The sequence below is a fragment of the Rutilus rutilus genome, assembly GCF_951802725.1.
Source record: "Rutilus rutilus genome assembly, chromosome: 19".
In the NCBI taxonomy this organism is placed as follows: domain Eukaryota; kingdom Metazoa; phylum Chordata; class Actinopteri; order Cypriniformes; family Leuciscidae; genus Rutilus; species Rutilus rutilus.
The window spans coordinates 6,977,826-7,122,004 of NC_140232.1; the positions used below are offsets into that span (position 1 = coordinate 6,977,826).

General features: G+C 37.8%; 8 protein-coding genes across 15 annotated transcripts; 5 read left to right on the top strand and 3 right to left on the bottom strand.

Annotated features, from left to right (window-relative positions):
• The first annotated feature begins 2,163 nt into the window (after positions 1 to 2,163).
• plp2b (proteolipid protein 2b) lies at positions 2,164 to 20,544 on the top strand. 2 transcript variants are annotated; one of them, XM_084388401.1, is made up of 5 exons: positions 2,164 to 2,513; positions 13,628 to 13,783; positions 13,892 to 13,990; positions 14,106 to 14,202; positions 18,414 to 20,544. In XM_084388401.1, the coding sequence occupies exons 1-5, from the start codon at positions 2,418 to 2,420 to the stop codon at positions 18,425 to 18,427; spliced, it is 462 nt and encodes a 153-aa protein (XP_084244527.1). In that variant the 5' UTR covers positions 2,164 to 2,417; the 3' UTR covers positions 18,428 to 20,544. The 2 variants fall into 2 exon arrangements, with proteins under 2 accessions (XP_084244527.1, XP_084244528.1); XM_084388402.1 differs by having other exon boundaries at positions 2,177 to 2,513; positions 18,188 to 20,544.
• A 956-nt stretch (positions 20,545 to 21,500) lies between these two features.
• Positions 21,501 to 68,124, top strand: prickle3 (prickle homolog 3). Of its 3 annotated transcripts, XM_084389277.1 has the most exons (11): positions 21,501 to 21,729; positions 28,856 to 28,938; positions 49,522 to 49,705; positions 51,691 to 51,804; positions 51,961 to 52,098; positions 53,673 to 53,876; positions 55,428 to 55,614; positions 59,356 to 59,724; positions 60,923 to 61,234; positions 61,316 to 61,693; positions 65,990 to 68,124. In XM_084389277.1, exons 1-11 carry the CDS (start codon positions 21,688 to 21,690, stop codon positions 66,385 to 66,387), a joined length of 2,409 nt encoding a protein of 802 aa, XP_084245403.1. In that variant the 5' UTR covers positions 21,501 to 21,687; the 3' UTR covers positions 66,388 to 68,124. The 3 variants fall into 3 exon arrangements, with proteins under 3 accessions (XP_084245403.1, XP_084245405.1, XP_084245404.1); XM_084389279.1 differs by lacking the exons at positions 21,501 to 21,729; positions 28,856 to 28,938 and adding an exon at positions 38,990 to 39,173; XM_084389278.1 differs by lacking the exons at positions 21,501 to 21,729; positions 28,856 to 28,938 and adding an exon at positions 44,086 to 44,394.
• A 286-nt stretch (positions 68,125 to 68,410) lies between these two features.
• Positions 68,411 to 74,548, top strand: fam110a (family with sequence similarity 110 member A). 2 transcript variants are annotated; one of them, XR_014625461.1, is made up of 4 exons: positions 68,411 to 68,817; positions 68,969 to 69,018; positions 71,455 to 73,946; positions 74,011 to 74,548. XR_014625461.1 is itself a non-coding variant. In XM_084389620.1 (3 exons), the coding sequence occupies exon 3, from the start codon at positions 71,573 to 71,575 to the stop codon at positions 72,878 to 72,880; it is 1,308 nt and encodes a 435-aa protein (XP_084245746.1). In that variant the 5' UTR covers positions 68,411 to 68,817; positions 68,969 to 69,018; positions 71,455 to 71,572; the 3' UTR covers positions 72,881 to 74,541. The 2 variants fall into 2 exon arrangements, 1 of the variants encoding a protein (XP_084245746.1); XM_084389620.1 differs by having other exon boundaries at positions 71,455 to 74,541.
• Positions 74,549 to 75,299: 751 nt separating this feature from the next.
• Positions 75,300 to 86,725, top strand: mfsd2al2 (major facilitator superfamily domain containing 2a-like 2; the record flags this gene model as incomplete). The annotated part of the gene is made up of 7 exons (XM_084389721.1): positions 75,300 to 78,685; positions 79,498 to 79,528; positions 79,673 to 79,842; positions 80,994 to 81,060; positions 82,827 to 83,006; positions 86,236 to 86,351; positions 86,696 to 86,725. Exons 1-7 carry the CDS (start codon positions 78,368 to 78,370, stop codon positions 86,723 to 86,725), a joined length of 912 nt encoding a protein of 303 aa, XP_084245847.1. The 5' UTR covers positions 75,300 to 78,367.
• Positions 86,726 to 93,324: 6,599 nt separating this feature from the next.
• Positions 93,325 to 95,587, top strand: fkbp1aa (FKBP prolyl isomerase 1Aa). Of its 2 annotated transcripts, none has more exons than XM_084389868.1 (5): positions 93,325 to 93,534; positions 93,724 to 93,771; positions 94,416 to 94,528; positions 94,764 to 94,913; positions 95,230 to 95,587. In XM_084389868.1, exons 1-4 carry the CDS (start codon positions 93,498 to 93,500, stop codon positions 94,890 to 94,892), a joined length of 327 nt encoding a protein of 108 aa, XP_084245994.1. In that variant the 5' UTR covers positions 93,325 to 93,497; the 3' UTR covers positions 94,893 to 94,913; positions 95,230 to 95,587. The 2 variants fall into 2 exon arrangements, with proteins under 2 accessions (XP_084245994.1, XP_084245993.1); XM_084389867.1 differs by having other exon boundaries at positions 93,330 to 93,534; positions 94,764 to 94,938.
• A 289-nt stretch (positions 95,588 to 95,876) lies between these two features.
• Positions 95,877 to 112,079, bottom strand: snpha (syntaphilin a). 2 transcript variants are annotated; one of them, XM_084389865.1, is made up of 5 exons: positions 111,951 to 112,079; positions 103,724 to 103,826; positions 103,255 to 103,383; positions 99,924 to 100,073; positions 95,877 to 98,848 (listed from the first exon to the last, which is right to left on the bottom strand). In XM_084389865.1, exons 2-5 carry the CDS (start codon positions 103,765 to 103,767, stop codon positions 97,564 to 97,566), a joined length of 1,608 nt encoding a protein of 535 aa, XP_084245991.1. In that variant the 5' UTR covers positions 103,768 to 103,826; positions 111,951 to 112,079; the 3' UTR covers positions 95,877 to 97,563. The 2 variants fall into 2 exon arrangements, with proteins under 2 accessions (XP_084245991.1, XP_084245992.1); XM_084389866.1 differs by having other exon boundaries at positions 103,255 to 103,380; positions 111,951 to 112,060.
• Positions 112,080 to 113,324: 1,245 nt separating this feature from the next.
• Positions 113,325 to 124,859, bottom strand: rad21l1 (RAD21 cohesin complex component like 1). Of its 2 annotated transcripts, XM_084389452.1 has the most exons (14): positions 124,812 to 124,859; positions 124,098 to 124,258; positions 123,831 to 123,960; positions 123,644 to 123,743; positions 123,438 to 123,541; positions 123,253 to 123,351; positions 121,989 to 122,087; positions 119,778 to 119,900; positions 118,754 to 118,983; positions 118,532 to 118,628; positions 117,799 to 117,947; positions 117,504 to 117,611; positions 115,730 to 115,804; positions 113,325 to 114,037 (listed from the first exon to the last, which is right to left on the bottom strand). In XM_084389452.1, the coding sequence occupies exons 2-14, from the start codon at positions 124,239 to 124,241 to the stop codon at positions 113,849 to 113,851; spliced, it is 1,647 nt and encodes a 548-aa protein (XP_084245578.1). In that variant the 5' UTR covers positions 124,242 to 124,258; positions 124,812 to 124,859; the 3' UTR covers positions 113,325 to 113,848. The 2 variants fall into 2 exon arrangements, with proteins under 2 accessions (XP_084245578.1, XP_084245577.1); XM_084389451.1 differs by lacking the exon at positions 124,812 to 124,859 and having other exon boundaries at positions 124,098 to 124,605.
• Positions 124,860 to 127,850: 2,991 nt separating this feature from the next.
• Positions 127,851 to 140,249, bottom strand: LOC311278713 (neurotensin receptor type 1-like; the record flags this gene model as incomplete). Its single annotated transcript, XM_084389722.1, has 4 exons — positions 127,851 to 128,133; positions 128,236 to 128,320; positions 138,085 to 138,259; positions 139,602 to 140,249. 4 exons carry the CDS (start codon positions 140,247 to 140,249, stop codon positions 127,851 to 127,853), a joined length of 1,191 nt encoding a protein of 396 aa, XP_084245848.1.
• Positions 140,250 to 144,179: the final 3,930 nt, after the last annotated feature.

Below are 144,179 nucleotides of genomic sequence, written 5' to 3' on the forward strand. Positions count from 1 at the left end.
CAGTAAAGACATTTATATTGTTACAAAAGATTTTGATTTCAAATAAATGATGTTCTTTTGAACTTTCTATTCATCAAAGAAAATGTATTATGGCTTCCACAAAAATATAAAGCAGCACAACTTTTTCCACATTGATAATAATAAATGTTTCTTGAGCAGTAAATCATCATATTAGAATGATTTTTGATGGATCATGTGACACTGAAGACTGGAGTATGATCATCATACTCCAGTCTTCAGTGTCACATGATCCATCAAAAATCATTCTAATATAAATACAAGGCTGTGTATTTGATTTTTACTGTGATTTTTTGTAAAAAAATACAAAGCTGTGATCAAAGCTGAATTTGCATCATCATACTATTATGATGCAAATTCAGCTTTGATCACAGCTTTGTATTTTTTATCAAATAAATGCGGTAGTGTGTGTACCATCAGTTTTACTATTATTTGACTGTTTATATTCACTGTAAACCGGAATGAATGTTTCGTTTAGATTAGTGTATTTAATTAGCATCTTTAAGGAAAAGTGTATCTAAAAATAGCTTGCATGAATGTTACAACTGCTACAGTATAGTATTTTTTTATCCATTCAGTGAGGGAACAATGATTGATGTCTTGGTGGTTTCTTCTTATATTTGCAATGAAGGTGTGTTTTATTTTATTATTTTAGAAATAGACCTTAAACCAGAAAAGTGTGGTTTCCTGCAGCCTCCCCTCCCTGCATACGCAACACATTTGTTGTGATCACTCACTTGTGTTGCCAAAACAAGGCCCTCTGTGTGTGTGTGTGTGTGTGTGTGTATGCGTGCTTGCGTGCGTGCGTGTGTGTGTGTGTGTGTGTGTGTGCCCACATGGTGATCTGCTAGGGAGAGACCCAAAGTTCTTATGGAGCAGAATATTTCCACAGTGTCACTTAAAATCAAATTGTTACCTAGGCTATAAAGTATAGTTTCCATAAGATCTCTCTCTCTCTCTCTCTCTCTCTCTCTCTCTCTCTCTCTCTCTCTCTCTACACTCCCTGTAAATCATGAGACAGAAACACATTCCAGATGTGAAGCATTTACAGTTTATTTCCCCATTCAAAGCCATTTGTCACAACTCTTCACTGCTCCTTCTCCTTCTGCTCTTAAACTGTAAACAAATGAGCAAAAAATGAAGTGTCAGTACACAGTACCATGGTAAAATTATTTGTATAATCTCATGAAATCTGTCAAGAACATGTCTGGGTCATATTTAAACAAAAATATATATTTTTTAAAATTAACAAAAAAGGTCCTATGGGTTTTATCATATTTAAATCTATCTATCTATCTATCTATCTATCTATCTATCTATCTATCTATCTATCTATCTATCTATCTATCTATCTATCTATCTATCTATCTATCTATCTATCTATCTATCTATCTATCTATCTATTTATGTGACCTGGAAATAAATCAAATATATATATATGAAGAGTTCAGATGCAAAAGCCTCTAAGTGCCATCTGAAATTTTCTTCTAGAATGATTATTTTTTTATCAAGCTCGTATATTTAAGTTCAGTAATTTCACTTAAATGACAATTAATAGGTCATTTTCATTGCCACTTAAGTGAAATTATTGAACTTAAATATATGAGCTTGATAAAAAAATTAATTCTAGAAGAAAATTTCAGATGGCACTTAGAGGCTTTTGCATCTGAACTCTTCATATCATGTTACATATATTATATTATCGTATAGTATAGTATAGTATATATGTTATTAACATGATACCATGACCAAATAACCATAGAATTACCATTGTACCATATCCAAATAGTCATGGTAATCAAACCATATAGAAAAAAAATAAACCAAACTTAACATAGTATATAATATAATATAATATAATATAATATTTACAAAGTGGCGAATGTGGTTTCCTTTTTGAAAACGTATTAGTTATGAATGTAAAACTGTCTTTCAAAGAAAGCTCAGCAGAAAGCTCTCTGCCTACGCTATGAATATTCCGGCTGTGTGTCAAAACCTAGCGCGCTTTCTACTTAGGCAGCATTTGTAGGCAGTTCTAAGCCGAAATACTGTCAAACTGCTGTTTAGGTAGGAAGCTCGCTACGTTTTAAAACAAGGTTATAAAAAAAAAACTCTCCCTCTAGTGGTTTTATTTTCCTTCTCTGTGATTTACCCTCCTAGTATACTAAAGCCTTAGCCAACGCCCCGCACACTCACTCTTTCCTCTCGCAGTGAGTCGCACACTCGCTGTCGAAGTTCATGAAGAAGCTGAAAGCTGCGTCAGAGTTCACGGACTGATCAATAACTACGCTTTCATTTTCACGCTTTCAACGTTTCAACGTTCACTGAATCTTCTTTGTGAACGTTTTTGACACTAGGCTTCCTAAGAAGGCGTTATTTCATAGGAATACATCTGCAGAATGGCAGAAACTGAGGGGAGTGCGTTCGGAGGCTGTTTGGAGAAACTGAAGAATTATGTGCGAACTCGGAAAGGAACGATACTGGCTGCTGAAATAGTAAGTTATTAACATGGCTGTGGCTTTAATTGCACTTCAGTTTCATTTTGTAAGACGCTAGCATAACATTGAGAGATATGACGTCCGTTATTCATTTGCTTCATCGAAAGTGTGATAAGCAAAATGCTGGGTATGAAATAAATGAACTGTTGCCATTGCCATGGAGACGCTACCGCTGGTTAAATAAAAATAATCCACCTGTTGATTCACACACTTGAGTCAGAGAAAGTAAAAGACAACACTTATTGCATGTGTTTACACATTTAGCCTACTGCATTTGTTTTTATTTCGTACCTCCAGTCTCTGAGTCTGAGACCCCCAAACAGGAGTAGAATTCAATTGTTACGGAGCACTTTTGAAACATGCTATAGAAATAAACTCATGTTTATAATCAGTTCTCATAAAGTCATAAGTTACCAACCCGTTAGTCATATGTTAAGTATGTTTTTGAGCTATTAAAATGAGACCCCAAACAGAACATATATGGGGTAAACATTGTTTAATATTGTTTAAAATATCTAAAATGTTCACTTCAAAATGAAAATTGTCATCATTTACTCACCCTCATGTTGTTCCAAACCTGTTTAGTTTCTTTCTTCTGTTGAACACAAAATAAGATCATTTAAAGAATGTTTGTAACCAGACAGCTGACGGCACCCATGGACTTTCATAGTATTTTTTTTCCTACTATGGAAGTGCCATCTGCTGTTTAGTCACCAATATTCTTTAAAATATCTTATTTTGTGTTCAACAGAAGAAAGAAACTCATGGTTTGGAACAAGATGAGAGTGAGTCAATTATGACAATTTTCACTTTTAAGTGAACTGTCCCTTTAACTCTTAACTCTTAACTTTTGACCATAAACCACATACTTTCCATGTTGAAAGCTAAAAGCGTATGTGAAGAAAGTGTCATATTTGTCATCCAAACACTCAAGCAGCTGTGTCCAAAAACTGCAGCAATTCGGTACATCGACCTCAAAACATATTTAAGTATTTCTTATTATGAGAATATATGGCTACTGTGAGGTAAGTGGGTGAAAAGAGTATTAATAGTGCTGTTGAATGAAATACCTCCCACCACAGAGCCATTTGAAACTTCACACTGACACACAAGTGTGTGCTTTTGGGAGGAGGTGGCATGGAATGCAGACCATGTGCTTGATGGTGTGAGGTCAGAGGGCATGAAGTTTCACCCATCTGCTGGAAACATGACAGGCTGGTGTGTCATTTATCTTGCGTCAGTCCTCAGAAAGGAGAAGTTGAGGATGAAATGGCCAAAGATACAAAGATTTTGGAACTTGGCTGACAAAATTCTTAAGGGCTGTAACATGACAGGCCTTTGATACCAAATAACTAAATTGAAAACAAGCTCTATCTATCTATCTATCTATCTATCTATCTATCTATCTATCTATCTATCTATCTATCTATCTATCTATCTATCTATCTATCTATCTATCTATCTGTCTGTCTGTCTGTCTGTCTGTCCTTCTTGGAGCTTGACAGAACTTGGTCACTATTTGCTTCCACTGTAATCTGCAAAACTTCCGTAGAATTATGAATGATAGAATGCAAATCAAACAGGTTTGGAACGACATAAAGATGAATAAATGTTGACACAATATTTTAATTTTGGTGTGAACTAAACCTATAGCAGGACACTTGATGTGCTTTTTCATTGCCTTATTGCCCTCACATATCACATATTTTAGTAATAATCATAAATTAGCCTAGGTATGATTCGAAAGCTTAAACACTCAAAAATGAATTCTGTGAAAACCATTTTGTTAAACCAAAATTGGCCAAGAAGTTACCATGCATGTGAACAGTACTTTAAATTCTTTTAGCTGGCTAGACATATGGCTTTGATTTTCTAGCCATTTTACAGTCAAGATTATTTTGTAAAATAGATATTTTGTATGAAATATAAATATCTTAACAGTAAACTTAAACTTCTATAGCTACCTTTTTTACGCTTTTACATATTTCAAGTGCTTTCACTTCTGCAATAATCTGCTGACGGGGCATCTTCTTTAAAAAGCCAAACCAACCTTATGTCTGTATTTCAAAGCATTCATGAATTACAACCGCTGAAGTTCCAGATCTGCTCAAATAGGGGGTGACAGTTAACAGGTTAATCTAAAACATGCACTTCTGTAATAGGTCTCAGTAAAAACCCATATTACAGCAAATTAATAACATGGCTATAAAAAGTTCTTAATAGCTAATTTGTTCTGGGTGAATGTAGGGATGTCCCGATACCAATTTTCCAGACCGAGTCCGATACCGATACTTTCATTTTTGGTACTCGCCGATACCGTAACCGATACCTGTAATTTTTAATTCATGCATTTGTAATTTTTAAATGTATTGGCAGAGAAACCAAAAGAATATCAATCATATTAGTTGTTTATTAAATTTAAACTTAATTTGTTCATCAAATATATATTTAATGCACTGCATATTCATTACTGTATAAATTATATATAGATAGATATTTTTGTAAAGTTGAAAAGGGTTGAAACCTATTTAGTCAAGAGCAATTGTGAGTAATTTATTTATGTGAGTAAAAGTGAGTAATTTATTTGTTTGATTAACATTAAAACACAGCAGCAGATTAAACTGCAACTTTAAGACCGAACGCACGGACCCCATTTGAAATATACTGTCTACGTTCACTTGAGATATAACAGACTTTGTTTACGAGGATACTCGCCAAGAGTGAAAAGTGAATTCATCCGTACAAGCGCAAGACGTGAAAGACTTCCATTCAGTATCGCGCGCTGTCTGAGGCGATGGTTTTCGGGGCGCGCGCTTTGGATGTTTGAAGTTCATGTAACTTCTTGACCTGCAAATGTCCTGTAATAATGTAGGCAACCACTCGTTAAACATAAATAAGGTAACAGTTCATGTTTTACTTACATATACGATTTAGTTTTAATCCAAATAACACGTGCTGAGTGAACGATCAGCAATCAAGAGCATTCAACAGAAGTGCGCTCTCTCTCTCTCTCTCTCTCTCTCTCTCTCTCTCTCTCTCTTTCTGGTCAGTTAACGTAACGTTAATAAAAAGCTACATGCCTCATTTTACTTTCTTTGCCATTGACATCCGACTAAACTACAAACTTTCCACTGACGTCTGATGCGCTCGACCAGCTCGCGCGTCTTTGCCGCTTGTGCGATTAATCCACTGCGCGTTTTTCTCTTATCAGCTCGCACCACAGGCGTTACTATATTCTGTTTAATATTTCACTAATAAGATATATTTACCTCATAGACAGCCTTCCTTTTTATCCCCATTATAATTTCTGTTGTCAGTGTTTCTTTGTCTGGACACAAACACTGTACACACGCTGCCTGGTATCGGTTGTTGGTATCGGGGCATTTTTAGGAGTACGAGTACATGAGCTCAGTATCGGCCGGTATCGGTGCATCCCTAGGTGAATGATTTAAACAGGAGCTTTTAGAGACATAAACTCACCATGTCTTTGCATACAATACATAAACTATTAGAGAAAACAGTAATAAAGGCCTGAATGATAAACCTATCATTTATTATTATACATAATCTTATTTCACCACATATCACATGCCCAACTTCCTGTCTTCCATCCTGTCGCCTTCCTTGAGAAGCTATTGACTATTAACCAACACAGAATACTGTGGTACCAGGAGCTATAATAGCATGTTATATAACTAATTGCTGGTTAAGGTCGTGGACGTTGGACACTCATGATACACTCATTTTGGAGAGTTCAGTTTTATCATGCAGACACACCCACAGCTAAACATGTAGAGTCACGGTCAAGTGAAATGACACACCTAGCGTCTCACAGTAAGAAAGCATGCATGCTGGGACTTTTACTGAGGCTTAGATGGAGTGATAGATGTACTGTATAGCTCTATTATATTTTGCTGTTTTGGACCGAAACAAACACATTGCTCTAGTGTGAACAAGCTGTAGGCGCCTTGCCATCACTAAGTGTGTCTTTGTGCGCCTTTGCCAAATGATCAGTGTTTGGGTGTTGAACATTCTTCATTGGAGAGTGGTTTGTATATTTCACTGGTGTTTACATGCTGTATTGTTAAAGTGCTAGTTAATGTTTTTTTGTGTACGTGCTCTTAGGTGTTTTGCATTTCTGGTGTTTCCTCGTTAACTGTTCCCCCTCGTGACCCTGTTCAGCTCGGAGCCCTCAGTAGTGGGTGTCCTTAAAGGGGCAGCGCTGCATCCTTGAATAGAGCTTCATTGTGCGCTGGCTGGAGTTCAGTCTGCTTGTGTGAGGCTCATAGAGGCAGTTTGTGCCAGTCCCCACAACTCATAAAGCTCTGATACATATGTGCATGAAGGAGTGCCTGATGACATCATGCTGCCCGCTCCACTCCTCCTCTCAGACTAAAGACTCGCCTCTAGTTCAGTCAAGGAGATTTAATGATTAGTACATTAGTGCTCTAGGAAAACGTTTCAGCATAAGATAAACAAATCAGCTATTCAAATTACACAATATAATGAAGTTTGTAAAGCTACAGTGAGCTTTTCTCTAGGCATGTTTATGCATACTTTATAGGGCTGGGTAAAAAATATTGATTTCTCGATTTTAATCGATTCTCATTTTTACGAACCGATATCGATTCTTAAAGGGATACTCCACTTTTTTTGGAAATAGGCTCATTTTACAATTCCCCCAGAGTTAAACAGTTGAGTTTTACCATTTTCGAATCCATTCAGCCGATCTCCGGGTCTGGTGGTACCACTTTTAGCATAGCTTAGCATAGATCATTGAATCAGACAGGACCATTAGCATCTCTCTCAAAAAAATGACCAAAGAGTTTCGATATTTTTCCTATTTAAAACTAGTTACATCGTGTACTAAGACCGACGGAAAATGTAAAGTTGCGATTTTCTAGGCTGATATGGCTAAGACCTGTACTCTAATTCCTGCGTAATAATCAAGAAACTTTGCTGCCGTACTATGAGTCCAGCAGGCGTAATGATATGACGCAGCGCCTGAAAATAAGTCTAATAGACAAACTTAGTCCCGGTCACGTTGGAAGTTACGGAGCTGGGGACTATTTTCAGGCGCTGCGTCATATCATTACGCCTGCTGGACTCATGGTACGGCAGCAAAGTTTCTTGATTATTGCGCAGGAATGAGAGCCTATTTCCAAAAAAAGTGGAGTATCCCTTTAAATCCCAAGAATCGATTAGTCATCCTTTTTTCTGTTGATGAATGAATAGCGCGCATCCCATTCAATAAATCGCAATAATCTTTGTTTTGTTACTATTGATATGAAACAAAGTCTCAGATTTCAAATTACGTCCATTTTCTTACAAAATTCAAAAACATAAATACCGTTTTGGCGCTGTGGCGTGAGATCGCACATGATCTTCTCTTCCGCCTTAATACCAGTTACAGCGCGAAATAAACATGAATGAGCATCTGAAAGTGTGTTAAAAGGTAGAGTACAACTTAGCGAAATCCGTATCATGTGACATGGAATCGCTCAATCAGTGTTTCAACCGTGGAAAGACGTCAGTAAATCAGCTTGTAAACAGTGTCATGTAACATCACATTTACCTCAGAAAAACCATATCCAGTGACCATAAACTCGTCAGTCAGCTTGAAAAATTAAGTGTAGAGAGGCATAAATATATGCACCATATTACATATTCATTATAATTGTTGATATTCTTCAATTTTGGCTGTATAAATTAACACAGAAAGTTATTTTTCCATTGTCCTAGATTGACGTGTTTGATCGTTGCGCTCATGTCACGCATCGTTTACAGCGTCTCGTTCAGGAAACGGCGTTCTAAAAACACAGCTCTCAAGTAGTAGTTTCTACTTCTAAAGCCCATTTCTACGCCTTGTGTTTTCCACTGCCCACGTCTCACATTTTTAGACACAAAGAAGCGTTGTGTGAGTGAATGTCCTTGAATTGGAGAAAGAAACTCAAGGTCCGTATTGCACGTTTTCATACATAATGGATAATCAGTGCAGTGGAATGCAAGAACACGTTCTGTGGAAACGCCCCATACTGTTTTGTTATTGCTAGATTATCTGAGGAACTAAAGGCTCCGCCTTCTTCTGGAAAGGGGCGGGGAGCAGCAACTTATTTGCATTTAAAGATATACACACAAAAACAACGTGTGTATTTGCTTCCACCCAAAAAGGGGCATTTTGGGCATAGGCCTATATAATAAATGATCTGTGGGGTATTTTGAGCTGAAACTTCACAGACACATTCTGGGGACACCTAAGGCTTATATTACATCTTGTAAAAATGTTGAACATCTTGAACAAAGTTCATCTATAACTCATCTATAATGCTATATAAATGTATAGCATTTCATACATAATGCAAGAAATCGTAATTTAAATTTTTTTTTTTTTTGTAAATGAACTATAATTATCTGATATGAATTGCAATCTTGGATCTATTAATTAGCAGAAGTTATTACTCCAACTGCATGTGATGTTATTAACAATATATTGTTGTAACACTGTGGTTTAAATGAAGGAGGTTCGCCATGTTACTATGGTTTTGGGAAACAGTCGCAACTAGCTAGCCAATTTCTCCAACAATTCATTGCACTATGGTAGTAAAGCAGTGATTTACGTTGTTGTACAGGAAACACACCCCAGATTAGTGATCAACTAATATGGATTTTCCATTGGCTGATTCTGAAACTATCACTGGGAAATGTAAATATGTGGTTACTAATCCAACAATGAACCCTAAAAAGCTGCATTATTTCAAGGTCACCAAAGGAAGGTATCATTTTAAATGGATAACAGAGTAAATTCTGGTCACTTAGTTTGTGTGTGTCTTCTTGTAATAAATAATTCATTTTAATTGGAAAAAATAAATAACCTATGTTTCAAACCTATGTTGTGTGCCATACCTCTTCAACCCTGTTACATTCAAAATGTTTTGAGGTCATTCAAATGGGATAGTAACATGCAAATTTGCTGCTATTCTGAGGAAACCCAAACATGTACAAAATAAAATGATTGTACATTGTGGTGGATTTTTAATAAATAAGATAGTAAACACATTTTTTTTAGAGCTAACCTGTGTTAAACTTCTAACCTTAATTCAACCTGCTAAACTTTTAACCTGACTTCTCCTTTAGGTCTAACATTATGACAAACTTTTACCTGACTTCCTTTTCTAGGTCTAACAATAAAACAAACTAAATTGTACTTCTTCTTTTAGGTCAGGTCTTACTTACCTTTTGATAAAGGTTGACCACAATGTCACCAAAACGTTGTTCTTTTCCTGCATTATGTCATGATATATATTGAGTAATCAACTGACTATTAACCCTTTACAATGTTTTTTTTGATGATTTTGCTTATGCCAGTAACACAGGGATAGGCAACTCCGGTCCTGGAGGGCCACTGTCCTGCAGAGTTTAGCTTCAGCCCTGATAAAAACTCACCTGCCTGTATCTATCTAGTAATCCTGAAAACACTGATTGCCTTGTTCAGGTGTGTTTAATTAGGGTTGGAGCTAAACTCTGCAGGACAGTGGCCCTCCAGGACCGGAGTTGCCTATCCCTGCAGTAACAGAAGGTAAAGAAGGGAGGGGCTTGCTTTACCAATTGAACCAATCATATTGATAGAAGGTGACACGTTAGTCACGCTGATTTTATTTTGATGTGTCTGTCTTTGTCCTATAAAACCTGATGTATTCTTTTGCTTGGTTGAGATTCTCGGAGAATTGCTCGAGTACTCACCCGGCCGTAAATAAAGAACTAGTGAGTTAGATTAAAGAGGTAGACTACGTTAGGGAATGTCGATTGGAGACAACCCAGATAGTTAGGTTTAGGAAAAATCTACGACAACATAAATCTTTAAAACTTAAAGTTTGGGACGGTTAATAGTGCAGAGCAGGTTGCAGTCATGTAGCATGGGCACATCTGTGTGAAGAATTGTCAAACTAAGTCCAGTATGTTGAAGCCAAACAGCAGTCATTCTGCTGGGAGTAATATATTTATGTGCCCCATGCTGGCTTCTTTTCAAAGGCATGGAGAGATAAGATTGTGCATGTTTTCAACTGGCTTCCCTAATGGAAAAAATGCCTTTCTCGGCTCTTTCTCTGGTATTTTGAGCTTAGCTGAAAACGAAAACTGTTAAAAATGGTTTAAATTGATGGTGTTCTGGGTGACATTAGGCCAGAACTAAACTTTTGCTCTTTTGACTGGATCTGATATGCAATATGTAAACGCACTGGTAGTTGTTTTCTCTTTTGTATATAAAATAAGGCCAGTAAGGCACGGGTCACCTAGGCAACATCACCTCAGGGTTAATTTCATGCCCCAGAAAGTGGTTTCAAGGTGAAGGAGAGGTTAGGGCTTTTCTTCCATATTGTTACGCACATCTGAGTGAAACAAATTATCGTAAAAGAAATCAAATGTTTATCAAATCAAACTTAGATTTATGCATCGGCTGGTGATTGGATGGATGCAAATCAGCTGAATACAAGTTTGCAAGGGGCGGGGCTTAAGCAGACCTAACGGTTGGAGAAGCCCTGCAATACACCACTAGATAGAAGTCTGTCGTTTCACCAGGATGTTTGAGTTATGAGTAATTACATAAGGTGAATTTTTAATGTTTATGCCTGATATTGCCATGGTAGCATAACTTTGTTTGCCCAAGTGATGATAAACAGGAAACTTGCCTCCTATCACATTGAGAATCTTCCTGTTTGAGAAAATAGTCTTCACACTTGCGTGTGTTTGAGCCGTTGTTACTGTGGAAGCAGCCGCACATTACAAACACAAGGCACAGGTGTTTTACGCCGGCATGTGTACAAATCATTAGTACCACGACAAACCATGGCAACATAAATAACACTTGAAGAGGAACTGCACCCTGTAAGAACATTAAATAACACCTGTTCTGTCCTTGATGCAAATATTACGGAAATATAAGTATTAGTATAATCAGACATTTAAATAAAAAACAGAAACATCTATTTAGAAGAAATTACCAGATCCATATCAAGCACACAGAAGTGCTGCAGTGGTTTTGAATGCAGTTTTGGATTATTGTAAAAAAATATTTTTGTTAGCACCTCGCCTCTTTCAAGACAAGTAAAAGCTTTTTAAAAAATCACAAAGGGGGGGTATTACTGATGTATTTTATGTCATTAAAATAAAATGTGCAAATATCTTGAGCTTGTGTTAACCACAGACCTTATTCCAGACATTTAAAACCCATTCAAAAATACCCATTGACTTCAGGACGATGTTTTGCGGGTCTTTACCTGGAAATGAGTTAGCATTTGAGCACTTCCGAACTGGAAGTGCTAACACGCTAACTCATTTCCAGGTTAAGGCCTGCAAAAGTATGTCATCCCTTCAGTGCTCTATGTCATGGACTTGAAGGTGTGCTCATATGACAGCAAGTAACTACCTAGCAACCACTCAGAACACCTTAACAACTGCATACAAATGTCCTGTCAGCAGCCCAGACGTTCCTAGCATTGTGTCAGTGAGTATTGCACCACTCACATTTTCTAAATTTCTTGCCATCAAAATGAAGTCTGGTTACTTTTTCTTTTCCTTCTTAAGTTCTTTGAATGTTTTGTTAGGCTTGTCAGTAGATTTCACATTTTGAGCATGTTGAAATCTTTTTTGTCAAACTGCATACTTTTCTTTTTATCGTTCTTTTTTTAAAACAAAGCGTAGTCATAGATTATCTACCACAGTCTTGAGGTCTGACTTGTGTTCAACAGCAGGAACAAACCTCTCCTAGTAGTAGTTGCCGGCCGTGTTTATTTGGATATTTTTGTTTCGTGGCAGGTAGCAGGATTAGCGTGCTTGACTTTAAAGGGCTGATTTGATATTTCTGTACTCCCAAAGGTATTCTTATAATAGTTCTGTTTATAACCATATAAGGACCTCGTCTCCCGCGCTCTGCCTGAATTGTGCTGTGTTTACAGCCATGCCCTATTCCTCTCTTTTAGTCCTCACCACATGTTTTAGTAATCAAAGTTCAAAAAGCTTCACGAACACTAGAGGGATGTGAGAAATTTAGAGCTCCACTGTTAACTGACACCTAGAGCAGATGGTACGTTCAGATGAATTGTGGGTAGTGAACAGTAGTAGAAAGCTTTGGTGATTTGGCAGCGAACATGGGTGACGTACTTGAGAGGGGAAATTGCCACACTAAAAAGCCAAGACATTTGGGAAAATAGGAAAGAAAACAACCATACACACGGACTCTTTAAGAAGTTTTAAGTTATGGATAGGTTTCAGTCTATCATTGTTATTTTTTTTCATAGTCTCACTTCATAAAGTTTTTATTGTAGTTTTACCAAAGTTAACTGGTTTAATTAAAATTTCTTAGCACAGTTTTTATTGTCTAGTGGTATTTTCATGTTTAATGTAGGCCATTTGTAATGGTTTCAAGTTTTATAATGTATCAAATTACCATGTATCAAAAAGTTTATTTAATTTGTGGCCATTTTTAATTAATTTATTATTAGTTTCAGTTTAAAATACATTTGGAAGATGCACTTTCATTTCAGTTTTTCACAGTTGTTGTTTTTTTCAGTTAATAATATGAATAATAATAACAAGTTAAAAACATGTAGTTTTATTTTAAATTCATCTTCTATCTGTTTTGTATATACACATGTTATAAATCTTATTGTGAACAAATCATCCATGTATGTTTTTCATGCTTGTGACAGGTTTTTTTTTTTTCTTTACACCATAATGTTTATCTGATCTTCCGGTGAAAATGTCACTTCTCTCTGGTGAATGCTGAAGTCACAATTGACTGCAAAACTCTCAAAATTCAATCAATAACCGATTGATAGACCCAAATCTTGCCCTAAATTGTTTTTCTTTTCGATAATCTGATTCACTCGGATGCATGTCACAATATGGAAGAATAGATTTGCCACTAGTTCAGCTTCATCGCGACTTTAACAATAGCAACACTGCAATAGAAAAACAGGCTTTTTGTCTGCAGAAGGGTGTAAGGGCCTAACTGCTAATGCTAACCCGCTAACTCTTGACTTCTGCTCAACACCATGTTCACGTCCTTACACTACACATTCTACACTTTTTGAAACTTTCTGTCTGTTTTCTTGTAGCTCATCAGTTTCATCATCCTTATCTGTTACGCCGCATCAATGTATGGAGGGTATTCAGCTGTCGCCATCTGCGAGATGGTCTTTGCCATCATCTTCTTCATTATCTTCATGATGGAGCTGGACAAACAGTTCCTGGTGGTGAACTGGCTCTGGAGCGTAAGTATGAATTCACACACACTTGCATCACGGTCCACCCTATAGCACTGTGGTGGTGAGTTTTTCACGATCATGTGCCACTCATATTTTCTCTGTTTGCCCCGTCAGGATCTGTTCCGCGCGGCAATCGGTGCAGCGCTTTATCTCATCACCTCTCTGATCTGTGTGATCGGTGGAGCTGGGGATGGGGCTCGCATCGCTGGTGGGGTGAGACATCCAACGCTCAGCATCAAAACATACCATTCTTTCATCTTTCTGAACAGATCGGATTTATTAGGGCTATATATCCATCACATAACAAAGCTCACCTTCTCTCTCATAGGTGTTCGGTCTGCTGGCAGGGATCTTGTTTGCTTATGATTCCTACACAATCTTCTTGGAAATCAAGGGCACCAGACAGCATACAGCTGCTCCCACAGGTGCATGAACACACTCATTCATTTATTTATCATGTTAGAAAGTACATTGGCCTCGAAAGGCATTTAGACACTTAAACCACATTTAAAGGGGTCATGACATGGATTTTTTATTTATTTTAGTATGTTCCTTGAGGTTCACTTATACTTTTGCACACACCAAAAAAAAAAAAAAATTATATTCAGTATATATGCAAAAAATATATATATATATTTTCAGCCTCTGTCTGAAATGATCCGTTTTTAAGGGGCGGCTTGTCAGTAAATGGCCACTGTTATGATTGGCTAACGGCATTGCATAGGAAACAGTATCAACGCCCACTCGCTGTTGCATGTAAGTACTTTGAAAACAACCACTTAATACCGTCATTTACAGACAAAGCATTAAAGGGATAGTTCACTTTGAAATAAAATGTTGGTATGTTTTAGCTTACCTCAAGGGCATCCAAGATGTAGGTGTCTTTTTTTCCGCAGTAGTTTCAATTTTGATATTTTTAGGTCAAACCGTTCTTGTCTGTCAGTCATATAATGCAGGTCTATGGTCACCACCTCAAAGAGCATGCACAGAGTCCAAATTAAACAATTCTCCATCGTAAGTACACATTGATGGCCTAAGACACGAAACGAGCGGTTTGTGCGAGAAAACGAACAGTATTTATATCGTTTTTAACTCTTGTAACACAGCCACATCCAAGTGATCTGAGGGCGCGGGCGCTTCCTGCTGTGTGACGTGTGCGCAGACTTGTGCATATATATATATACACTAGATGCCGCCTTAAAGACATTCGTTCCAATGAACTGCCGTAGCCAAGGCAACATCTAGTGTATATTTCTATGCACCAGTCTACGCACATGTCACACACCAGGATGCGCTCGCGCCCTCAGATCACTTGGACGTGGCTGTGTTACAAGAGGTAAAAACGATATAAATACTGTTCATTTTCTCACACAAACCACTCGTTTCGTGTCTTAGGCCATCAATGTGTACTTACGATGGGGAATTGTTTAATTTGGACGATGGGGAATTGTTTTAATTTGGACTCTGTGCATGCTCTTTGAGGTGGTGACCATAGACCTGCATGATATGACTGTCAGACAAGAACGGTGAAACTACTGCGGAAAAAAAGACACCTACATCTTGGATGCCCTTGAGGTAAGCTAAAACATACCAAAATTTAATTTCAAAGTGAACTATCCCTTTAAATCATTTACGTATGGTTTGTGATGCAGCTGCTGTCAGATCAGTCGGCTGCTTCGTCTGTCAACAAAAGTTTCTTTGCGACTCTCCATTACACTGTTCCTCACATTACCTTTCGCTGGGATCCTTCTGAAGGAGACACAAACCAGCTGTTTAAACTGGACGTGTCAAGGGAACGTTCTTTCACTCTTCCATTTGTCCTGTTGTCGATAGACTCAAGTGCGTTGAACATGTCAGAAACTGAACACGCATCTGTATACTGTATCCAGTGTAGACAGCGTCAGTGATTATAATGGGTTCTTTTGCTTTTGACGCGACGCTCACATCCAGTGTAGGGAAATGTTAAGCAACTGAATGCCAGTGGGCGGGGCCCATGCTGCAATGATGTGTAACTATTCGTCGAAGTCTTGCTCTGGAGGCAGTCATATGCAAATGTATTTGATCCCGCAATTTCAAAACGAGCTGTTTTTGACGCTTGATTAATAAATGCTTTGTTTAATTATAACGAGTAGAACGTTTTAAGCTATGAATCTTGCTGGATGTTTTAATGGTACAAAGACCTCTTATATGTCAAAAGATCAAGGCAAATTTGATTTGTCATGTCATGACCCCTTCAAAAGTCATTGAATTAAACAAAATATCAGACTAAGTGTCACCAAATGTTGCAGTAGTTGCTCAGTGACTTTAGTGGATGCTCTATGTCAGTTTAAGGCTGCACAATATTACTGACATTACAATATTTACTTCTTCTGTTATACAGTACCTGTCAAAAGTTTGGAAACATCATTTTTTTGTAATGTTTTTGAAAGAAGTCTCTTATGCTCACTAAGGCTGGATTTATTTAATCAAAAATACAGTAAAAACTGTATTGTTGTGAAATGTTATTACAATTTAAAATAATTGTTTTCTATTGTAACACATTTAAAGTCCCCCTGTAGTCAATAATTGTATCCCTTAAAACTCATCTTTGATCACCAAAATGACATATTTAAATGTTTTTTCCTTGAAAAAAATGTCTTCATGCCTTAAAATAGTTTGAATGTAATTCTACTCCCTTGCCTTATTTAGTATACGTGGTTCTATTGAAAGGATGGTTCAGAGTAAAATCAACCTAAGGTCCTTTGCACCATGACCTCGAGCCAAACACCCCCCCAGAAGCCTTGTTTCCCTTGGTCGAACATTATTAAAGTTAGAGCTTATTCAGAGATATCAGCCGGATGGCTTAGTGCAGGCGCTAATGGATCCTATGATGTATCTCGTAAATTACCCCACTGATAATGCCCTGAATGGAACCAAACTTCTACAGTCATACAAATAGGTTCTGTACTAGACGAGGCATTGGAAAGTTTGTAAGTACATCAGGAGTTTATTTAAATAACACTTGCCTGATGGCTCATGCTACCGCTAACCCGGACGTCGACGTCACTTCCGTGATTTGGGAAAAGCACGTAAAAGTCCTGGCAGAAAGTGATGCATAAGGATGTAGTGTAACGATGCCCAGTTCCAGGAATGCACTAATATTTTGTTGGCAGTACCAGTTTGCAACAATTATTAGTTAACACTAAGTTGTTAACACTTCTGAAAAAATTATAATTCGTCGTTACACTACAGCCTTATGCATCGCTTTCTGCCAGGACTTTTACGTGCTAAATAATATAAATATATTCACTAATATTGTGAAATGTTATTACAATTTAAAAATAATTGTTTTCTATTGTAATGAATTTAAAGCCCCCCTGTAGTCAATACTTTTACCCCTTAAAACTCATCTTTGACTCATTCCTTGAAAAAAAAATCTTCAATAGTTTCCACACCCTTGCCTCATTTAGTATGCAGTTCTATTAATGTGCAAATTAGCCCCGCCTCCACTCACTCACTCAGACCAATGCTGCGTTCCAGTCCACTTTTAGACACGCACTTGCGAACTTCCCTAAGCACTTCCCCTAGGGGGAATCCCTGCCGCCATTTTGAAGTGCGTTCCACTTCGTGAAGTGGACGAGGGAAGTTTATATGGACAGACCCTCGTTCCCTCGATTTTGACCGAGGGAGCGAGTCTACTTCATATGTACACTTCAGGCACCTATATGTCCCACAATGCAGTACGATTGTGAAGTCACCACATGTCTCGTCTAATCACCACCACAACAGACAACTAATTCTATTTTTTTATTTATTTAAAACAACCCAAACACACCTATAAACATTTGGATGCTTCATTAAACAAATTCTTAAAGGAAAATTTTTTTAAATAATAAATCAATTTGAATACCTGATCCAAGTGATCAAGGGCTTAGGACGTTCCAATTCAGCCCATTGCAGTTTCCGCCAGTAGTGGGCACTCGTGCATCGTAAGCGATGACGTACATCCGAGTGAACGAGACGGAGGGAAGTTAGCGAGTGAAGGGCATGACAATTTTGGACTGGAACGCAGCACAGCTCAGAGATCCACTCATTGACAATCACACGTTGATCTGATTGGACCTAATTGGATTAAACTGCCCAAGTCAAATGATACTGATACTGGCCCGATACTTTTACAGTGTCTTTATGAACTTTTTGAAACATCAAAGTTTCAGCGGAGGGACAGAAATCTCATTAGATTAGATCATGATCTGTGTTTTTGTTAAGGGTTTGGAATGACATGAGGGGGATTTTTTGTGATTGAACTGTCCCTTAAAATCTGTTCACCCTGCAACATTTACTCCAGTTGTTTGACGATGACGGCCGAGGTTTAAGCCTCTCCCTAGATTTGAACTGAAGGTGACACATGTTGTAACTCTCTTTGAACAGGTCGCTGAAGGCTCCTGTGGGATCTTTACAACTGACATTTGGCATTCGAGCCGAACAGTTATTCCGGTAGAGACGCCAGTGGCAACACTGGTTTCTAACCGAAAGCTATGCCCCTTTACATGTCCGCTGTTCGTTTCGTGTAACTATAACAGCTTAACCTAACTAACTATTCCCCAGTTATTTATTTTGCGTCTCCCTTTTTGTTTTCTCTTTGTTTTCTTAACAGATGCCACAGTTTGAAAGCTACTTTCCTCACTACAACATTAACAGCAACCAAAACATGGAGACCGATTCTAAAAATGGCAAAAGGAGGGAATTCCTGAGAGTTATCGCAAAGTTACCATGACAGATGAAGACCAGAGGAATGCAGAAGGGTTGAAACCATTGCACAGAATAGAAGTGCAAGCACAAAAGGGATTGAAAAGTGAACTGTAAGATTAATGAACAGCTGTTAAAAAAGCCACAATACATGAAGCAACAGAAAGCTGTTGGCATCCAAAGATTCATTACCGTCGTTTTGGTCAGGTGGCTTTTGTTACCGCAAATGTTTTGTCAGATTGGTTGGTTACTATTACGAAAGCACTATCACAACATTTATTAGGAGATGGGGATAATAAACATCAGATAAAACTGACAGCTGCAAAACTATTACCAAAAGAGTTGTCTCCCCATTCTTTACTAGAGAAAGACCCAGTGATTTTAAATGAAGTCATTTTATTATTACGTTGAGTTGGAAAACTGAATCTAATTCAGTCCTGGTGCTGTTTTTTTGTTTTTTATCTGAAGAAACATAAAAGCTTAAGCTTTTTATGGTGTAAAACTTCACCATATCTTGTAACTGTAACTAAATTCTAATTATTATTGATTGTTCTTGTGTTTTGTGTCTAAAATAAGTTAATTGTACAAGTTTTTAGTGATTTCAAACAGGATTTGTGTCAGTCTAACCATATTCAACTCAGGTGTGTGCGGTCTAGAGAAAATAGTCAGTTTTCAGTCAATTTAAAGGGCAACAATATTTATCGTGGATAGTGACAATATGTATTGTGTGTAGTTCACCCAAAATAAAAATAAGTTTACAGAGTTTTAGTGTCAGTACTACATTAGACTACTATACATCATTTTGAATATAATGTACAATAATGCAACGGGGGAGTATTTGTGGGTCCTGATAATGCCAAATGTCTTATGTTACCACATCTAGCTTCAGAATCATGAATATTTTTATTCTGGTGTCTCTATTGTCCTGTGCATTGAGTTATCAGCACCAAGTCCAAGCCTATTCATTTCCACCCACAATGTAATATCAAATTTAGCATTTTAATCAACAGTTCATTTTTTTGGTAACCTTTTACCATGTGTCTTGGAGTATCGCTAGTTCAGTATCGTGACACGAGGGTATCGTTACACCCCTAGTTGGTACAATATGTTCATTTTTATTCATCTTTCTTACATTTTGCCATTTAACTGGTTGCCTCAAAGGTTGCTCGCTATCTCAATGCCATAATTGTGCTCTTTTTTTATTCTAATAATAAATCGCTTCATATATTAGACGTGCCTTCATTTGCAGTGCCTATTCCATTCAACCCTGCTGAGTAATGAGTAAGAAATACTAAAACAGCGCTCACAGTTTGTCATCATTTTCAGGAAATATCATGAATAAAAACTGTTCACTCAACTGTGTAATAAGAAATGATTGTTTTGACGTGCCTTGAAAGAGATCATTGAGGAGTATTTGGACTGCCAGCTACTCCAGTTGTTCTAATATGCAGTTGGTCGTCTTCACGCTTAAATAAGCAGAACTTCTCAACAGCTTCTGGAACAGGAAACTATCATTCTCACCTAACACTTGATTGTTGTAATGCCACATGCAACAGTTGTAATTTTTACTGTAAAACATGGGGAGCTCGTCCAAGTCAGAGATTCATAAGTCTTCCATTTTTGTAAAACCGTAATCTAGTGTAAACAAGTGTTTTTTCTTTACCATTTATAGCATGTATCAATTGTTGTAACAATTTATAAATTAGAATTTGTGAAGACTGTTTGCCTGTTTCTGTCTATTTGTTTTTGCAGCCTCAGCTCTGACTACCTGACAGCATTTATTTGTGAGATGGTCAGAAATGCCATCAGTTCTGTAAAAAAAGGATTAACTCAGGATGTTCTGCTATTTTAAAACGGACGTATTTTCAGACACTTTTTTGTTTTGCATGTTTTGTTTTTTTTTTGTTCCCGGAAGTACAGCATATGGAAATAATTCTGCAGGATTTAAGTCTCTGTCTAAATTGGTGTTGCTGTTATTTTTGGAGTTCTTTCGATAACATTCAATAAAAGGCTGTTATAACGTATTCAACTTTTAAAAATGTGTGTGTGGACTCTTTCATCTGCGTGAAGTGAGTGAAGAATACTGTGTGCGCAGCGCCACCTGCTGGAGTATTGATTTCGACTGCCAATAATATGACGTTTTAGAGCTACACAAATTTACTTTATATGTAAAAATGAGAAAGAATGATTTAAGAGAAAGGAATAATTCACTATATTCAGTGATAGACAGCTATTGGAGAAAATGTGACAAATATTTGTCACTAGATGGCAGCATTTGCATTCATTGAAATACTGAGCAGTTTACTGTAGGCTTTTCTGCAAGGGTAAAGACTTGTGAAAATGGGGGGGGGGGGGGGGGTGTTAATTAAATGGCCTACCTTTACAACTTAAAAAATATATATATATAAGCTACAATACCATTCAGAAGTTAAGAATCACGATGATTTTATTTATTTATTTGTTAGTTTGTGAAGCAATACATTTAGAAGGATTCCAGGATCATGTAACAGTAGATTTGAGTAGCCTAATTGCTGATAAAAAAAAAAAAGAGTATATTTTTTACATATTATACAAAATACAATACAGATAGATTTAATACAAATATAGAGCATTCTTTTAAAGAATAATAAAAATATTAACTAAACTATTTTTGATAAATGCTACATTTAACTGAAGCATCAATTAAAAAACAGTCTTAGTAATTCCTCGATAGATAGATAGATAGATAGATAGATAGATAGATAGATAGATAGATAGATAGATAGATAGATAGATCTGAATAACAAACCGTAATCACAATACACTTAACTTATACACTATAACCTACACAAAATATACGTATTTTTCATACCTAAAACTAATCAAAAACCAATGTGCAGCAGGCCTGCGCTAGGGGGGTTTCATAGAGAAACAGAATGTTTTTGAGATGGGAGTATGAGGTACAGTAGGGGGTGGTCCTGACTCCTGATACACTACAGTTAAACACTTGTCCTGTAGGTGTAGCCCGTCTGGTTACACGCTCTTACGGGCAACTTCTGGTGGAGTTGTCGGCAGCACAGAGATCCACAGGCCAAAAACCAGACCCTCAGACCCTCGAGACGAGCGGGAAGAAGTCACGTTGGGTTCAAGGAAACTTCAGCGGACACATGAGAGTCTTCGCGTGAATCGTTGCGGCCGCCGACATGTTCACGCGCGGATCAAAGAAGCGACGCTCCAATCGCTCGGTAAGAGTTTCTCATGTCGTGGCATCCCGCTTTTAACATTATCTAAAGGCATTTGATCATTTTTCTACAGTCTGTGCTCAGGTATTTGAACGAACGCAGTGTGGTTTGCTGTTTTAAAGGTCATTTTAAACCTATCGTGCTGCTTTGATGGTCGAAAGTTACTTTTGTGTCACGCACTTATTTTACCTGAGGAGACTGTTTTCATCGCAAGGCACGGAGTATAGGCTTCATATTATAACTTGCACTGCTCCTATGTTTACTTTTAATTGTATCAGCTGTAAGTTGTGCATGTAGCCTATAGTTATCAGTCATCAATTTGCCCCTAACCATTAATGTGGCTTTTTTTTTTTTTTTACTAATGCATTGTGGAGGCGTGGCTTGTTTGTGCCTACGTCACCGTTACCTGTGCAGGTGACGACATCGTTTGAGGATACCGTTTCATAGTCTAATAATGAATGTTTTAGTAGCCTATGTCAATTTATTACACTGAATTTACCCAAATAATGTGTTTAGTTTATATCTAAAATAACAAATAAGGTCTAATGCAAAATGATTCTTGAAATGTTATATTTAAAAAAGTCTACAAGAACAGAACAAATTATAGCACGGATTAATTTAGCAATTTTGGATTTTTATGTGTCATATTGTACAGTTTTAAGAATATTACAAAAACGCTGGCCTTGATATAGTAGATCTGCATCAGTTAGCATCCTAACAGAATGCGTCATCCTGTCTGAAGGAAGTGCTTTCCATTGAGGAAACATTATTTAAATGTCTGGAAAGGGAAGACAGGGACAAAAAGTAAACACAACCTAAAAACATCAGGACATGCTTAGGCCAATGTTCATTGAAGATGCTAATTGGATTAGAATATTGAATAGATTAGAACAGGAAACTCTTTGTTTCCTGAAGCTGCTCTCTGTAATGTTTTGAATCAGACCTGTACCAGATGGTCTTAATGGTGAAATAAATCTTATAGTTTTGTATCTTAAAATGAAATGAATGGAGATCATCTGATATTGTCCTTTTAAAATTGACCAGGATTCACCAGCAAGTTTCTTTGACATTCAGCCAGTGTTTTCTTTTCTCAAACACCCTCTTGTAAGTGTCATGCTAGTTATTATTAAGAATGTCCTACTCAGGACAGAACACTGATCTGAGGAAACAATGATGGTGGGCCTTTAAAAAAGTGTCTTTTTAATAGCTTTTGACCTCTTGTAACTGTTGTCATGGTCACAATCGAGAGGAAATTTCCCTGAGGGTGTGGACAGGAAGACACCCGGAGAGCTTCCTGTCTCACCGTAAGAGACGGGACATAAAACCGTCCGGTCGTCGTATGTTTCTCCGCATACTCTGCAACACGTCATAGTTTGTTTTGATTTATGCTTTTTCATGTTATCTTTTCTCTGCAAATGTCTACCCAGTAATCTGCACAATAACCTTCGAGAGATAACTCTGCTAAACTGGCTGTTGAGTCATTGTTTTGTCTTTATGAAAGTTATTTTTTGCTCTCCTTGCATGTTTTACTGTTTTTACATTTGTAACATTCTGTACTTTCTTTACTTGCATTTTTATTTACATTTCGCTCTGCACTTTTGTTGCTTTTTGTTATTTACTTCACTTACGTCACCCGTCATTACCCATTTCACTTCTATTCTTTCTCAGGTTACTTATGTTCATTTTTTGTACTTTTGCTACTTTCGTTACTTTACATACTTGTGTTATTTTTTAGCACTTTTATTACTTTTTACATACTTGCTTTAGTATTCGATTATATAATACATACTTGCTTTAGTATTCTGTTCACACAGAACACATTTTTCCGCTGCTCTACTTTCCTATTGTTTTTCAATGTAAACATTCACTATTTGCAGCATCTTGCGCATGACACGGCATTCTAAAAATGCTAATTTTAAAGTTAAAATAAGTTTATTTTTATTAGCCCTTGTGTTACTAGCACTTACAATACTTGCATTACTTTCATTTCATTACATTCATCACTTTCCTTACTTAATTGCGTTACTTTTAGCACTTTTATTACTTGCATTACTTTCCTTTCATTACTTTACATACTTGCTTTAGTGGTTGTTCACACAGAACGCATTTTTCCGCTGCTGTTTTTCAATGTAAACATTTACTAGATTCATCTTTTGCAGCATCTTGGCATGACACGGCATTCTAAAAAGGCAAATTTTAAAGTTAAAATAAGTTTTATTTTTATTAGCCCTTGTGTTACTAGCACTTACAATACTTGCATTACTTTCATTTCATTACATTCATCACTTTCCTTACTTAATTGCGTTACTTTTAGCACTTTTATTACTTGCATTACTTTTACTTTCATTCATTACTTTCCTTACTTTACATACTTGAGCTACTTTTAGCACTTTGTTAATTACATTACTTTGGTTACATTACTACTGTTACTTTCCTTACTTTTCAAATTCTGCATTTCTTTTGTTACTTTTTGTACTTGCATTACTTTTGTAACTTACCTTACCCGTGTTACTTTTTGTACTTGAGATCTTCCAAATTTGTGTTTGTCTGAGTACTATTCTTGCTAGGGTTGGGAACTGAAAATCGAATACTTGAGGTCAGGAATCGGATACTTGTTATAAAATTCCTTATATCGATTCCTTTGTGAGCATTTCAGTGTGATTTTAAACCATTCAAGCACAAGACTATCTTTTTAATTACTGAGTGTTTACTTGTCTTTCATAATGCTTGAAATTTATATTAGTTAGGCTAGTTGTTTTTCTATGGTATTTTTAAACCACAGGCAAACGTTCCTTGCGTAAGTGTTCTTTAGCCTGTTGATTTTTGTTCATGATTTCAGCTACAATTAAATGTTTTGCAATAAGACTTAAATGTGAATGATATCTGTTTTTGTTTTTACCTTATTGGAATCACAATCGTTAAAATCCAAATGTTACCCAACCCTAGTTCTTTCTTTAGGCATAATATAACAAATTACCTACTTTAATAACCATAGTTCAGTTTTTTTCCTTCTGTTACTTTTAGTACGTTTGTTACTTTCCTTATTTGCATTACTTTGGGAATTTTGGTTATTTTCAGTTCTTGAGTTACTTTAGGGCTTTTCACCCTGGGTCATTCTAAACCGCAGGTAAACTGAATCCTGGGTTATCTTGCTTTACATTTCACACTGCTCATAAAATACCCGGGGTTAACAATTAATCCTGGGTATTCATAAACTGACATTTCACATTCTACATTCCTAAACTCCAGGTTAACGTTCTTATTTGCATATTTGCGGGGTCAGATTGGATGAACGCAGCACGCGACCTGTTTACATAACTCTAGCATTGCGCATCCTCTTATTGCCGACTGTACTATCGAGTTTATACTGAGTGGATACTTACTTTGGACTATAAAGGTAAGATTAAATGAAACGGTCTCTTCTTTTATCAAATCGACAAGTTTGGCACCGCATTGCGGGGTTAACACTGCAAAAGTGGTACTAACCCTGCTCCGGAAGAGGGGGTTTCAATGGTTTCCCAAGTAAAAAGCAGTGCTAACCCCTCTTCAAAATTACAAGTGTTTAACGTTCCTTTACCCAGGGTTAAAAGCGGTGTTTAGAACGACGATAAACAAGGGTTAAACACAGTGTAAAAAGCCCTTTTGGGTATTTCCCAGAAGTCTGTGTAACACTGACTGACTTTTGCTTTAGATTAAGTATATTGGTCTGGGATAAATGTCACTGATAAATCTATTTAATAATATACATTTTATAAATACAATAAATAAATAAAAAAGTAATGTAATTCAAACCCACATTTATGCATTGATTGTTGTCTTATATACTGTTAACTGCAATACAATGCAGCCTTCAATTCTTTCAGTTCATAATAGTAACATTACTACCCTGGAAATCCAGAGTTCTCGCGAGAGCACAAGTTGAATTTGCTCAGTGAGTTTACTCTGGCGTCGAGTAATGATGCTCATTAAATATGCCCTTGTGTCCGAGCTGCACCAATCACATCTGGTTATCTGATATAGGCGGACCAGAGGCGAGCTAAACACTCTAAAAAATGCTGGGTTGTTTCAACCCAACTTTGGGTCAAATATGGACAAACCCAGCCGTTGGGTTAAAATTTTAAATTACATTTTTAACCCAGCGTTTGGGTTTGTCCATATTTGACCCAAAGTTGGGTTGAAACAACCCAGCATTTTTTAGAGTGAACAGATGACGACAGCGCTGTGACGTCGAAGTCATTAGTATACATTGCAAGATGGCTCTGGATGAACACCAGTTGTTTGAAACGGCTTTGGCCGCTACAATGAACGAGTTAGACTTGGCTTTTTATCTAAAAGAAGAACAGAAGACGGCGCTCTAATCGTTCCTTTGCAAGAAGGGTGTTTTTGCTGTTTTGCCGACCGGAAACGGCAAGAGTCTAATCTACCAGTTAGCTCCACTGGTAGCTAAGCCTATGGGGCTTGTTGTGATTGGTCGTAGTGTTATCCAATTGCGTGCAGTGAGATTTTCAAACGCATGCTTGGTTCCGCCCCTCGAGCTGGCCGATTTTCATTAGTCGATGCCAGACCATTAATCTTTCAGATTTAGGTCTGGATTTCCAGGCTAGAACATTACCAGCTTTGGACCTGAATGGCAGGTTTTTCTTTTTATAACCCTACTAGTTTGATGCCAGATCCTAATTTGTGAACGTGGCAATTTAGTTTTTCTCAGAACTCTTGGACTATCTACAGTTTTGTCTGTACAAGGCGACAGAAAAAACGCTTGTTTTTTTTTTCTCATACCTCCCCCTTCCTACTCTCTTATTCATTCTTTTAAACAGGCTAATGCAATTAACTATTCAGAGAAGAAAAAACCCTCAAAGATCATGTCCTCTCTCTCTCTCTCTCTCTCTCTCTCTCTCTCTCTCTCTCTCTCTCTCTCTCTCTCTCTCTCTCTCTCTCTCCCTCTCTCTCAGCAGTGAATAGCAATGCTCTGGTCTCGGTTCAGTGAAGTGTGAGAGTTCACTGATCTTACAGGCAGTGTTTGTTTTAGCACGCGTGTTTCCATAGATCTCTCGTTCCTGGCGACAAGAGGCCGCCGTCCGGCTGCAGTCCGGCTCTCCCTCACACTCGCTCGTCCTGACTGGGCTTTCAGCTCACAAAGCTTATTAGCGTTCCTCGTCTGCATTAATCTTGACTAAGAACTTATTCAAATTATGTTTAACAAAAGTGTATTCTTGCCTTTTATTGTCATGACTAAAACTAGTTTTGTCAAATTAAGTGCATAGTCTATTTTTGTACTAACCCACATGTGTAACAGGTTTTCATTTCTTGCTTATACTTTGTCCTCAACAAATTTTACCATGGTACAGTAAGGGTATACTATATACTATGGTATAACTTAACATTGTAATACATAACATCTTTAAAAGTCCAATTTCTGTCTATCTGAAGAACAGAAAGCATCTAGCATGTTAAGACTCTGGGTTCGCCCTCAGTGTGTGTGAGAGAGCAAACCAGGTGTTTACATTTTTATGGCTGTTGTCTTGTCGTATATTGGCACGTCAAAGATTTCAAACACCCTGATCACGTCACTTGGAGGTTTTGAAGAACAAGTTCTCAGTTTTATTGCTTTATTTGTTCCCACAAACAAGCAGAAGACCTTGAGGCTAAACACCGCCTGAAGTGGAGTTGTACAGTAGATAAATCTGCTTCTGCTGCATTTCACCTTTGGTACTGTGTGTTTTGTTGGAGAAATTAGTGTTGGATTTCAGGCCTGGAGTAAGAACACACAGCGGTCTATAGCAAACACAAGGGACCCTTCATAGTAGCCTATCTTGGTGCCACAAATCAAATCTCCAACATACAGAGATACAAAGAGTATGCACACCAATTATTCTACTGTAGATTTAGTCGACTAAAATCGTATGATATTTCAGATTGCTTTCAAAATTAACACTGCAGTTTACATGGCCGTAGCTATTCAATCTGGTTTCTGCTAAGTTTACCACAGAGCCTTTAAGGTTCACATGAATTCAAATGGGTCGAGTGACTGGCGCTGGTTATCACTTCAACAGAGAGGCAAAAGCACCGACCAGTCCAGCTGTTCTCGCGCTGCATCTGCTGGATGCGTGTGCGGTTTGATCAGGGAGCGCCGATTCATCACTTGGCTTTTGGTGTTTGTTTCTCATGCGCTCCAGTAAATAAAAGCACTTAATATCCAGTTCTGGTGCTCCTGATGGCGAGTTAGGCTTCAACCCCGCCTAGCCCTCATGCTAATCCGACTCGCAGACCTAGAAAAACAAATAATCTTATTTGGAATATTATATGAGTCACCAGCACTTGAAATTTAAAAAAAATTGTACAAGCAACTTGTCTGCAACACCAATAAAAATAACCAAGTACTAAAAAATACTACTATAATACTAAAAAGTCGTTGTTAGATTCAAAAAAATGTAAGCCGCTAAACCTTGATCCATGCAACACTTTTCAAATAAAATCACCATAATTACCAAGAAAGTTCAATTGTGGTTACAATGTATTTGTTTAAAGGGATAGGTCACCCAAAAATGAAAATGTATTTTGAATTATTTTATTTTAAGATATTTTTTTGTCTTAAAATAAAGGGGGTGTTATGATAGAATGGGTGTCAATGGTCACCAAAAAAAAAAATTCTTCAAAAGATCTTCTTTTGTGTTTCACAGAATGTTTGAAACAACATACATGAGTAAATGATGACAAAGTTTTGACTTTTTGAGTGAACTCTTCCTTTGACGACATCCGAGTGAATTATGTACCTGGTTGTTTTTAGTGTGTTTTAGGGCAGAAAATACACTTCAAAGGACAATGTCAGCTGGATGTATAAAGTATGCCAGAGAATGTATTTATACAACACACCTGCATACACTACCCAAAGAACATATTTAATCAATTTTATTTGCCGCACATTCTAAGTACACATTTTCACATGTTTTTGTTATGATTTTATCAGCAGAGAGATTCACTAAAAGCATCCTGCACTGTGAAATTGTACATGGTTGGACATCATTGTTTGTTTTAGTGTCCTTTCCTTTTCCTTTTGGGGTTTAGCACATCTGGCCCTATAAATCACGAAGTAAATAATATTGAAAATGCCTGTGATTCTCTCTCGCAGAGCGAGGATGAGGATCCGGACAGGGGGCAGCCGTGTATGCGCTGTGGAGAACAGTGTCCTGGCTTCCGCATGCACGGATGGAGGTAAGACTGGAGCGCTAAAACTGTTCCATATTCACATGAAAATGATGAGAGTCAGATTCAGATGAACACGTTTGGTATGAGCACCACAGCTCAATGCGTACTAGCCGCTAAGGCCACGGATCCCACCCTTGACATACTTTTGAAGGACATTCGTCCCAGGCCTGACAATCTGCAGACGGAAACACAACATCCTCAGACATAACATCTCGAATTATTGTTTTAGTTATGCGTTTGTTTTGAAATTAAGTTCCTAGAGGAACAGGAAAGCATGGGAGACAGTGCTGATTAACTGCAGTCTGTCAGGAAAAGATTCGTGTGCGCGTTGTGTGAGACCTGGGATTCTTGTGTGTAACGCAAGACGTCTAATCATATTTCCAGAGCAGGTAATGAGAGCCGCACAGTGTTTACGCTAACCTCTCTTCACTGTACGCCATCAGCTGAAGAATGAGGAGCTGTAGTGTGTGTTTGCGTTCTCCGCTCTCATGTGCTATTGTCATCTGCAGGATCCTTGATTTTTTTACTTCTGCCAATAAGTTTATGAGGCAGCCAACATTATCCACTCTTAAAAATATCCAGATAAGTCCAATAATGTGGAGTCCCATTGACCAGTAAATACAATATTTCTGAAGTCATGGCCACTAGCACACTAAAATGTAGACTTGGAAATATTGATATATTTCAGAGCCAGTTCAGAGCTGTAGATTATGTTTCCATCAGATTAATTTTAGATGTCAGAAATAAGAATCCAAAGGGCGGTTTGTGACGTTAATACATGCCAGCTGTTGATCTTTTTTTCTGTGTTTTCTGAACAAAAAACCATCACAAATAGACCATGTGACTGCTGTAGTTTAGCTGAGTTTGATGTCTCTTTTTTTCAGAAAGCAGATGAATTGACTGATTGATAGTTTGATTAGTCACATCAATTACTTCTTGTTGTGCACCGATTTACCACTGTAAAAATCCCTAAAGAATTACCCAAATAGCACTTTATCTTGTCATGGAGTCTAGAAAAGCTGTTTTGTTCTCTTCTTATTGATCACATGACCAACCGAATACCAGATGCTTCGTCTCAGTGACCCCCCCTGTTATAAAACAGTTTTGAATGAGGCATGAATAAATGGAAAATTCACACATGAATAGGGCCTCAGAAAATGCTTTTGTGCGATGCTACGTCCACACATCAGTATGCAGTCCAAGACTGTATCGGCCAGCACAACATAAAATATAACCAAACAGACTTGCACACCTTAAATATGTATTTGACTGAAAGTACAGTAGTCAACGTTTGAAGTGGATCAAAAAAAGTTGATCAAAGTTGTCCTAAGACAAGAACGGGTCAAAAAATTAATGTATAACTTTGATGAAAGGTTTTGATCCACTTCAAATGTTGACTACTGTACAAGCAATTGTCCTCACAGTCAGGTCAGATTTGGACCATGTTTTAAAACACACACACACACACACACACACACACACATACTCGTATGCCTCAGAAACACTTACCTTCAGCTGCCAGCGGGTGTGTGAAGAAGCCAGACAATGACCTGGAACGAATGCAAAAGGACATGAGGCATTCCAGTGAGTTCAAAGGTGTGTGTGTGTGTGTGTGTGTGTGTGTGTGTGTGTGTGTGTGTGTGTGTGTGTGTGTGTGTGTGTGTGTGTGTGTGTGTGTGTGTGTGTGTGTGTGTGTGTGTGTGTGTGTGAGAGAGAGTGAGTGAGTCACATAGCTGTATGTTGGGGGGAAATTGTCTTTAGAAGTTGGATAAAATCTTCAAAGTTAAATGATTAATGAATTATGTAAATAATAACTAAAACTATTTAAAATAGTTTTTGGCAATTGAAATAAATCTGATGTATTAAAATAAACTTAAAAATGTTGCCTTGGCAACTTACTGAAATGAATATCTTTAAGTTGAAGTATAATAAAAACTAAAACTGAAATAAAAGTTAAATTAAAGTGAAATACATATTTAAACAAAAAGTGACAAAGGTAAATTAAAAAATAATTAAACTAAAATGAAACCTAAAATATATAACAATAAAAGATAATTAAAAACCCATGAAAGCTTGATATAATGTGCAAAAATACAGACAGATCTAGTAACAGCCTTGGAGATTGTAGCTTTCAGATGCACAAAATAGATTTTTGCAGGATTGCCTAATGAATAAATAATTTCTGATGTAATTTGGTTGTGCATCACTGAACTACTAAAGTAATTTGGGGTTTGAAAATCAGATTTATTTTTTAATCAAACTGCGAGGCATTGTCTTTAATATGGTAATGAGCATTCTTTTTACTGAAGTCATACTGCAGTTTCATGTATCACACACACAATTTTTTTTGCTGTATTTATAATTGTATTATTTTTTCATATAGGCATATATCTATATATAAAATCAAATGAATACATCAGATAAAATGGTATTTATAGAGAGCAGCGTACCACATGCAAAAGCCTCTTTTTATGGATGTATCAGGGACCTTCTACTGTAAATGAATGTGTGCGCATGACTTCTGTTCTCGTCTTAAATTAGTGGGACAGCACTAGCTTTTGGCATTGTTGGTCTATTTAACTCCCCAGTGTGTGTGTAAATGAACAGAGCAGAAAGTACCCATAAATCTTCTTACTGCGCTCTTCACTCTCATGCCTGCGCTTCTGTCCAGAGTCATACATCAACATCAGTCCAGATCTAATCTGTTGCCCATTCTTCAAGTGAATCACTATTCATATGCTGCAATCTAATCCAGAGCACAGAGACAATCACATCTAGATCTTCACTACATCATTTTAATCTGACAATGTGTTGCTTTAATCCAGTGTTTCCCAACTTTTTTTTTTCTTTTCTTTTTTGCCACAGCACAGTTTTGATATGTAAAAAATCCCACTGCACACCACTAACCGCTAAAGTAAGAATATTGCACAAACATGCATTGCTACAAATGTCATATTAAAAGTATATTACTCACATTTAATGTGAAACTTGAGCTTAAATCAGATATGAACACAATAAGGTCATAAAGGTAAATTTACAAATCGTTGCTGTCGGGCGAAAACCTCATGTTTTTTAAATAATTAAACAGTGTCATCAAAGTTGGTATTGTGGCTTTATAATTGGTCAGACATGCATGTGTCATTATAATAATGACATTTAATGAGAATCAAACTCAAATGGAGTTAGGAGGTTTTAGTGAATTACAGAAGTATGCGTTTTGTCCGTCACTGGAACGGCCGCATCTGAGACAGTCAGTGCACATTACGTTTTCATCAACTTACAGGTTATATATAAAGTTTATTGTAGCTATGTGTGCGCTTTTAAATCTCATGGTATAAAAGATAAAGTGCTATATGCACAGGATATTTAAAACAGTATACTGGCTACAACTAGACTCTTCTCCTCAAAAAAATGCAAAAAAAAACCCATTAGCTTTTATAGACACAGGGCCCTATTTTAACGATCTAAGCACATGGTCTAAAGCGCAGGGCACAGGCGCACTTAGGGCGTGTCTGAATCCACTTTTGTTAGTTTAACGACGGGAAAAATGGTCGGCGCACCCGGCACATGGTCTAAAAGGGTTGTCTCTATTCTCTTAATGAGTAATGGGTGTGTTTTGGGCATAACTTGCAGTAAACCAATCAGAGTCTCATCTCCCATTCCCTTTAAAAGCCAGTTGTGCTCGCGCCATGGCGGATTCGCTATTTACATGACGGAATTTGCAAGCGGAAAAACTGAACGCTTCTCTAGCGAGGAAACGGATCTGCTCGTGTGCAAAGTTAAAGTGCGCAAGCAGACCATTTACGGGACAAAGTGTACACGTGTTGTGGACCCACCTATAGGTGCATATTACTAACACGCTCTAGCCTGACAAGCCAGACACACATCAAGATGTTGGGTGTGGGAACACACCATTGGCAGGGCTCAATCTGAGGGGCGGGATAAACGCTTGTCTTTCAAATTCCCTCGGCACGCAATAGGATAGCTTTACAACCAACCAGAGCGTTTTCCCACCTGCGGAGCTAGTTGATAGATTAAACTTTTGCCGTATCCGGTCGGCAAAACTCCGAACACATCTTCCTTTTTTAAGAATGACTTCAGTGCCGTTTGTTCTTTTCTCAAAGAAAAACTTAACTCTAAGTTCTCCAGAGTCGCGGCCAAAGCCGATTTGAAAGACCACTGTTCGCCAGCAGCAGAAGCCATTCTTTGTTTTCAAGTAGCAGGGAATTCACGCGGAACCGTCACAACTCTGCCGTCATTATGTTAAGCCTGCCCACCGACTCTATACACGATGTGATTGGCCTGACTAGAGTTTGGTTTTTCCAGCTCGCAAGCCAACGGAGAGTTGCTAGATGACACTGGCTGCGAAATAAAATTTGCTGCCGCTAGGGTGCGTCTAGATTTCTAGGCTAAACGCGCTCTTTAAATAACCAAAAAAATATTGCGCCATTGACTTCAGACCAGGTTTCAGTTGGTCAATTGCTCAGTCTATTTCAGTACCCTCAAAATAGCAACGCGCCAATAATGCGCCTGAACACACCTCGTTTTCAGACCAGCAGCCCATGGGTGCACAAATGGGCGCAAATGCATTTACTATTTTAAACAACGTGGCGCAGGACGTGAAAATGATAACTGCGTCAGGCTGAAACAAGCAATAAACACTCGGGTGTATACACTGGGTGTATGATAGGGCCCATAGTGTTTCTTGAGTAAATAAAAATCAGTACTTATTCAAACATCAGTTCTTTATTTACATTTGCATTGCAAACAAGCAGAGATCTCTCTCCAAACTGCGTGCAGCACGAGGTTACGAATAATTTTCATTGGTTAAATATTTGTAAAACCCACATACAGGCGTAAAGGATGACCAATAGCATTGATTTTTTTAAAAAATGACAAAATATAGAGATAAAAGGTTTCAGTTTGACAGTAACGGTAAAATGTTAGTTGTAGCATTTATTTTATTTACAAAATTTTTGGCATTTGATCCTTTTCCACGGCACACCTGACAACACAGTGGTTGGGAAACACTGCTTTAATCTATGTAAAGTAGCCTATTCAGATTCTGCTCAACAAGCGTTGTGTACGTTCGTTGCACTGACGTTAATGTCCATTGCGGTAACATTTCTTTTCCTCCGATTCGACCCATTCTGCTTCGGCTCTTTTCTTCACAGACTCTTTCCCCCATGTCCACCCGTCTGGCCCCCTATTTTGTGTCCTAATTCCTCCTGTCCGACTAATAAGATTAGTCCTTTCAGGTCCTTCTGCTGCCAAGACTGCAGGAATAGAGCCATCAGACTCCCACACTTACCCTCCTCTCTGCATTTCCCTCTTCTGTCTCAGTGTTTCTTAATTTAATCATTGTCTTGCTCTCTTTTACTCATTCTCATTCCCTTTCATTATGTCACACTCTTTTCATCTTTCTTTAGGTTCAGAATCAGATCAGTGTTGAGGAGTAACTAAAAGTGTGTTTCCAGTAACTACTTTATGAGCTTTATTCAAAAAATTGTTTTATTTATATACACTACCGTTTAAAAGTTTGGGGGCGGTAAATGTTAATGTTTTTGAAGAAGTCTCTTATGCTCACTGAATTTATGTGATGAAAAATACAGTTAAAACAGTAATATTGTGAAATGTTATTGCAATTTAAAATAACTGTTTTCTTTTAAAATATATTTTAAAATTTAATTTATTTCTGTGATGGCGAAGCTGAACTTTCATCATCATTACTCCAGTGTCACATGATCCTTCAGAAATCATTCTAATATGCTGATCTGCTGCTCAAAATGCATTTCTTATTATTATGAATGATAGCTTTAAAAAAGTAGATATATATGCTTTAAAAAAGTAAAATACCGGCAGGAAATGACTGAGCAAGGCACCGGACCTCCAGTCGCTCCCGGGCGCCATAGCAAAAATGGCTGCCCACTGCTCCGGGTGTGTGTTCACTGCTCCGGGTGTGTGTTCACTGCTCACTACTCCTAATGTGTGCACTAACTTGGATGAGTTAAATGCAGAGGACAAATTCTGAGTATGATTACCATACTTGGCCTTCACATTTTACTCTCACACACTCACTCATTCTAATTTCACAATTGGTTCAAGTTGGTCACTGGTACTCTGTTATCTGTTAAGTCTCAGCGCTGTCAAAATAAAAGTCCCATTCCCACACACATCAGCCAAATATAAACATTTAACAGCTGATACTAATAATCAAAAAATACCAAATATCGGCCAAAGTTGATAATCTGTCTTATACTAATACAAATAATATATTTCTGTATATTATGTATATAGTATATTTCAAATGTATTATAGTCAGTATGGCAGAGGGCAGCAACCTATGTCACGCGTGCCAACAGGTGTATGTATTTCATTCAGTATTTTGCTAAAGTAGAAATTGTTTTATTAAGTTAAGGGTTATAAATGGCCTACTATTAAAGTTTGAGAATTAAACCGCGCAAGTCAACGAAAGCTTGTTTGAACATTAATGTTATACATTAATGTGATATTCAACCAAGAATATAGAATCATATTAAACTTTCCACACACATAAAAATGACTGTAATGAATGTGGAAACTCCGTTCATGTGCAGCTGATCACTTTGTGTTTTCTCTGAGCGGATAGCTGTCCAATTGTGGAAAGAAAACAAGGGGTAAATGCCCTTTTTTCGCATTCCAGATGAAACTGGTTGTTGAAGCCACATATGTAAATTTAACTCTTCCTAAAATGGTAAAATATAAAGATGCGAGAGCGTGTAATAACGGCTCCCGCTAGCCAGATATGACAGCGCTACTGCAACACGCATCGCTACAGAGGAGTAGCTGAGCAAGCCCACGTGCAAATTACTGTAAATGAAACTGAAAGTTCAGCATTAGACTTAGGTTTAGCAGATTAGATTCATATTGCTTTTGTGGAGACATAGTTATGTTGCCAAGTGTAAATGGAACAGTTTTAACAAAAAGGATAGATCCGATCAGTAAAAACGCATGAATGACCAGGTGTAAACAGGCCCATTGGAAAACAAGATAAACAAACAGTTACATAAGACATTTTCCAAAATGTACATACATGATTACAAAGGTACACATTTCAGATATTGTTACAATAGTTTAAATATTACATACACAAATGATTCAAATTGAGTTATATAATTATCACGTTGTTTTATCACAATTCTGCCAGGTCCATTAAGTCAAGAACACACATGACGATAAAAATGATTTAGGAAATTTTTTATTGAATAAATTACAATTCAAGTTGATAAATCTGAATTAAATTTTTGGCGGTATGGCTCTGTTCAGGGAGTCCTCTGACCTTTCATGAGCACCATGAAATAGAGGACAGCAGCAGCATAGGGAACGCTCACACAGTTTAGGACTGGGAGAGATGAACTATTCCCCCTATGAACAGAGCAGCAACGATGACAGAAAAGCAAATGCCACGTTATACACGACAAGGAGGAGCTGGGGAGGTGGCAGGCTGTAAAGAAGCTAGCATCAGCAGTTAGGAGCGAACTGAATCCGTTTAAAGAGGGCGCCCTGTTTTTATCGTAGCCATTAGCAGCGAGGGGAGTTGAACAGCTGATGAGACCGTGTTGTTGGCCAATAGTGTTAGCAGCGTCTTGACTACCTGGCCTGCCAGAACTGACGCTTACGCTTAATTTATTACATAGGTTTACCCCTTATGACAGATATACATCTATTTTTTGTATTAGTTCTTGCCCTTATTTTTTAAAACATAAAAATCTGTTCTTCAAAGTGTAATTTAAACCTGAAAACAAACAAACTAAAGGAAAAATGTCACAAATGACCCCTGCAGTTTGGGACCATCAAAAAATGAAATGCAGGTGCCACAATCTGTGATTCATCAGCAACTGTGGATGGAGGAAGAAACGTTAATTTCCCACCCTGAATTTATTAGCATGAACTGAAATGACCTTAAAGTCTTAAATGCATTATTTACTGGGCCAAATTTAATTTTAAAACACTCCAAAACTCCATATTGTGACTTAATTAGGTCTTTTTTAGCTTGAAGGTGATTTTGCATGCCAGGATGATGAAAAGCCTGTGAATGATAGATTGGTCCCAGAATCTGTGCCAGCTGAGCACAAGCACCGGAGAGAACGTCCATCTTGTCATGCGTGTCTGATGTTGTCCAAGGCAGTTGTCCTGGAGGTTGTCAAGCTCTTGTGAGAATTTGATTGAGTTACCAGTGAGCTCCTGGCCATGATAAGAGAGTCTGGCAGGATGGTAGTGGTTGAATTACCAGTGAAGAGCCAGGCAGTTATTACTCAACCGCTCATTGCTGCCACCATGAAACCCGTACCCGAAAGTGTCCATCTGTTCTTTAAACCGGATCCCTTGATTACTCACTTTTACGTTTGCAACTCTTCAGCACAGCACTATGGAAGCTTGTTTCCACCACGGAGTAAAACTATTTAAAAGATAACTGCGACTTTTTATCTCACAATTCTGACTTTTTTTCTCGCAATTTCGAGTTTATATCTCACAATTGACCCTTCACAGGGAGTCTGATTGACAGGCGATCAGACCAATCATAATCCGCCGAATCTGCCATTTTTGTTGGACAAAGCAGTCAGGAGAGTTAGTTGATTAACGTTGGAGGATTTAAACTAACCATACGTTGAAAAACGGAGTGTACTGACATCTTTCCGCGGTTAAAACAACATTCCTTCTGATGTTCATTCATGTTTATTTGATGCTATAAATGAACTAGAAGGATTGATGATCGGTTCACGAGCAGCTTTAACTGAGGCGCCACAGCGATCTGTCACCACACATTAAAGAGCCACAAAACGGTATTTATTGTTTAAATTTCTTTTAAAAAAGACTAAATTTGAAAGTTGAGACTGTTTCATATCAGTAGTAACATTCTCTGTTCTGTCTATCGGCACGTCGTCAGTGTCCTCTCTGCTCTGAGATGTATTTTTCAGTGTGTGAGAACATGGTGTGGCGTGAGAGCGGCGTGGCTTGTCGGACATAGCAACAGTAACTAAAGGGGGCGGGTCTTTGCGAACGGTCAATTCTGAGGAAAAAAGTCTGAATTGTGAGATAAAAAGTTGCAGTTATCTTTTTTTATTTTTTATTCTGTGGCGGAAACAAACTTCCAGAAATATTCGAGCTCAAAGCTGTTCAAATAATCATTAGGGATGCACGATATATCGGCCACCATATCGGTATCGGCCAATATATGTACATTTTTAATGTCATGGTTATCGATAAGAAAATTTGGTTGATATATTAATGCCGATAAATAATGGATTATTTCCTTCAGCTGAGACACTTCAGATACGCACTGTTCGCCATCATGGTGTTGAATTGCTTGAAATATGATTGAAATCCTTTAAAAAAAAAGGTGCAACATGTGCAGTGCAAGTCTGTCATATAGACTACATAAAATGATAATGTGAACATTGTGTGCTTGGGATATGGATTTTAATGGTGAGACTTTGTTTTTGTAATCAGGCTCTCAAAATGATATAAAAATTTGGATTTAGATTTATCAGCCAATATATCGGTTATCGGCTTTCAAAAATAAAGAATTATCGGTAATCGGTATCAGCCTAAATTTTTTATTTTTACCGTAATTTTAGGGTTTATAGCATTGTGTTGTCATGGCAATAGAGGTGTAAAATTGGATGTAACTTTACACAGAAAAGGTTAAGTGAATTATTCACATGAAAATGATATAGTTTGAAGTTTATGCATACAGTTTACATCTAGTGGCTCTACTGTTTACGAACAAGCCTTGCTATAAACCAGATTTAGCTTCTTCTTTTTTTTTCAAGTGGAAATTAGTTTGTGTGGTAATCCCCGTTACACCATAGATGATGTCCAGTGAGTTTAACTTGTATTAAACCCAGAATATTATTTTAAGATGAAGCGCCTCATACTGTACATCCTTCCTATCACATGAGCTGTTATAGAGAGCATGTTTGAAAAGGGAAATCTGAAACATGTTGTTGGTGAGGGAGGAGACCGAGGGGAGGGCTTGTGAAGGGAGAATCTATTGTTTGGGATCAGTGTTGGCTTCAGCGGCCTGAGGGGGAAGAATCGAGCAATAGAGACCACTGTCATCTGACTCGGCTCAAGCGGGATGACGTTTTGTTCACTACCAGGTCATTGAAGAATGGCTAACTTGCTTAAATCACCTTAGGTCTGAACAATTCAACATATTACAGCTCTTAAAAAGGGATTTTGCAGTGTCAGGACTACAGGTAATGTACTCAGTACTGATCACTTAGTGTTCAGTTACCTATGATCTTGTGAAGTGTTTCAATTTAGTTTTGTGTTTGAACTAGTCTGACAGGAAGTTTGTTCAGAATGACAATCATAACGGCAATAGCAGTGATGATGATGATGATGTGTATCGGTGTTAGTTTGGCAAAAGTGTGTTTATGTGCTTGTAGGAACTTTCTTTGGAGTGTTTATTCAGTTTTAAAGAATGTCTCAAATTTTGGAAATATGCGCCCTCAGATTTTGCAGACAAGCTTTTTAATACAGCTTATACGAACAGAAATATGTAGCTTTTTTTAATAAGTTACGTGACTATTGTACTGTGGTGAAGTAAGTGTCTGAAGTCATTCACATTTAAATGTTGTCTTTCCAATATCTTTCTTTGACAGTTAAGTTGCATGATTATTGTACTATGGGGGAAAGTGTCTAAAAGTGTCAGATCATCATGATTCTGTCAAACTGAATGAGGTAAAAGATACAAATGTCAGTGTTTAATTATAGTTAGAAAGATGCCAGCGTTTCTGTACATGATTTGTAATCTTAATAAACAGCATTATTAGGTTCTGGTACAATACAATTGTTTTATTCCTTGACCTTGATTCCTTAATAGTCTTGTATAATAGTCTTAAATCTAATTCTAAAAAGTTGTATGGTTAGGGTTTTAGGATTTTTTATTTATAACATGTACCCTATATTCAAATTGTTTAATGCACACAATAAAATAATAATGTTTTTGAAAAATTAAGGTATGTTTTCACAGTTTGTCGCTAAATTAACACAGAGAAGAATTGTTTGTAATAATTTTTATTTAAATGCCACAATATAAGAAAACATTTTAAAGTATGTAAAATGCAACAAAAAGAATAATAATTTGCAATTACTAACAATAGTGTGAATAATTTCATTTAAAAAGTTTGAAATAACTAATATGCCTAGATAAATAGCAATTTTGCTACAGACAGACATTAATGCAACTTATTTGATGCTGAGACTCATATGGGACATGAAAGCATACTTCCTACTGGAAAGATTAACTTGCCAAATAAAAATATGATTAAAATCATCACAATATGTTGGATAATCCAGTATTGAATGTATTGCAAGTATTCAAATATTGATCTGTGCCAATGCGCTGATGAAGACATCATTCAGCCATTAGAGCATTGGAAAAGTTGGACTTCATTGAGACATTGCATACCCATCGTCTTTGATTTATCATAGACTGTATGGCACAATATTACAAATGTTTTCTGTGTAAATATGTGCATAGGATAAATGAATGGCTTGGCAGATGTGTCTGACATCATCATGTGCAGTCATACCATCTGCACATGCAGCGCGTCTTCAGGACACATCTGGAAACAGATTGCATGTTGATCTTGGGTTAGGATGGCTTTTACCAGCATGGGTGAACTTGTTGACCAGTGCTTACGCCTGAGCTGTAACGTTTCCACACTGTTTTTGTAGTGTGCTAATCTTTGTTTGTCCCTTCTGGGAACAATAGGACAAAATATGCCATTTATGTAAGCTTTCCTGTTAGCTCTCATTCAGAGATTGTGTGGAGTTGTATAAATATTAATTATTATTTATATAGTATTATTATTATTATTCAAGATTTGTGTGATGTACTTAGAGGTTTTCAACATGAATGCACATTTTTTTACCAACTTTTGACCAAAAATTAGAATTAGATTCAACATTCTTCAATTCAAAATAGCTTGATATTACAGTTTGACAAGGGTCTTGAGATTTTTTTTTTTTTAACTACTTTTACTTTTAGATTTTTTGACACTTGATTGCATGTTAAAGCATGACACTCATGGGCATAAAAACAGTCTATTATGTCTATTGACAAACTTTATTGCTTAAAATGTGTTTGCAAAGTATCAATTTGTTATAAAAACAGAACAGAAGTGTATTTACTATTACAAATTGATATTTATTCATCAAGGACACATTAAATTGATCAAAAAAAAAACTATTATAAATCATTCTATTCATCAAATAATACAGAAAAAAAATGTATACTGCACTGTAAAAAAGGGTCATTTAACTGTTAAATATTGCTAAAATGCTAGTAAAAAAAACTGTAAGTTCCTGTATATACAGGGGAAATATTTTCTGTACAAGGATTGTACATGTATTGTTTCGAAGTAAAAAAGGCAAAACAAATTATAATTTACAGTGAAAAACTGTAAACTGACATTCCCAGAATTCCCTGTGTGAGACTTCACATTTTGAAAGTATTTCATTAAATGTTTCTTAATAGTTTTTGTTGTCAGTTATGCACATTTGATTGTTTAATGAATGTTTATTGCATTATTTTAGTGTCGTGTGTGTGTTACCATGATGGTGTTTTGTGTTTGCGTGAATGTGCACCTTCTGTATACTAGTATAATTCAGCTTGTGGAAAGACTACTTTTGAAGAACTTCATGATTCTTCATGTGACTCTTTCTCTTTTACCACCTGCATTATTATGGTGATAATCATCAGGGCTTGACATTCACTGTTTTGCTCACCAGCCACTGTGGCTAGTGGTTTTCCATGGGGGAAAAACTGACATATAGATATGTTTAATATTATCTCATAATTTGGCAGCAGGTACGGGATATGACGCTGCTGTCACTTTAAGACCTGATGCACGGATTATTAAACTATTATACTGTTTTCTTTCTCAGTTCTCGCGCATTTGTCGTGGCGCTCTCGTGAACTCACTCAGTGGTCCACACTGTAAATGAATAGTTGAATAAAGTCATTATTTTTGTTTGTTTTTGCGCACAAAAAGTACTCTCGTCGCTTGATAAACTTAAGGTTGTGCCACTGTAGTCACTTGGACTATTTTAACAATGTCTTCATTAACTTTTGGGCCGGCAGAATGAAATTACATAAGCATATGAGGGAGTGAGACAGCTCTCAGATTTCATCAAAAATATCTTAATATGTGTTTCAAAGATGAACGAAAGTCTTACAGGGTTGGAACAACATGAGGGTGAGTAATTGCTGACAGAATTTTTATTTTTGGGTGAACTAACCCTTTAAGATACATCAATAAAGTTGTTTTATGCGAAACCATAAACCTTTATCTACAGATCAAGTATAATAATAGTAACATTGAATCATCTTGGAGAGAGTTTCATCGTGCCGAACGCAACGCGCTGTTTAAATGCTGAACGGAGCTGACAGGAGGGAAGAGTTTACGTGAACTTGAATATAACGACTTAAAGCTACACTGTGTAACTTTTTAAGTTGATTCTTAGCAAAAAACACTTTGTTCTATCAAAAGTATATGTGCTCATTCATGTGTAATCACTTCCATCAACTAATAAAGTATTCTCATTAGCGTAAAATCTGCCATTTATAATACATACGAGCGAGTCGCTCAAATGGCGGCAGCCATGTTGCGCCTCCATCTTGAAAATACATTCGCCAAAGAGGGACATACCTGGAAATTCAAGCTTTGCCTTTCGCGTTTTACACTCAGTGACACCGTGACGAACGCGAGGGGGAGATTACTCGCGACTGCCGGCAGATTTGAAAGATTGCTGAAGATGGAGGATCACGCCTATTTTCGAGGACATGTAGCAGAGTCGCCAAGGAAGCGAAAGAGAGAATTAAAACGTCAACGCGACAGGCAAATCAGCAAGACCAAAGTCAATATTGGAGTAACTTTTCCCAGATGGAAAGAGCTCATGAGGAGCAAAGATTTTAAAAAAGACGCCGAAGTTGCCTGCTTTCTTCTCGACAGGTAATTCAGCCTGTTTGTGTAAATTCGAAGTTTTATACTGTAGTTGCTTGTCCAACCATTAGCCTGACTATGTCAGACTTCGTACTTCCGCTCAATTTCAGTTCGCTTCTGTACTCAGTCTGAGATATCGACCTGTCTTTCAGTTTTCCTCCGGCCTCAAAACGGCCGGCCAATCAACGAACAGAGGGCGGGCTGAGAGCCGTGACGTAGACGCTGATTGTACCGTGGATGCGTAGATTTACTTCACATAATCTGCAAAAGTCGTTCACAGCCATGTTCAGTCCGGTATTTCGCTCGATGGTTTTGTTTTCGCATCATACATGTGTTTACAGTTGAAGTTCAATGCGGCTGAGTCGGCGCATAACACACTTCTTAACCAAACGTTATGTGATTGGCTTACGGGTAACCAATTATTTTAAACTTAAGACAAGCGGAATCGGATCGGCGCATCCATACTGGCAACCACAGGCAACCTACTGTAGGATTTATTATCCATACTGGCAACCACAGCAGGATTTATTTATTGTAAAAACAACAGGGTTTTTTTTACAGTGTGGTTTCCACAAAAATATTACAAAGCACAACATATTAGAATGATTTCTGAAGGATTTCTGAGTGACGATGCTGGAAATTCAGCTTTGATCACAGGAATAAATTACATTTTTAAATATTTTTAAATATAAAACCGATATTTTAAATTGTAATAAGATTTCACCATATTATTGTTTTTACTGAATTTTTGATCAAATAAATGCAGCCTTGGTGAGCAGAAGAGACTTTATATACAAGCAAGTTGGGCTGGGGACATGGAGTGGCAGCTTATCCAGAGAAGAAGGGATTGGTAGAGTGGAGTGGTGGATAGGTGGAGTGGAGGAAGAGAGTAAAATCAGTGAAAAGCAGCTTTTGTCTTCCATCTGTGCTTGTCCGCGTCCATTCCGCCCCGCCACCAAAACCCATCTGAGATGTTATACAATAGACACACTGATATAGTGACGTTGTTTTGTTTAGTATGCACTCATCTGCTTTCTTTTTCTCTGTTTGACATTGTGGCTGTAGCTGTCCATTAAAATGAACTGATGTCTGACTTTAAGAGAACAGTAGCGCTTATCCCATAACTGTACTGAGAAGGATTAAACCCCCACCCCTTACACACACACACACATACGAACCGCCACAATATTCCCGTTTCACCTCCGTGTGGACTTGAAGACCGGGCTTTGACCTCATTTTCAGCATGAGATAGAGAGAAAACTGATCACACAAGTGGTGTGATATCATCAGTGCCGCCCAATGAGCGGGCCTTCAGACTGTGACACGCGCGTCCGCCGCTCATCAGTCTCTGGCAGCGCTCAGTCCGAGGACGGGGTTTGTTGTGTTGTGTTGTGGGACAGGATTAGGATTAGAGAAAAGTGTGTCGCACCTGGACGTTTTCTGACTGATTCTTGAACTGTATTCAGTACGTATTTGTTCATTCTCTTTTAATCTGATGTTTTTAGAGATTATTGTTAATTTATTCAAGCAGTAAGGTAGGAGAGATGTGCTATATCTTATACTGCTATGGCTTTATAAAGCTCTTACTGCATAGTAAAAATAATACAATATTACAGAAAATAATTAGAACTTTATTGAACAAATTCGTATTATTTCATCAAGCAAATTCAAGTTATATTTAAACATCTGTATAGGCAAGTCAACGTGATAATAACTTGTATCATTATAATAATTCAATATTACATTATATATTTTGTATTATGTTCATTCTATTTCAAGATAAACATTTACTGGACTGAAGCAACTTTGGTTTACTTGATTATCCGTACATCATTAAAATTTGAGTATCAAATATGATGATCTCTCAATCATTATTGTATTGCATTGCATTATATGTTTTGCCCCTCAGAATGAAAACTACAGAGCTTTGATCATAAAACTAAGCATTTACACATCATCTCACATATTATTGGGAATTTAATTACTTACTTTTTGACCATATAAATAGCAGCAACTTCACCAAAGTGCATATTTCTGCTTAGTTTGAGTTTTTATTTATTTTTTTATGAGCTCCATATTCTCACTATATATCATACTACATGAGCCATAAAATCCTGATATATCAAATATGGTGCAAACTTTGTGTGGATTTAGTGTTCCATTTCAAAATATTATTTCATATGTCATGCATTACAGGGATAAGGATTCGTTCACCCAAAAATAAAAAATCATTGATCATTATTTACTCTTGCTTTTGTTCCAAACCTGTATGAATTTTTTTATAAAAGATATTTTGAAGAATGTGTTTCATGTTTGTCCTTACAATGAAAGTCAATGGGGTCCAAAAAACAATGGCCCCTACTGACTTTCATTTTTCAAGGTTTCACAGGTTTGGAACAATGTTAGAGTAGATCATGACAGAATATAATGCCTTTTCTTCATATCTTGGTTCTGGGCAATTCCACGCAAAACTGTCACATCCACAACGCCAACACAATGACATGGTATTTAGTTGGCGTTATGGATGTGACAGTTTTGCGCGGAATTGCCCTTCTATACAAAATAAAGTGAAGGTTGGTTTTGATTTAAGTCATTTGGTGTATGTTTGTGGATTAAAGGGCTTTTGTTGGCATGTGTTTGGCTGTGTAGTGAAGTGTAAGATCCGTGACTCTAGCCATTGTTCCAGTAGTTGCCATGGATGAACCTGCTGTGCTGGTCTTCATCAGAAACATTAGATCATTTGTCATTAATAGATGGCATTAATTAAATTGCTGTGACAACAGCAGGTTAAGTAATTCAGGGTGAGGTGTGAAACCAATGCAGTGGGACAGGCCTGTCTGCATGCACAACTTTTTTTTTTTTTTTTTTCAAATAGTATTAAACTTGTGTGCATATATTTGTTTGCATTCAATGCAGTGTTATTCATTGTCAGAATTTTTTTTTTTTTTTGCGAAATGTGTGAATAGCTATAATCGTGATGTAATGTGCGATTAGATGTATTGTTATATGTGTGATTTAGGTCTTATTCTTGTTTATTTTGTGGATGTTTAGGACACCAAAATGTTGAAACCAACATGAAACGCCATTTGCAACCCAGATTTCTTCTGTAATGATGTACTTCCGAGTTAAACAAGGACATCGCTTGATTTTATCAATCAGGAATTTAATAGAATATTCTCTATAACATCAGCCGGAAAAAAAGTCTTCGAAAACCATAGTGAAAAATAAATATACTAAAATGTATTTGAAATACATTTATTTCATATCTTGCATTTAAAGATTAACATTATTCAAAGTTCATACAATCCTTATTGATATTGACATTAAAACACATTTTAGGCTTAATATTAAGAAATGTGCATTGTGCACAAGTAGTACTCCAAATAAAAAGTTTCATTATAACTTTTATATCAGTAAGTCTCAAGCGATATGTCAGGAAATATGTTAATATATTTGAACTATACTTAGTATGAAATAATGAAGGCGGCCCAAGTTATAACATTTTGATTTGATTTTGATAAAGACTAACGTTTTCTTTGAATGATAGTTCACAATAAGACCAGTAACATGTAAAATGTAAAGATGGTAATTTTGATTGCAGGGTTGGTTTCTACATTTGATTTTAGCGTGAAGTCAACATGAGTTGATGTAACATCTTTTAGGCATGAATCACCTGCCTGAAATTATTGTCTGTTTTGAGAAGTAATAATAGGTATCATGAACATCGGCTGTGTCAGCTAGTGCTCTGAAATGTTGGTGACAGGGTTTGACCAAAGTCAGAAATTAAGATTTGGATTATTTTTTAATTCATGAGTAGTGTTCGACCGATATTAAAAAAAATTTAATTCTAGTGCCGACATCTTAGAAAGCAGGGTGGCCGATATAAAGCAGATAAATCAATGTCAATTATTTATATATACAGTATATAGATATATATAGCACCATTAAACACAACCAGGGTTGACACACAATATAAACAAAAAAATTTGACAATACAAAAAATTACTACAATACAGTGCAATAAAACTTCCTCATAGATTATAAGCCAAATTAAAAAGACAACTCAGATTTAAAAACAGACAGTGATGATGCAGATCTAATACAGAAGAGCATTCCAGTCTGAGGGCAGATACACCAGCAGAGATATGTTTTTCACACAAAGCTATAGAAGACTTGGAATATAGTCGTATCGTAGTGTTATGCTCCTTTTATGGCTTTTTTGGAGCTTAGTCTGCATTCACTATGGAAATGAGGAGTCTGGACATCTCCTTAGAAAAAAGAATAGTTATTTTGCAGCATGGCAGAAGTTTTATTTTTGAATGAACTGTCCTTTTAAGCAAATGCTGAAGGATTCAGCATTTCCCAAAAAAGTACACGTGGGCTTCGGATACACGGCTAAACGGTCAAATAGCCAATGCGCAAAAAGTCAAAGTACCGGTTTGGCAAGTATTCTCATCTTAAGTGAACATACCCGGCAAGAAAGAAAGCACTTGTGTAACAAACACGTGCATCTGTGCATTCAGTCTTAAAGTGACAGCAGCCTGATTTTGTTTGCCTCAACAATTTAAATAACCATTTTATGAAACTTTGTTGTATCCATTCTTGGGCTGCATGATAAGTAAATATATGTGCTAGCGGTTTCAGAGTGAAGTGCGTCATTTACATGTGTGGTTCACATAGGCGTAATTTGCGAGTGGGACGGGTGGGACATGTCCCCACCACTTTTTGCCAGGGACGATATAGTCCCCACCACTTGTTAAATACATACAAATAACCAATACAAATAAATAAAACATCCCCAGTTACCTAGCAGAGCATTAATTTAGTTTGTTTGTTAAATAAGAGGCGATCTAGCGCTGAAATGAGTTGTTTTTGAAAGGAAGTGATCAAAGTGCTCGTTGCCGCTGCGATCAGTGGTACGTACAGTGTTCCTTCTTCACTCGGACGCACCCTTCAATCCGTTGCGGAGACTCTTCATTCGTTCCGGTGAAACCACAAAACAAAATGCACACAAACGTGTCCCTGCTTGATATACAACCACTGATAAACATAATCAGTTTTGATGAGAAAAACTATACAAGTGCGAATTAGAACCCAGAACCTATGACATGCTTGGCAAAAGTTCTGCCACTGGACCATTAAAGTACATGCGTAAAATAGTCGGATCTTTGTATTTATTTAAATGAAAATTCTCGGCACTAACAACATATATTAGATCTCATTAAACGACAAATTAACCCAATGTACTATTACGATTGCTGGACATCGTAATGTTATTGTCATCTGATTTATGATTTAGCATTGTATTAGCAATCACACACCCCCCCCCCCCCCCCCCCCCCCCCCCCCCCACACACACACCTGTCCCACCCACTTTTTAAAACTAAGTTACACCACTGGTGGTTCATGATAGTGTTTCAGAGACTCAGAACAGCTTGAATCATTTACTGTGAATCAAGCCGTTCTGAGACGCTGTGAGCTGCACACGTGTGAATGAACATACAGTGAACATACATTTATTTGCCTGCAACTCCTCACCATAAAAGCTTGATGGTAAACCATTTGAAAATGACGAAATATAGGGCCAGATTTACTAAACAGAGCAAATTAGTGTAAGAGCGCAATCCCTTTAAAGGGCCAATGGGAGTGGCAAGTTCTGCGCGTGATCTACTGACGACGAGCAAATTAAAGAACATTGACGCAGCCGGATCATTTCCATAATGATCAACTCAATCTACTTAGAGCAGCGCAAATTAGCATCTGGTTTGAGACGTGCTTTTTTTGTGCAGTAAATAATGGCAGAAATACCAGTAAATTGTGTAGCGCAAACCTTAGTGAATCACCTTGCATGGTTCATTTAAATACTCTCCTCCCATAAATTTTACATCTGAAAGGGAAACTCCTACAAATGCATATGCAATAAGGTCATCTGCTAAAATAACTGTTTCCATTCTTTTCAGCGCTAATTTCTCACTGTGTGTCTTTAGTAAATCCTGACAGTAGTTTTTTTTTACGCCAAAAAACTGTTAGTAAATCTGTCTCTAAGATGTAAATATTAGTATTGTAATTTTATTAAAATAAAATAAAATGTGTTGTTATAATATAGTTTTGTTAATATATTTAATAATAATCACAATTAAATCATAAATGTTATTATTATTATTTTATAATCATATTGAATTGATCAAAAATGGTGTGAATGTGGCCTATAAAAACTCAAATGGAAAGATTTTTTTTTAAGTAATCCAAAAAAAGTATGAACACCCAGATTTAAAAAATAATAATAATTAAAAATAATTCAGCCCTAATAGGATTTTCTGCTTAAAACCATTCTTCAGAGTAAAAAGTAATTTTCCAGCTCTAGAATGACTCTTTCTTTCCAAATAGAGATATTCAAGTCACAATATATATCGCAGAAAAGTGAAATATTGCCATGTCAGTTTTTTTATTCAATATGGTGCAGTGCAAATTCATTCCCTTATTTTCCCCCCAAATCCTAAACCGTTGTGTTGAAAGTGTCATTTTAAGTTGTGTTAGATTGGCAGTGTCCAGTCTGTCCACTCAACACCCCTCTGCTGACCTGTTTCCACAGGAAGATCTGTGTGCACTGTAAGTGTGTGCGGGAAGAGCATGTGGTGCGCTCGGTGCCCGGCCAGCTGGAGAGAATGATGATGAAGCTGGTGTCAGACTTCCAGAGGCACTCCATATCCGACGACGACTCGGGCTGCGCCTCGGAAGAATACGCCTGGGTGCCGCCCGGAATCAAGCCTGAACAGGTGAGGAGACCGCTTTCAGGAGAATCTATAGATACAATGACGTCAAAGTAAAGTGTTAAGTGAGCGGTTGGTCTGAATCAGCCAATCACAGCCTCTCTCAAATCCACTAAAGCTGTTCTTTTTTATACAATGAAACAAGGCTGTCAAGCTTCAAGAAGGACAAAAAACATCACCTCAGCTGTCCTGTGTATCGCCAGTGTTGATGTTCAGTTCTGCATTTCATTTGATCCTGGCCAATAACTGGCCATTTTGACTATTAGAGACTGTACCTACATGTAAAAGCAACTAATCAGTTATTTTTTTTGGCAAATGATTCTTGTGATGAGGAAAACGCTGATGGAATTGCGAAATCCAGTCATAAAAATTGACAGTATAACATCGAACGTCATGAAATTTGGCCAATTATGGATCGATAAGTCAAAACTAGGGCTGTATACTTAGTGCCTGTAAGTATTAAACCTCAAAAGACTGTTAATCAAATATAAAGTGTGTATGTTCTGCACATAGGCGGAGCGTGTGTAAGGCTGGGCCCTGGCCATTTGAGACTAGCCTGGAATATTCTCACTCAAACCACTGACTGCTGCTGAATCTGATTGCTTTTAAGGCCAATTCACACCATACAGACAACACGGTGTGTTTGTCGGGTTTGTTTTCACCCTACTGAACATGTTCAGTTAGCGTTTGTCAGTGTTGAACAGGACAGTTATTTTTTATAAAATTCAAAATCCAACTGCCAACTTGTTATTTGACGTTTGTCTGTATGTTGTGAATACGCTGATTTCACGCAGCCGCCATTTTGAAATCGAAAGTGAGGCTCCGGTGGGAAAAACCCCGGAAGTAAAGATAAACAACAATGCCTTTGGACTACCAACCTGAAGCTGCTGCCGCGATTTACACTTTTGGATGTTAATATCCAATATAGGATATGTATATAGTTCATTCCTGCTTCTTTTTTTACTTTCTGAATTATATAAAAAAAAATATTTTATTTATAAATGAATTTCACTGTATATAGTCTAAAGTATGAAAGAAATCTATGTACAGTTTTAGAATTGACACAACATCATTAAACACAACAATACGCCATCGCATTCACGACTCTCCTATGATTAAAGGCGACACTTCCGGTTTTCCTCCCACCGGAGCCTCGCTTTCGATTTCAAAATAACAGCTGCGTGAAATCAGCGTATTGGCCTTTAGAGGTAAAAGCTGACCTTAACTGCTGGTTTAGGTTCAGTTTTCTCCTAATAATAGCATATTGGAGAAACGAATTGGGTGTTTGCGCTCTTGAGAGCGCCAAAAGTTCCTATTTACAATTTGTTTTTGAAGCGTTGAGCAGTGTAGCCAATCACAAACATATCTGTTGATTTCTTGAACGCAATAGCCAATCAGAGCTGTTTAAGTTAGAATCCACTCACCACTCAAAACATCAGAGTTTTTGTCCACTTTCCAGTGCTGACTTCTGAACTCGCGCAAATCTTCTCCTTACAAGTTAACTTATAACAAACAAAGAGTAGACATTGTGTAGGCTAAATAAGAGATTAATTGCGCAGTCGGCTTCATTGATTATTACTTTGGAACTTTGTGAGATCGCGATAAATTGAGACGAGCGACAGCTTTTTAGTGATTTAGCTGATTTAGAATTTGAATAAAACATTTGTTTTGCTGCATTAGGTAAGGCAATGGTTATTTATTATGCAAATTAGCTGCCATGCCAAATCACGCATGCTTGCTTTTCTGTTCAACTTAAACTGGTTTGCGAACTGGTTTAACTTTAGAAAAAAATATTACTATTGTACAGTTGAATGTATTTCTCAAAGTAATAATAATAAAACTATTAAAACCTAAAAAAAGATTTTGATACATTTTCATTTGATGAAAATTTTTTTTTATGAGTTTGGGGAAAAATGAAAAGGATTTCATAAGGCCCCAGACATAATCTGTCACACTATTAAATGTGTGTATTTGTGTTCTTGTATGTACAGGTTTATCAATACTTCAGCTGTATTCCAGAGGACAAGGTTCCATACGTGAACAGTCCAGGAGAACGATATCGTATTAAACAGCTCTTGCACCAGCTGCCCGCCCATGACAGCGAGGTAAAACCACTCACATACTTAGCATGTTTTCATGAATTCATCATTCATATTGGCCTGAATACATTTAATGCCGTTGAGAATGTCATGTTGTAAGTCTGTGTTGGTCTTGCGTGAGCTGTAACAGTATTGTAAATGTATGTGTGTGTGTGTGCATAGCCTCAGTACTGTAACTCTCTGGATGAAGAAGAGAAGAAAGAACTGAAGTTATTCAGCCAGCAAAGGAAGAGAGAGAATCTGGGCCGGGGCATCGTACGACTTTTTCCAGTCACCATGACCGGAGCCATCTGTCAACAGGTAGAGAAAGAGAGAGACAAACATGGCACAGTCTGCTGATGACATCAGTCCGGATGCAACTTTTCAACTGTAAAATCACCTTGAAATGTGAACTTGCTGCTTCCTTCTCCCAGAAATAGTGCATACTTAGCTGAGTACCACTTCGGCTCAAGTATAGAGTGTGCATAGAACTACTTGAGCTGAAGAGGCATTCGTCTGGCATGTGGCTTCTGGAAACTTTTTGATATGCTGTGATAAATTCAGACTCCGGTCTGACCAGTGCCAAGACAGATACCATATGTACTAGATAAAACCGCATACTTTCCATACACCCCCTGCAATATTTCATGTGTTTTGCCACATTTCAACACCTATAATGCACTCCAGATGATGAGTAGCTGCCAAGAGGGTGTGACTGTGTTGAGAAGAGGCAGATTATTACAAGTCTTGTTCTGTTGATTTGTGTGAAATCTATTTTTTTGTGTCATCAAACACAGAACATAGTTAGTATGAAATCTTTCTTTCATATTTCTACTTGTGAGGTTTATAATTTTGACTTTATTATAGCTTTTTATTATAGAGTTGTCACCCTGCTAAAGAACAGGGATGTGCTGTTAAAGCAAAGGTAAAGGGTTCTAGACATGTATTGAAGCAGAATTAACCCTTTTTACTCATGGTAAAATCACTGTAACAACCATGATTTTTTTTTTTATGTTCAAATGAATAATTTTAATTATAATTAATAAAAATCAGGATAAATTATTATTTAGTCTAGGAATGTCCACCTAGTTTTTTTATATAAACATTTGAAATGTACAGTCATTTTCATAAAAAGAAATTGACAAAAATATTGATGACTCATCCTGCACTTTACAGGTTTTTTTGTCCAATCAGATGCTCTGTGGAATGAAAATGTCTCCTGGGGACAATAATAATAATAATTATTATTTGAATGTTTATTATTTTAGTAAATTATAAAAGTATTATTTAATCATTAAAGAAAACACTATAGTAATTACACTATTGAACTATAAAATATATATTTAATATGTCATAATAATCAATTTGTTACAGTACAATTAATAATATTATTTAAATTAATTTACTATATTAATAATTGTATTGTATTGTAAAATAAGATATGTTATTATATAAAAATATTTTATAGTACAACCGTAAAATGGCAATACTAATATGTATGATATTTATCTCAATTTCTTTGCTTTCAAACATTAAATCATAGAGCTTTATTTCGTTATATTATTGTTTTCACTGAAAGGTGATCATTTTTTATCTCTGAAGCAGAAAACCTTGAATCATCGTTATGCTATAAACTAAAGGCTAATGGCTAATAAAAAAGAGGAAGTTTTTTCGATGTGTCCTGCACAAACTGCACTGATCAAGACATTTCATGGGATCTTTAACTGTTACTGCTATCTTGGTTGTTATATGACATCACATCGGTCATGTGGGAGCGGTCAGGACTTCCATAAAATGCTGAGTTTCCAACTTGTAATTATGACTTTCTAAAACTCTCTTCCCATCCCACTATTTTCTCTTTTTCCCCTTCGCTCTCCTCTATGGCTGTTGATCAGTGTGGAAGGCAGATTTGTGGCGGTGACATAGCGGTGTTTGCGTCACGTGCGGGTCACGGCTCCTGCTGGCATCCTCAGTGTTTCCAGTGCGCTTCCTGTAACGAGCTGCTGGTGGATCTCATCTACTTCTACCAGGAAGGACACATCTACTGTGGGCGGCACCACGCTGAACACATCAAACCCCGATGCCAGGCCTGCGACGAGGTGAACACTTCAGCTCTTAGCCCTCTATTGTTCACACAGTTTCTATTTTCATTCATTTGGTGACGGAATTTGTTGTGTAGTGCTTATCACACATGTGCCTTGGTCAGAGTCCTGCAACGGGGTCGGGTACCCGCATAAAAGTGGCTAAAACGGGTGGATTGTGACATTCCTAAAATTCACGGGCGGGGATGCGGGCGGATAATGAGCTCCTTGCGGGCGGGTAGCGGATGAAAAATATGTGCAATATTTGTATGTCTAAATTACCATTACACATACGCAAATATGTGTTTTAGTCAGGCCATCCTTAAAAATATTCTTGTTTGCCGGTAACCCGACCGACCCTGTCAATTTAGGACCGACTCAATACATTTTTTTTTTTTTCCTTTTAGTCCGACCGACTTGCCGGTTGCAAACTTGGCGTTAAGACCGACCGATTTTTTTTTTTTTTACTCTTCAAACAACTAATACAAATGCAATAAAATGATATTCATTATATTTTAGTAAGTATTGTGTATATAAATTGCCCATATATAGGCCTACATACAAACGTAGACTACGCTCTTTCTTTTAAATAAAAACCCGTGGCGTCATCTATGATTATAAGGGCTGTAGGCTATATGCAAAATGAAACTCAGGGCCACGAACCTACAATTAAAACTTTCACAGAGATCTCAAACAGGCATTTAAAACACCAAATATTAAGAATTGGCATATCAAGCAAAATAATATTCGATGATTGATCGAAAATCGTATCTCTCCCCCCACATGCTCACCGGCAAGACGCTCCGACATTAAATTTCTCTGTACTGTAGGCTAATAGGCCTGCGTGTTGTAGCCCAGTCATTAAAAAACTACTTAGTTTCATATTCATGTTTAAATAAAATAATATATTTTTTTAATTTCATGTTGATTATATGAAAAGTGAAAAGCATGAATAAGATAAGATGATCCCAAATATCGGGAGACATGATTTTGACCACTTCATTAAGTTTGTTTTTGTAGAAAACCTTTCTTTAAAGTGAATTTCGTTTCGTATTAATTGTATCTTAATTTTAATCAATGTTTCATCAACCAATGTCCTGGATTTAATAAATAAGAGGTAGGCTAAATATAGCAGGCAATATAATCAGGACACGGAGGCGCTGGCTCGTGAGGCTATTGTGATGTTGAGAGAGGTGCGAGATAAAAAATAAAGCACTTTAATTGGATTTATTTTAGCTTGTGTGTGATTTATCGTGGGCACGGGTCGGGTAACTGGCCAAATATTAACGGGTCTGGGCGGGTGCGGATTTAATTTTGATATTATCACGGGTGACGGGTCGGATCTGGTGCTGAACTTTGCGGGTACGGGCGGGGGCGGGTCTCCAAAAATGGACCCGTGCAGGACTCTGGCCTTGGTGCTCAGCAGGAGACACAGGTTTAATCCTGGCCTACAACGATCCCATGTTATTATATTAGCTAAAATTGAATTTGATCCCAGCCCTGCATCACTTACTGAATGGAACAGAAACAGAGGTGGTGCCACATGACCATAGACTATATCTCCCTCAGATCATCTTTGCGGACGAGTGCACGGAGGCCGAGGGGCGGCACTGGCACATGAAGCACTTCTGCTGTTTCGAGTGTGAGGCGGCGCTGGGGGGTCAGAGGTACATCATGAGAGAGAGTCGGCCCTACTGCTGCCGCTGCTACGAGTCACTGTACGCCGAATACTGCGACACCTGCGGAGAACATATCGGTGAGGACAGACAAACAACTCTCTATATCTATACACTCTTAAATAGAACTAAAGTCTAAACCGTTTTGGCAGCATCAGTCATGCATCAGCGATCCAGGGGGTTTAAGAGCTGAATCTTTTTAAATGTATTTATCTCAACAACAACAAAATCACCTAAAAATAAAAAAAATTGTATTTTGCATTAAAATGAAGCTTTTTTATGACATTAAGGTTTTGTTGCATTGTGACATTATAGTCATTACAATTAGGCATATTTTATCTTCTACTTCTCATTACCATTAGCCTGGGTGCCAGCCCGAACCCCGCCCACAACATTTTTTGGTCGGGAAGTTCGGTCTGGACTCGCTCCGTTGAGGAGCTATTATGCCCGAACAAAAATTGTTCGGACCAATCAAATTGTCAGGGCGGGCTTTATACGATGATGGACAGATGAGCAACGGTAACGTAATCATCCACATCACCAAAGAGCGCTTGATTTGAATTAGTTTACAACAAAGACGACTGCAGCTGGAGAATTGAGATTTCACGAGTTCACATTTACAAATAAGTCAGATAGAATAAATGCGTATATAAGATTTCACACAAATAAGTCGATAGAATAAATGCGTATATGACGTGCTGTCCGAGGAGAGGGCTGTGGGCTCGGTAGCCATACTCCCCCGTATTCCTGGTTGTGAGAGAACAAGACAAGAGTGAGGATTCGGGGTGGTGGAGGGATGCTGAAAAACTGTCAAGGAGTGTTAGGTAAGTTGACAGAGTGAATATGCTTCCTCATGCTGATAGATAGGGTAACGTTAGACATGGTATTGTTTGATAACAATTTGATATTGGATTGATTATTTGTACGTGCTCCTCCCGAACTTTGTTTATGAAACATCATGTGTAGATTCCGCCATCGCGTCTGTTATAGAAGATATCCACAGCGCATTCATTTTAAAAGAGGAACAGAGAGCCGCGACATTTTGTTGGTTGAAAATATGAATGAAGAACATGCGTCATATACTCCGTTGCTCTGATTGGTTGTAGGTCTATCCAATTGAGTGCAGAGTTTTTTTTTTTCCTGGTTCGGTTGAGACACACCCCATAATCAAATCTCTATGGAGCAGTATCAGACTCACATTCTGACTAGAATCTGAGTATGACGACGTCAGGCTACATTATCATAATATCACATCACTATAAAGAATAAAAAATGTAAAGTAAAAACAATGTAAATTAAAGGCAATGCAACAATACTACTATGATATATAGAAGTGATTTAATTAATATACTGGTTTGCATTACATTGAGAATGGGGGAAATGTACCTCACTGTCATTATATTAATGTCTCAATTAGGCTTCAATTTCTTTATGCAGAATAATTTTGTGGAGTCTGTGGTGTATTTATGTGTATGCATATGTGTGTGTGTGTGTGTGTATATATATGTATGTATATATATATATATATATACATACACACACACACACACACACACTGCCCAGTTTATTAGGTACACCTGTACACCTGCTCGTTGAAGGGTTAGTTCACCCAAAAATGTTAATTCTGTAATTAATTACTCGCCCTCATGTCGTTCCAAACCCGTAAGACCTTCGTTCATCTTTGGAACACGTGAACAACAAATGAAGACATTTTCAATAAAATCCGAGAGCTTTCTGACCCCACATAGGCAGTGACGTAATCACCACTTTCAAGACCCAGAAAGGTAGTAAAGACAGTTAAAATAGTCCTGTGACTATAGTGGTTCAACCTTAATGTTATGAAGCGACGAGAATACTTTTTGTGTGCAAAAAAACAAAACACAAAAATTACGACTTAATTCAATTATTTGTTCTCTTCTGTGTCATTCTCTGACACTGGTCACGTGAGCAACACGACGCGTGTGTGTGATGCTGATGCAGGAGCCGGTGTTCTGCCGTAGAACCAGGAATAGCAGGAATAATTTTGTCTAAATCTTACGAAAATAGGCTCTTGGACTGAGCTGCACAGAAATGGCTGAACAGATTTTTTTTTTTTATTCCTCTTTGTTCAAAAGTTATGATGTCGCGAACTTAACGAGGTCGACCCGAAATTGGTTCAGATGCTGTATCTCGGCCAAACTGGGTTTCGTGGGTTCGAATCCTGTTTGGCACATTACCCAGACCGCAAGAGGTACTGTGGCCAATAGTGATGCAAAAGTTGCTTCTGCTCCAGACGTTGTGTTTTTCTGAAATTATTAAATATACCATGCGGTCCATTTATATATGAAATCTTCATTTTGAGTTGATTCTCAGTTGAACTATGGGACTTCGGCATCTGTGTGAAAACACGTCTTCCCAGTGGCGCAACGAGATGAGCGATAGGCCACTGTCCCGCAGATTGTGGGTTCGAGTCCCATGTGGGGCAACTTTATAAAATTGTGTAATGTTGTGTCTTTTAGAGCCGATAGCTGTGGTTCTGCCTTCAAAAACATGTCTCTATAAAATTAAAAAAACTGTTGTATGTGTGACATACTGTTTTAAAGCAACAGGCCATAGCTTTGAAGATTGTTTGATCAAATTCAATATGTAGTAGGTGTTTAACCATGTGAAATGTTGCCGTGTTCAAAGGTTTCCTAATAAAATCCAATGTCCAAATGTACATTTGGTTGCACCTGTGCCCGTTTTCCTGTGTTTAATTAGTCTCCATGGTTATTAACCCCTTAAACCCGAAGTGTACCGCTAAGCTTTTTAATGCATCTAACCATTTTGATCAAGTCTTAACAAGTGCTGAGTAGTCCCTCTAAAACAGTGTAAATGAGAAATGTTTCTTGAGCAGCAGATCATCATATCAGAATGATTTCTGAAGGATCATGTGACACTGAAGACTGGAGTAATGATGCTGAAAATTCAGCTTTGATCACATAGGAATAAATTACATTTTAAAATATAAATCATTTATTTTAAATTATAATCATATTTCCTATAATTACTGCTTTTACTGTATTTTGGATCAAATAAATGCAGCCTTGGTGAACATAAAGAGACTTCTTCAAAAACATTGAAAAAGTCTTTGACAAAACAAAGCTAGTTTATGCCTTAAGTGTTATATACTTAATAAAAAAGTAACACAAGTATATAACAGGAGAACTGCCCCCCCCTGAATGAGCCTGGTTTCTCCATTCTGTCACTGATGGAGTTTTGGTTCCTTGCCATTGTCGCCTTTGGCTTTTGGCTTGCTTAGTTGGGGACATTTAATTTAATATTCAACAATCATATTGATCTGCCTGCATTGACACTATTATACAAGAACTGAACTGAGCTGGATGATGACATCACGGTTTACTCCAGAGCGGCTATATATATATATAAATGAACTACATTAATAACCTTTTTACAACAAAATTGAACCATCACTGAACTTACTTAAGCTGGACTGTGATGCTATTTTCTTCTAGAAACAAATTTTGTTGCATTATTTTCCTGTTATCTCTGTAAAGCTGCTTTGAAGCAATCTGTATTGTAAAAAGCTATATAAATAAATGTGACTTGACAAAAGAATGACCTAGTTGCATTTATAAAACATTTATTCACTTACCTGCTAAACCTTTGTAGGTGTGTTAACATGAACACATTTCTGAAGTCATTTTATTTCATTGCTAGAGATACAGTACATTCCTTGTTAATTATGGCAGTAAGAAGCTGAGCAATTACAGAAAAATGCTGTGGTTCCTGATTGAGACGTTACATGATTGAAGGACTTTCCTCTCTCTCTCTGTCTGCAGGTATAGATCAGGGCCAGATGACGTACGAGGGCCAGCACTGGCACGCCTCTGAGGCGTGTTTCAGCTGTGCCTGCTGTCGGCTCCCCCTGCTGGGCAGACCCTTCCTGCCCCGCGGCGGACTCATCTTCTGCTCGCGTTCCTGCTCGCTGGGGGAAGACCCAGACAACTCTGACTCCTGCGATTCTGCCCTACAGAGCAAATCAGTGTCGCATAAACTAATTCATAATCCGCAGCATAGTTCCACACCACGGCCACAGGGGGGAACCAGTGTCCCTGCCGCCACCTCTAAAGTTAGCACAAAGAAGAATGCAGTCAAAGTAACTACTATGACAACAGATAATGGGGGTCATTTTCCACTGGAGAGCAAAGGTACAGATGTTATTTTTTATGATGTGTTTTTTTTTTTTACTCTGCTTTTTTTATGATGCTTCACACATATACGTTATTTTTTCATTTAAGCACAACATGGAAATACAAAATGTAGCTAAATCTTTTTTTTTAAATAGCAAGAAATGTCATATTTTACTACAAAATCAATAGAAAAATCAATAAATTATATTTTATGAGAATGGAGGCTATTTTTTGTAATAATTTTTTTTGTTGCATTGTGGCTGTTTGAGAAAAAAGCACATTTTATAATTTTTTATTTATTCTCAGTGGTGATCGAGACTTTTTCTCCCTGAATTCTCATTCTTAATGTACTTTTTTTTTTTTGTAATTCTCTTTCATCTCAATGGTGATTTAAACACAATTAAGCACGTTTGCTCCCAAATTCGTAATATTGTAATCCATTTTTTAAAAATCATTTTCTAAATTGTAAAGTACATTTGTAAGTATGCGTTATTTATTATCTTTAATATATTCTAATTTAAAAAAAGTTTCATGACAAGATGATTAGTGTTTAGGTACAACAACAATCTTCAGTGTGTGACACTTGAAGACTGGAGTAACGGCTGCTGAAAAATCAGGTGTAAATTACATTTTAAAATATACAACAGTTATTTTAAATTGTAATCATATTTCATAAGTTTTTACTGTATAATAAATTCAGCCTTGGTGAGCATAAGAGACTTCTTTCCAAATTTACCAGCCAAAAAGTAATGAACAGCAGTGCATTTTTTTCAATTCAATTCAATTCACATTTATTTGTATAGCGCTTTTCCCAATACACATTGTTTCAAAGCCGCTTTACAGAAAATGCAGAGTCCACATTATAATTTATAGTGATCTGTTATCAAAGGTAACTGTCTTAGTTATGTATTTCAGAAATGTACATCAGAGTTAGCTAAAAATGTACTAATTTAAACAATGTAATAATTTAAGGCAGAAACAATGAGCTCATTGAAGTAATGAATACTTGTGAACAAATGATTGTAGCATTGGTGCATGTTGATTCAGAGTTTGCGTCATCAGCAGCCCTCGCAGATGACGTAAATTGACGCAAATTTTTTTATTTTGGTTTTGTGGTGAACTATAACTTGTAAATTGGAAAAGCGTCCTCAGAACATATTATTGACAGTGTTTGTAGTCAGAAGCATCTCTAATTATGGCGTTGGTCATTTTGCAGGTGTTCACACATCATTCCCTCCTATACCGAATGGTGAACCTCCACCGTATGGACAAACTCACACAAAACAATCACATGTTTCCTCTCAGCTCTGTCTGGTAGCCAATGACAGGGCAGCATTACATTGCAAGGACCAATTGAGCATCAGCACACACCAAATGAATCGCCGGTCAGACAGTCCTTACAGCGCTCTGGAGTTTACAGTGGAGCTGAACGGATATGCAGAATTTGGTCCTTTCCCACCAAACTGCACATCTAGGGGGACTTCCACTGCAAAGGATTGTGGGAACATCGCCGAGAGCGGTCGTACAGGTTTGCTTGATGTCACAGAGTCAAATTAATTAAAGCAATAAATCATTTATCATGTCTGAAGCTGTATTTCTTACCTCATAGGAATTTCCTCTCAGCTTGAGTCTTCAGATGCGTTTGATGATCTAAACGACTCCGACTCCTTTCCGCCTCCTCCGCCCCCTGTTTTCTTCGATCCGTCTGATTCGCAGACGCCTTCGGATTCCCTTCCCGTTGTCACTGAAGATGAAGACCTCCCCACAACACCTGTCCGCAGCAGCACCGCCAGGGTCAGCTTCAGAGAGCCAATCAGCTGCAGTTATTCAGTGGAAGAGGAAGAGTGGGAGGAAGAGGAAGGGGTGGAGATGGAGAGAAGAGAGGGAGAGGATGAGGAGCAGGAGGAAGATGGAGAAGAAGCTGAGGGAAGTTTGGGACACAGGTTGCGCTTTTGCACTGAAGAACCATCTCAAATGGACCTGCTGGGTGAGATCATAATGCTTTCATATGGAGTGAATTATGTGCCATAATTAAACAAACAAATCCAGTATTTTGCAAACAAACTCGATCTACTTCGCAAAGGAAAACTCGACTCGCAAACAACAAGAAACATATGATGGCAGAGCTTTCAGTTTATAGATTCCCCTATCCTAGAGAGAGTGAATTGCTAAGTGCTAATCTGTCTAGATATGTAATAAACATTTTGCAAAAGAAAACCTCAAAATGGTTAATTCTAGATCAAATAAGACAGAAACACACCCGTTCACCGGTCATTTTCCTCAGCTGTAGGCAAAGGCAAGTTTCAAATCAGTGCTTCTCCCGGGAGACTAGTGCTAAATTAATCCCCTAGTTTAGCGCCATCTACTGTTTTAGAAGAGGAAGTTGCTCAACTGCATTTGTGAGAAAATCTTCTGGACACATCTGTGAGAAAATCGAGCCGAGAGATCTCATAAAAAGCCAAGTGTCTCACGATCATAACAGACAGATATGCATTTGTATGCACTAGATTTGGTTCGTTGCACGTTGCTTTCTGTTTGTTTGCGAGTCGAGTTTTCCTTTGCAAAGCAGATCGAGTTTGTTTGCGAGTCGACTTTTCCTTCGCGAAGTAGATCGAGTTTGTTTGCAAAATGCTGGATTTGTTTGTTTAATTATGGCACATAATTCGTTCCATACTTTCAGCTTTTGTCCTAAGATCCTAATAGCAATAAAACAAAATACAGTCTTGTGCACGTTAGATGCTACACAAAAGAACATTTGTTGTAAAGTTACATGCAAAACCACTGCTAGAGAAAACAATCATTTGTTTAGTTGAACTTTTGAAACCAAACCAAACTTTATATTTGTATTTAGTTTAACAAAGTTGCTCAAGTTATTGTAAGAAAAAAATATCTAAGAAATAGAGAAAATATAGAAATGCTGGTAACCTCAAACCAACATTTGGTTCCAAACCAGGCCGAGTGACAAATGAAGGATGTATAAGAAATTCAAATGAATCACTAACTACAAACTGACATTTTGTCCCAGTCTGACGTTTCTCAAGTTTAAGCATCTTTTCTAATTTGTTAGAAAATAACAAAAATGGTTTTTAAAGGTTATGTGGGAAATGCTTAAAAACAGAGTTTCCCAGACCAGTGGTTCATGAGGGAACTGCAAGGCATATATAAAGCTACTAATTCATTAAATCCAATGTTATATTAAAATAAACCTATGGGGATGCACTGGTAATCAAAATAAAACTGAAGTAGCGATTTACAGTGCCTTGCGAAAGTATTCACACCCCTTCGTTTTGTTGCTGCCTGATGCTAAGCGGCTTTCGCTTTTACTTTAAGTGCTTTTTTCCCCCCATCAATCTACACTCCACATCCCATAATAGCAAAGCAAAAAACAGATTTGTGACAACTTTGCAAATTTATTCAAAAGGAAAAACTGAAATGATTACGTTGCATAAGTATTCATACCCTTAACACAGCACCTTTAGAGCCTCAAGTTGTTTTGGGTATGATGCCACAAGCTTTGCACATTAGGGGATTTTCTGCCATTCTTCTTAGATCCTCTCAAGCTCTGTCAGGTTGGATGGGGCCTATCGGTGGACAGACATTTTCAGGTTTCTCCAGAGATGTTTGATTGGGTTCAAGCACAGGTTACTAGGTTGACTAGGTGACTAGGTTTTCATTAAGGCTAACTCTATATTTTGCTGCGTTGAGCTTTCCTTCTACCCTGACGAGTCCCCCAGTCCCTGCCGCTGAATAACACCCCCATCATGATGCTGCTCCACCACACTTTCCTGTTGGGATGTATTGTGCCGGTGATGAGCAGTGCCTGGTTTCCTCCAGACATGAGGCTTGGATCTGAGGTTCATGAAACCAGAGTATATTGTTTCTCAAAGTCTGAGAGTCCGTTAGGTGCTTTTTTGCAAATTCCAAGTGGGTTTTCATTAGGGCTGGGTAAAAAATATTGATTCCTCGATTTTAATCGATTCTCATTTTTATGAACCGATATCGATTCTTAAATCCCAAGAATCGATTAGTCATCCTGTTTTCAGTTGATGAATGAATGGAACATTGTAGCGCGCAACCCATCCAATAAATCGCAATAATCTTTGTGCTTTGTTACTATTGATATGAAACAAAGTGTCAGATTTCAAATTACATAATTTTCTTACGAAATTTAAAAACATGAATACCGTTTTGGCGCTGTGGCGTGAGATCGCTCTGGCGCAGCTCAGCTCAAGAGAAGCAGCAGCACATGATCTTCTCTTCCGCCTTAATACCAGTTACAACGCGAAATAAACATGAATGAGCATCTGAAAGTGTGTTAAAAGGTAGAGTACAACTTAGCGAAATCCGTATCATGTGACATGTAATCGCTTAGTGGAAAGACGTCAGTAAAACAGCTTGTAAACAATGTCATGTAACATCACATTTACCTCAGAAAAACCATATCCAGCGGAGAGGAGCATTTTGCTAAATATATGCACCATATTACAGATTCATTATAATTTTTAATGTTCTTCAATATTTAATGCTTTGTTATTATAAAAATAAATAAAAGTGTAAGAGTGTTTGTATACAAATCAGTTATTTTTTTTACCTTCGATATTATAGTAGGCTAATGAAGCCTATAGGCTACAACTGACTCCCATAGTTTACAGCATTAGTTAAGAGATTTGTTTTCCTTGTTCCAAAATAATCAATATTGAATCGAATCGCAATCGCAAAAAATCGAATTGCAAGCTTGTGAATCGAAATCGAATCCAATTGTGAAATTTGTGTCAATACTCAGCCCTAGTTTTCATGTGTCTTCACTGAGGAGAGGCTTGAGTCTGGCCACTCTGCCATAAAACCCAGATCGGTGGAGTGTTGCAGTGATGTTTGTCCTTCTGTAACTTTCTCCCATCTCCATATATGATCATGGAGCTCAACCAGAGTGACCATCAGCTTCTTGGTCACCACTCATCTCTAACCAAGACTCTTCTCCATCGATTGCTCAGTTTGGCTCTAGGAAGAGTCCTGGTTGTTCCAGTCTTCTTCCATTAAGGATTATGAAGGCTATGCTTCTGTGAACCTTCAGTACAGCAGAATTTTTGTTGTAGTCTTCCCCAGATCTGTCTCGACTCAATGCCGTCTCTGAGCTTTAGCTGCAGTTCTTTTGACCTCATGCTTGGTTTTTGCTCTGATATGCATTTTCAGCTGTTAGACCTTTTATTGAGAGGAGTGTGCCTTCCCAAATCATACCCATTCAATTGAATTTGCACAGGTTAGCGCCACTCGAGGTGTAGTAACATCTACAAGCACAAGTGGAAAGCTCCTGGGCTACATTTCAAGTGTCCCAGAAAAGGGTACAAATACTTATGCATTGTTATTATTCCAGTTTTTTATTTTTTATAAAATAGTTATCTCAAATCTGTTTTTGCTTTGTAATTATGGTGTATGGAGTGAAGATTGATGTGAATTGTTTTTAATTTAAAACAGTTTAGCATGTTTTACAACACAGCAAAATGTGAAAAAAATGAAGGGGTACCAATACTTTCGCAAGGCATTGTATCTTATCAAACTGTGATTATCAAATCAAAGAATGCAATTTAACACGTTTAGTCAGTTAATTTAATAAGTATAGTCAGTTGCGCTGCGTGTTTCAGAGTGAAACATTGTCAGTAGGTAGTGATTCAGTAAAGACACTTTTGTCAAATATTAAAACAAAAGAAACTGTTGGCATTTCAAGTCTTTAGCCATTTTCAAGAAACTGCTGAAATCACATATTTTTCATCATCATCATCACTTGACCGATTAATTCTATAATCTAAAATAAATCAATAAAACCTTACTACATGTACTATGGTGGACTAACTGGGACTGGTCGCAGCACTTGCATATTGTTGCCGTATTGTTGGTTTGATTTGCTTCTATTGTTCTCCTCAAGTCGCTTTGGATAAAAGCATCTGCTAAAAGATTAAATGTAAATGTAAGTCATTTTTAGTGTTTCCTGTTGTTTCATCCAATTTCTTTTAAGTCGTCATTCACTGATAATCTGATGAACCAGCAAACTAGAGAACTGGATCAGCCAGTTTCATGATCACTCCTACTGGTTTTTCTGAACTGGATTAGCATATTCACTAAAAAGATTTGACTCAAAAGAATGATTTGTTCACGAATCAAACCTCTCTCATGAAAGAAAAATGTAAGGAATGATGACAAACGTTCATTTTTGGGTGAACTATTCACATTAAGTTGCAGTGAAGTGTTGTCACGGCTGTACGATCTCACTCGAGCGTCTTCCCTTCAGATGGGTCGTACCACCACAGTTTCCGTCGGGGAAGCGGCGGCCAGCCTCCCATGGAGAAGCACCTCAGACGATCCAGAGGATTACGAAGCGACAGACCCCGCCTGGAAACTCTGGAATGGCGGGAAGGAGACCGCAGGCGAAGTCGAAACGGCAGCCTGACCCTGCACTCCACTCGCTCCAGACACGAAGACTCCTGCTCCACCTGCTCCTCTTCCTCAGACTCAGAGGAGGAAGGCTTCTTTCTGGGCCAGCGCATTCCTCTGCCGCCACAGCTGACGGGCGGAGCGAGAGCAGAAGGACAGAAAGAGGACGAGGACAAGAGCCGGAGAGGAAGTTTCAGGAGAAGGACACAGAGTCTCAGTAGAAAAGACAAGGACAAGAACTGCATACTGTCCTGAGACAGCCATGAAAAATCATATCACGTTACAACTCTGTCAACCAACAAAGCTGCTCAGTCAAGAACAAAGTTTATGAGTCACATTTTGTATGATGTGTGATAAAAATAGAATATATCTTACACTCTATCTTCCAGTCTGTGCATCTGTGTACCAGTATTTTTAAATCTACATTTTGTTCATTATAGGTAAGGTAGGACTACAGTTTATAAATGTATGCAAAAGAAATAGATTCATCTAGAAATATCTAGATAGATCTACAAACTAATTATAATTTCATTTTACATTTCTTTACAGCTAAATGTCTGCTCACACCATCACTATTTTTTGGCATGCAAATTGGGTCTGATTGAGGCATGCGATTTAAGATGAAATCGTTCAAAAATATTGGATATCGATAGCAATACCGATACCTTGACTTCGATAACGGTTCCTAAACCCAAACTTTTGCGCAAACAATTTTATTAAATCCATTGTAACAAGATTGCATTACATATTACCTAAAAAAAATAATAACTTTGGTTTGTTGACTTTTTTTACAGACTCTTCTGAGGTGGAATATATGCCACCAAGTCACAGTTTTACGTAACGGCAGCGGCTCTGGGCATTTGACTAAAAGTGCAAAAGTGAATCGTATTGGTTGGCCAGCTTAATTCGCAGTGCAATGGAAAAGAGATCCAAATATCTCTTTGTTAAACAATTCAATTGAACTGACGGAACGTTTGTGTCCGGCCGAACAGACGCATTAACAGCCAACCATTTAAAATTCAACTGTTAATTGCACCAAATTTTCACACATTGAATCAGAGCCAAAGTAACTATGTTCGGAATGGAATATAAGCGTACTGCGTGTCCTGCCTACTATATTTAAATAATAGTATGCAAAACAGTATTTGTTATGTTACAATAAACATTTGCAACAGTAATATGCCTCGCATTACCTCATAAAAAGTTATCTTACATTTTTAAATCAAATTTTGTGGTCAAATATCATTTGCCGATGCAGTTCATTTCTCACGCTGAACATTTGAGGTCAAGCACACTGCATACCGCACATTTTGACAAATGTAGTACATCATTCAGGTATGCCATGCATTTGGAAAATATGAATTTCTATGCACAGTATACAGTGGTGGTGCGCTATTCCAAACACTGCCTGTGCGTGGGTGAAATATCTTTTTTAAGTCATTCAGCAAAAACATTGTAAAATCAAAGAAATAAATTATGTTTTAGTCCTTAAAGCCCCACATCTGCTAAAGCCAAAGTACAAGTTAACATCTGAAGTGCTAAATCTAAAACAAACTGCTTAACAGGTCAATGGTTGTTGCTTGTTTGACAGGTTTGAAAGGGCTGTGTAATTTGCACTTGCTTAAGGTTTAACCAAGTGAAACTTATTGAAATGCAAACACAAAGTTGTTGAGTTATTGTATTTGAGCATATACTGTATAACAAAGAGAAGTAAAACAGAATGTGGGAAAATACATCAACTGTATTATATGTAAATATTGACATTTCAAACCTCTCTGTGTGTAAATGAGAGTTTAAATAAAGACACATGACTTTCACTTTGTGTACTGCAAAATAGAGATCAAAGGATTGTATGCTAACATTTTATTTTTTTATAAACAACATGGTGATGGTTTTATATTCTTTTCAAGATGCTTTCTGGCTGAATACAAGTTTTTGAAGCTTTTCAAAAGTTATGTTTTTGAATGAGAAAAAATAAAAGACTTGAACCTGAACAATATGTTCTTTTTTATAGTATGTTTTTAGGGCTACTGTTACGCAAAAATGACTATTATGGTCAAATCCTATTTTTTATCATGTAAATTTTGCTACAATGTCCATAAATAGCACTATAGTACCAGCATTGTTTTTCTCCTTATCCTAGTTCTGCTTTTTATAATAAATAAATAGGAAAATATATATGTATGGTAAAATATACTTTGTTTTAAATAAGAATTCCTAAATAGACCAAAAAATAATGTTGTCTCATCAAAGAGGATTGACTAGCAGGTAATTTGCTGTCACACAGCCTCGAACTTTCTCTTCTCTATTAATAGACAACGCTTGGAGATCACAGACAAAAGGTGGCATGAGATTTTTTTCCAAGGAAAAGGTTGGTCCTTCCTTTAGTGATCAGGTGACCCTAAGGGCATATCATATGGCACATACTTCCTGGTGTGGGAATGAGTTTCTGATTGGATAGGACAAGAAAAAGGGCAGGAGGAACGTTTGGGGAGAGAATCGAACCGGTCTGGCAAGTTTTACTTTCTCCTTAACTCAAACACATGCGTGCACTATCTGCCCTGCTTGCTTTCTGCTCTCTGACACACACTGAAGACATTGCTGACTGCAATTCTCACTGTCCTGACTCAAACTTTACAATTAAAGAGGAATCCATTGCTGTTGAGTTTAGTGAGGCAACCACAGGTAGGTTATGTGTTTGATTGTGTGCGTGTGTATTGTCTATGTATGCGTCAATGCTATACCTTTAAACAATGAGGCTAACACTTTACCGCCTCACTCTGTCATCTACTTGTGTCTTTCTAATTTCCTGTAACTGTTGATTTGACTTGTTTAGACATAATCCTGGATGATGTAGAGACATGCCGTATCCTGTCCCTGGAATCCGTAAGTGAAATCTTTGTTCCATTTATTCTTGTTGACCTTGTTTTTTCTTGCCTTAAGGGATTGTTTTCATATTTACTTTATCTTGAATTATAACCAGTTGTTGTGTGTAAAACTGGTAGAAATACAGGGAGAGTGGGGTCATAAAGATTGATTGACTGATTGATGGAGACTGTGGGAGAGTAGAGAGGATGGGAATAATGTATTGTAAAAGACGGGAAGGATATAGCAATCCAGTGCACTTTAACCTTAGGTGGAGCACTGGCTGTTATGTTGAAGGAATGATAAACGTTTAGTCAATGAGCTAGCGAAAGTATCTTCAGTTCATTGATAAAAGCTGCTGTCTGTCACAAACTGCTGTCATTTATTAACATAATTGAGGGGAAAAACAAAACAAAAAGTCCCTTGAGTTATCCAGTGACTTCAGTGTCACATTTCTCCCCGAGGTCACATTCCTAATTCAGTCATGATGGTTTGCTAAATGGAGTCACACTGAAATAGGTCTTTAGCGTGATTTACAGTTATTTAAGGAAGTATTCAATTAAAAAATCAATTAAGTGAATGTTAGTTTCATCAATATTCTATAGTGGAAGCCTTTTAGCCACTGCTAATGGAGTCTGAGAATGGCTTCATAATGGTTTAATTTCATACTGGAATATACATCAGCAACCTAAAGAGCTCATTAGTTTTGTTTGCTAAAGCTAGCATCACCATTACTATTGCTTCATATACTTTGGGATAGGGATTTGATCAAACCCCAAGTATTTGATTTAGAAGCACAACTCACCTTGCACTGTTTGTTCATCGACCATGAATGACAACTGTAATAGTGCTAGGTATTTTACTAAGCAATTAAACTCATTTTGCATGTGATAAAACTGGTGGGGGAAAAATCCCATAGACTTGTTTAAGGAAGGACTGGAGCCATATGTAGAGACCAGAATTTCATATGTCACTTTTCAACACATCGGGTAAACGGTTACTGCCACTGAGTCATGACTTCTATTCTGATCTGGGCTTGTTGACACTGTTAGGTTTTTTCGATTGTTGTGCTGCAAAATCAGGATTTGATCACAAGTTACTAATGCCTGGTACACATTGTATGATTTTGGGCAGTCCCAGACGAAAGATGACCAATCGTGGCGATTTCAGTGGTCGCGGCTCCTAAACGGTCCTACGTCGTACATTGAGAGAGGTTTAAAGACGGCCATTGTCACGGTCTTGCCAAAGTTAGCCTGTGATCATTTTCTGACAGTGTCAGAAATTTAGCGTGATCATCTCACAGTGTGTTGCTACGACCTACGTCTACTGACTAGCCGATAAATATGCAACATGAAATGGCGTATTGATCAACGCGACATGCCGCTAAAACTTAAAACTACTTACCTCAAGCTCCATTTGCAAAATTGACATGCCAAGTTGGCCTCTTTTCCCTAGCCATGACCACGTCCATATTCTTCTCTTTCGCTTCATCCTCTTTTTTTCAGCGCACATAAAAACCACAATTGCCAAAGTACGATTCATCTTGCTCTATTTGTTAACCACAAGTGCATGCTGATGTCGTTTTATTCTTCTGTACTAATTTGTGTCGTAGCCTACGATTCAATAGGTGTCATCATCGAACAGTCTACATACATGTTGTACAGTGTGATTTGTAATGATCTTATAGGACTGCCGAAATCGCACAGTCTGTATAGCAGGTATAAAACGGTTCAACTTGTTCTCTTATCCTAAGGTTAGCAATCCATGCTTTGAAATCTGTGAGAGAGTTTATCATACCATACTGAATCATGTTCTAATGGAAATGCTACTGGTACCGTAACTCATCAGACCCGTTCGGCCTGATGGTGGAAAAGCACTTGCGTATCTGGTTGTTGTGAGGTATCGAATTAGGGCTGCGTGCTTTGGAGAAAATATACAATTTCTATTTTGTTTAGAAAATGTTCGCTGTGCTTTGTTTGTCGGGGCTGCACAATTTGGCCAAAATGTTATGATCTGTATATGATACTGTATACACTACCTTCTCTGGGCTTACAGCGAGTGAGTGTATATTACTGTGTGTGTATATTAGCAGTGTTAATTGTTTGCTATTGGTCTCTGAGGAAACAGTGCTGCATGATGTCAGACTTAACTGAACAGAGACTTGGGGGTGGGTTTGGGCCAGTAAGAAACCACCCAAAACGCTTAGCAACTATCTTGCCACTCTTTAGCAACTGCATAGCAATGCCCTGGTAACCAACCCACAATGCCCTAGAATTGTGGTTGTTGACTTATGCAGTCAAGCACCACTCCCATTATCCTCGGCAAATGTACTTCTACTTTATGAAACCATTACAATGTTGTTAAAAGTGTGTGTGCATAGAACTGTAGGCTGTCTAGTATGATGTCTAGCCAGACTTTGCAGTTGTCTGTTTGTCATAATCATTTCTGTTCCCCCAGGTATCCAAAGTGTTAATGTGGAAGTATACTGGCAATAAGCCCATTCATCTACTTCAAAGCAAACCAGTGCAGAAAAAAAGAAACCATATAAAACAGCTGAAGTTTTTCATTTCAAAGGATGTCAACTGACGCCGTACAGCCCTCTCCACGGAGAATAATAAAGCTGGCTGTAACTTCTGGCACACCAAGTCGCAACCCAGAGCTCAGTTGTCCAGTCAAGTCATCTCCGGGGATACGCAAACCAAGTGCGGTGGAACGTTTGGAAGCAGACAAGGCCAAGTACGTCAAGACTCAACAGGTGGCTTTAAAAAAGCAGCAGCCAGTCACTTGTTCCTCCAACAACAGCCAGAGTGGACAAGCTGCTCAAAAGCCATCGAGGAAGATCCCTGTAAAACCCTTCAAGTCTGAAACGCCACCACTTAACCTGGAACATCTTTGCAAACTGATCGATGGAGTCGGCGAGACCACCGTTCCAGTCATTTCTACGCAAACCAACAGCACTGGGAAAGATCAAGATGGGAAAGATCAAGATGCTTCAGACCCATGCAAGGCCATCTCTTCAACAAAAAGTCAGTTGGAAGAACCTTCTGTCGGGTCAACTTCAAGTCAAGGAAAAGCTGCAGTAGAAGCCTCTGGGGTTAATGGTTGTCCTACCATGACGGTGCGTAGAGTCGATGTCAGACCGCAGATACCTCAAATGAGGATGGCCGGTAGACCACAGCTACAGAACCGCTCACAGGTCCAACTGTCCACGTCGCAGATCCCAATAAAACTTCTGCGCTTGCTTAGACCATACACACAGACAAATCAGCAACCAATTGATTTCAAAAGGCTCTACAATGTCACAAACGTCACCCGAGGACCTATTAAACCACCAAACGGTGCTGCACAAACCTCACCTTCTTCTAAATCCCCATCTAGCCCTCTCCCCATAAAACCAAACACAGAGCCATTAACGTGTACCTCTCCGACCCAAAATACTCCGACCCAAATTACTCCAACCTCCGTTGCTTCGTTCCTAGCCAAAAATGACATCCAGTCCCCACCATCTCCAGCCATCACTCAGCACTCCTCAACAAGCTCCAGGAAGCGTCCTTCACTGACGCGCTCAAAATCTGATGTCAGCGACTGCTTTTCACGAGCCGGGGTAGAGCTCGAGCGCTTCTTTAATTACTGTGGCCTTGACCCATCGGATTTAGAGGAGCTGGGAACACCAGGTTCTGACATTGTGTCCGTTTCACGTCTTCGTAGCGCCAGTGCCCCAGCATCCGAGCGTACAGCTGAGGGTGAAGACGAGGAAGAAGAAGCAGCAAAAGATGAACGTCCTGTTTATGGCGTTTCCGTCATTGAGAGAAATGCTCGAGTGATCAAGTGGCTTTATGGAATGCGCCAGGCCAAAGAGAGCCCTAAAGTGGCCAATATGTAACAGACAACAAGGGACTAACAACCACAATTAAGACTGAAATCAAACATGATGTACAAAGTGCTTACTGTGCTTTTCCCATTCAGTATTTTGTCTGTTATCAATATACTTTTGAGTTGTCTATTTGAATCTACTGTGTTTGTGTGTCATTTATATTCAATTAAGCTTGGTGGTCATTAGCATACTGCATAGACTGTAGCCACCTGTGTTCTCAAACACTGACCATGCTTTCATAGGGTAAACACCAATTAACCTTTAAGCACAATGTGTTTTTTGCGCTGTTGACTATTTCAACAATGGTAGACTGTACTTGACAGGCTGAATCAAATGATGGCAGGGGTTTTGGCAGAGATATCCAAAACTGATGCATGCAAAAGGTATTTGTGTGATTCAAAAATATTTTCAAAGTGGACCAATCATTTTTTATATATTTTAATAACTTGTATTGTGTGTCATTTGATATAAAATATGGGAATTTTTTGTATTGTTTGTCACTGTGTTAAAACTCATTGGTTTACTCCGTCACCTCAGATCTTTATTATAAGATAGGAGGGAAACTTTGCTTTGGTACACAACATTTTGTACACTAAGCTAAGGGCCAGATTTACTACAGCTTGCACCAGCGCAAACCCTCTTTTGGCGTTAAAAAACTACTGTCAGGATTTACTAAAGACACACAGTGAGAAATTAGCGCTGAAAGGCATGAACGGTTATTTTTGCAGATGACCTTATTGCATATGCATTTGTATGAGTTCCCCTTTCAGACGCAAAATTTATGGGTGGAGAGTATTTAAATGAATCATGCAAGGTGATTCACTAAGGTCTGTGCTAGTCAATTTACTGCTATTTTCGCCATTATTTAATGCCCAAAAAAGCAAGTCTTAACCCATTTTGCACCTGTGTTGTCAGTAGATCACCCACACCCTATTATCAGCGGCTCTGCTAGTTTGCGACCCTATGCTAACTTGCGCTACTCTTAAGGACTGGTTACACGATGCCGTTTTCAACTAAAAACGTAAAACTTTTTATGCGTTTTGGCCGTTCATTTACACGACAACAGACCACGACAGTTTGGGTGCCCACGACAGTTTGGGTGACAACAGACCACGACAGTTTGGGTTTCAAAGAGCGAGTTTTTGAAAACGGTCTGTGTAAACAACAAAAACACGAATCTCTGAAACCGATAACATCATGCCCACGTATTACGTGTTGAATCTGTTTCATTGCTATCTAATGGCTGGCAGCAAAATACAGCGTTTTTAGTCGTTTTTCACAGATCCAGATTTTTACAAAGGTGTCGTCTGAAAAAAACAAACAAACATTTTAAGCATATCGCTGTCATGTAAACATACCCTTAGGAGATTGCGTTGGTCGTTATGGTAATGATTCGGCTGAGTCTGTGTTCTCTAATTGCAAATTGCTCTCATGCTAATTGCTCTCATGCTAATTTTCCCTGTTTAGTAAATCTGGCCCTAAATGCAATGGTACACAACATATTCCAGGATATATGGAATCCTGCACAAGTGAGCAGATTTGATCTGTTAAGGGGTTTGTCATCAAATGGCAGTCTAAAAACCAAGTGTCGTATTGTATCAAATAGACTGTTTAGGCAAACTTATCTTAAAGATTGAGATCTGTATGACTAAAAAGAATAAAAATGAATTTACCCTGAGCAGTTCTGTATTGTCATTGTATCTTATGTAACAGTTTGGGCTGTAAAAAACAAATGCAGATGTTTAAACTTGGGTGGTAACAAAACTGGTGTTTCCTCTGGTATAAAAAAAGCATTTAAAAGTATTTGAAGGTCACAACATTTTTCTATTATATTTTCACTTGATCATCATTTCCTGTTATTATAGCCAGGAAACCTAGGGGTGGGGTGTAGTTACTTTTTTAGACCATAGTTTTGACCTTACTATATTTCCATCAAAGTTCTAGAAAAACATTAACCTTTTCTTGTGCCCAACCTGTGTATCTCTTAATAGTTTGTGGATGGCAAAAGCATCGTTGAGGACAGTCCGCCTGGAACGACAACGTGATGAAAACGGATCTCTAACTCTCCAGTTCATTGGTCACTCTTTCTTACGAATGAAACTGGGAAGCTTTTGTTTGCAAGGCCAGATTCACAAACTGTGGACCTGACTGTAGCTGAATTACTTTATACCTCGACAAACTACAGTTTCAAATTAACTTCTCCAACACTGAATAAAACTAACTCACTGTAGTTGGTCCAACCTAAATCTCTCCATGTGATGCATATAATAATGTGTTTTGCAGTGTTGTTCAAATTCTAAACTATTTCATTCCCTATATAGTGCAGTCTTTTATACCCGTAATGCTCTCTTATGGTGTACAACTGACATGAAAATATATTTGGTTGTAATCATAATTGTTCATTTTTATTGGCAGTTTTTATGATTAAACATATTAAACTGACAGTATGTAGTTACAACATATTTTCAAACTTTATTATTTAACAAAGAAATTTGAGTTGTTTCTGTTCGGTTTCTCCTAGTGCATGGTATTTACATCATTTGAATTTGTTTGCAGGGTTATTAGTTCATGGAAAATAAAACTATAAAAAAGTGTTACTTGAAATAAAATAAAATTAACTTAACTGAAATAACATAAATAACTTCATGTAATACATCATGTTTAGTTTAACTAAAAGTAAAATAACTATAACTATATAGACATTAAATATATTTAAAATGATAAAAACAAATTTATTATTAACATAAGATTTAATAAAAATGGGATGAGATCCATTTTTATATACTTAAAAGTTGTTGCTTTTTTGTCTCAGACTGAAACAATTTATGATTTCATTTAATAAGATTTACCAATAATATCTAACACTAACCTTTTTTTTTTTTTTTTACTCTCCACAGATAACGTACCTAACAAATGAAAGTTGATCATGAAAATTGGACTGAAAATATCTTTTTCACACATTTCGATGTTCAACAACTTTGTAAAAGTAGTCCTTATGTGCCTCTTATTACAGTGTGCTGTTCCTGTGGGAGGATCGGTGAAGACGTGACCTTCCACTTCAGGATTCAGATGGACTAGTTTCACTTGTTTCACTCTTCTTAGGAATAGGCACTAGTGAAACTAGCTGAGTGAGTATAAAATTAGTTATGATTTAAGAGTAAAAACAACACACCACCAAAAATCAGGCCGAAAGCAGAGGTGGACAAAGTACACAACTTCCTTACTTGAGTGAAAGTACAGATACTACTGGTCAAATATTAGACCGTTACAAATAAAAGTTGTAAAGACTGATTTTTACTTAAGTAAAGAAGTACTTGTTTTTAAAAGTACTTAAATATCAAAAGTAAAAAGTTGTTCCATTGTATGTAATACTTACAGTACCTTATAACTTTGAAGCAACCTAGTGAATACACCTACCAATTAGTTTTATCTGTGGAATTAAGAGCTTTTAGAATGTTATAAAACCTGTACAAATTAAACAACTGAATTGACAAAAAAAAACCTACCACCCCAACACAAGAAGTAGGCTACACATCTATGTGCATCCCTTCATGCACATTTGAATCAAGTGGTCTGTAAAAATCCAACCTGTTTTAAACCCCAGCTACACAACCACAGCTGTGTAACTGCCCAACAGAGGAGAATGTATGATTATCAGAATATCATCCAGTTCCATCTGGTTGAAGATCGTAGTCACGCCGGTATGGGACGAGTTTGTTGAGGATCAGTGCGGATGGCTGTCATGTTGATGAGGCCTTCACAGGGGAGAGTCTAGTCAATCTCAGCTGACACTTCAGGGATGCGTTGTGGTTGTGTCTAGGCACAGGTCCTCCATCTGATCTGGATCCAGCTGATTACAGTAAACCTCGGAATAAGCAGAAAGACTAACATTAGCGTAGATGCCATTCTTCTTATGATGTAACAAGTACATCGGGTGTTATAGGAAGTGTTCCCGGTTCTGGCTGACCTAATTTATGCAGCCTAATAATCATTTAACTGATTTGAATAATAGGAATGTATAATGTTCTATGTGTAAGCCAGGTCAAAGAGATGTGTTTTTAGTCTAGAGAAGGACTATATTACGTTAAGAGCTCGCTCAAGTACTGGGGAGCTAAAGCATTTAGTAATTAAGTAATCAGCAATATTTAAAAATGTGTATGATGTTTAATAGGGAGCCAATGCAGTGTTGACAGAACAGGGCTAATATGGTCATACTTCCTGGTTCTTGTAAGAACTCGAGCTGCTGCGGTTTGGATCAGCTGTAGTTTGTTTATTAAGCGTGCAGGGCAACCACCCAGTAGAGCGTTACAATAATCTAACCTTGAGGTCATGAACGTATGGACTAACTGTTCCGCATTTTTTATTGAAAGCATATGCTGTAATTTTGAAATAATTTTAAGATGGAAGAATGTGGTTTTACAGATGCTAGAAACGTGGCTTTCAAATGAAAGATTGGTATTAAAGAGCACACCCAGGTTCCTAACCGTCGACGAAGACTTGACAGAGCAGCCATCAAGTGTTAGACAGTATTCTAGGTTAGTACGTGCGGAGGTTTTTGGTCCAATCATTAGAAACTCAGAATTAAGTAATAGGAAATTACTAGTCATCCAAATTTTTATATCAGCTATGTATTCCGTTAATTTCTTGAATTGGCAAGTTACGTCTGGTGCGTAGAGATATAGAGCTGAGTCTCATCGGCATAACAGTGAAAACTAATCCCATGCTTCCTAATCTCCCAAGGGTAGCATATACACAGAGTGAACAGCAACGGTCCTAGTACTGAACCTTGTGGTACTCCATACTGAACTTGTGATCGATGAGACATTTACTACTACAAACTGATAACGGTCAGATAACAGCAAAACAGAAAGACATATAGTATTTGCACACTGTGATCTGTCTTCATCTATTTTGCCACCAGTTGATTAGTGTTCAAAGAAAGTGATGGGAAATCGACGAACATCACGACACGTGACCCTACAAGAGTGATTACTAATAGGCTGTCTGTCACCAATCATGTTTTTGAGATGAAAAAAAATCATCCCCTGACTGATATTACTACTTTCTACTCAAGGACCTTGACAGAAATGTAGTGGAATAAAAAGTACGATATTTGTCTTTCAAAATGTAGTGAAGTTAAAGTAAAAAGTTTTCAGAAAAAATAATACTCAAGTACAGATACTCAAAAAGTAAACTTAAGTATGTACTTTGTTACTCTCCTCAAGTAAATGTACTTTGTTACTGTCCACCTCGGGCCGAAAGAGGGCACAATCAACATAGCGCTGACCGCAGTGTGCCGACTTCTACAACACGGCCGGATAAAGAACAGAGTGCTTTAACCTGTATCACTGATGAACATGGTAACCGAAAAAGATAAGAGAGTCAAGAGACCCCTGCAAGTTCTTTTTAACAAGGTATTTTGTAACACATTCATATGTTGTGGATACAGAGAATACCTCTAAGCATTTGTATGCTTTTTCATTTCATAAGAGGCCAATGTCTCTCTCTTTGTTGCTCTTTCTGTGTCTTTACAATAAGGTGAGGCGTCCCCTCTCCAGAAAGCAGTGTTATGCAGTAGGTGGTGTACCATATCAGATGACCAACATTGCTATGGGTCTTTCTCTACATATCTTTCTGTTTGATATAGTGCAGGTAAGAATGACAACTGCATTTTCTCACCTTTGGCTGAATTATAGTCCAAAGATTAATGATTTATATTGTCAAATTATTCTTTATTGCACTATCCCCTTTATTTTCATTTGTATTTACTTAATAACACTAAATCCTTCTGTTAAAGCCCTCCCATTGATTTCAGTTTAAAGTCACCATGAAACCAAAATTTACAGTCCTTGTTTTTATGGAATATTGCCTTATTTATTATAAATGATTTATCTGTTCACATGAATTTTTTTTTTTTTTTTTTTTTGCCCTTCTAATCTACAGTATATTCAAAATAACTTCCCCACCATCTTGCAGCGACATCTCTTCTCTGATGATGCGTTTAGTGGCAAGCTGTCACTCACATGAGATCCACCAATAGCAAACCACAACCATTCAATCAATTCCTATTGGAAAAATCCAGTCTCGTCCTACATTTTTTTCCTGTTCGAGAAGTTTCAGTTGGATATACTACACAATAGGAAAGAAAAGACTATCGGAAGTCAACATGAAACAGCATTCACAACCAATTTAATTTCTATTTGAAAAAAAAAAAAAGTGTTATTAATCCGGAATTGATTGGATCGTGTAAGTGGCCAATACCAGAATGGCTAAAACAATACCTAAAAAGCTACTTTGTTATTCGTTCCAATTATTCAAAAAAGCCAGTGCAGCCAAAGCGACATCAGCCGGAAAGAGAGATCATTTCAGAGTCAGTACATTTTGATGAAAGATTACAAAAACAACCCTTTTTTTTTTTTTTTTTTTTGGAATAATCAAGGAGGTTTATTATATATAAAGCAATTTATAAGAAAATGGAAAAAACATAGGTCCATTTCACACTTCTAACCTCCTAAAAAGAATATAATATCTGTTATAACATAATGAATTTGTTGCTTTAAAAAAAAAAAAGTCAAACAACTACCTCTTACTTTTGAACAATGGAGAAAAACACTTTCTGGGTCCAGAATGTACGGCACCTTATAGTCTTGACCTACAGTAAGAACAATAAGACCAGGAAAGAGCTCTATGCAAATAAATCCATTTTCATATCGGTTAACTTTAACTGCTTTGTCAACTAAAGTTATGTCTACGTTTTTTGAACAGAGTCATTTAATCTCAACAATCTTATCTCTGACATAGAAAATATGCATCCCCATATTTACCCTCATTTCTCTCTGTTTTGCTCTTGTGTGGTGTTCAGATGGAGGTGTTTTCTGTATCTGATTCTGTTCATCATAGACCCCCTCGTCGACTATCTAGTGAGCAGGAGTAGGTGGACCCAAATCGGCAAGCTCCTCCCATGGTGTGTGGTAAGATAAGAGGCGGAGTTTGTGACATGAGTGGTACTGTATATTTTAATTAAATATTACCTAGTTTTATATTAAGAAATATAATTTTTTAGTGGATTCAGTATTTAATAATGTACTTGCAGAGTTGATTTAACCCTCTGGTGCTGCTTGTGTGGTGGTGAAAAATTACAGATTTTCTTTTCTCCATTAAATGAATGTAAAATATTTTAGTTTGATCATTTTTTATTTAATATTATGTATTTTTCGGGGATTTTACAGTACTAAATTATATTTATAGAATAGTTATGATCCATTTATTAGCTGTTAACCTATGATGTATCTCGTAAATTACCCCACTGATAATGCCCTGAATGGTACCAAACTTCTACAGTCATACAAATAGGCTCTGTACTCATAAAAAGAGGCATTGGAAAGTTTGTAAGTACATCAGGAGTTTACATAAATAACACTTGCCTGACGGCTCATTCTACTGCTAACCCGGTTTGGGAAAAGCCTGTAAAAGTCCTGGCAGAAAGCGATGCACAAGGATGTAGTGTAACGACGAATTATTATTTTTTCTGTTAACAAATTAGTGTTAACTAATAATTGTTGCAAGATGGTACTACCAACAAAATATTAGTGCATTCCTGGAACTGGGCGTCGTTCGCCAGTGTGCACAGAGTACGGAAAACAGCGTTCACATCATCCAAACGAACCCGAAAAGTGCTAGTGTGAAAGCAAACCTAGTCACCTTATAGAGGTTTACCCTGCTATAGTTTACTTCTGTGTTCCAAATGTGGAAAAAAGTCCTTTTAGAACTTTACAATAAATACATTACTGAATCATTCATGTAAATGCATTAGCAAAAATAGCTTGACATTTATGCTTTTCAACCCTCTGGCCTGCTTGACTGCTAAGCTTCCAGTGTAAGTGCACTACTGTATGCGCATTTCCTGTTTGTTTTTACACTGAAGCATGAGTCATAATTACTGTCTATGATAATGAACATTATACAGTACAGATGTTGTTCATAGACTCTTCAATTATAGTGCTGAGAATGGAATGGTTGTAAAGTGCATGACATGTTGTAAGTTTCCTGCACATGATGCAAGAAATGAGAAAAATGGTTTCTAAAGCTTTTGATATGACTCATCTGTGTCTTCCTGTGTCAGAGATGTGCTGTCATTGCCTCTGGTCATTCTTCCTGTGGTTTACACTGCAGTGAGCTCAGCGTTCAGAGTGTCCTGGTACCTAACCATCATCTTTCATGAGTGAATGACTTCCTTTCTTATTCTATCAATCTCTAACATATGCCTTGTCCTTTCCCCATGTGATGATTACTGGCTCAGCAAAAGCTTTTTATGTAATAGGCAAATTAGCCAACCTCCATTAGCACCACTCTTGTGCTCATTATTGAGGTCAAATGGCTGTTACATCACACATCCCCCGCATGTCTTTCATGTGCTGTGTGCTTTCTTGACTCCTTCAAAGTGAACATTAGCTTCCTGCAGTGCCACGGTGTTCCATATACATCCCTCAACATGTTTCTGGGAGGAGATCAACAAGACAGAGACTCAGAGAACATTTCAAACACTCATACTGAACGTCAGCATTACAAAATCGAATTCTGTCATCATTTACTCACCCTCATGTTGCTTCAAACTTGATGTTTTTTTCCATGCAAAACATAGGAGAAATTCTGAAGAAATATTATGGAAAGTGGGCATTCTTCACAAATTCATATTTTGCGTTCCACGGAAGAATCTAAGAAATTCATACGGGTTGAAACATGAGGGTGCACTTTCCTTTTTTTCTATTTTATCACATGTTTGTTTGTGCTATGCATTTTTACACATCTTATAATATCGTGCTATTAGCTTAGCAACATTCTAATGTTAAACTGTTGCAGTTAACTGAAACAAGTTATTTAAAATCTTTTTCATTAATTCAAATAAAGCTGAAATAAATAAAAAAAATACATTTTAGATTATATTAGATTTAGATTTAGACAAACTTAAAAAATATAATAAAAATGTGATGTTTGCCAACTAAATGAAATAAAATAAAGTTGAAGTAAAAAAGTTAAAATATAGCTAAATAGAAATATTTTTTTAAAACAAAAACTAAAAACTTGTCAAATGCACTACAAAATTACTAAAACAAGTAATAGATAGAAAATATTAAAATAAAAGCTCATTCAAAATATTAATAAATACTATACAATTGTATATATAAATACTATGAAAGTAACATTTAAGTTTTTATTTTATGTATAAAGGATGCATCAAATTGATCAAAAGTGACAGTAAAGACATTTACAATGTTTCAAAAGATTCAAATAAATGCGATTCTTTTATACTTTCATTGATCAAATATTAAGGAGCGCCACTGTTTTCAACATTGATTATAATAAGAAATGTTTCTTGAGCAGCAGATCATCATATTAGAATGATTTCTGAAGGATCATGTGACACTGAAGACTGGAGTAACGATGCTGAAAATTCAGCTTTGATCACAGGAATAAATTACTTTTTAAATATGTATTCAAGTAGAAAACAGTTGTTTTAAATTGTAAAAAATATTTCACAATATTACAGTTTTTAAATCAAATAAATGCAACCTAGTTGAGCATAAGACACTTCTTCCGAACGCAATAACTAACACTGTTGAGAACTGATGCCATACATGCTACAATTACAAATAGCACCAGATTTGGGGCACAGAGTTGCGACCTACATAGATTATTCCAAATCAGCCACTTACAATGTTCCATTTTGGCTAGAACCCTGCCTTATAAGGCAGCTGCCCATTTAGGCAGTAGGCAGCTCACTAAATTTCGGAACAGGGCCATTATAATCTATTATTAAACTGCCAAGACTGAAAAAACAGACCTAATCCTATCGCAGGATCTGTGCGATAGAGTTTCACAGAGCAATAGTTTGTATTATCGGTTGTTGTAATGTTGTGTGCACATCTGTCTCACCCTATTTCTGTCTCTCCATCAGGGCTGAGTGTGGAGGCGTTAGCTATGCTGATGGCGACCGTGATTCAGGGTCAGGTGCTGTGGGTGTTTAACAAAGACAGAGATGAAGCCTGTCTGAACGAGGACCAAGAACCGGACCTCCCACACAGCACAGCACAGCGCTGCACAAAACCGTACCACAATAACACCTACACACCACACTGTGAAGTACTGTGCAGGGCAACTGTTCAGACGTTACTCAGGTGTTTTACAATTTATAATTAGTGGCATTTGCTAAGGAAAGCTTAGCTTGTAATACTAAGGGATTTGAACAAAGCCATAAAGTATTTAACTTTGGGGTGTAATTTTTGGGTCTGTTTAGTGTGTGCAATTACACAATTACTTTCAATCTTTTTAACAGAATTGCTATAGGTAGTTTGCAGCCTCAGGGACAGTTAGTCTATGAGACCATGTGAAAATACAGACTCTGACTAACATGTAATCCAACTTTCAACTGTTGTAATCTTAGCTAAAACATTGTTTGAAAACACAGTTGAAAAGTTCCTTATACGAGTACAGTTTAGTGCCACACTTTCATTGGGGAGGTCTTATTAATGCCCCTGTAATTTGCACCCTGAGTCTGTTTGCATATACAGTACACTTATATATATGTCTGCGTTTCCCAACAGAGAAATGCCTTCATGATATCAGCACTAGTCATGAGTGCACTCTTCTTTGTTTGTTGTATGGTGCTGTTCCTGGGGGTCAAAGAACAAAAAGGTGTGCCGTACATTTGTGTCGAAATTATTTTATTTTTTAAAGCCGTGGTCACGCTAGACTTTGAGCACGCAAAATTTCGATATACACTGAAATGGTCGCAAAATGACGTCAGATTCTGCAGCGAAATTAAAATAGCCCCACATCATCACATAGCATTCACCATACCTAGAGATTGGCAAGGTTTTATTTCAGTTAGCCTAATAGCTGGTTTGATTTGCATTGAGAGATGATCTTATGGAAAGTACCCCATGCCAATCTCTAGGTATGGTGAAGGCTATGTGATGATGTGGGGCTAATTTTGATTCCAAAGGCCAAGGGAACTTTATCAGGATGCATAGTATCCTAAAAAAATTTTTTTTTTAAATACTTAAAAATAAAAATCTGCCTGCCTCTATGGGAATTTAACATAGGGGTGTACACACTTATGCACCATGTATTTTAAGGAAGAACATTTATTTATTTACGATACATTATTCATTCACAAAGAAAATTGGTGTCCTTAAAGGTTGGATTTTTCCTAATTTTTTAAATTAAGGCATTAAGTTCAGTTTCCAAAATATGATTTTTTATTCCTCTTTTTAGTCAACTTTAGCATGGGTGTATTCACTTATGCATAGCACTGTATGTTGCTGACTTGTGTACTTATATTATCCCAAATGTTTCCAAGAGAAATCAGCTATTTTAACCAGTCTAAAAGAGTAGCGTTATGTAAGGAATAATTGACAATGGGCTGTTGAATTTTTAGAAAAATAATGCACACCCGAGGTGGTAATGCGGCCACGACACGAAGCGGAGTGTGCATTCATTTTCAATAAATCAACATCTCGGAGTCAATTATTCTGTATATAAACTACAGTTACTACACTGCAAAACATTGTTCAGATCATGTATTTCAAGACATTAGTCAGGTTTTTGTAACACTCTTGTGTGTAGGAGTAATCTCTTACGCATCTAATCCCAAGCGTTGCCAATTCCAAAAGGTAATTTTAGAGCTAGTAATGGAGGCTTGCGCCACTAATAGCAGACTAATGCAGTTACTGTATGAGAGAGAGAGAGAGAGAGAGAGAGTTATCAGGCGTGTGAATTACCTGAGTCTGTGCATCTATCAACAGTGTTCAGCAGCAGTGTCTCTACTAATAGCAAAACTGTACGTTTATCTGCTCCAAGAACAGCGCCGTTATTACCTCGCTAGTGAGAAATGTCATGTAGCTTTTAAGTTGTTAAACTATTTTACTGATAAAATCATCAGAGCAGCACTGACAACACATTTCTCTGCGAGTGGAAATCATTTGGCGTAGCGATATGGAACTGCCAGGAACTACTTTAGCCGTACGTTTCCCTGAAAATAATTACACACCTTAGAACTTTTATCAACCAATCAGATTCAAGCGTTCAACAGCCATAGTTCAACTATGATAGTTTTGACCAAGTAAAACAGCGCTGCATTACCCCACAATTTAAATTTGGCAAATAAAGTAACCTGTATGAGTAGTAACTCAGCACTTGCGGCTATTTCATTAGAATGAGATAAAATAATGTGAATGTAAGTGATAAAATGTAACTGTAACTGTAACAAAGTTCAAGTTCGGGGAAGGAGGAGGTGGACATTAAGCGTAACTTTAATCGTAAAATAAACATAAGCAACAAAACGAAGGGAGCGGCAGTGGCCGACTGCGGCGTATAAGCATAATAAAAACCACAAGGTAAAATGTTCCAGGCTCTCGACCCTTCACCCCACAGTAATGTTAATAAAACTTTAATACTTTAGCTCATCCATGAACACGATTCTCGTCGGATTGCTTTCCATCGGCTGTGGAGGTGAAGACGACAACTCCCATGATTCCACGCTCATTCACGGCACCATCAAGCTACGCCTTTGATATTGTTTTAAATAAATGACCTCTAGTGGCGAAACTTACATACTGTGCCTTTAATTCAGCTAAAAGGTCACATCAATCTTTGGTCACACTTTAGATCAAGGTACAATTCTCACTATTAACTAACTATTAACTACGACTTTTGCCTCAATAAACTCCTAATTACTGCTTATAATTATTTTGTGAGGTAGTTTAGTAAGTTTAGGTATTGGATTAGGAATGTAGAATAAGGTCATGCAGATTAAGGCATTAATATGTGCTTTAGAAGTACTAATAAACAGCCAATATCCTAGTAATATGCATGCTAATAAGCAACTAGTTAATAGTGAGAACTGGATTATGTGTTACCCAATCTTCTATTGGTTTTCAAATTCGCAGGTCAGAATTCAACACTCTTGAACTTTGGAACGCAGTGAAGAGTATAAAGAGCAGCTTGAGCTTGTGTTTCCTGTCTCTCACATTCATATGCATAATGTAAGTCAAAGTGTAGTGTGACCACACCTTAATTTCAAACTTTTCATTGTTTAATTGTTTTGTTTTGTTTTGTTTTGCATGATTCCTTGATCATATATTTAAGCTTGAGGGTTTGATGAGCAACATTTAATAATGGTAACTTTATGGCAGACTACATTTTAAACATGTTTGTGAGCCAAACAATATGTGTTTGAACAGTAGGGAATTTATTGTTTACGAATAAAATCCCACCAAACTAGCTCTTAACTCTATACCAGTTCGGTGTCGAATTTCATTGCTGATGTAACGATGTATTGTTGTATCTCACTCTGGCTCCTGTAGGGCCTCACAGTGTTCACATGCACACTACACACCTGAATGCTTTGAAGAAGCTCACTGGCCATCTGTCATTCCAGTGTCTGGTCCACGGCTTCCTCCGCTCCACTTTAGCTTTTCAGGTTGGATCTCTAATTAACCTATGAAGTACATGGAAAATCAGAACTAGAACCAAAATATCATGTAACATGCAATCATATCAAGAGTATTTGATTGAAATTGTATGTGGTAAGTAATAAAAACCTACCTTCTGTATTGTATAAATCGATTCTTATGTACGGCCGCAACCATATCAGTGCCAATGTGGTAGATGACACTGGTGAAGCTGAGCAAGAAAACTGCACTTTTTATAGGTCTACCTGTAAGTTCCCTCTGATAGTGATGGTGAGGAGACCATTCACAATAATTCTGGTGATGTTCTGGTGACATATAGTGATCTATCTATATTGCCTGTGTTTCTCCGTAGCTCCTCATATACCAGCTCTGGTGGTCTTAGTTGCCATGCCAGAGAACTTTCCGGTGTACATGGTCATGTGTGTTTTGGTTGAAGCTAGTTTAGCTGCACAGTTCTTACCATTGCGAGTAACAATAAGACCTTCATGCTGTTCATCTCTGCTAATCAGGCAGGCATCCTCCACCATGGAGAGTTTAGCACTTGCCGATTTATCAGCAAATCTTACTTTAAAGGGTTAGTTCACCCATTAATGTCACCCTCATGTCAATCCAAACCCGTAAGACCTTCGTTCATCTTCTGAACACAAATTAAGATATTTTTTGATGAAATCAGAACCAGGATGTCATCAACCAGCCATAGGCAGCAACGTCATTGCAACTTTTCAAAGTAGTAAAGACAATGTTAAAATAATCCATGAGACTACAGTGGTTCAACCTTAATGTTATGTTTTTTAAGGTTGACACATGTAGACACATGGACTATTTTAACGATGTCTTTTCAACCTTTCTGGGCCTTGAAAGTGGTAATGATATCGGATTTTTTCAAACATATTTTAATTTGTGTTCTGAAGATGAACAAAGGTCCCTACGGGTTTGGAACGACATGAAGGCGAGTAATTAATGACAGAAATTTAATTTTGGTGAACTAACCCTTTAATATTATGCAGGACATTATGCATAATGTGCATATGTTTGTCAAATGTCAGTTAAATGACTTTCAATCAATCACTGAACCCAATGGAGAGGTTATATAATTGGTGGTGTTTGCTAAGGCAAGCATCTGTTACTATTGCTCACAGTTAAGGAGTAGTAACTATAAGGATAAGGGTGAATCTATACATTTATAAAAAATCTATTAGAATGCAATTCATACAAAGAATTTCTTGAATACACCTTTATGATGAGTATGTTTTAATGCAATATTTTTGGGGGGAGAGTCTGAACTGTCAAGGTGATACAACGTTCCTCCATAATGGAGCCTCAAAAAAAGTCTCATTAAAATGAGATAATTGAAAGTAAAATATTTTATTATTTTACTATCTTATAATTATTTAAAAAATAACAAAACTGCTCCAATGCTTATGTCACAAACTGCTCTGAGACATGAAGGTTGAGGATCCAAATGCAGTATTTATTGAACAGGGTAATCCAAAGACGTAATCCAAAGTACAGGCAAGGTCAAACACAGGCAGGCAGTCCATACAAGCAAACACAACAAGGCAGGGACCACGGGCAAAAGAGTAACCCACGGAACAGGCAAGAAATCCCAAAACCAAGAGACATGAAACCAGGAAGAATACTCAGAATTGCAGTGTAACACTAAACAAGACTTCGCAGATAATGAATGAGAAAACCAGGCTTGTATGGGGTGAGCTAAACAAGATAATGAGACACAGGTGAACGTGATAATGGATGAAGAGTCCGGGCAGTGAGTTAAGGGAAATGTAGTTTGTGAGGGAATGACAATATTCTGATGTGGAGTGCTCTCTGGTGACTCTCAAGGGCACTCCAGCTGCTGACTGTTACAGCTTATACATTTTTTTTGTATTTCTTTGTCCATCAAAGAATGTAAAACCAACATGAATCCAAATTTCTAAGAACTTGGCACACTTATTTTAAACTAGATTTTTAAAGATTTTTAAGATTTTAACTTTTTCTTTATCTTGAACACTTTCATTTGTCATTGGTCCAGATCGGCACTTCTTGTGCCAAGGATAAATCAATGATAACTCAAATCTTGTTGAGGAGAGGTGTGCTATTACTTTTATAAGCAAACAGACATAGTCTTGCCTGTCGAGTGATAAAATGGATGACAAAATCTCATATATTTACACACAAGTACAGATCAGAATATTATATAGACTGGAAGGTCTGAACTTGGGCCAGTAAGCAAAAGCAACACCCTAGAAACCACACCAAAAACCACTACCACTACTAAAAACCAATCAGGACACCCTAATAACCACATTTAGGGTGAGTTTTGCACGGGGAAGCACTGTCTAGTTTGGTCAGGTAATTGCTGCCAGATGTAGTGGATGAGTTTGCTGTTCAGACCCCCTCCTGCAGGGGCCCGGGGCCCGGAGCCCTAGTCTGTATCATGCTCGAGGTTTTGCATCAAGCTCAGAGGAGGTCTGTCTGCTGGCATCTCCACTGTGACACTGCAGTGAGTCAGCACACGCTCTCTCCGAGCTACCGTATAGCCTGATTTAATGTGGCAGTCTGTCAGTTTTTAAAAACATTGTGGACTCTGGGCCTACGTTCAAGTACAATTGTTCACGCTCTATGTCCTGCAAGTTTTTAAATACTGTCAGGCAAGAATGTTTGAGCAAAACAAAATCATGCTTCTGTTTGCAGTAGTTCAGCCCTATTTATGGAAGTCCAAAATGTTCATATTGAAATGTTTACACAGAGCAATGTGTTTTGTTGAAGCTTTACAGGATATAAAGCAGGTGCATGTAGTCATGCGGATGGATACCAATCATACCAATCACCTTCTGCTGGTGGGTTTAGTGTTCTTCTTTCTGAAGCACATCAGAAGAAGATTCAACAAGATCTCAGACACACAAGGTAAGATGTACCCAGAACGTTTTGCTAACGTTCCCATTAAGTTATGAAAACATTATTTCTTATTATTATTTATGAATATTCTCTGAATGTTTAAAACTTCCACGTGTCGGAAACGAAACACGTTACGAATCTGAATTTCCGCTACGAATCTTCCTCAGCACTTGATGCACTGTGATACGAAGAGGAACAATGGCGTTGGTTTTTCCGTATCAATTCCAGCGGGAGTCCTCATCCTTTTGAAGTGCAGAAGAGTGGATTTGCAGTGCTGGAAATAGTGTCTTCTCAACATGTCGACAACACGAACAAAACTCTACCAGGCTTCAGCTGCAACTAAAGTGTTTGAGGGCGGGTCAAAGTAGACGTTGTTTGAGGGCAGCCGATGAAGACCATAGGCTGGAAATTGGAATTATGCAAATTTGTTACATTGTTACATAGGTATGTAACAGGAAGTGAGACTGGAATTGCTGACGACTTGTTTCGGCAGTTCAGAATCGATTCTTTCTTTTAGGAGACAATAAATTTAATCGGCGTACCATACACTTTAATTTTTAAAACTTTGCCGAGCTTTTACATTTAAAAGTGTCTGGGAATGTCCAGCTAAAAACGAAAACGAATGTCCAGCTAAAACATGCTTCATGAACGACGTATAAATAATGTTTTTGTGGGAACATTTGAAGAACATTATTAAAGACCAGGTAACTTTAAACAAACATTCTATTTAAGTTACTGGAAGAATGTTTGTTTATAACTTTCAGTGAACCTTGCCAGAATGTTAGCTAAAGTTCTGAGAACGTTACCTGTTTAAATCTGATAAGATTTATTTACGTTTTATTTACTTTTTTAGGTCTAACAGTGCCACACTTCCACAAAGTGCCACAAGTCAACAAATCTCTAGGTCCAGTCAGTTTCATCTTCAAATCAAAGCCCAGAATAGCATCACATCTTTATGCAAACAAATCTGTCTCTCGAGCAAAACATTCTTCAGAATCATCTCCTCAAAAACACTGCAACACAAGTGCTGAGTGATTTACATGTCAGGATGTCGAGTTTCAAATCAACAAACCAATTTCATAAATCTAGAGCTTACCCAACATCATCACAACAACATAATTCAAGTGTGAATTGAAACGTCATTAATCAAGGTTGAGTGAAACTCAAGCCACACATAAACTTGCACTAAAGTTTCAAGACATTCCAGGTAATGATAGGTCAAAAGTTACATGGGTGAATATGTTTAAAATTGGAGCGTTTGCATGCAATGCATAAATATACTTTAAAAGCAAACACGCCTGTATGATTCTCCCTAAATAAACATATAAGTCTGTTTGTCTCCCTCCTTTTTTTTCTTTTCTTTTTTTTTATGAATTTGTTCTGTCTTAAAATGTTGTTATTAAAAAAAAATAAAGTTCTAAAGTAATATCACACAAACAAGAGTGCTGTTGTTCTGAATAGCAGCACTGTGATTCGCTTGTAGGCATGATGATGGCGTCGATAATCACAGCAGTTCTGATATTCAGTACTACAGATAGCCAATAAGTAAACGAGTAATTTACATTGTAGACAAAATATTGCCACTTATTTTGTCTGTTGCAAACAAAGGCAAAGCAGAACCAAGTTTCTTACCGAGAAACACAGTGGCGTTCCTGAATGAATCAGTGTTTTGAACGAATCGGTTGAGTAAATTGATTCATATGACAGTCAACGTTAACCTGCAAAAAGAGTAACTGAAAATGCCTCACCACTAATGCAGGCTTGTCTGGAACACGCAAACTCATGGCATAGTTTCATAATTAGAACATACGGTAACACTTTAGAATACTGTTCCTTCATTAATGAATAATTACACAGGAACAAACGAGTAACGCATTATTAACATTCTAGTAACTACTATTCACTAACAAGAAACTCTGATTAACAAATTAGTAAGTAATAGCGCTCAGATGAATGTAGTAGTTCATTATTAGCTAATCAATAACTACTATTTTTTTTCATACCTCCCAGAGAACTACTATCTACAGGTTCATAATTAACATGAATAATGCATAATTTATAATAAAAGGTATTGGTAACCCACTAGTAATGACTCAAGTATTACAACATCATTCTAAAGGAACTACTAATTATTTGGATCAGTATTCTAAAGTGAAAAACATGATAACTACCTAATATTGACTGAAGTCATTGTAAGCTTTTGAGATTTTTGTAAGATTTTGAATAGTAATTCCTTCCAATGGATTTGGTAACACTTAAGTCATTACTAGTGTGTTCCCATGATCTTCACTTTAGAATACTGATCCAAATAATTAGTAGTTCCTTTAGAAAGATTTAGTAACACTTGAGTCATTACTATCAAAAACCTTACAAAAGCCTTAAAACTTACAATGACTTCAGTCAATATTAGGTATTTATCATGTTTTTCACTTTAGAATACTGATCCAAATTATTAGTAGTTCCTTTAGAAGGATGTAGTAACACTTGATTAATTACTAATGAGTTACCATTACCTTATTATATATTATGCATTATTAATATTAATTATGAACCTGTATATAATAGTTCTTAGTAGTCTTCAATGAGGTATGAAAAATAGTAGTTACTGATTAGCTAATAGTGAACTACCACATTCGACTGAACGCTATGACTTACTAATTCGTTAATCAGAGTTTCTTGTTAGTTAATAGTAGTTACTACAATGTTAATAGTGCATTACTCATTTGTTCCTGTGTAGTTATTCATTAATGAAGGAACAGTATTCTAAAGTGTTACGGAATATACTTTAAAAGCTGAGGGAAACTAAATTAATTCTGCCGTCTGTGATCTTCTTCTCACCAGGTGGCGATAAAGAAGCGACAAAAAGCGATGAAATGACGTTACCTGTTGTAACCAGGGGGGTAATGTTTCAGAAAAAACTGAAGCTTCCCCGGGGGCCGCCATTGATTAGCAGACCATCACCTGCTGTTAACATTCCATTGACTCCCATTCATTTTGGCGTCACTTTGACAGCGAATAACTTTGCATCTGAGGCGTTTAAAGACTCCATTTGTCCATTATTTATTTCTAAAGAAACACGAAAATGTATAAAAGGCTCCATTACCTTGTATCTTACGTTATGGCCCCGTAGAAGCAGTTTTTGTAAAAATAGGCTAACGATTGCGTCATAACCACGCGACTCTCTGTCGCACAGTAGAGAGATTACCGTATGGACAGGAGGAGAAGCTCGCGGGCAATCGGGGGGACGTGGATTCAAAATGACAAAATAATTAATCAGAATACTTAACAAAAGTTGCTCCTGCTCCTAGCTCATGGACACCTCCTACTCACACTCTCCGTCTCTGCAAGTTTCGGAAGGGAATGATTCAGATTTCGCTTGGCACAGCTACTAGAAGACAGACGGGTTGCTCACGTCACATCTACGTCGTCAAGCTCAGTTTGAGTCTGCGCAGTACGCTCGGCCATCAGGAAGTGAGAGCTTCTAATTGACTTCACTTTTCTCCGTTGAATCCAATGGGGTCGCTGTGTCCATCTCTTTTACTGTCTATGGTTGTAACGGGTGTGGTTTGGTATACTGTGGGCGGAGTTGGATAAGCTATTAAAAATTGAAATTAAATATCATCACTCGTCTTGTGTACACTGTTGTGTAATGAAAAATTAAATGTATAAATTAAAATACACATACAGCTGTACATTTATTTGAATTTCATTACACTTAGCTAATGTTGCTATACCTTTTCCAAATTAATTCTGAGGAGAACACACAACTACCAAATTAATATCAAAGTCCCTTTTAAGTTATTCTATAGTCTTTGTTAATATTGTTATGCTCCTGATGTAGACTAAATCAAGGGTAGATATGATGGTTTCGTATGATGCCCATAGGGTCCTTAAATGGGTAGGCCTATACTTATGGTTGGGTAATGATTTAAAAATATGACCTTACATGTTTATATCAGTTACGTGTTACTACCTTTGTTAAATAATCACTACGTTTTAAATGCCTTATTTGTGTTGGCTAATACCAAGTTAGCATTTTCATTTTAATGGTATTATTATTATGGTTGGAACACTGTGGTGAGCGCGGTGAGGTTGATGGACGTACAGCTGTAGAGCGCTGTTCGGTGTTCGGCCGCTGGGGGCGCTAATGCTCGAGTGTGGCGCAGACAGGGGGTTTTCTGCCCTCAATCACAATTACTGAATTACTGAAGCGCATTTTGTGTGCAGAGCTTCAGGAGTCAAAACAAGCTGCCAGGATGGGAGTCGAGGTTGAAACCATTACTCCTGGAGACGGTAAAAGGCATCACATCGACCATTGAAAAACACAATGCTTAAATATATCAAATGAATCAAATTTTAAATCGATTTATTCTGCCTGTTTTTGGCATCACGGGCGTTAGCCTGCTAGCTAACCACTAACCTCTTCCCACAGGATTTGACGGGCAAATCTAATCGTTTTCTCTTCTTGTTTTGGATTTTTAGGAAGTACTTTCCCTAAAAAAGGACAGACCTGTGTCGTGCACTACGTGGGTAAGTTGACAAGTGATCGTGTTGATGAATCCCTGAAGGGTGTTAGCCAGCATTAGCTCTTAGCCGCATTGACAATAGATACTTTCGCATCCGCGATCCGCTCAAAGCTTTACATTTTTGCTATTTTTATGGGCCCTAATATTTACCACGTCGTTGATCGTTCCTTATACTGAAAACTCTTAAATGCGACTTTTTAACAGCGCTGGGTTTGGAAACCGTGGCCTGTTTTTGCGGATATATGGTGGCTTTATTGCCGTCATTTACGATGAGATGGGCTGTGTTAAAAATAGCGGGCAGTCCAGTCAGAAAACCGTTTTAGGAGATTCGGTCTGACCATCACATTCGAGCGTTTATAACGTGTTTCATTTTCTCCAGCTATGGTGCTAAAAAAAAATGCTGCAATTCGAATCGGTTCGATATGCTTTTCAAAATGCTTCGATTCGAACGCGCCCGTAAATGTCATAAATATTTAGATTCGAACGAACAGTGTGCGCTCATTGGGTTGTTTTGTTGAATGCTAAAGATTTACATTTTAGACGTTTACATTCTAAATTAATCATGATTTGGGGTGTTGAACGTATGTTTTCTTTGCGTGATTCATACGTTTTAAATATTCCTATTTTTTTTATTCTTCTCTCTCTCAGGCTCCCTGACAGATGGACGCAAGTTCGACTCTTCCCGGGACCGGGGAAAGCCTTTCAAATTCAAAATTGGCAAACAGGAAGTGATCCGTGGTTGGGATGAGGGAGTAGCCCAGGTAAATGCTCAATCATCCTGAAATCAAAATGGATTTGATTTGCTATATAAATCTGCCAGACCTATATTAAGTGTGTTCTTAAAGTAGGTCTCTGTCCCTTTTTCTTCATCAGACAAATACACACAAGCTCTCTTGTAGGGTTTTGATAACAAACCCATGTCACTTTTTTTAACCTCCATTCATTGTTTCGTACTGGACCTAATTTGGCCAAATGACCTTTTCCCCCTTGTGACAGATGAGTGTCGGGCAGCGTGCCAAGCTGACTTGCACTCCGGACTTTGCTTATGGGAGCAAGGGGCACCCGGGCATCATTCCTCCCAATGCCACCCTCGTATTCGATGTGGAGCTGATTGGCTTGGAATAAAGCCCCCACAATTGGACTCAGGTTATTCCCTATTCATTCTTTCAGGGTATGTGCAAAGTTTTCCACATTTTGAGTTAATTTGTTATTGTTGCTCAGTTTTTTAAAACACGTAATGAATGCATAATAAATGAAAAACATCTTGTAGTCAGTTCATCCAGTATGGATGACTTTAATAACTAACAGATAATCTTTAAAGGAGATTATTCTAGTCTTGGTCTTAACTGTCCTGTAGAGTTTAGTTAACAGGCTCTTCGATTAAATCCTTGTAATCTTGTTTATGGCCTTTGAGGAACACGGTTCAGTTGTTTAATAAACCTCTCTCTTTGTTTTCTTCCAGGTCAACCTTTTTAAGGAACATTGCTCCATGCATGTGATCCTCAAAAGGGGTAGTGTTAATAGCGATACCACTTAGCTTAGCTCTGTTTTGCATTTGTATATTTTGTTGCCTTTTTTTTTTCTTTTTTTTTTCTGCTTGACATAATCACTGGTATACTCTCAATCATTGGAAGTTCACTAAGACACAAGTTTCTTTTTTTTTCTTTTTTCCCCTTCTCTCTTTTTATATTTGATTTCTGTGTTGTAAACGCGATCACAGCAACAGGGTTTTGGCTGAGCTGGTAATAAGTACTCTGGTGGGGAAATCTGGTTAAGTATAAAACAAACTACTTGAAAATAAATTGTTTATAAAACATTAAGCTGGTCTCTGATGTGTTGATTGGGAAACTGGAATGGTGTGTTTTGCAGGTGCATCATAATCATGTCAAATATGACGATAAATGGCAGAACATTTTGTAAGTCATTTGGTGCCCATCTCTGATATTGTGTATTTTGTGCTGGGTAGCCCCACTCACAGCAAAATCTCATTTGTCTAAATCCCAATCCACATAACTAATAAACGTTAATTATTTTGTCACAGCATTCTACTTTGTTTGAGGAAAGACAAAAAAAAAACAGTAATTAGCACAACAGAAGCCATGTCATTTTAATGAAACACTTTTATTGTCAAGGTGCAATTGAACCAAACAATCCAAATTTACAATTAGGCTGATGGGCTCTAAGTATACAATCACACTTTGTAACGTTGCTGTTCAAATCAGCATGAGTTGTTTATTCAATCGTCTACTTGAAATATAATCTGTAAGTTTATTGATAGTTAACTATGAGGAATTCTTGTGCTAACATGCGTTCTAAAGCCCTTACAATAATCTACTGGAATGCCATGATTACTCTGTTTTGTTCTTTTGTTTTACTTCAAATAAACTGAAGACTTTGTTTTTACAAATGCATGAATTAGTTACATAATTGCATTACTGAAATCTGGATGCATGCAATAGTTAGACTCATTGGTTTTGAAGCGATGCGTTAATCAAAAAAATCTAAAAACAAGACATTTTATGACAGTAAATGTACGTTCTCAACTATTGTAATTTATAAACCTTTGTGTTTCTAATGAATGAATGAATGTTTTGACAAATTTTGCATCCTCTCTAGTATTATTCACCTGAGTTCCACCTGAGACTGAGTTTAAAAGAACTGAGAATCTTCCACCCAACAACAGATTAATAAAGTCATCTTAGGTCATCACCTTCCATTGCTTTATCAATACAATTTGGCATTTTTAGCAAATAAGCTGTGATACAATTCAAATAATTCCATAAATATTATGCAAATGCGCCGACAAGCAGTTTCAAAATTCCTTTTGCTCATATATGAAGAAGCACAGTTGTGCAACTGATAAAACATAACTTAAGTAGAAAAGTCAAGAATGACTTCAGAGTAGTGATCCACAAAACACCACATTAGTTTAGGCATTTTTATGTGAATGAGTGAAGCATGTTTTTTAGAGATCCAAACAGTTTCTGGATGCATATTGCCTTTTGTGTTCATATTTTATGAAATAAGATGGATTGGCACAATGGTTGCTTAGCAACAGGTATGTAAAGGTTTCAAATTTGAAAGCCTAGCCCTGCTAATTTGTTTGAGCTATAAGCTTGACATTTTCTCTTCACGAAGAACAAATTGCACCCATGTCTATACGACCTACCTAAAGTTACAAGATTTCCTGTAAATGGGCCTCATTCATGAAACATGAGCAGAATGAATTCAGTTTACATAAGAATATTTCAAATTATTTACACTAATGTCAGCGAGTAAATATCATATCACTAAAATCCCATAGGGGGGATGTTACAAATTTTCTGAAACTGACAGTGATGATGGACCAAGGTCAATATTTCAGTAGTACAATTTTCATTGGATCAACAGAATAGAAATAACTCTTAAGGCATTTAATTATTATCATTTTTAAATCTGTGCTTAAAAGGCCTAAACTTCTGTACATTGTGTATCTTGGACTCTGGTCATTGCTGTTTGCAGCAACTTTTGACTGTGTACTGCCTGTTGAGTTTCAGCCAGGAAAGGGAGGAAATAAAGCAGATAAGAGAACCAGAAGGAAAAGGAAAACAAATGGTGGAAATGAGCCTTGAAACTTCTGAGTGTCCGTGCAAATTAGGGCCACATTCCCTCGATCTTTGTCTCAAAAACGCATTTGAACCAAGAACAGATTTACACCTCCTTTGGTTCAAAGATATTTCCAACTGGGAGGTTAAGGACAAAGAGTTCACACAAGGTCCAGTTAAAAGTTTTTGATGGTACTGTAATGTTAAAGTTATCAGATAGGTGTCGCGTTTCCTGTTCCCGAGGGCCCGCGACCACAGCCACTGCCAACCCGTCTGAGAGAGTGTAGCGCGACGGCACAGCATCCGCGCAACAGGGAGCTCATGTTGTACATCGGCATGCCTTCATTCCGTGGCCCTCGGCAAAGCCACGCCAGTGTCGGAACTACGGGGACGGCCACCGCTAGGAGGTCGATCAGGAAATAGCGGCTCCAGTGGCTCCTCTGAGGGGGGGTTGATTCTTCATCCTCCCCCTCTCCATCTTCATCATTGACTTTTACCACCGTTGTTTCCAGTGGCGGCAGCTCGAGAGGTGGTAACGCTCTGGGACACGGTTGCTGAACCTGTGGCTTGGTCAGCACTGTTGGTGTCGCTGTTGATGATGTAAATTCAACTGTGCTGTCTAGCGGTAAAGTTTCTGTGATGTAAGACATCTGAGCAGGTGAAGTAGTGGCCGAGGATGGCGAAAACACCAGCGGCTCAGCTAAAGTGACGTCTGGTGCGCACGTTGCTGAAGTGATGACGCTCAATTCCTCTCCTCTGCCCTCTTCGGAGATCCAGGTTATGGTGGGGCTACAGGCCTGCGACCGGTACCCTGGCCTGTCACTCACTTCGGATGCACTAGGGGGTGCTGTTGGAGGAGGAGGAGGTGGTGCTTCCTCCTGTGGTAGGTGCAGAAACAGATGGTGGTGTGGGAGGTAGGCATGTGGACCACAGCTACAGTTGTTATTAACAGCATGACAGGACCGGCTAACAGGCAACACCGTCTCTCCGCTACACAATCTCTCGCAGGTTGATGATCGCGACAAAGTGGAGCATAGCGTTGCGTGAGGGACTTGTTCAGACAGTAAAGCTGCTTCCAGAAGTAGATGAGTACGCCCGTCACCTCTCGGTAACGTCATTGCCCCTCTGTTGGCGGGAATGTAGCGATCAGAACATACATTTCCATTGCGGTCTGTAGCGCCAGGTGACGTATCACTGCTCAGCCTGGTGAAGGTGGCGCTGCGACTCATGGTGTGGGCCGGGGAGCAGCCACAAGACCTTGATGCCCCAAACCGTTGGCTTATCCTACCGACACCTAGACCTTCAGACTTGCAGTCCTGTTGATCTGCCTCTGTTCCCAGGTTGGACCTAACTGTGTCAACAGCCTCCTGAAGCTGCCGGATCTCCTTCCGGGCCTTTTTTAGGGCCAGCTGAGCCTCTACGCGATGACATTCCTCCTCTATCCAGTCCTCCTGCATCCTAGTCAGCTGAATCCGTAACTCCTCGACCTCAGAGTCTCTGCCGTGGTACAAAAAGAACAAGGGCATAGTAATAAATCTAATGCTGCATTCGAAATTGCAGGTGGTTTAGTAGGTACTACATTTGGTTTGAAACTTACTTCGTGACCATTAAAAAAGTATGCTCTATATAGTATGAGTTTGGGTAGTATGAATACAATCAGGATGTACTACAGCTGTCATGTGACCACTGTCATGTGGCGTCAGTTGCGCTGTTTCACTGTCATTCACAACTGCTCTTCTGTGGCCTTGTGGGATAATAAAGTCTTCATCAGATTTAAACTTCAGAATCTCACAAGAAGTATTTGGTTATTCAGGTACTTTTCGTCAACTGTTTTCTAAATACCATATAGTAGGCATATTCGGACACTGGGTAGATTCCGCTAGATATATAATATATACATATATACGTGTGTGTGTGTGTGTCAAATCAAGTCAAGTCACCTTCATTTATATAGCGCTTTTAACAATATAGATTGTTTCAAAGCAGTTTTACAGTGATAATAGTAACTTAAAGTAACTGAGATTGTTTTGGCTTTACAGCAGCTCTAGAATAAAGTTACTGTCCAGCTAAAGTTATATTCTATAGTTTATATATAGCTATAGTTCATTCACTTCAGTCGCAAAGATCATTAGTTATTAACTTAGGGTCCGCTAACACGACACCGTTCTAACAGAAAACCCTTAATGTGATCCGGCCGCTCATTTGAGTTTGTGTGTGTGTGTGTGTGTGTGTGTGTACTTGTTTAACCTACATTGTGAGGACCAAGGAAATGGATTAGTAAACATACTAAATGAAGGTTATTTTGAAAATGTACAAATGAAGAACGTTTTCTGTGATGGGTAGGTTTAGGGTTAGGGTTAGTTTATGGGGATAGAATATACGGTTTGTAAAGTATAAAAAAAACATTATGCCTATGGAAAGTCCCCACAAAGATAGCGAAAACGTTTCTGTTTGTGTGTGAGTGTGTGTGTGTTTGCGCATGAATGATTAACAGGACATGATCTTGTACTGCTAGAATGGCAGGAAGCTGTAAAACTCCACTGACACGTTGACAGATAGAAGCCCTACTAACCGGTCCTGAAGCCTCTCCACATTTTCCTTCAGCCGAGCTCGTAAGTGACGAATACACACTTCCTTCTGCTGCAGTGGGGTGAGATACTGCTCAGGAGCTGGTGGACGGATCCCGTGATTCTCACTACAGGTCGCATACTTCGCCTGCCGTCTGGTTTAGAAAACAAGGAATAAATAATATTTCATTGTGATTAATCTCATTATTGTAAAATATTTAACATGTTAACGGTACAAATAAAACTAAATAACAGGTCCAAGTGTAATTATTAGGCTCTGTAAATGGTGTGACAGTGTACATTTAGGCAACAATTATTTTTTTACCCGTCTCACTTGCCCATTAAAGCAACAGATTCTATATTTCTCTATTTCTACTGAAGAGAAAATTAAGGAAGCTCTAAGAGGTCATGCATTGTACTTTTTTCTTTCTTGTGATCTCGAAATAAAATAGCTATTTTCTCAAAGTATCGACATAACAAAAGTTGTTTTCTTTTGATCACACCTTTTTACCATGTACTCAACATAATAGCATGTTGTTTTTTATTGCACTAGAGGCAGCAAAAGCTTGGCGCAATCCTTAAGCATCATCTGTGAACAAATAGTTTTTTACTTTGATCAGGGATTCACTCGAGCTGAAATAGCTCTACATCTGTGAGTGACTGGCAACTTCCACATTCATGTTGTACATTTGAGAAGCTCTCCGGTCTACAGTTTTATTGTCGAAGACAATATAGTGACCCTAAATATGTGGTCAGTTTTATTGCCAGCCAGTCCATCTGTACAGCGTGCAATTTGTAATGGCAATGGGGAAGACATAATGTGCATGCAAAACCAGTCCCATTCACAAGGAAATTTAATTAAAGATAAAATTACATTGCAAGTCAATTGCAAATTAGATCTACAGAGGAAGAGATTTTCAGAGAATAACAGCTATGTCATGACTTCAGAAGACTTGGAATATACACTGCCCAGCAAAAAAACATTTTTGATTTGATTGGATGATTGGATAAATAAAATGCTTGACAAAAAAAATGATGCACCTCTTGATGGAAATACATGTTGTGATGTTATTTCCAACAAGAGGCGCATCAATTTATGGTCCAGATCTTGTATTGTCAATGCAAGAGTCCAGCTCTCTGTAAAGTCTCCTCCAGCACATCCCAAAGACTTTCAATGAATTTAAGCTCTGGACTCAGAGGAGCCGATTCATGTGTGAAAATGATTCTTCATGATCCTCACAACCATTCTTTCACAATCTGAGCCTGATGAATCTGCACATTGTCATCCTGGAATATGACCATGGTGTGCCTTCCTACATGGTTGTTTAAAAATTCAAAATCTACACACTCCATCAATTAGGATTAGAAGAACTGACAAACAAACAGCAACTTTTCTTTTGGCCGGGCAGTGTAGCGTGCGAGAAGTATGAATTACCTTTCATGGGCAGTTGTGTCCTAATGGTTAGAGAGTCAGACTGGTAACCCGAAGGTTGCAGGTTTGATCCTCAATACGGGCAGGAAATGACTGAGATGCCCTTGAGCAAGTCACCGAACCCCCAATCGCTCTCTGGGCGCCGCAGCAAAAATGGCTGCCCACTGCTGCCAGCTCTCGTGTGTGTGTCCACGGTTTGCAGTGTGTGTGTTCACTGCTGACTACTCCTAATGTGTGCACTTACTGCACTAAATTGGATGGGTTAAATTCAGAGGACAAATTCTGAGTATGGGTACCATGCATGTCAGTTTTATGGTGCTATTTATAGCATAAAATCCCCAGTCCCCATTCACTTTCACATAGAAAAGAGCAGCTTTTACATTCTACAAAATATCTCCTTTTGTGTTCTAAAGAGGAAATGTAGAAGTCATGAGGGAAAGTAAATTAAGAATTTAAATTTTTGTGTGAACTATTCCAACACGCACAATCACATCAGTATTTCTGAACTTCTGAAATTCTGATTTAGACACAAGTAAACAGACTTATACACTCACCTAAAGGATTATTAGGAACACCTGTTCAGTTTCTCATTAATGCAATTATCTAATCAACCAATTACATGGCAGTTGCTTCAATGCATTTAGGGGTGTGGTCCTGGTCAAGACAATCTCCTGAACTCCAAACTGAATGTCAGAATGGGAAAGAAAGGTGATTTAAGCAATTTTGAGCGTGGCATGGTTGTTGGTGCCAGATGGGCCGGTCTGAGTATTTCACAATCTGCTCAGTTACTGGGATTTTCACGCACAACCATTTCTAGGGTTTACAAAGAATGGTGTGAAAAGGGAAAAACATCCAGTATGCGGCAGTCCTGTGGGCGAAAATGCCTTGTTGATGCTAGAGGTCAGAGGAGAATGGGCCGACTGATTCAAGCTGATAGAAGAGCAACTTTGACTGAAATAACCACTCATTACAACCGAGGTATGCAGCAACGCTTTTTTTGTGAAGCCACAACACGCACAACCTTGAGGCGGATGGGCTACAACAGCAGAAGACCCCACTGGGTACCACTCATCTCCACTACAAATAGGAAAAAGAGGCTACAATTTGCACGAGCTCACCAAAATTGGACAGTTGAAGACTGGAAAAATGTTGCCTGGTCTGATGAGTCTCGATTTCTGTTGAGACATTCAGATGGTAGAGTCAGAATTTGGCGTAAGCAGAATGAGAACATGGATCCATCATGCCTTGTTACCACTGTGCAGGCTGGTGGTGGTGGTGTAATGGTGTGGGGGATGTTTTCTTGGCACACTTTAGGCCCCTTAGTGCCAATTGGGCATCGTTTAAATGCCACGGCCTACCTGAGCATTGTTTCTGACCATGTCCATCCCTTTATGACCACCATGTACCCATCCTCTGATGGCTACTTCCAGCAGGATAATGCACCATGTCACAAAGCTCGAATCATTTCAAATTGGTTTCTTGAACATGACAATGAGTTCACTGTACTAAAATGGCCCCCACAGTCACCAGATCTCAACCCAATAGAGCATCTTTGGGATGTGGTGGAACGGGAGCTTTGTGCCCTGGATGTGCATCCCACAAATCTCCATCAACTGCAAGATGCTATCCTATCAATATGGGCCAACATTTCTAAAGAATGCTTTCAGCACCTTGTTGAATCAATGCCACGTAGAATTAAGGCAGTTCTGAAGGTGAAAGGGGGTCAAACACAGTATTAGTATGGTGTTCCTAATAATCCTTTAGGTGAGTGTAAATGGATATAGAGTCATGTCTGTTTCATTAATTCTATTTTTGTACTGTACTTTTTGCCACCATACAAAATCTGGAACACGACCCTAATGGAAGACAAATCTAATCTGCCTTCGAGTGTGTGCGCCGCTCACCGTGGTGTGGGTGGGTTGGAGCGTGGTACAGTATTGCTCTCTGTGCACTTGCAGGATGCTGCTGAGTAACTGCTGCGGACAGTCGAGTCCCCAAGCGAGTGTCGAGTGCTGCTTGGGGCAGCAGGCCTTCTATGACACACACACACACACACACACACACACACACACACACACACACACACACACACACACACACACACACACACACACACACACACACACACACACACACACACACACACACACACACACACACACACACACACACACACACACACACACACACACACACAGAGAGACAGTGACAGCTGAGCTCTGACGTCCATTTCAAACATGCTGTCACAGTGAAACTGGATGTGTTTTTGAAGGAATTCACACTATTGGTGCTTAATGAATTTATCACATCATAATAATCAGAAAACTATCGATATGTTTGATTATGCATGATGAAGAAGGCGGATAGCATTACCTGCGGGAACCAGCAGATGGTCTTCGGTTCACGGGGACGGACATGTGTAAGGACTGGCACCTTGTAACGGCACAATTACAACGATTCTTCAGGACAGATCTCTCTAAAACACACACACACCACAGAATATGAAATACAGTCAGTACCAAACAGATGAGACAGGATATTGGTCTCTTGGACAGGGATCTTTTTTTTTAAAAGAGTTCCTGACCTTGACATACATGAGGGACTCCTCTCTATGATATCATTTCCTGAATTATATATATTTTTAAATGTGTGTTTCTGCATGTGGGCTGCACTACATGATTCTGATAAACGGAAAACAGTTTTTCAATTCTGAAAAAGCAGTGAATGAGATTTCTTTTTTAAGTCACCATGAAATCAAAACTGGTAATTGGTTTTTTAAACTGTTCACATGTAAGTTTAAAAATATTCTAGCTGAGCTCCAGCGTGAGTTTTTTTAAGGCAACCGGTATTTTAGAACGTATCACCTTGTTATTTCCATGACGACGCACCGTGCTTGTCACATGACACACCGCAGCCTCAATAGGACAGATATATCTCCTTTATTTTCTTTTTCTTTTAAAAATATTCACAAACTTGTTAACTATATCATGAACTATCTTATATTCTGGTTTTAAAATATATGAATGTGTTCTGTCATTTAAGTACCTTTATAATGATCATGTTAGTTGATCTATACTTGGCGATGAGCGCCGCCATGTTAGTTTGCGCCGCAATTCAGAGAATCGCAGCTGTCGGATTTACATCACGTAAATTCATCCACTTCTCCTGAAATACATGAAAGTGGCTGATGAACTGGGAGAAGAACAGAGTAAACTTTATAGTTAGCTATATGCAGGGGCGTAATTTGTGGGGGGGTTGGGGGGGACATAACCCCCCCAATATTTAAATCTATGCATTACAACCCCCCCAATATTTATACCATGATCACATGAAAAGGAGGCATACCCAAACTTCAACCCCCCCAATGTTCAAACCAAATCTACGCCCTTGGCTATATGTGTATCTGATATGAATAAAAAAAACTCGTCAAATTTTAGTTGAAAGGATTATTATTGCCGCTTCCATAGACATAAGTGTGCATTTAACAGACTATAAGTGTTTTGTTTTTTGCTAGTACTTATGTGTATTTAAATGTCTGAAACCTATAATAAACATTATGTGGTTGAAATCACTGACTAGTTGTGATATATGACAGGCGTTGTGCGAGTCTATCTCAGACTCAGTGCCAGTCAAAGCGAGAAACCACATTTGAATTTAGTAGTTGAACATGTGACGCACTGAACGCTCTAATCACATTGGTGTGATCGTACGTGTCAAAGGGTTAATGGAATATTGGAGTTTATAATAAATGATTTATCCGTGCACATCGTCAAATTCATGTGCCCTCTTAATCTTTACTCAAAATAACTTCTCTTCAACATCTCTTCTCTGATGATGGGTTTGCTGGCTTGGGGGCGGGACAACCTGTCACTCACATGAGATCCACCAATAGCAAACCACAACCATCCAATCAATTGGCGATGGACAAAATCAAGTACCGCCCGACATTTGTTCTTGTTCGAGAGGCCGTTTCACTCCGATATACGTCACAATAGGGAAGAATAAACTATCGCAACTTCTGTTTCATGTTGTGTTTAAATGTATACACTATCGGTCAAAAGTTTGGGGTTAGAAAGATCTCTTTTGCTCACCATGGCTGATTTATTTGATCAAAAATACAGTTAAAAACTATAATATTTAGACATTTTATTACAATTTAACATTTCAATTTTAATACATTTTAAATGTAATTTATTCCGGTGATGGTATTGCTGAATTTTCAGCATCATTACTCCAGTCTTCAGTGTCACATGATCCTTCAGAAATCATTCTAATATGCTGATTTGCTGCTCAAGAAACATTTCTTATTATTATCCATGTTGGAAACAGTTGTGCTGTTTCATATGTTTGTGGAAATGGTGATACTTTTTTCAGGAATCTTTGATGAATAGAAAGTTCAATGAACAGCATTTATTAAAGCATTTAATAAATAGAACTCTTTTGTAATAATATAAATGTCTTTACTGTCACTTTTGAACAAAAATAGCATATGTATATTTTTCTTCAAAACAATTAAAGATATGCTAAACTATAGGCCTATGAGTTACGTTTTTGTATCAAGAATTTTGTTGTTTTAATGAGGCTTTTTTCTTCATTGTGATATTAAGTCAAGTATATTTGTATAGCGCTTTTCACAATACAGATTGTATCAAAGCAGCTTCACAGTATTAAATTAAAATAATACAACAAGGTTTGTTTCTAGTGGAATTTATTGATAAAATCAAATTAGATATCCCCAGAATATCCCCAACTGAGCAAGCCAAAGGCAACAGTGGCAAGGAACCGAAAAACTCCATCAAGTGACCTAATAGTGTCCTAAAACTCCATCAGGTGACCCAATGGAGAAAAAAAAAACCTTGGGAGAACCCAGGCTCAGTCGGGGGCCAGTTCTCCTCTGGCGTTTATTAACTAGAGGCCGGATTGTAATTTGAACTGTAAGATTAAAAATATTATATGAATGCCTGGCTGAAGAGATGCGACTTTAATCTAGTTTTAAACTGGGAGAGCGAGTCTGAGCAACGAACAGTATCAGGAAGGCTATTCCAGAGTTTTGGAGCTAAATGTGAAAATGCTCTCCCTCCTTTGGTGGTTCTGGATATCCTAGGTATGACCAAAAGCCTTGAATTTAGTGATCTTAAAGAGCGCGATGGATTATAGGGCGATAGAAGATCCGTTAAATATACTGGAGCTAAGCCGTTTAGGGCTTTATAAGTCAGTAGCAATACCTTGTAATTAATACGGAACTTTATAGGTAACCAATGCAGTGATGATAAAATCGGTGTTATATGATCATATTTTCTTGATCTAGTAAGAACTCTAGCGGCGGCATTTTGGACTAACTGTAGCTTGTTAATTGAGGATGCAGGACAACCGGCTAATAAAGCATTACAGTAATCTAGTCTCGAGGTCATGAATGCATGAACTAACTTTTCTGCATCAGAAACTGATAGCATATTACGTAGCTTAGCAATGTTTCTAAGGTGGAAAAAGGCGGTTTTTGTAACATATGAAATATGATTTTTGAAAGACAGGTTGCAATCGAGTATAACACCCAGGTCTTTTACTGTAGAGGATAAAGTAACAGGACATCCTACTATATTAAAGTTGTATTGCGAGAGGTTTTGTGGGCGGTTTTTTGAACCGATAAGTAGTACCTCTGTTTTGTCTGGATTTAATAAAAGAAAATTACGCGTCATCCAATCTTTTATATCTTTAACACACTCTGTCAATTTGGATAATTTAGCGTTTTCATCTGGCCGTGATGAAATATATATTTGAGTGTCATCAGCATAACAATGGAAACTAATTCCATGTTTCCTTATAATATTTCCAAGTGGCATCATATATATTGAGAATAATAGAGGGCCTAACACAGATCCCTGCGGCACTCCATAGTTTACTGGAGTTATGATCGATTTTTCTCCATTTAAATAGACAAAATGGTAGCGGTCAGATAAGTATGATCTAAACCAGCTTAATGCTTGTCCTTGAACACCAGTATAATTTTGTAGTCGATCTAAGAGTATTGTGTGATCTATAGTATCGAACGCAGCACTAAGATCAAGTAAAACTAGTATTGAGATACAGCCTTGGTCAGAAGCTAAAAGTAAATCATTTGTGATTTTAACGAGCGCAGTTAGATATTAGGACAGTTGTATCACCCAGACAATTTTGACTTTATTCCCCCATAACAATACTATAATTAATTTTAAATTAATAGATACATATTCATGAATAAAACTTTTATTTTTTTAAATAGCCGTATTTAGGTCGCTGTATGTATGAATTACATTATGTATTTTTCATTGACCCAAAAGCAAAATGTTCATGCTGTTATTTTCCAAACACAAACAACCAAAAACACGTCATGCCATTCTGAAGCCGCACCCTTTTGTGCTCCACGCTAGAAAGCTAGTCATGAGAGTTTAGAATAACACAAAAGGTGAGTAAATTATGACATCATTTTGACATTTTTGGCTGAACTATAAGTTGCCGTGGCCATTTGATAGCCACAAACACAAGTGTTTTTTAGGAGACTGTAACCTTGCATCACACTACAAAACCAAATCCACGAAGACACATGCCAGACAATATTAGATTCTCAAGATGCTGAACACAATCCAACAGAGAGCATTTCATTCTGGATGCCACATGACTCACAAGACAATCAATGCTTATGTAAACCAAACATTCAGAACAATACACAAAATGAACTAGACAAAGGCACTCACACATATATACAGCGGACAGATTCTTTCACACTTTGCACTGAGCTATTCACACACTGACAGAAACGTTGATTGTGGTGACATGGCATGATATGGTGACATGAGTGACAAGTGTGTGTGTGGGTGTGGACATAACACTGGATGTCATGATTGAAAAGCTAGTGTGAACTATAAGATTCATGTGCTTCTAGATTATTTGTATGCATATTTGCTGAATGTTCTCAGAATACTCAACTGTCCAAGAATCTCCTGTCATCCATAAATGTGATAATAGTAGTGGACCCTTTGTAAGCAGTTTTGCAATATGTTTGGATTGGACAGATTCTGCATCTCAGAATTTTTTATATATTTTTTCTGTCCACAATGTGCAATGACAAACAAACTGATTCGCTGAGAAGTTTGCACTGTCATCAGCAAAGAAGGGGGGGTGTACACTGCTTTTAAAAATAAAATCCTCCACAATAAATAAGCAGAATGTGTATAATATGGCAGTATATTTAGCCCCTGAGCATCTGTCAGACAACAAGGTTCGGTTCAGTTCAGGACAGTGTACAACATCAGGTCTGCACTATGATTAACATTGACACAGACACAATATCTGGAGACTATGAATCCATATGTTCCAAAACCAGCCTGAACCGTCAAATCCATCTTTACCATCCTAAACAACCCCCCTCAAACTACTTCCTGTTTGCTCACTTTCATTTCTAGTTTGTTTTGCATCATTTCTTATGTTACTCTGTTTGTGTTGCATTCATCATTCTAAATCTAAATCTACTGTATACTGGAGTCTGAGACTACACTGTAAATCAGGGACTTCCTTTATTTAAACCTGGAAATAAACAGAACTTAACAGAATTTTGAAAACATTACAAGAAATGATATAATGTATTATTAATATAAAATATTTCTGCACTATTAATAGATGACTAAACAAAGTAAATATGGGGGTTTATTGAATGAGACATTATTTGTGACACTTGAGACACAAAACGTGATGCTAAAACCACCAGCATCGACACTGTTATTGAACTGAACTGAATCAACACTGGACTGAATTGAGCTGAATAATGACACTATTGTCTTTGGTAGAGCTGCTTTACAGCAAAATTTGAATTCTCTTATATTTGATTGTTTTCCATATTATTTTATTGTTAATACTGTAAAGCTGCTTTGAAACAATCTGTATTGTATAAAGCCCTATAGAAATAAAAGCGACTTGGCGTTGATTGTACACATAGGCGGATGTTTTTTGGAACGTCTTAAATCTAAATTCACGAGTTCACATGTTAATGAAATCTGATGTAATATTATAATGCGTATTTGGCTTGCTGTCCGGGGGGAGGGCTCCGAGCTCGGAATTCGGCCCGACCCCAGAGTACTCCCCCCTATGAATGTATAGATCATGGGTATCTATGAGCAGACCCATCTGAATGTGAGGTGATGGGGTGGTGGCGGGATGCTGAGAAATTTGTCATGAGACAGGAGGTAAGGGAAGGCTTTATTTATACTGGCTTCTTCTTGTGCTGATTGGATGATTACCTGAACATGCTCCTCCCGAACTTTGTTACATAAAACTTCATTTCATGCCCAAATGTTTTGCTGACAATATGTGTATTGGAAATACACATTAGAAAAATACAAATTAGCATTTTCACTAGTTTACTATTAGTGTGAGAAATTAACATTTTAAGGGGCAATATTTGCTCATTTTAATTCATTTTCAGCATTTTATATATATATATACAGTACCAGTCAAAAGTTTGGAAACATTACTATTTTTAATGTTTTTGAAAGAAGTCTCTTATGCTCATCAAGCCTGCAGTTAAAAAAAAAAAAAAAAAAAACAGTAATATTATGAAATATTATTACAATTTAAAATAATGGTTCTCTTTTTTAATATATTTTAAAATGTAATTTATTTTTGTGATGCAAAGCTGAATTTTCATCAGCAAGCACTCCAGTCTTTGGTGTCTTATGATCCTTCAGAAATCATTCTAATATGATGATTTGATACTCAGTTATTATCAATGATGGAAACAGTTGTGCTGTTTAATATATTTTTTTGGAATACTTTTTTCAGGATTCATTGATGAGTAAAACGTTAACAGCATTTATTCATAAAAACAGCATTTATTCAAAATAAAAACATTTCTAACAATATAAATCGTTACCATCACCTTTTATCAATTTAACGCATCCTTGTTGAATTAAAGTACTAATTTCTTTAAAAAAAAAATAGTTATTGTTCCCAAACTTTTGAACGGTAGTGTATATTGTTACAAAAGATTTCTATTCTAAATAAATACAGTTCTTTTTAACTTTTTATTCATCAAATAATCCTGAAAAAAGTATCTCAGGTTATAAAAAAAATATTAAGCAGCACAACTGTTTCCAACATTGATCATAAATCAGCATATTAGAATGATTTCTGAAGGATCATAAGACACCAAAGACTGGAGTACTTGCTGATGAAAATTCAGCTTTGCATCACAAAAATAAATTACATTTTAAAATATATTAAAAAAGAGAACCATTATTTTAAATTGTAATAATATTTCATAATATTACTGTTTTTTTTTTTTTTTTTTTTTTTTTTTTTAACTGCAGGCTTGATGAGCATAAGAGACTTCTTTCAAAAACATAAAAAATAGAAATGTTTCCAAACTTTTGACTGGTACTGTATATATATATATATATATATTTTTTTTTATGTGAAATTGAAAGATCTCCATTATATTGGAGAGCCCAATCCCTAAAAATATTTTAAAAATGACCGAAGACTCAAAAAAACCTTCTATTCTTTCATTATTTCTCAATCCCTCCATGTTCCAGCTTGTACTATTCTGAATATCTGAAACTTTGTATTGCTAGCACTTCTTGTGTTACTGCCTCCTTAAGATGAATATGCAAGTTGCTTTAGATAAAAGTGTCTGCTAAATAAATAAATGTAAAATGAAATGTCATATGCTTCAACTGAATCAATCAACTGAAATACATTTTGTCTGCTATGTCAACTATGTCTGTTGCCAAATCAACATTACATACAAAAGTCCCTGTAAATAATGGCCAAGATCAATGACACAGTTGCTTAAACAACTGTCTCGTCTTTCTGTTTGATCACAGTAATATTTTAATGCTGTCAGTCAAGTTTTGGAGCTCCATCAAATGTTTTTAGGGCTGATTTAACTTTCATTTGACATTACTACACATTCAACAACACTTGCCTCTGAACAATATCTGACCGCCACAGGTCACTCTGGTGTCTGCAGAGTCTGACTCTAAGCCTATGGCCAGACAGGACTACAATAAACATAATATTAATATAAATAAAAGTTCAAAAAAGGCACTACAGGGGTATTTCTTTTCTACCACATTTTAAATATCTGAGACATATCCCTGCATTGTACTGCAATAGTAACAAAAGCCAAGATTTAAACATTTTTTTTAATACAAAAAATTAAAATAGAAATTTTCACTGATGCACAACTTCCATGGTTTCAGGACCGCGGTGGGGGCGGGGCGTGATGACGTCACCAGCCTCCGTATGTTGCAGGTAAATCGTCCCTAAGTAAAGGGCACAAGCGGTCTTACGTAACAGTATGTGATATCAGCAGAATACTGTCCGCCTGTCTGAGACTGAAACGCGTCGCTGCAACAGTGCGTCGTTGGTTTCGCAGGGCACAAAACTATATTAGGCTGGAGAATAAGCTTAGTCTAAACTGTTTTATGCTGAGAAACGCACTTACATATGATACACAAATCATTATGATGATGAACATTAAGCCTCCATCATAACATTACAGACGAGTTTGTGAAAGTCGAGAGAATTAGTGACACAGAAGAGTAAGACCGGGTTGAACGTGACTTACATCCTCTGCTGTTCCGTCTCCCATTCCCAGTGAAGTTTGTTCATGGATGTTGTTGGCTGTCATTTCGCCCGGGTCGGTTGATGATGGACTGATGGATGCTGCTGATGAGAGCGCGCGCACGAGACCTGCGCAAGAAACGACGCATTTGCGTGACGCCGCAACGGTGTTTCTTAAAGGGGCAGGAAACGAAAGTAAAAAAAATCTGGACTTCAAGCTTTTTGTACAGTTATTGTGCGCACATATCTCTCTTTAATCGTTTCGAACCTTTAAAACATTAGTTAACCCAGTGGTGATTGCTTTAAGACAGCAGCTTACAATGTAATTAAACTCTTCATGATTAAATGTAGCTTATTGCCGTTCGTCAGTGGGAGACCAACAACACATCAAAACAGAAGATACACATGACTATGTGTTTTTTGAGTATCCTCTTTGAAACACCAGGCATTCATGGCTCGTATATAGAATTGAAAAAAAAAAAAAAAAATTCAGAGGCCCAAACTGAGCAAAATAATTGTACTGGTGCTGATATTTATAAGGCCAAAAAGTAATATGAAATTCTTATAGCTTGTAATGTAAATCAATGAGATCTTTATAACAGTATAGCAGAGTAGCCTACTATATAAAAAATCAGTTATAAATGCATATAAAATTATTATAAGTGCATATAAATAGTTGTCACTACAGTAGGCCTATATCTTCCATTAAAATGTGTTAAGATTATATTTGTTTGTTTTTTTATTGTAGGGGGCAAAACATATAATGCAATACGATACGATTATTGAGAGATGAACAAATAAACGTTCCTCAAAAGACTAATGTGTCGTATTTTTTTATCATCATTTCTCTATAAAAAAAATAACGTATGGATAATCAAGTAACCCCAAAAAATGTTCATCTTTGAATATTACTAACAATATAAAAGATATTCCTTCATTTGCGTTATAAAAATCGGTAAGATTCCACAGAACCACGACCTAAAGTGGGACATTGTTAGTATAATTGTAAAAGGCCTTTTACTTGAAGGCATGTAGTAGATTGTGTACAACAGATTTTCAGCAAAGTTTTGATCATGTTGATAATTTCGAGGCCTTAAATTAATTTATAAAATATGATACAGTAGGCTTTATAGGGTTAAGTGCGCATGCAGTGAACACTACTATCCAGTAATGCTAAGGGAGCTGCGGAGACAGATAGGATTAGAGTCGTATCTGCTTTTATATGATGCTATTTTTTCTCAGCACAAGCATCAGTCCCCATTCACTGCCATTTTAAAAGAGCAATCTGCTAAACTTCTCCTTTAGTGTTTGTGAAAGTATGTCATAGTTTGTAACAACATGAGAAAGCGTAAAGGATTTTGTTTTTCCTTTTAGTTTTGCAATATTTATTTGATTTATACATTTAATGGTTTATAAGGATTCGGTGAAAAGAAAATACAGGTAAAAAAATAACCAACACAGAGCAGAACTGTTTTTAAAACATAACTATTGCTACATTAAACTGTAGGAAGAAAAGACTAATAACTATTCATGCTCGACTTTCAAGCCATTGCAACTCACTTTTCAATAATGAACAAATATTGGTCAATTTACTCAGATCATTAAATCGGTTAAACTGAAACAATCAAATGAATGATCATTTGATGCAGACAATTCACTGTGCTGCTTTAGCCAGCTCATATAGATCTGAGAACAATATATTATATATTACAAACAGTATAACACTATGCAGATGCATTTCATTGTTTTTAGCACAGGGATTCATAACACTGTTTACATTTAAAAAAAAACAGAAATTCATCACATTTGTTTCCATCCAAGAACATGAATGACACAAAAACAAAGCCCTTTAACGAGTCAAAGCCTCATGTTTTCCCCTCCGTTGCTTCATGGCTATCTGTTCTAGGAGGAGTGAAAGAGAGGCCCAGGTGTGGCGATGATGTCACTGTAAGGGGCGCTCTGGTGCAGGTCCAGAAGTTGTTGTTTCTTTAACACCAGCAAGCAGAAAAACATGGCTGCCACGTATGAACGACTGCTGCTCTCACATAAAGCGTGAAGACTGTACACGGCATTGAGAGAAGAGTCTTGTCTCTGAAGAGAAAGGAGAAGTTAGTGCAAGTTCAAAGATTTTTTTTTTTTTTTGGAGAGCAATCAAATATGGGGTTAGAATTGTTGCATTATTCCAAATAAATAGATTAAGATCCACAAATAAATGTAAAGAATTTCACAAAAAATTATAAAATTCAAATAAATAAAATGAGATTTGCAAAAAAAAAAAAAAAAAAAAAAAAATTTACAAATGTGTTTTACGTCACAAACACAACTCTGCCTGGCATTTATTTGTGAACCGCTTGCTGTGCATTAATGGCCACATTGAGCTGATGTGTAAAGCCCTACCATGATTGGTTGTAGTGAGAACATGCTACGATTGGTCAGCTCAATGTGGCCGTTATCTGATTGGCTTGAGTAAACGGTGGGTGGAGTCCACTTATTTGTGGATTTGTCTGCACATGGATGCTAGAAGTGTTTAAAAATCCACAGATGCGTGGACTTACAAATGTGTGCAGCGATTTACAAATGCACAAGAAGCGATTCACAAATAAATGCCAGGCAGAGTTGTGTTTGTAACAAAACACATTTGAAAAAAAAAAATTTATTTGCAAATCTCATTTTATTTATTTGTGAATTTTATAATTTTTGTGAAACTCTTTATTTATTTGTGGATCTTAATCTATTTATTTGTGAATTTGACACATTTTTGTGAATCTCTTTACATTTGTTTGTGAAATCTATCTATTTCTATCTATCAATCTATTTATTTGGAATAATGCAACAATTTTAACCCCATAATCAAATGATGTTTAAGTTGCACAACCCAAAAGGTGTCCAGTTTTCCAAACATCAACTACCTTAAATCCTTTTTATACAGAGATTTAAACCTAATGGTATTCAATACACTTGAAATATTCAAGTCCAAAAAATGACAAATTATGATTAAATAAACATTATTATTATATTTTCAATGTACAATCCTAAAAGAGAGCACTAAAGCAGCAAACCATTGATATAGTTCCCACCATCCACTTAGAGAGAAAAAAACATCTACTTAAATATAAAAAAAAACATATAAATGTTTTTAGGGAACAAAACATAACATAATATACAATTCTACAAATCCAGTGATTGGTTGTTCTTCCACCACAGATGTCACTGTATCAACCAAGTATCTTGATATAACGACTTTATAGACCTTATGCGCCAGAGAAACGAGGGCGCCGCCATCTTTAGAATATTGTCTTTGAACTTCCGTTTTTGCAGTCGCTCTGTATATTTCTATGGCATTGCTGTCCAGGAGTAATTCGCTTTTGAAGTGGATTTACTTAATGTAAAGTTAACGAAAGTTATCAAGAGGATTTTAATGTTGATTGGAAAGCAGATGTCTTAAATGTCAGTAGACCGGGAAGATTTAAAACGAGCCGTTCATTCATAAATACACAAGATCGCTGTGAAAATACAGACCGGAAGTCAAAAGACAACGAGCGCAGCGCTGAAAAGGGGCGGGGCTACATAAGGTCTATAGGCAGGCTGGTTCACCCCAACACCCACAAGCTGCTGGAACTAGTGCTTTCAGACAAACCCTGCCATGTTTGTGTGTTACATACATCCGACAGTCAGTGAACAGTGGTCTGTGGATGTGTCATCTTGAGACTACATACTTTAATTTCTCATTCTCTTAATTCTTCACTCCAAAATCCTCATCTACAGCTTTTGATTGTTTCTTACTTTGAGGGCCTGGAGGAGGTCATGTGCCCGACTGGTCAGTCTCTTATCCTCCACATCCTGGCTGTTCAGAGCTGACTGCAGACAAAAAGTAAGAGGTCAAAAGTTCTACAGGCACACACACACACACACACACACACACACAGCAACTCTCTACTGTAAAAGTGGTTATCCTTTCATGTGTTTTTTCAATTACATTACTGATGATATAAAAATTATATTACATTCAAGATATACAGTACATCATTTCATGGGGGAAAAAAAATCTCTAATGGCTGCTCTAATTTAATCAAAAATACAGTAAAAACTGTAATATTTTGAAATATTGCATTACTCCAGTCTTCAGTGTCACATGATCCTTCAGAAATCCTTATAATATGCTGATTTGGTGCTCAAGAAACATTTGAAATGTTATTATCAGTGCTGAAAACAGTTGTGCTGCTTAATATTTTTGTGGAAACCACACTTTTTTTCAGGATTCTTTGATAAATAGAAAGTTCAAAAGAACAGCATGTATTTGAAATAGAAATCTTTAGTAACATTATAAAAGTCTTTACTGTCATGTTTGATTTAATGCATCCTTGCTGAATAAAAGTATTATTTTCTTTAAAAATATATATATATTTATTGGCATTACTAGATACGTTCTATGAAATATGTGAAGTTACAACATTTGAACTACAACAACCGCAGTAAGATTTTAATCGCTCGCCGGGAGGATAGACTTACAAAAATGGAAATGCTTGCATTTTATTACTATAATATAATAGTGTCCTGGAATAAACCATCTCAGCTGCACTGAGTAACATAATAAGAGCCATAAAGGATCGCTCAGATCATTTGACAGGTAATTTTTTTTATCTGTTTTAAAGGTGCGAAAAGAACCTAATCGATCTGAAATGAAGTGCAAATACAGCAAATTCAAATGTAACAAAAGCATTGGATCCACCTCTCAGATTCTCATTGGTTAATTTTTCACAGGAAAGGCTGTAAGTAGAGGTCTGCACTCACAGGACCCTGCGCAACGGAGTACGGCACAGGACAAGTTTTGATTGCTGTGTGTAGCAGGGAAGATGCCCATACTTTGTAGCTATTGCAAATCACCTGCTTTGCCTTGTTTTATGTTTTACTGTCCTTGTTTTAATGTACTTTATGTATTCTTATGAAATGTGGTCTACTGTATGTATAAGTATTGTTGATTTGTTTTAATGTATTTTATCTGACATTACACCTGCTAAGTTGAAAATTAGCCAAGGTAGCTAAACTGGCACATTGACATAAATGTTTATTAATGTGCACTGTCCCTGTAACACTAAACTGTAAAATAGATACTGATGTGTGCACAGGAAGCAGGAGAAAGATGGTGAGGTCAGAAGCGTCATTTGTGTAAGAGAATTGGAAAAACATTTAAAAAAATATATTTACTTGGTTTTTAAGAGCAAATTTATTATATACATTTGATCAAATTTCAAAAGAAAATTATGTCGTGGCCTAATGACCATGGGACTGACCCGGTCTGACTGGGCCAATAGAAAAAAATGCCCTGATATATTAAAGGGCACAGGTATATGTGACATGTATTATAATGGATTTATGTGAAAATTGTTTTAAGTTAACCTAATTTAAAAGATGTTTTTTTTTAAAAGCCTAATAAATATTAAAATTGACAGCTTTCATTTATACTGTAATGTATGTTGAATGATTATAATTAACAGTACATGTGGTCGTGTTGAAGAGACAAAATGTGTTTTGGGTGTGGTTGAGTGTTTAGCACTACCTGTGTCCGTGTCACCAGTGGGGTTTCCCTCGTCTCTACAGATGAATGACCAATCATGGAGATCTCAGAGACAGGCTCTGGATACGAAACCTCCAACCTACTCTCCTCCTGTGACCAAAAGGGTGAAAGAATGGTCAAAAGTAGTTTTCAGAGGTGGCTGACTATTCTGATGAAAGATTATGAACTTGCATCAAATAATCCTTCAAAATAAGATCAAGAACTTGAATTAAAAAAAATAAACAGGGTCTTTGACTTCTTGAAGTCAGTGCTCATCAAGTGCATGTGTAGTTCTTACACTGGTGGTGTTCCAGGAAGGACGAGGTTCTGGATGAATGACAGAAGTTTCTACAGTAGTGTCTGCATTATCTGCTTGATCCTGTCCAACAGACTCTTGCAGCAAACTCCAGTCTTCCAGCACCGGCTCAGCAGTGTTGTCCCAGACCGCTACAGGTATACACACAGTAATAAGGATTAGCTGAGATTTCACCTTCATGCCATTCTAAACGTACTTTCTTCCATGGAGCAAAACAACATTTTGCAAAATGTGCAGACTTACAATACAAGTCATTATTCCCTGAATATCTTGCTCTCCTTGTGTGTTCGCAACACACAAGAAAGGCTTTGAGAAGGCAGTGCTAGGATGCAGTCATATGACTTCTGAATACTTGGAATAAAATTAATTTCAATATTCAAGTCAGTTTCACTGAGAGACTTTCTGCTACCATGACACAGCAATGGCATTAGCTGTTAAAGGGATAGTTTGCCCAAAAATGAAAATTTTGTGATCATTTACCCACCTTCATGTCATTCCAAACCTTTAAGACTTACTTAAGTTTTTTTTTTCTTCTTGTCCAGTCAATGGAAGTTGATTGTCACAAAAACTTCAAAATATCTTCTTTTATGTTTCACAGAAGAAAGAAAGTCATGCTTTGGAAGGAAATGAGGGTGAGTAAATTATGACAATTTTAATTTAATTTTAAGTTAAACTCATCAACTCTGTTTCTGTCTGAAGCAATGTGATTTCCTACCCTCTCTAGTTTGCTCTCTCATCTCCTCTGGGTCAGCCTGCTGTCTCGCTCCTCCCTTCAAGCCCTGTCTCCTAGGTGATGTGTCACAAGGGAACAGCTAGAGGAAATAGAGGGAGAGGAAGCTTTCCTATGATGCACTGCCTTAATGCTACACTGAGAGTATAATGACAGCTGTGCACTTCAGCTTAGCTTTGCTGCCATTTCTGAATGGGTGTGCAATACCTGCTTTAAGTCAGGGTGTAAGATTGGAAGGCAAAAACTCGAGAAGAGCTGCTTCACCCCTCCATTCGCCCTCCACTCCATGAGCTGCCGAGTGGGCGGGGCTATCTCCAACGGGGTTAAGAGGTCAGAGGAGTCAGCCAGTTGAACTCTGATGGCATCGTCAGTTAGTTCCTTTGACCGGTCAATGACCAGCTTCCTCTTCCTCGTCATTCTTTTCCTTGTTGGAGATGCTGAACACATGTTTGAACTTTTCATTAGTCTGATGTGAATTACAATTATTAGCAAATTTGTGACCATGCCTAGATTCAGAATGGAATACTAGCGTACTCATTATTGAGCAGTATGTAGTATATAATGCTAAAATTAGCCAGTGGAAACATTTAAAACTCACTAAGTTACATGCTTAATGCAGTGAGTGGTTTTTAGTTGCCATCACAAATTTCTAATATTATGCAAAACTGTGGTTTATATTACTCTGGTTGCATACTACACCTTTTGGCAAACAGGTCATCATGATATTCCTTGAACACAGAAAATCTACATGTTGTGCACTGTGTACACACTGCAGCAGCTGATTCATTGCCATGATCTGGCCTACAAAACTTATGATGGATATTTTTATTCTTGGTTGTCAACAGCACCCTCAAGTGGCTTCACGAGACCAGTTAAAACCCCAACAATAAAGGGATTTTTCACCCAAAAATGAAAATCATTTACTCACTCCTGTGCCATTTCAAACCTGTGTGACTTTCAGTCTTCTGCAGAACACAAAAAAAGATTTCTAAATAATGTTGGTAACCAAACAGTTTTGGTGACCATTGACTCCATTGTATTGACACAAAATATCTTCCTTTATGTTCCACAAAATAAAGCAAGTCATATAGTTTAGTAAGGACATGAGGTTGAGTAAATGATGACAGAATTTTGGGTGAACTCGCTTTAACAGTTCAAAAGTGAACAAGGTCAACCAATTTGAAGGTAAATACTACTGCTCATAATATTCTCCAGAGGAGTTAACACTCACGTGTAACAGCAACAGGTGCAAGAGCGAAACCTTCCTCTGAATTTACCAAGAAAGTGGTCTCAGTCAAGGCTGGACTGCTCCTACCCTTTAAACAGGAAAGTCCTGGTTTCACAGACTCCGGCTCTTTAAGAGAATAACACAGTGGTAAATGTTCATGTTGGAACAGAAGGAAAATTGCTCGATTGATCAATGTTAAGATTGTTACTGTACACCCAAATAACCAATCAGATATTATATTATAATCAGGTCAGGTACTAAATGGCCCCTATTATGGATTTTTGAAAATTACCTTTAATGTAGTGTGTAACATAGCTCTAAGTGAATAAAAACATCCTGCAAAGTTTTAAATCTGAAAGTGCACCGTATATAAAGCTATTGTCTTTCAAAAGTAAGAGTCGACTCGGAGTCAATCAAATGAATCGTTTTCCAAACAAGTCATAAGCCGTTTCGTTGTGACGTCAAGACGGAAGATATATTGCCCACTTATTGCGTGCGCAGACACCAGGGAAACCTTGAACCTCAAACCAGCAGCAGATTCCTGTGGATACTGGATAGCATCATGTCGAGAAGACGCTGTGCTCTACACTGTGAAGGTAAAGCCAGTGTTTTTTCACTGCCCAAGGACGAGCATGTGAAGAATCAGTGGATAAAATTCATCTTTACCACGATACAATAGCACTATAATCCTGAACTTTTGCTGTGTTCCCTTTATTTTACTGAGACTTCTTCTCAAATCTCAGAGTTCAATGCAGGATTCGCAAACCTCTTGAAAGATGGTGTTCAAAATACTTCGTTTTGAGTTTTATATTGTGTAGGTCTCCTGCTAACTGGTTAACTCACATTATTACTGTCTTACTGAAATACTTCTGCTGATCAGCTGTGGGCCACTATTACCTAAAACTGTGTTTATTAATGCAGATCATCTGTCGTTCTCACTAGTTTGAGGAAAGATTAAGCATGGAGCAAGATTTGTTTTACCAATGTTTATGTTACATCAGTCATTCAAACTTGAGCTCGGCTTGCACTGTTTCCACGTGTTCACCGCAATAAATTAGAAAAATACTCGGTAAGTACAAGTAAAATAATCGGTTTGTTGATGGACGTGCACTTGTTAATGCTGATGGTGAGGAGTTACAGTTGCAACATCTCATAATGTACCTCAAACTGAGTTTATCACTGAGAAACGTCCTGCTCGAGTCGTCCTTGTGATGGAGGTTCGGGTTGAATAACTAGTTCTTCCAGTGTTTCATCAACGGACTCACGCTCGGATTGATATGGTAAAATCGACGTCATAGTTCGTTACTGTGTTTAGTTTACGGTGTAGGAAGCCTCAGGACAAGCAGAGCTGTATGCGGTAGACCAATCACAACAGACTGAGGTGTCTGCCAATCAGAGCAGAGTAGCTCGCGGAAAGGAGGGATTTAGAGAGATTGATTCATTTGACGAGTCGTTTGAGAATCATTGAAAATGTGGTGATGTGCAAATGTTTATTATGAGAAAATGAAACCTTTCGTTTGAAATCAAACCTTTGATGCATGTAAACCTGTTGTAGGAGACTCCAAAACAACATTAGGAAACTTTAAAATAGCATAATAGGGGCACTTTAAACAAGTAAAGCACATACTATATACCTAAATGTGTTAGTTATTACATTTCGTATTCAATATTTTTATTTAAATGCATGACAATTTAGCCTCATTTTGAAAAAAATTTTTTTTATTTATTTATATTCACTTCACATTGTAAACTGGCTATGTCAGACTTATTCTCCATGAAAACAATATGCATGACTGCAAATCAAACATGTCTAATTATTACAATCTTATTAGAGGACCTTCTACGGATGCAAGCAAGACATATAATACACTTAGATGACAAAACAAATCATTGTGTAGTTTTTTTGCCTTTTCCTTCTCATTGTCATTATTTTATCAATTTAAAAAAAAACTAATTGTGTGTGAATGTGTATTTCTGTATTTTAAGTTTATTAATACTTTGGCAATGTAAAGACTTTTTACCAAGCCAATAAATATGATTTTTTATTGCATACATCCACTGACACCATGCCAGAACATTTACTTATTCCTAACAGCTAACGAGAATGAAATATTAAGATAAGCCATGAACAACAACATGGCTGCTGGCTCATCTCTTTCAAAGGGTAACATATAATGTAATGCAAATACTTAAAACAAAAAGTAACATCATTACCTGCACTGACAGCAGTTGGAGGAGGTGTAGCTGGTAATTCAAGAGTGTCCTCACACAAATCCGGCATCAGAACATCCTCAGTATTACTCGCTATAAAATCTTGACAGACCACAAACAAAGAGAAGGAAACAAATATTGAACTCAGAGAAGTGGGAAGGTGATGAGGTTATATTAAGGTTTTTAATAAAGACAAAAATTAGGCAAATGTGTTTGTACAAAATCAAATGTACCCAGATGCACAAAAACGCAAGGGACTCGAATTCATGCTCAGCACATAATGCCCACACTGAGCCATATGAGATTAGCCTGGAAATCCAGATCTAAATCTGAAAGATTAATGGTCTGGCATCGACTAATGAAAATCGTCCAGCTCGAGGGGCGGCACCAAGCATGCGTTTGAAAATCTCACTGCACGCAATTGGATAACACTACGACCAATCACAACAAGCCCCATACGCTTAGCTACCAGCGGAGCTAACTGGTAGATTAGACTCTTGCCGTATCCAGTCGGCAAAACAGCAAAAACGCCCTTGTTGCAAAGGAACGATTCGAGCGGCGTCTTCTGTTCCTCTTTTAGATAAAAAGCCCTTGAGTGTAACTCGTTCATTGTAGCGGCCAAAGCCGTTTCAAACAACTGGTGTTCATCCAGAGCCATCTTGCAATGTTTACTAATGACTTCGACGTCACAGCGCTGTCGTCATCTGTTTAGCTCGCCTCTGGCCCGCCTATATCAGATAACCCGATGTGATTGGTGCAGCTCGGATACAAGGGCATATTTAATGAGCATCATTACTCAACACCAGAGTAACTCGCTGAGTAAATTCAACTTGTGCTCTCGCGAGAACTCTGGATTTCCAGGATAATATGAGATAGCCACGTTTCCCAAACATGTTTAAAAATTAAAATAGTCAGTAGTCAATAGTATAAAAATAGCCACTTCTCAAAAGTCACTTCATAATTCACCTTTAAACCATACTTGAAACCCCTTTTTTTGTAATGTAACAAAAAGGCATTTTAATATATCCCAATTTTTTTTAAAACATTTAATTATTTGCTATCATTGCAGTAATCTCGATTACATTAATGCTAACTCTTGTCTTATACAGTATATTGTGTACGAAAAAAATAATTTGAAAAACATGCTGCATTACAAAAAAAAGAAGTAATTTCTGATTTCGTGTTACCTTTAAAAAAAAAATAACTCTTTAATCTACTGACATCACATTAGCATGTAAAGCATGAATAATAAGTGTGATGAACTCACCGATGAGGTCAACAGCCATTTCCTCATCACCAAAACAGTCGCCATGGACACTGAAACTCTGATCAAACAATCCTTGATAAGACTGGATTTCCTCCCCTTCTGAATAAATACAGAGAGAGACATGAATGATTTTGCATAAACTATATAAAAACTACTTTGTTTTATTGATAATTCAGAGTTGATACCTATTCCCTCAATGGTGAGAAAGTGGTTCCCAAAGTTCTCTTTGAGAGTAATATCTTCAGTGCGGCATTGATTCAAAGAGAAGTGGTCTACCACATCAATGGTCCTGGGTGAGACATAAAATGCCAAATAGGTCATAAAAACACAAGTACATCAGAATAAATGTGTCTGAAGAGCTGTGATCGAGTGCTGTAGATAAACGCAATACTTGAGATCAGGTAGCTGAGTTTCAAAGTCAGTGAAGTCTTCCGGTAGAGTGATAGTTTTTAAGGTGGCCTCCATCGCATCATTGGGCAGGTCTGTCTGTCCTATGGACAAAAAAGAAATATCATTAGAGTTGCAGTGCTCATCCAGTGCAGCCTCACTCATTCACAGATCCAGCAGGCTGCATTTACCTGGCCGGAAAGCCACTTTAATTTTGACCAACGCATCACTGCAGTCTGTGAGAAGGTATCTGGTCTTCTTCGAGTATATCCGGACGACTCCTAAAAGAAGGTGACCTGACGTTCGCAGACCAATTTTAATCTGGTAATGAATCACAGAGTTAGATCACACACACAAAATTCTTATTTTACTTTTTCTAGTTTAGCTTTGCACTTAATTCTAGCTTTATTAGTTAGCTGGTTTAGTGTCAATATTTGGATTAACTAGCTGAATCTTGCCTGGGGGGATAGGATTTCTTTGATGGTGGCCTCCAGGTCACATTCAAACACATGTGCTTTGGTTATTTTCTTCTCCCAGTGGGCTGCAAGCCAGATCTTGGCTAGTGTGCCTCGTTTAGAGACGAAGAGTTGGGAATAAAACATCGTGATGTGTGCCGTGTCTGAGAAAATACACGTCGTCATGGGAGACCGTGAGTTGAAACTTATTTGAGCTTATTTGCGTTTATGCCATACATATATAACGTTACATGTAGTCATTCATCAAACAGTAACATAAAGAAATTCCCACATGTTGTACTTGAGTTCTGGTTGTCAAAGTAAAGGCCTAATGCTAGATTCGTTTATTTATTAGGCTCTAAGTTTGTCTCAAAACATATAACGTTAGTAAGCTGCCGACCTAGACAGCCTGGTTATTAATAGATAGTTTTAGATGTTTGAATTGTCTTCCAAAATGCTGACTAGATAGGCACCAAACATTTTGTGCTTTCGGAACGCGCCAATGACACCCGAGAATATTAATTAGCTGCTACCTAGGTAGACAGCGCGCTAGTTTTTGAGACACCATCTTGTGTAACGTTACGGCTAACCAATTCAATAAACCTGGATTTTTGCCGTCTTTAGCTGCGGTTTCACCTCAGTATCCCGTAAAATTAGCTTTATTCTTTTAAAAATAAATAATTGTAAAAGTTTAGACATCTTCTACTGTAGGCCTACCTTTTGCCGCTCAACGTTCATCAACACTGATTCTATTTTTTCCCGCCCACTTCACGTGCGCTTTATTTACGTTACTTGTGCTGTGCATACGACTATGATGCTATGCTGGCCATAACATTTTTGCCTTCATTTAACATGTGTATGTCAAGTTACGCTTGCTATTTTTTATTTTATTTAGTTTCGACTCTTAGGTATACCTATTTATTTTATTTGAATAGCCTATTAAACGTATTGAATAAAACATTCCAAAAGAATGTCCCCACTATTTATTCAAGCGCGAGACACCTTCCGATTACAGTAATATAAAATATAAGGAGATGTGTAATTTTGAGGCAGTAATTGTATCCGTTTTTATATGTTAGTCTGCTGAGAAAATAATTTTAACCCTGTATGGGACATTGTCATTTATAAATGACGCGAAGAAAATTGCATTTAAAAGACAATAATGTTCAACACCAAAAAAAAAAAAAGTATACTAATATCATATGACATCCCCCTCAGCCAATAAAATTAAAAAATCTATTTGTCATGTGCTTGACATTTTTGGCAAGTAAATGATAGGCTACATTACATGGTTGCATCCAAAATCAATAATTACTTAATGACCACTAAAAAGTAAATTCTACATAGTATGCGAGTGTGTAGTATGAATGTAATCTGGACTGACTACATTCGCCATGTTGTCATTATCACGTGACCAGCATCAGTTACGTCCATAGACAGTAAAAGGTTGTCACTTCACTGCCATTCACTGCCACTACGCAAATCCTCTCCCATGGCGTGTACAGTGGCCGAGAAGTGCAAAACAAATCACAATTCCTAAAACAAAATAACAAATCCAAAAACAAAAACAAAACAACAAATTATAAATGCAATGGAAAGACTAAAAACAAATAAACAAGTTAGACAACACAACAACAGTTCCGAAAAACAAACCAGAAAACACAATAACAAATCTGAAAACAAAATAGATTAAATGTAGTTGCAACTTGCAAGCAATAAACTCTGTAATAATCCATTCAACTGTATCAGATGACTATTATTCTGTTGTGCGGACTGCGGAGCTGAGTAAGAACTGATAACAGCACGGCTTGATCTTTGTTGACCAATCAGCGGAAAGGAGCGTTTCATTCCCACCCATGTAGGGACTGAATATGCAGGCTGTACATTTTGGTTTTATTGTGTTTCCATTTGGCCGATTAGAAAGTGTGATGGAAAGTATTTCGGATGCAGCCAAGCACGTGGTCACATGCTGTCAAGGCTCCACCGCTCCAGTGAGTTTGTTTTAGACTACAAAATGTATAATCAATATATATATATATATATATATATATATATATATATATATATATATATATATATATATATATATATATAATTGCACATCCAAATGTGTTTTCTAAAGTTTTTGGTCATTTTTATTGTGTAAAAACAATAATTTAAAGACCAAAAAAAACAAACAAATCTGTGCGTCATGCATAAATGACAAAGTCCATTTGGGCGATTCATATTTTCTGTGTAGCTGGTACAGTGTTCAGTACTGACAGGCAGTATATTAGCCTTTTTTCCTGTGTTTTAGGTTGATGTTATTAATAGAAGACAGAGAGAAAATTAGCTTTACCTCCTCTAGAAAGTATTGATGATAGGATGATTGTAAGAAAGGATAACGAAAGTTGAGGATCAAGGAGGATAGAAGCAGAGAGGGTGATGGTAGAGATGAAGTCAGGCATATTTTTGTGGAAGTTAGGCATTTGCAGAATTTATTATAAAGTTCATACAGTACACGGTTGATAGCGCATAAGTACATAGTGTGTCATTTAGGACAGTGCCAACTTAAGACCATTTTCACTACTTTTCAGATAGTAAAAATGCATTTAAATGTGTGTGAAGTTTTAAATGATTTGCCAAAAATAATTTACCCTAATAGGACAGTCAAATACGTGTAAAATATATATTTTTTTCTAGCTGTGATTTCATAATTAGTCCCATAGAGCATTTAATTTACTTCACAGGTTACACGAAATGAACGAAGAATTTTTTTCATGTTATTTTTCTTCACAGTAGGCTATAACATATTATAATTCCCCATACAGTGCTGCATGTTGTTTTATGGTCATTTTGCATTACTTTAAAATAGGTTTGTGTTTTTTTTTTTTTTGTATTGCACTGTAATTTGTTGACAGACCAATAGTAAAATCCAGTCCAATTTCTTGCAATCAATATCCAATATAAAGAAATATGTGTAACTTTGTGCTATTAAAATACGCCATATACTGTAGGAAAAGTGTAGCCTTGTGCATTTTCAATCATTGTCATCAAAACCGAAGCCATAGTTTACATCAGAAAAATACTGACAGAGTACACTGTTTGTGAACAATGACAGAGATTCTTATGGCACTGATATATGGTCATTGACATAAATATTTACTTTTGAGAGATGATTAAAATTTTGAGCATGTTACAGACTTTTTGCAGATATTCCATTGTGTGGTGTTGTTTGTACAAATTGTTTTACAAAAATGCACTCACTGGAAGAGTCACTGGGACAAATATTTGTGTGGCCATAAGGGGGCTTGGAGTCAAAAGGTTGAGAACCACTGCTCTGTGGTTTTGATTGGAAAACAGTAATCAACTCACGCACATCAGAAAAAACTAAAATACAATTAAAAGATAAATTAGCGATTTACACACATAAATTATTAAATAAGATTGAAAAGGGAATATTATTATTTTTTTAATTATTTTTACTCCTGCAGTATAACAAAATAGTGCTGTCCTCTTGTGCCATGAAAACATGACATATTTCTGCAATAAACTATGCACACATGCACTTGAAACAGCACTTTTGCAGCTTTTAGAGCACACTGACAGTATAGTGTATAATGTTCCATATTCAGAAAGTCAAAACGTTTGTCAAAAACTTGACAATTCTGCACGCCCTTTGGTCTGAAATTATGCAGAATTGTCCCTCAACACTGATGGAACAAAACAGCAACACATTTGTAGTCAACAAGTCTTAAAGTCCAGACAGAATTAACATCAGTACATAGTCTCCATGACCACCATGGGATAAAGGGTCTGTTGGCTGTTACGGGTTGTGACCAGAGATGAACGAAGATGCTGGGATAGTTGTAAGCTCCTTTTGCTTTTGTTAGTCCTCTGGCTTTTAGAGTACATTTGGCAAAAGTAAGTGACAGTGGAAAAAAATATTTGCCGGTATTTGGACGAGACCAGATTGTAAAGGATGGGATTGATCACAGAACTCACATAGAAAAGTACATTTGTCACCATGTAAAAGTAATGGTAGAAATCATAGAGTGCACTGTGGGGGGGAAACAAAACCAAGGTTACAAAATTGGCACATTATTTTAAAAGCATTTTTTTTTGTTGCAAATATATAGTTATATGCAAATGCAAAACTCACTTTGTCCACTCCGTTACATAGCAGTACATCAGTCGGCGACTGTGATATGGAAACCAACATAAAACAAAAGCAAAAACAACCCCACCTGATAACAGAGAAAAAACATATGGCTATTGAACTATTGAAACCAAGAAATTAAAGGTTTTACCCCTGATTAAAATGTGTACTCAAATGAAATGAAAATGACAATTGGGTACTAGTAAAACATATACTATAATGAATTATACAACAGTTCTGGCCCTGAAATCTAGATAGAGGCACTCTAAAGAGTGTTGATATCCACTTTATTTTCCAACGTGGAGGTAAGCAATTGTTTTCTGTGAATAGGCCTATGTGAGATTTCCAGTTCATTAGCCACTATAGGTGACTAGAAGAACAACAAAGTGCACTAAATGGTAAAGCTATTTGCGCAACAAAACCAATATGTGTACAATTATCATTCAAATATATAAGAAATACCAGTTTGCAATATAAAGCAGCATAACAAACTGTTTGTAAAGCTAAAACAACTGGGAGTAGATGACAGAAGAACTCTCGCATGTTGAAGTTACAAATGGCCGCTCTTAGTGGATACAGTGCAACAGTGTCTGCCCACTTTTTCAGCAGCCTTGGTTACAAAAGTATTTTTCCCATAAATGTTTCCCTTTGGGACTTTACAATCAAAACATTACAAACAGCAGACTCTGTTCTAAGGCAGTTTTCCAGCATTCCTCCACCACCCCATCTCCTCACTTCTTACTATTCCTATCCCAATCTGGGATGGGGGGAGTACTCTGGGTTCGGGCCAGATTCTGACAGCACACCAAATAAGCATAACCTTTAATATATTTAATTATATGTAAGTGATTAAACATTCATCAACTCACACATTATTTGTGGTAAACAGAAGCTCAAGCATGTTCGCTTGATGGCAAGAACCAATGAGGTTCATTCTCGTGTAACGCAGCACGTTTGAGCTTCTGCAAGAACCAGTGAGGTTTATTATCGTGTGTTACCCAGCACGTTTGAGCTTCAGCAAGAACCAATGAGGTTCATTCTCGTGTTACGCAGCACGTTTGAGCTTCAGCAAGAACCAATGAGGTTCATTCTCGTGTTACGCAGCACGTTTGAGCTTCTGCAAGAACCAATGAGGTTCATTCTCGTGTTACGCAGCACGTTTGAGCTTCTGCAAGAACCAATGAGGTTCATTCTCGTGTTACGCAGCACGTTTGAGCTTCTGCAAGAACCAGTGAGGTTTATTATCGTGTGTTACCCAGCACGTTTGAGCTTCAGCAAGAACCAATGAGGTTCATTCTCGTGTTACGCAGCACGTTTGAGCTTCTGCAAGAACCAATGAGGTTCATTCTCGTGTTACGCAGCACGTTTGAGCTTCTGCAAGAACCAATGAGGTTCATTCTCGTGTAACGCAGCACGTTTGAGCTTCTGCAAGAACCAGTGAGGTTTATTATCGTGTGTTACCCAGCACGTTTGAGCTTCAGCAAGAACCAATGAGGTTCATTCTCGTGTTACGCAGCACGTTTGAGCTTCAGCAAGAACCAATGAGGTTCATTCTCGTGTTACGCAGCACGTTTGAGCTTCTGCAAGAACCAATGAGGTTCATTCTCGTGTTACGCAGCACGTTTGAGCTTCTGCAAGAACCAATGAGGTTTATTATCGTGTGTTACCCAGCACGTTTGAGCTTCAGCAAGAACCAATGAGGTTCATTCTCGTGTTACGCAGCACATTTGAGCTTCTGCAAGAACCAATGAGGTTCATTCTCGTGTAACGCAGCACGTTTGAGCTTCCGCAAGAACCAATGAGGTTTATTATCGTGTGTTACCCAGCACGTTTGAGCTTCAGCAAGAACCAATGAGGTTCATTCTCGTGTTACGCAGCACGTTTGAGCTTCTGCAAGAACCAATGAGGTTCATTCTCGTGTTACGCAGCACGTTTGAGCTTCTGCAAGAACCAATGAGGTTTATTATCGTGTGTTACCCAGCACGTTTGAGCTTCAGCAAGAACCAATGAGGTTTATTATCGTGTGTTACCCAGCACGTTTGAGCTTCAGCAAGAACCAATGAGGTTCATTCTCGTGTTACGCAGCACGTTTGAGCTTCAGCAAGAACCAATGAGGTTTATTATCATGTGTTACCCAGCACGTTTGAGCTCCTGCAAGAACCAATGAGGTTAATTCTCGTGTTACGCAGCACGTTTGAGCTCCTGCAAGAACCAATGAGGTTCATTCTCGTGTTACGCAGCACGTTTGAGCTTCAGCAAGAACCAATGAGGTTCATTCTCGTGTTACCCAGCAGGGATGGAAATTAGCACCCGCCACCAGCCAAATGCGGGTGATTTTGTGTTGTGGCGGGTAAACGCGCTTCACCTACCGGCCACCGTGGCGGGTAAATAAAAATAGCATAGTGTTTCACACGCACGGCGGACACTTTTAGAGGAAGCACACCTTCAAAAAAAAATGTGGCGTTACATCGCAGGCGTTAAGAGGTCTGCCTCTGCAGAGAAAACATCCCAGAAGGAGCCAGAGGCGAAGGTCAAAAAACGTTTTTTTAAAGAACGATGGAGAAAAGCAGACAATGGGGAGTCCCGCGATTGGTTAGTTTACGACGAGACAAGTCTGACAATGTTCTGCTCGGTATGTCGTCAACACGCTTCAGAAGATGCCAAAACTAATAGTTTCATTGTTGGGACTAAAAACCTAAAACTGGAAGCCATAAAAGATCACGAATCATCCAAATGCCACATCCAGGTAAAAAAGAGAGCACAAGGAAAAGCAGCCCCGGAGAATACGGTTGCCATGAAGGCACTTACCAGCCTGAAGACGGCCCAGTTGGATAAGATGACAATACTGTTTAGAAATGCCCACGCAATCGCGAAAAAAGGAAGGCCATTTCAAGATTACGAATGGCAATGCAAGTAAGTCTCTTTTTTTTTTTTATGAAATGTTGAAAAGTAGATTTTAGGTTAAATGCTGAATAAGGTCAGAAGAATAGCGCCCATGTAACTAATCAGTAGCTAGGCTAGTTTATATGCATAAAGTAGCCAATAATGTTAGTGCTATGGTACGATATATACTTCTAACTTTACTTTTCATTGTTTATTTTTCCATTTTCATTTTATAGATTAGATGAGAAAAAGGGAATTAGCACAGGTAGCACATACGTGAATCGGAAGCAAGCCAGGGTGTTTATTAAGCACATAGCTGAAGCTGAGAGGAAGACCCTTCAGTCAAAGATAGCGGCAGCGAAATTCCTCTCCATTATGTCTGACGGGTCTACTGACACTGCCGTGATGGAACAGGAAATGCTGTATACACGCTTTTGTAACCAAGGCAAGGTGGAGGTCCACTTTGTAGGGATACAGGATGTGGAGAAAGCAGACGGTGAGAACATCGCTCAGGCAATAGATAACATGATGAGGGAGGTTTGTGGAGAAGAGTGGCAGGCCAAGTTGGTGGCATGTGCAACTGATGGTGCGTCGGTGATGACAGGGACACGTAAAGGAGTAGTAAGCAGGCTGAGAGGAAGTAACATGCACGTCCTGGGTATTCACTGTATGGCACACCGCCTGGAACTAGCTTTCAAGGATGCCATTAAGAGCTGCTCTTTGGCAAAACAGACTGAAGATGTGCTGTCAGGGCTGCATACATTCTATTGTAAAAGTGCTCTCAACAGGGCAAACCTAAAGCACAGCTTCAAGATTCTGGGCCAGAATCCCCTTGTACCAACTAGGGTTGGAGGCACCAGGTGGGTTTCTCACCTCTTCAGGGCCATTGACCATTTTTTGAGGGGTTACCAGGGACTTACCCAGCACCTAGACCAGGTAGGCTAAATAACAGTGTAGAGAACTTGAATGTTAAGTTAAAAGGTTAGGTCAGTTTACTGTCAGGAATTTGTTCAGTGTAATTTAATAAATCAAACTAACTAACTTACACTTATTAAAACACTAAAAATTATAAATTGACTAATGACTTTTCTTTATTGATTTGATGGATTTTGTATAAAGATTCAGTCACCGGATGCTGAAGGGGTGAATGCAGTGCAGAAGAGCAAAGCACGCCACTACTTCCAAACCTGCCGTGATCCAGCATTTTTCATGTTTTGCAACTTCATGCATGATTGCTTGACTCACCTCAGCAGCCTTTCTCTGACTCTTCAAACCTCAACTATCACAGTGGCTGAAGTACACAGCTGCCTGACAGCCACCCAAACAGTGCTCACAAAATACAAAACCAGGTGAGTGTCAGAGAACTGAAAAGTTGTGTTAATGTGTTTGCTGCTTAGCTGAATATCATAACTTACTAATGTAAATAGACCTGGGCCAAAGCTAAAAGCCTGTATGAAGCAGCACGAGAATGATGACAATGCCCTAAACCGTGTCATGAAGGCCAAGTCTGAGCTGCTCGACAAACTCTGCCAGAGTCTGCAAAGTCGCTTCACCGACATGACCATAGGGATTCTCCAAGCTACAAAGTTAGTGAATCTGAAAAGCTGGCCTGACGCAGATCGCTCTAAAGGTATGTGGTTTAGGTTCATACATAACATTTCATCTACAAAGTCATGAAAGCATATAACTCAATGTTGTTTCATTATGTCCGTCTCTATTCAGAATTTGGTGAATCAGAAGTGGAGGAATTAACTACACACTTCCAGAGTATCCTGACATCCTCGGGGGTTGCTGTTGAGCTCATCCCAGATCAGTGGACCATTCTGAAGACCAGACTGTATGAGACAGGAGAGAGTCTCCACATGAAGACCTGGCCAGAAATCAACAGGTTTTTGCGACAGCAGTGCCCCGACATCCTCAGCCTGGTTGACCTCATTCTCACCGTACCAGCCTCTACTGCAGACTGTGAAAGAGGCTTCAATCAAATGAAGTTAGTGAAAAGTGACTGGAGGTCCCGTCTTACATCAAGAAGCCTCTGTGACCTACTGACTGTCCAGCTATCCAGTCCCTCTATTGAGAATTATGACCCCACCCCTGCTATCCAGCTCTGGCATCAGGCTAGCATCCGGCCTAGAAGGCCAGAGTTCATGGAGGGGAAGAAGAACGCTCAGGAAAGCACCTCTGAAACTTCAGAATCTGATTCTGATGAGCAGGAGTAAATTGGACTGGGAGTGGGGAGGATGGGTGGAGGAATGTTAGTTTTTTGTTTAATCTGCCCTACTCATTTAATGAAATGTATATCAGTTCATGGTTTGTGTGTATATAAGAGAGAAAGAGAAAATGTCAGTATTTCATTGATACTTGAGATTAAATAAACTGCTTAAGTATTGTAGATATTGTAGTATTAATTTTCACATGCAGTTACACATTGTCAGTTAAAAACAAGAAAGTGGCTGGTAAAAACATTGAGTGGCTGGTAGATTTTGAAATCCACCAGCCACAGTGGCCGGTGGACAAAAAAGTTAATTTCCATCCCTGTTACCCAGCACGTTTGAGCTTCTGCAAGAACCAGTGAGGTTTATTATTGTGTGTTACCCAGCACGTTTGAGCTTCTGCAAGAACCAATGAGGTTTATTCTCGTGTTACGCAGCACGTTTGAGCTTCAGCAAGAACCAATGAGGTTTATTCTCGTGTTACGCAGCACGTTTGAGCTTCAGCAAGAACCAATGAGGTTCATTCTCGTGTTACGCAGCACGTTTGAGCTTCAGCAAGAACCAATGAGGTTTATTATCGTGTGTTACCCAGCACGTTTGAGCTTCTGCAAGAACCAATGAGGTTCATTCTCGTGTTACGCAGCACGTTTGAGCTTCCGCAAGAACCAATGAGGTTCATTCTCGTGTTACGCAGCACGTTTGAGCTTCAGCAAGAACCAATGAGGTTCATTCTCATGTTACGCAGCACGTTTGAGCTTCCGCAAGAACCAATGAGGTTTATTATCGTGTGTTACGCAGCACGTTTGAGCTTCCACAAGAACCAATGAGGTTTATTCTCATGTTTTACGCAGCACGTCTGAGCTTCTGCAAGAAACAACGAGGTTTATTCTCATGTTACGCATCACGTTTGAGCTTCCGCAAGAACCAATGAGGTTCACTCTTGTGTGTTACGCAGCACATTTGAATTTCCGCAAGAAATTTGTTCTTGCGCGTCAAGCAGGTTCGGTTGAGCTTATTTTTACGTTCGCTGGTCATTTATATGTGAATTATATGTTAATAAATGCCTAAATTCAATCTGTTCATCATAAAAAGCGATCAAGTCTCTTCAGAAAAGTTGGACTAAACCGCTCAATTCATATCGATTATTTTAACGCTCTCTTTATGTAGCCTCAAAGTGTCAGTTGCGTAGGGGGTCTATGGTGTTCATTTGTGTTCCAAAGATGAACGAAAGCACACTTCAAAACAAGCATAAAAGGTATTGAGAGCATCAGAAAAGAGATGGATTGGGCATTCAGTGTCTCGACTACTGTAGTCTGTGATGGCCTTGATGCCCACCCACATTCTCTGGGGTAGAAAAATGACTCTGTATCTTTACAGCAAATGCAGCTTTGGCTTTTTTTAATGCCTGCAGTCAATTTACCGCTCTGAGCATGATTGCATCACCAGACCTGAACGCCGAGTCCCGGGCTCTACGAAGAGATCTGACCTCAGGAGGTCATTACTTAGTAATATAGCTGGTGACAGATGATGCATATTCATCCAAATACATGTCCCAGAGTTCATTGTTGCTTCCTTGAAAATCTGCCAGTCAGTATAAGCAAAGCCATCCTTGAATACAGACGCAGCATCATGTGGCCACACCGTAATTGTCTTTTGTTTTGGTTTCATTGTCTTCAGCACAGGGCTTTAGGAAGGGACAAGCACAATGAAAATATGATCACAGAGTCTGAGGTGGGAGGTGGGAGGTGGGAGGTGGGGGGCGGTTGGGGGGCGGCTCTGTATAGCTCTGCATCTGTTTGTGTACACCTGGTGTGTTATCTCCTCGGGTCACGACGGTGACATGCTGGTAAAACCCAGGTGTGGTATCCATCAAACTGAAGTTATAAAAGTCTCCCGCAATCATGAAAAATGCCTCAGGGTGTTTATGTTGGAGAGAGCACATGTTATCATGCAGCTTGCTGAACACCTCTCTAGCTTTAGCGTTCAGAGGAATGTAGACAGCTACAATATACACTGCAGTGTACCTCTGTGTTAAATAGTGTAGTTGGCATTTGATAAATGTTCAACTGCTTCAGAGCAGTGGCTGCTAATGATAGATCAATTTATACACCAACCTTTGTTGATAAATACGCAGAGTCCTCCTCCCTGAGTTTTCTCCCGATAGATAATTCTGATCGGCTCTGAAAAGTAGCATGCCCTTAATCTGAAAGGCTGAGTCCGGTATGTTGCTGTTCAGCCACGTTTCATTTAGTAAAAGTACACAGCAGTTCCTCATCTTCTGGTGTACACTCATACGCATCCGCAATAAGTCAGTTTTAATGTCTAGTGCATGAACGTTGGCTAGAGAGAGTGATGGAATCGCTGGTCTGTTGCGGTTAGCTTTTAGCTTGGCTAGAAGGCCAGCTCAGTTGCCCCTCTTTTGCTTCCGTGTGCATCGCTTCCTTTTGCCTCTCAGCCGCTGTGTGTTGCTCCACCATTCCGCTGACCTCAGTAGCCTCATCCTGCCTAGTTTCGATTTGAGATTCACTGGTAATATAACTTCTGGCCTGTAATTGATTTCACCAAGTTCAGATCACCTATAACATACAAATTGAACTGTACATACACTTGCTTTCACACTCACTGTACAAACATCCAAACAAAAACCGGGAGCTTGAGTACTTCAGGTTCCACTCCTGTACACCGTCATATTGCATACCGTCATGTTTTGGATTTTTGACTTTTTGTGTTATTATCTCCTTTGTCGTGTGCTGAAATATTTTTTACAGAACACAGAACCCAGAACGGATTTAAACATAAAATGGACTTACTTGTCCACCTGCTCTGCTTGGAGCAGAAGCATCGTAACTATTCAGGACTTTTTTTTCAGACCTGATGTGCCTCACCACCTTCCCGACCTCTCCCTGCATGTGTCTGTGTGTTTTTGGACTAGCTTAAATGAGCGGTGTAAGGCATGCCTTAAAGGAGAACTCCGGTCAATTTTAACATTGAGCTCATTTTTTTGTACATTTGGAGTGCTGTCAATACAGAGAACAACGACAAAAATCGGTGTTGCCTACACCGAGTTATTCTATTTTTAAAATTTGCACCCTGTTGACTTCAATGGGGCAAGTACTAAACCTGCTTTTAGCCTCTTAACATCCTTGATGTGTCATTACAAGTGCACAGAAAATGTGAGTGATTCCTTCTGAGTGAACACGAGTGAATCTGACTGCAGTAGATGTGAAAGATATGTATAAAAATGATGTTATTTAAGCCAGCGCAAATACCTGTGTTTACATCCTGTTTTCGGTTGAAGTCCAAAGTAGTCGATTGCCGAGTTCACGCGCATAGGTTTAGTTACCTATGATCACGCGCGTGAACTCGGTAATCGATTACTTTGGACTTCAACCGAAAACAGGATGTAAACACAGGTATTTGCGCTGGCTTAAATAACATCATTTTTATACATATCTTTCACATCTACTGCAGTCAGATTCACTTGTGTTCACTCAGAACGAATCACTCACATTTTCTGTGCACTTGTAATGACACATCAAGGATGTTAAGAGGCTAAAAGCAGGTTTAGTACTTGCCCCATTGAAGTCAACAGGGTGCAAATTTTAAAAATAGAATAACTCGGTGTAGGCAACACCAATTTTTGTTGTTGTTCTCTGTACTGACAGCACTCCAAATGTACAAAAAAATGAGCTCAATGTTAAAATTGACCGGAGTTCTCCTTTAAGAGTGGGGGCTGTTGAATTGTGTACCTGCGTTCACCATCAGCCCTGCTGAGGAGGACATCACCAGCCCCACTCCCACACCTTGCATGGAGCCTCTGCCAGAGACAATCGTAGACATGGAGCCTGAGCCTGCCACGATTCCTGTGCCCCAGTTGATGCCAAAGCATATCATTACCTCGGAGCCTGAGCCTAACGAAGAATCTGATCAGGTTTGTGAACCGGCAACAACATCTGTGCCAGTGGGTGTGCTCGTGGAGTACGAGGGGATGGAAGGAAGCCCTACCCACACTCCCGCTGCTGAGAGTCAGCTACATCCAAGTCTCCTGTGTCAATGATGGTCCCACCCAGCTTCCCTCTCCTGCCTCCTCTACCTACAGTAAGCCAGACAGTCCTTCAGCCCTGCTTCCGTTGACTCCCTTCAGTCCCTTGGCAGCTCCTCTGTTGGCCCCGCCCTGCAACTTGGATCCATCTCGGGTCTTCCGGTCTCCGTCTCCGCCTCAGCCCACCAGCACCCTAGCTCCACCTTGGCCACTTGTCACTGCGGCTCCACCTTGGCCACCAGGACCTACGGTGTTGCCCGGTCTCTGTGTCTCCTCTGCTCCACCTTGGTCTCCAAATCTCCTGGCTTCACCACGGGTGTTCGGATCGCTGACTTCACCTTTATTCGGTTCCACCTTGGGCCTTCGTCTTGGCTGTACTCTGAGTCATCATTTGGATCCTCCCTCCATCTCCTACCTGGCTCCTCCCTCCATCATCTCCACCATGCTGTTCCTCTATGCGAGCTCCTCCCATCTTCTGTCTGTTTCTGACTCTGTGCCCTCCTCCAGAGCCCCCACCCTCCCTCCGCTGGTCTATGTTATTAGTTATGGATCGAGGAAGCACCTTCTTGGGGAGCAGGCAGCAGGAGATACCAGGACCACCAGACACCAAACCTTGAGCTACTACCAAATATCAGACACTTTCAGTTGTAGAGTAGTTAAATAAACCTATAATTACTAAACATTTTGGTAAAATCATGCATTTCTTTTACTTACGTAGGACTTTGATGCTATGGCGTAGGGAACGCTCACGGTTTGTCTCTGTTGTGACATCTGAAGGCGTTGAACAGTGTAAGTCATGATGGGTCATTCTCTGGAGCTTATGTCCAATCAGGGCATTCATCACAGCGATCACCAGCATTGGCACAACAAAAGAGAGAAGGGCATTGACCTGTAAGGAAAAACACTTATACTGAAATAGGAACTATTCAAAACGTGGGGACCGAAACATTAAAGTTAAGGCGTAATGATTATTTCCTAAGAGCCAAGGGAGAGAAATCCATTCCCTGGCCCTAATAGTTTCTACACACCTGAACCAAAGTAAAAAAAAAAATATCTCTATGGTTTGGTCAATTAGTGCAGAGTCTCATTTTGCTCTATTTTGTCTGCTTTGCTCTTTACTGTGTCATTCTGATTGATTGATTGATTGATTTGCGGATGAGGTTTATTTAAGGTTTCCTCTTATTCTTCCTCCCTCCCTATACAAATACAGGGTGATTTACTTCAGAGCATTTTTACCAGCTAGTATTCTGAAATGAGTTTGTCAACATGAAAAATATATATGTTCAGTATACACGTGTTGTTATATCTAAGGAGACATTTTAATAGAGCTGCTTTTTTTTCTTCTTTTTTTTTTGCTCAGCAGATTCAATTCAAGCTGTTTAAGGTAAATCACAAGTGACAGTTTTGAGGGCTCATGGTACTGTCTTTTGCATGCCATGTAGCAGCCTTCTTTGTATCACTAACTCTCTCAGACATGTTAACTACTTTATACTCGGGGCTTTACTGGATCATCTGTCATTGTAGACTTGGTCAGATTTTAAAGCAAACCTGACATATAGACAAATGGCAGAGAGCTAAATTGAAATGTATTATGTTTACTGTAAATAAATAATAACATATCTGCCTCCAAGTAAAAAGCTAAACTGTAATAATAAAAAACGTATTATTTATGTTGCCATTATTTGTTATGACAGCAGCACTCAAGCTGACATAACTCAACAAAACCTCATGTTCTCCAGCATGATTCGAGAGAGATCTAGAGCCTCTTGTGCTTCAGTAGAATCAAGAACATTTGACCATCTGTACAAAAGAGTTCACATGATCAGTGTCACACATTTGTTTAATTGCAAATAATGCAAAATCCTAAATATTTATTCTTTGTTGTAGATTGCAACATTTTTACATTCTGAAACCTATTAACTGTTCTGTTTATTTCCAGGTTTAAATGAAAAATAAATTCCATATTTTATCATTGTACTGATTGATCATATTCATTTTATGGCATTTACATGGCACTCCAGCTACCAAGATGTTCATAAAAAACAACAATCTGATATTGCCAGTAGCTACAATACAGTACAGTAAGCTCCTTTAAAATAGACACCCATGAAAGTAATTGTACATCAGACTGCTAATAATCTATCTACTGTGTTAGTGCCATCTAAAGTAGCACCGACACAAATGTAATGAACTAATAAGGGCCATTCAGGGTGAAATAGCTTCATGCCCACCTGTAGAACAGTTTTGGCGGTGTTGCTGGAGGCTACGGTGGTGCAGATGCTCTCTTCGCCTACGTAAATTTGCCCCATTGTCAAAAGCATCGGTGAAGCGAGAATGAGCGACGCACACCAGAGCGCGCAGATGAGTCTCCTTGTGCGCCCGCGGGACATCTGACTCTTGGCTTTGAACGGGTGGCAGAGCGCCATGTAGCGCTCCACGCTCAGACTCACGATGTTGAACGCCGTCGCGTACGTGCAGCCGTCCCGCAGAAAGTAATAGCCCCTGCAGACCACCTCACCGAAAGCCCACGGATGGTGAACCCAGATGAAGTTGTACAGCTCCACCGGCATACACAGCACCAGAATGAGCAGGTCCGACACCGCGAGACTGGCGAGGTGATAATGGACTGTCCCTTGGAGATGTTTGATGGATCTCCTCTGGAGGGATATGTAGATGGTCATGGCGTTGCCGATTAAACCGACTGTAAACAGCACAGCGTAAATTAACGACACGAGCACTTTGGAATAAATATCCGTGTTCACATCCAAATCATCCACCGGCGGGGAATATGTGCTGTTCAGCGGTATCACCTGGGTCCGGTTGTCCAGAACACGATTAGTCCAAAGTATTGTCATCAGATTCGTTTCATTTGGTGTCATTTCTCAAACCTCCAACTGCTTGGCTTAAACACTGAATAATTGCGTCCGTTATGAATGTGAAGCTGTGATGAGCATCTGTGCATCACTGCTTTATATGGAATAGGGGCGCGCGGGACTCACTCGCGTGCTGACGTAACACACATTTAAAAAAAAAAAAAGTTACTAATGTCAGTGCATATAACAAAATATTTAACCAAGTGGAATTTTAGTTCAATTCACAATAAGTGATTTTTTACAAAATACTTTGAAACAAGGGACAACAAGAACAAAAAAGGTTAACATGATAAACCAATAGATAAACTGTTCAAAATGAGGAGGAAAAATATTGTGACCATGCAGGGATAAAAAATGTAGGCATACAAAATATAAAATAATTAATACAATAATAATAATAATAATTGTATAATTCAATACAATAATATTTAAATAGTAATAATTATTTTATTGTTATTATTTAAATAATCTGTTAAATTATAAAAATTAAACAAATCAGTAAAGAAATATTTCAATGTAGTAACAATAAAAAATGAGTATTTAATTATTAAAATAATTACATTTTACAGAACAGTATAACAATACTAATATTTATGGATGTTGCATTCAATGTTAAACCATAAAGCTCTATAGACCTTTTATAAGAAGACCTTAAAGCTTCTTTTTCTTTGATGACAGATATAAAAATCTCATTACCTGTGCCGATAAACATCAGTGCACAACTTTCCCTTTATAGTGTGCCTTGCTGATAGGTCATCGTGTTAAACCAACTGTATCTTTCTGAGCTATAATTATGGAAATGTTCTAAAAAATTAAATTGTAGACAAGATTTTATATAATGTGGTGTACAGAATTAGCCATATAAGCAAAACTATTGCTCATAAAAGTGTGACAACTAGCTCCTGCAGAAATGCTGACAATACAGGCATAAAACATGTTCACTGATTTCGTTAAGCAGTTACCCACTGATCTATGCATGTCTAGCTGCCTCCTCTTGATCTATGCATAGTGTCATGTGATTCTTTTGCATAGGGATATTGTTACTGCCAATAGGACTGCACCTCTGGCACTAAACCCGTCTGAAACTGTACGCTTGACTAGACAAACCATGTGCTGATGGTGTAAAAGAGTTTCTTTGAGATTTGAATCAACGCCGCATTTTCACGTTCAAAACTGGGCTTAAATTATTTAACACCAGTGGTGTTGCTTTACTTCAGGGCTTGCCAAAGACAATTTCAGTTTCTCCTTGTCTACATTTAAACAACCACCCTATTCTGCTCTTTTTTCAGTTGCATTTCTACATTTATACTAGGCTGACAAATAGGTATTGTTTTTTATGCACTGAGCTAGTATGATGACTACAGGCTGCAGACTAAAGCATGCACATCACACATAATAGTATTTTCAACTCAAATTTGACTAATTTAGAGGAATATTCCAGGTTCAATACAAGTTTAGCTCAGCACTTGTGACATTATGTTGACTACCGTGCATTATACTGGTAGTACTATTGGTAGTTAAAAGAGTTAAAAGATATGGAACATCTCATAAAAGAAGATATTTTGAGAAATGTCTGTAATGAAAGTCATTGGTCACCAAAACTGTTTGGTTCTTCAAAATCTTTTTTGTTTCGCAGAAGAAAGTCATGTTCAGAACGAGAGTGAATAAATCATAAAGTCAAGTCACCTATATTTCTATAGCGCTTTAAACTACAGTTTGGCTCCAAATGCAGCTTTACAGGAATAAACAGGAAAATAATGATTTAATGATGCAAACAGAGTTCAAAATTGCTGTAAAGCGGCTCTAAAAAGACAATAATGTCATTGTTCAGCTGAGGTCAGTTCAGTGTTGATTCAGTTCTGTTCAATAACTGTGTAAAGGTCTTTCATGGGTTCTCCCTCACCACTGATCCGCTCGTGCTCAGTTCACACTATAAAGGACTTTCTCACCATTTCTCCATTGTCTGGCCTCGTATTTGATTCCTGGACCGATCCTCTGCGGAAATACTTAGATGTGGACTTACCTGTTTTGGATTGTTTGTTTTTATGAGAACTTTACTTACCTGTTCTGCTGCATCTATGCTTTCCTGTTTTAGTTTTCCTCAGACTTATGTTCTTATTAATCCTCATTTCTGGTTGGACTGCAGTGTTTTTTCTTCGTTTAACTCATTCGAGTTAGCGATATTTGTTACAGATCATTGTTTGAATGACCTGATGAAATACTTTAAGTGTCTGAATCTTTATTTCATGAATACCTGAGTCCATATCTCTCACTTTGTGTCATCTATGTCTGTCATCAATATGAAAAGAGTGCAATTCAGCTTTAAATCAGCTCTGTAGAAAAGTGATGTCATCAATTTAATTAATATTGATAAATCTAAATAAAATTAGAAATAAATACATTTAACAGTACATTACTATAGTGAATATATGATAATGTAACTTAATATAAACACATTTTTGACTTAGAATATTACTTTTTCAGTGTATCAGTTGGGTGTTATAAAAGACAGATATCTTACACATCTTAGGATGAGGGTTCCCTGACACAAGGTGATCATATTTGGGAGTCTGTGGATTAAAAAACCCTGCATTAGAGCAAAGACTGTTTAAATCAAAAATTATTATTTTATGACTCATTGAGCTCTGCATTGTTTTTCAGTTCATATCAGTGTTGCTGCATGAATTCAGCTTGGAAGCATGTGAGGACAGATTGTTAGTCTTCAATGTGCTCAGCTGCCTTCAGCACAACCCTATTCAGCCTTGTGTAAAATGAATCTGGATTTCACACAGAAGAAACTTATTCACAGCAAAGATTCTTCTTTTGCTTAAAAACGTTATCTGTCTAGTAATTGCATGGCAGATTGCATAAAGGAAGTGGCTTTGTTGAGTGGAAAACCATCTTCAAAAAATCATAACCAATGTTTTGGTGACATTGAATGGGGGGAAAACCCCCTACTGAGACATTTCTCAAAATATATGTTATGTTCCATGGATGAAATTATAGTTTTTATGACAGAATTAGAATTTTTGGGTAAACTAGTTTTTTTGAGGCTAAATACAATTCAAGAAAGACGTGAAGAGATAGCTAAGACACAGGAAAACATTTGAGCTTGTCATGGGGTAAAAAAAAAAAAAATGTCACAAGTACAGCTGTATGCAATGCATGCATCAATGATTTTGTAATGGTTATTTAGCTGAAGTAAACGTGTTATGACAAATCTGTCAGAAATTGTCAAGTGTAACAGAGAGACATCATAATATATAATTGCATAATAAAGGATAAGAGATAGATAGATAGATAGATAGATAGATAGATAGATAGATAGATAGATAGATAGATAGATAGATAGATAGATAGATAGATAGATAGATAGATAGATAGATAGATAGATAGATAGATAGATAGATAGATAGATAGATAGATAGGTAGATGACTGCATTTGATGCACAGTAGACTCACTGAGAGACTTTGAAGCTGCCTGATGTTTGTGATGTGTTGTAAGTTGTTCATGAGAAATGTAAGTTTATTTTCCTGGTTTCTATTGTTTATTTTTTGATTGTGTCATTTTAATAAGATTTATCTAGATTCAGTTGTTTGTATTTCTGTTCTTTTCTTGAAACCACACATTATGAACTCCCTGCTCATCTGCTTTGTTCTATCTGCTTCAATGGATTAATAAAGTGGTCAAATGGAATTGTACTACTGGACTCTATTCTTACAGACACCCCTGCTGGAATCAAGCCAGACATTTCCTCCTTAAGTCTAACCTCCCTTTCACAGACAGATGGATAAATAGACACATTACTGATGTAAGGCTGAAAGAACCTCATATACTTTGATCTCCTGAGATATGGACAATAGAAACACACTCTCAAAAAAAGCTGTCACTGGGGCTGCACCCTTTCAAAAGGTACACCTTTGTACCTAAAGAGT

Excerpts from the sequence above, each read along its gene's own strand:
- plp2b (XM_084388401.1), top strand. The coding sequence starts at position 2,418 with ATGGCAGAAACTGAGGGGAGTGCGTTCGGAGGCTGTTTGGAGAAACTG. Across the intron at positions 13,784-13,891 it reads TGGTGAACTGGCTCTGGAGC|GATCTGTTCCGCGCGGCAAT; the intron begins GTAAGTATGAAT and ends TTGCCCCGTCAG. Across the intron at positions 13,991-14,105 it reads GGGCTCGCATCGCTGGTGGG|GTGTTCGGTCTGCTGGCAGG; the intron begins GTGAGACATCCA and ends TCTCTCTCATAG.
- prickle3 (XM_084389277.1), top strand. The coding sequence starts at position 21,688 with ATGTTCACGCGCGGATCAAAGAAGCGACGCTCCAATCGCTCG. Across the intron at positions 51,805-51,960 it reads TGCCCGCCCATGACAGCGAG|CCTCAGTACTGTAACTCTCT; the intron begins GTAAAACCACTC and ends GTGTGTGCATAG. Across the intron at positions 52,099-53,672 it reads CCGGAGCCATCTGTCAACAG|TGTGGAAGGCAGATTTGTGG; the intron begins GTAGAGAAAGAG and ends GCTGTTGATCAG.
- fam110a (XM_084389620.1), top strand. The coding sequence starts at position 71,573 with ATGTCAACTGACGCCGTACAGCCCTCTCCACGGAGAATAATAAAGCTG.
- fkbp1aa (XM_084389868.1), top strand. The coding sequence starts at position 93,498 with ATGGGAGTCGAGGTTGAAACCATTACTCCTGGAGACG. Across the intron at positions 93,535-93,723 it reads AACCATTACTCCTGGAGACG|GAAGTACTTTCCCTAAAAAA; the intron begins GTAAAAGGCATC and ends TTGGATTTTTAG. Across the intron at positions 93,772-94,415 it reads CTGTGTCGTGCACTACGTGG|GCTCCCTGACAGATGGACGC; the intron begins GTAAGTTGACAA and ends TCTCTCTCTCAG.
- snpha (XM_084389865.1), bottom strand. The coding sequence starts at position 103,767 with ATGTCCGTCCCCGTGAACCGAAGACCATCTGCTGGTTCCCGCAG. Across the intron at positions 103,384-103,723 it reads CCATCTGCTGGTTCCCGCAG|AAGGCCTGCTGCCCCAAGCA; the intron begins GTAATGCTATCC and ends TGTGTGTCATAG. Across the intron at positions 100,074-103,254 it reads TCCAACCCACCCACACCACG|ACGGCAGGCGAAGTATGCGA; the intron begins GTGAGCGGCGCA and ends TTTCTAAACCAG.
- rad21l1 (XM_084389451.1), bottom strand. The coding sequence starts at position 124,280 with ATGACGACGTGTATTTTCTCAGACACGGCACACATCACGATGTTTTAT. Across the intron at positions 123,744-123,830 it reads TAAAGTGGCTTTCCGGCCAG|GACAGACAGACCTGCCCAAT; the intron begins GTAAATGCAGCC and ends TTTTGTCCATAG. Across the intron at positions 123,352-123,437 it reads TCTCACCATTGAGGGAATAG|AAGGGGAGGAAATCCAGTCT; the intron begins GTATCAACTCTG and ends GTATTTATTCAG.